Raw genomic sequence first — 144,179 nt, 5'->3', positions numbered from 1 at the left:
TAGGGTCACACAAATAGTACGTAAACGGATCAAGTATTTAATGGCATTAGATACTCCATCTATGGATATTCGGAATCGACGGATCTTGGTTTCAGTGGGAGCTGAGATCGTCACAGGCAAGAAATGAATACTCCGGAAACGAAGATATTGCCGGAAACGGAAATATGGATCGTATCGGAAATATAAATATTATCCAAGTCGTAGATGTTGCCGGAAACGGAAACATGGTACGTATCGGAAAATATTATCCGAAATGGAAATATTACCAGAATCGGAAATATTGCCGGAAACGGAAATATTGTCAGAATCGGAAATACTATCGGAATCGGAAAATAATTCCGGAAACGGAAATATTAAATATTTGTTCGAAACGGAAATTGATTCCGGAATCAGAAATATTAAATATTGTTCGTATCGGAAATGAATTCCGGAACCGGGAATTTAATCGGAAGCGTATCGTACGAATTAGCATCGGACGAGGCCTGCCGGACGAAGGCCCAGCACGAAGTCGGGCCATCGCCCAGCAAGCCAAACGCGCGCCCAGCCAAGGCAGCGCCCAGGCCCACCGCAAGGCAGGCCCAGCGCGCGCCTAAGGCCATGGGCCTCGCTGCGTGGGCTGCTGCTCGCACGCACGCATGGGCGGCCCTCGTGGCTGCCGTGTGTGTGTGTGAGTTTGTGTTCATGCACGATTCCTAAAACTATTAGAATTAGTATATGATTAAATTCCTATTCCTAAAAGGATAAATTAATTAATTAGAGTTCTTGTAGGATTCTAAGTTTAATTAATTCGTATCCTACTAGGATTCCAATTCCCTTTCCATAACTCTATAAATAAGTGCCTAGGGTCACATATTTTCAGAGATTAATTCAAGTATTCAAAGTGAGTTTTGAGAGAAAAATTCAGCCACATTCCTTGCTCAATAGTGCCGAAAATTCTAGTACCTTATGGGCGATTCTAGTTGGTCAATCTTAAGGCGGATCCGGACGTGCTGTGGACTATCTACGGAGGGACGACACTTGGAGTCCTAAAGACTTGTTCTTGTTCGGTTCGGGCGCAGCTAGGGAAGGCACGCAACAAAGAGTATGCATCTAAATTATGCTATATGATTATGTGTAAATAATATGTATTCCTGGCTTAATGGTTGTTTCCGCATGATTTATGTATTGTCATATGTATCATAACCTAACAGTGGTATCACGAGCCCCTTATTATTTTCATAATCTAAATTGCATGAACATGGTTAAATATTACAAATTTGCATGAATTAAAAGGGGTAATTAATTTTCGTAATTGTTAATTAATTGCAAATTGCGTTTATTTAATTATACGTACGCAGTTTTTTCGGCAGTTTCTTCGTTACTCATCCAAATCGAGTGATTTTTGTGTCAATTCCGCATGTAAAAGGCATTCTAAAATTTTGACAAAAACAGTATTTTTCTGCCGAACCCAGAATTCTCAAATTCGAAGCCTAACTATGACTTTTCGAAGGTTTTAGTTTTTCGAATGCAAAATTTCGTAAATTTAAGATGTTAAATTAAATATTTGCGATTCTTGTTGATAAATCTTGAATTTTTGATTGACCTACTGTATATGTTTAACAAGTTTGAATGCCTAGCCTTGTTAATTATGCAATCTAATTTGTAATTATGATTAATTTGTTGAAAATTAGAATAATTTAGAATTAATTTGATTTTCATAATTAATTATAATTTAATTAGAAACCTATGATTAAAAACCACCATAAAAATTGTAAATTTATGATAAATTTTAAATTTTTATGACCTAGACTTAAATCCAAGACAATCGGAAATCAATTGAATAATAAATTTTCGATTTTTTCGCCCTAAAATTATGAAATTAATATTATTTATTAATTTGTCATTAATTTTAAATATAAATTTTAAATTTTTATGCGATTCGTTCATATAACTTGCACGCACAAAGCAATGGACGCTTCGTGTTACCCTTAAGGGGTGTTGTATAGTGCGGGCATGCGACGACGAGCAAGGGAGCTCGTCGCCCGTGCGGCACGAATGCAATGAGCAAGGAATGGTGCACGAGCACAAGGCAGCAGCCCTACCTTGTGTCGTGGGCCACGAGCTATGAACAAATGGGCATGGGCGAAAGGCAAGCTAAGGCAGTCGCGTGTGGGCAGCAAGCGAGCTGCGCCACAACTCGCACTGCCTCGCGCAAGGGCGCGCAGCCTCGCGCGCAGCGAGCGCAAGCTCGCGTGCCACGAGCGCTGCGCCCAGCGATTGATCGCGCGCAATTGCTCGCGCGCACAGCGAGCGATGGCTCGCGCGCACAGCGAGCGATGGCTCGCGCGCACAGCGAGCGATGGCTCGCGCGCACAGCGAGCGATGGCTCGCGCGCAGCAAGCGCTGGCGAGCGCGCACAGCGAGCGATGGCTCGCGTGCGTCGAGCGCTGGCGCGCGCGCAGCGAGCACCATAGCGTGCGATGGCTTGCGATGGAAGATGCAGCAGCTATGCGACGAGCACATGGGCTGCGCGCACATGGCCAGCGATGGCTGTGTGCGTGCGGCCCATGGGCGTGCAATGCGTAGGGTGTTTGCGTTGCGATTAGATCGTTTTGAATGTTTAATTTGAAAATTTTCAGTTTACGTAATTTTAATTAATTTTAAAATTAATAATTTAAATTATTTTCTAGGATTTTAATTTTGAATATTGTAATTATAATAAATTTTATTTATTCTAATTATTTTACTAAAATTAAAATCATGAATTAATTTAAATACGACTGAAATTAAATTAAACTTTTTGGATTCAATTATAAATTTATATGAGCTTTAAATTTTAATTAAATTTGTATGTTTCCGGTTAGACTAGAAATACATTTTTATGTTTAAAATTAGTAAAGCATATGAATTTATTGGTTTAAGTGGGAGCCCTTTTAGTCATAAAACTCTTGATTAGGTCTACAAATCCTTAAGGTTAAAACAACTTGATTAGAATTAATAAGGACTGAATAATTGGTAGATTATTAGTGCCCTTGATTAATTGCTGCAAATGTTTACGTGATGCATAATGTATTTTACTAACCAGCTATGTGGGCCATTCATGATAATGAATGGGTGAATGGTATATATTGTATATGTACTGTTTTGCAGGTTATGAAGTGACTAGTATGGCCCAAATAGGATAGAAAATATGGTCTGCGTACCATTAATTTGAATGTAATTGGTCTAAAGTACCAAAGTTATTTTTCAATTCAAATATGGTCTGCGTACCATCAAATAGTTGTAATTAGTTATAGCTTATCCTATTTGAAGAAAATGGTGCCTCCCACGGAGATTTTCAAGACATACTTTGAAGTCAAAGCTTCAAGATGAAGTCGGGCCATACTAGATCACATTTATCTTATGCATGTTTTAAGTTATTTATTGCTTTTAAATATGTCTTAAAATGCATGAGATCAAAAGCTTGATTATGTTGCATGATTAAGGATTTTAGTTCACTTAAAATCTAACCAACATAGTAAGAGCCTTAAGTTCCAAACTTAAAAATTGAGTTAAAAGGTGCCATGCCAAAATATACACTTGCTTGGATATCCTTTACATCAATCTAGTAATAGTTTTCGCTCAGCGAGGTGTTACTTATTGGTCCTAAAGGGGCAAGGTACACAAATAATTGTGAGTACATGTTAGTTTTGGTGAAACTCAACGATATAAGTAAGGAGTCCTTTTATGTCGTGGCAAAATCGATAGGTTTACCTAATAAGTTCTTAGACGTACCTATCAACCAAGAATAGTTTCTAGACTATTAGCAAAAGGCTTTTGCTTACCTAAGATGTTCTAGGATTAAGTCGACAACTGTGCTTAGTTCTTCAATGATTTTAGGATCTTGGAATCATTTTATTCACACCTGCCGGAACACATAACTTGAATAAAATGCTTAATAAACATTGAATTATGCATGTATGCTAGAATTTAAGTTTATTAAGAGAAACTGTGAATGGTTATTTATTTGTTTATTCTTTTCAATTGTAGTTTTAATATGGCAAAGAACAATCAAAACATCATCATGGGTTCTGAGCTTATGGTCAAGCTGAACCTGGCAAATTTTCTTGAATGGGAAGCTAAGCTAGTTGAAATAGTCAAACTCAATGGACTTGAGTATGTACTGTCACATCCCATGCCAAGCTACTATGCCAGAGACATGACCCCTGAGAGATTTTACGCCTGGGATGCGGATCTCAAAAAGGTTATGAGTCTCATGCTGAACAATATCCCTGATGATTGGGCTAAAAGGTTTGTAGCCTATGAACCTTTTACGCTCATCAAGAATCTGAGGGATATCTGTCGTGGAAGCACGGAGGACAGGGACCTGAACTTCCATGAGTTGATTGAATCAATGTCTGGTCTAAAGGTTAGTTCTCCCAACAGGTGTTATAGGATGGAAGTCCAAGAAACACATGTTCAGCTCCTTCGCACTAAACAGAGGGTAGGCGTCCCACTGAGGTTCCATGTGGATCTTATGTGTTCATACTTTGATCGCCTAAGTCTACTAGGAACACCAATAAGCGAAAGGATGGCAGTCTCTATCTTGCTCAATTCACTACACAGTGGGTTTGGTCGCTTCAAGCAACTATACCTAAGTGAACCAAGAGAAGAAACCGTTGCAGAATTTGTTCACCTTGTCAGAAAGGCTGAAATAATACTGGACTGTGAAGCCAAAGATTTACTCAAGGCTAGAAGGAGACCGTTCAAGAAAGGTGGAAAGTCCAAGGGCAATGCTAAATCAAAGCTGGACAAGTCCACATCAAGCTGTCTTTATTGTGATGGAATAGGCCATTACAAAAGAGAATGTCCAAAGCTAAAGGAAGATCAGAAGAACGGGACAGTCGTTCCATCTTCAGGTATTTTCGTTATAGACTGTATACTTGCTAATTCAACTTCTTGGGTATTAGATACATGTTGTGGCTCACACTTATGTTCCAATCCACAGGGACTAAGAAGAAGTAGAAAGTTAAGCAAGGGTGAAGTCGACCTACGAGTGGGAAATGGAGCACGGATTGCTGCATTAGCTGTAGGAACTTACTATTTGTCGTTGCCCTCCGGGCTAGTTTTGGAACTGGAAGAATGTTTCCATGTTCCAAGTCTTACTAAAAACATCATTTCAGTTTCTTGCTTAGATGCTAAGGGATTTTCCTTTTTAATAAAAGACAATAGTTGTTCGTTTTATTTTAAAGAGATGTTTTATGGATCTGCTAGATTAGTCAATGGACTTTATTTATTAGATCACGACAAACAAGTATATAACATAAATACCAAAAAGGCCAAAAAGGATGATTCAGATCTCACCTATCTGTGGCATTGTCGATTAGGCCATATAAACTTGAAACGCTTAGAAAGACTTCAAAAGGAAGGAATTCTAGAACCATTTGACTTAGAGGATTATGGTAAATGCGAATCATGTTTACTTGGCAAAATGACAAAGCAACCTTTCTCTAAAGTTGGAGAAAGAGCAAATGAACTATTGGGTTTAATCCATACAGATGTATGTGGACCAATGAGTACAAATGCTAGAGGTGGTTTCAGCTACTTTATCACTTTCACTGATGACTTCAGTAGGTATGGTTATGTCTACCTAATGAAGCATAAGTCTGAATCCTTTGACAAATTCAAGGAATTTCAGAGTGAAGTAGAGAATCAATTAGGCAAGAAGATTAAGGCACTGCGGTCTGATAGAGGCGGTGAATATCTGAGCTATGAATTTGATGACCATCTGAAAGAATGTGGAATTCTATCAGAATTGACTCCTCCTGGAACACCACAATGGAACGGTGTGTCGGAACGGAGGAACAGAACCTTGCTAGACATGGTCGATCAATGATGGGTCAGGCCGAACTTCCATTAGAATTTTGGGGACATGCACTAAATACAGCTGCACTCACTATAAATAGAGCTCCGTCTAAAGCTGTCGAAAAGACTCCATACGAATTATGGTTTGGAAAGCCTCCAAATGTGTCTTTTCTTAAGATTTGGGGATGTGAAGTATACGTCAAACGATTAATTTCAGACAAACTTCATCCAAAATCTGACAAATGTATCCTTGTGGGCTATCCAAAGGAAACAAAGGGGTATTACTTCTACAATACATCTGAGAACAAGGTGTTTGTTGCTCGAGATGGTGTCTTTTTGGAGAAAGATCACATTTCCAAAATGACAAGTGGGAGAAAAGTAGACCTCGAAGAAATTCGAGTCGAACAACAAACTCTAGAGAATGCTCAAGATGACATTCAGGATGAAACTCAGAGTTCTTTAGAAGAATCTGGTGAGAATCATGGTCAATCTAGAAATATTACCCCGCGTAGATCGCAAAGATATAGATCTCAACCGGAAAGGTACTTAGGTATTTTGACGAACGAGAGCTATGACGTTCTATTACTTGAAAGTGATGAACCTGCGACTTACAAACAAGCTATGACGAGCCCTAGCTCCAAGCAATGGCAAGAAGCCATGCAATCTGAATTAGACTCCATGTCTGAAAACCAAGTATGGGATTTGGTCGATTTTCCAGATGGCTACCAAGCCATTGGAAGCAAATGGGTTTTCAAACTGAAAAAGGACAAGGATGGGAAACTTGAAGTTTTCAAAGCTAGATTGGTTGCAAAAGGTTACAGGCAAGTCCACGGTGTGGATTACGATGAAACCTTTTCACCAGTTGCAATGCTAAAGTCTATTCGGATAATGTTAGCAATCGCTGCATATTACGATTACGAAATATGGCAGATGGATGTCAAAACTGCTTTCTTAAACGGCGTTTTAACAGAAACTGTGTTTATGACACAGCCTGAAGGTTTTGAGGATCCAAAGAATGCTAAAAAGGTATGCAAGCTAAAGAAGTCAATCTACGGATTGAAGCAGGTATCCAGGAGCTGGAATATACATTTTGATGAAGCAGTCAAGGACTTTGGTTTCATCAAGAACGCAGACGAATCTTGTGTATACAAGAAGGTCAGTGGGAGCAAAATTGCTTTCCTAGTATTATATGTCGACGACATATTACTTATCGGAAATGACATTCCTATGTTGAATTCTGTCAAGATTTGGCTTGGGAAATGTTTTTCGATGAAGGATCTAGGAGAAGCACAGTACATATTGGGCATCAAGATTTACAGAGATAGATCTAAAAGGATGATTGGACTTAGTCAAAGCACTTATATCAATAAGGTGCTTGATAGGTTCAAGATGGCAGACTCCAAGCGAGGCTACCTACCCATGTCTCATGGAATAACTCTAAGCAAGACTCAGTGCCCAAAAACACTTGATGAGCGTAGACGAATGAATGGGATTCCATATGCATCATTGATTGGTTCAATAATGTATGCTATGATATGTACACGCCCGGATGTTGCGTACGCACTCAGTGCTACGAGCAGATACCAGTCAGACCCAGGAGAGGCGCATTGGACTGCTGCCAAGAACATTCTGAAGTACCTGAAAAGGCACAAAGATGACTTCCTGGTCTATGGTGGAGATGATGAATTAATTGTTAAAGGCTATACGGACGCAAGTTTCCAAACCGACAAAGATGATTTCAGATCACAGTCTGGGTTTGTCTTCTGCCTCAACAGAGGAGCAGTAAGCTGGAAAAGTGCTAAGCAAAGCACCATTGCGGATTCTACAACTGAAGCGGAGTACATTGCTGCACATGAAGCAGCAAAGGAAGCTATATGGCTAAGGAAGTTCATAGGTGAACTTGGTGTAGTCCCCTCCATTAAAGGACCAATAGCCCTGTATTGTGACAATAACGGAGCTATTGCACAGGCAAAGGAGCCTAGACACCACCAGAGAGTCAAGCATGTACTTCGTAGATTTCACCTTCTACGAGAGTTCGTTGAAAGAAAAGAAGTCGAGATAAGCAAAATTGGAACTGATGACAACATATCAGATCCATTAACTAAACCTCTGCCGCAGGCGAAGCACAACTCGCACACTGCAGCTATGGGAATCAAGCATATTGGAGAATGGCTTTGATGTCTCTGTTTAATGTTTTGAAGTTTTAGAGTTTAAATCTTTGTAAAACATTATTGGTTAATCATTCACAATAAATGAAAAGAATTCATTTTTCCATTTAATTTGTGGTTTATTAAATGATGAGTCCCTTCAATTTGACGATATATTCAAGATAGACTGTCAGGACCAGTCCTGTGACTAAGAAATGTCTATCAAGTGAACTTGAATGTCAAAGGTTGAAAATGGTCCCTAGTCGGAGTTTTCTATAAAATTGGACGCATAGAAAACGTTAGACGACTAGAATGCAAGATGACTAGTAGTTCTGTTTCTTGAACTATGTGGACATGGCAATGTCATAATCATTTGCATAGATACTTACTTTGGGAAGACTAGTATTGGACAAGACCTATGAAACTTTACTGTAAGAGATGAAAATCTGTCATAAGTAAATTTCATTAAATTATTAGACACTAAATCCTCAATACCTGAGTGATTTGAGATTACTTGTTTGAGAACTGGTTGCTTTGACGTTGACCAACCGTCGCACCGTAAAAGGAGGCTATAAAGGCAACGCTCAGGTAATCACCTATCAAACAAAGTCTAATCTCAAGATCGCAAGATTGGGATTGTCCTCCCATAAATCGGGATGAGATGCTTAAAAGTTGTACAAGGCCACTCGGAGAGCTAGAAACTGTGAAATGCATGGCCGTGCTCGGATGAATCATAGGCTATGATTATCTGTTTATTTGATCAGTTGAACTCTGAAACCGAGGAACACCTCTGGACATAATAAGGATGACAACTCTTACCTTATGTTCAAGAGCAAGCATCGAGCGACAAAGGAATTAGGAAATGCACACTTGTCCCTAAGGACAAGTGGGAGACTGAAGGAAATAATGCCCTTGGTCCAAGTATGCATTCTATGTTAAGTCTAATAAATGCGGTTCAGTATTAATTAACAAGTTAATAATTCAGTGAGATCAAGTGAGCTGAATGCCTAGCTAGAGGCCGCTTCAGTTCAAGTGGAATTAATAATATTAATCCACAGCTTATTCTTGACTGAACCCGTAGGGTCACACAAATAGTACGTAAACGGATCAAGTATTTAATGGCATTAGATACTCCATCTATGGATATTCGGAATCGACGGATCTTGGTTTCAGTGGGAGCTGAGATCGTCACAGGCAAGAAATGAATACTCCGGAAACGATGATATTGCCGGAAACGGAAATATGGATCGTATCGGAAATATAAATATTATCCAAGTCGTAGATGTTGCCGGAAACGGAAACATGGTACGTATCGGAAAATATTATCGGAAATGGAAATATTACCAGAATCGGAAATATTGCCGGAAACGGAAATATTGTCAGAATCGGAAATATTATCGGAATCGGAAAATAATTCCGGAAACGGAAATATTAAATATTTGTTCGAAACGGAAATTGATTCCGGAATCAGAAATATTAAATATTGTTCGTATCGGAAATGAATTCCGGAACCGGGAATTTAATCGGAAGCGTATCGTACGAATTAGCATCGGACGAGGCCTGCCGGACGAAGGCCCAGCACGAAGTCGGGCCATCGCCCAGCAAGCCAAACGCGCGCCCAGCCAAGGCAGCGCCCAGGCCCACCGCAAGGCAGGCCCAACGCGCGCCTAAGGCCATGGGCCTCGCTGCGTGGGCTGCTGCTCGCACGCACGCATGGGCGGCCCTCGTGGCTGCCGTGTGTGTGTGTGAGTTTGTGTTCATGCACGATTCTTAAAACTATTAGAATTAGTATATGATTAAATTCCTATTCCTAAAAGGATAAATTAATTAATTAGAGTTCTTGTAGGATTCTAAGTTTAATTAATTCGTATCCTACTAGGATTCCAATTCCCTTTCCATAACTCTATAAATAAGTGCCTAGGGTCACATATTTTCAGAGATTAATTCAAGTATTCAAAGTGAGTTTTGAGAGAAAAATTCAGCCACATTCCTTGCTCAATAGTGCCGAAAATTCTAGTACCTTAAGGGCGATTCTAGTTGGTCAATCTTAAGGCGGATCCGGACGTGCTGTGGACTATCTACGGAGAGACGACACTTGGAGTCCTAAAGACTTGTTCTTGTTCGGTTCGGGCGCAGCTAGGGAAGGCACGCAACAAAGAGTATGCATCTAAATTATGCTATATGATTATGTGTAAATAATATGTATTCCTGGCTTAATGGTTGTTTCCGCATGATTTATGTATTGTCATATGTATCATAACCTAACACCGTCATTGATGAATAATTTCAAATCTAAGTCATTAGCATTTGAATGTTATTTCATAATAGAGAGATATGTGTGTGATACACATAAGACCAATTAAGTTTTACGTACTCCCACTAAACTTCTTATATATCTATAAGAGTCATGTACATTTTATGAAACTAAAATACTTATTAGCTTCACTAAAATACATTTCTAATTCCCAATTGCTTGCTTAAATCTGTACTTAGATTTCATAAGCTAGCTTTCCTTTTCAAGAATTTATTTGGATCCACAAATCCTATGACATACCATGTACATAGTTTATTCCAAAATTTGATTGAGGAATTTTTTTGTCATCTAATTGCCATATGTACCAATATGCAATCAATGCTTGAATCATAGACTTAAGCATTACGATTTTGCATGAGGTTTCAACACAATCCACACCGTGAGTTTGCTTGTAACCTTTAGCAACTAATCTAGCTTTGTGTGTGAACACAATTTCATGTTTGATGGTTTTTATCCTTAAAACAAACTTGCAACCAATAGGTGTGAAACTATTCTTGCAAATTAACAAAATTTCAATTTTGTCATCAAAACATTGAGTATGTTTTATGGCCTCTAACCATTTAAAACATTGAGCCTATATATGGCCTCTAACCATTTTACGGAATCTGGGTTTCGTCATAGCTTTCTTACAAGTCACAAACTCATTAATCTATGTGATAATAGTTTGACTGCAAGTTGTAGGTTTCTTCACTATCTAATAGAAGAATCGCATAGCTTCAGTGACTTGATCTCCATGTTTCTTTACTATCTAATAGAAGAATCTCATAGTTTCAGTGACTTGAACTCTATGCCTACTTGGGTATAGAACATCAAACAATAGAATATCAATAGCCACTTGAAAGTCCTTTGAATATTCTGTTCTCCTTGAAGCACTTGTAAAGTCTTCTAAGAGATGTCTATTCTTTAAATCCACTTCTAAAGTCCTTAAAGAATAAGTTCGGATTTTCTGAAGCACTTCGAAAAGCCTCCGGAATGTCCGTTTATGTTTGTTGTTCGCCTCGAAGGCTTTCGAGGTCTATTTTCTCCCACTTGTCATTTTGGAAACGAATCTCCAAAAGGACATTATTTCGAGCAAACAAACATATTGTGAAAAAATATTGTGGTAGAAACAATACCCTTGTGTCTCATTTGAATAAATCACCATGAAACATATATCTATACTTGGGCCTTAGTTTGTCGAATGACGAACACTAAGCTCCCACTGAGTTTAGGAACTCTCTAGATATATTATGAAAAGATATTCTGAAATTACTTTTCAATAGCTTTGACGAATTTGGTTTAGTTTGGTGGTAGTTGAGCATTTTGTTTTAGAAATTATAGGAAAGTTTTTTTATGATCCATCATTGATCGAATCAAGTACTAATGACTTCGATCATTCCAATTTTAGATATGCCATATCTTATGGAGCTAGATCGTGAAATTACAACACACAATCATTGATGATCATTCTTGGTATAAGTAATCAACAACATGATCTAACCTAGATCTTTATGATTTCTTTCCAAGTGGATTTTATACTTCTGAATCTTTGATCTAGCCAAACTGATTCAAACTTATATCACATTTGAGTAAATAAATCTATATTCCCTCAAATCCATGTGAAATAATAAAGTCATAAAATCTTTCTTTAGCTTTGAACTCTATCGTCTAGGTGTTCTAACAATAGTTCATATCTTTTGTTACTTTCAACAAGTAAGACTGGCTTGTCTTGAATTGATCTAGAAATCAATTAACTTTCAAAAGTCCATCAAAATAGAGCTTATGAATGTTAACTTGTTGATATGGTCTAAGCAACAATGCCAAAGATTAGTGGAACTCAAATCAAGGGGTTGATTTGAACCTAGTAAAGTTTTATTGTTAAAGAGTTGTTTGTTTTAATCAAGCATATTGACTCAACCCGTAAATGACCATTTCATTCAAATAAACAAACAAACATTGTTTTTGTTCTTCTGAATGTAAGTCTTTCTGTGTTTGAAAACATAAATTTAGGTATGCTGATTATGGAACGAAATAGCCATTAAGTTCCAGCCTCTGAAAGGACTTAAAACAAACCAAATGACCCTACAACTAATGTAGCATTGCCATGCTTCATTTCCCACTTGTAGGCCATTAGTGTAGCCTAGCTTCCATTGTTTGAGTTATTACTGAAGCAAGAATCTCAAGCGGTATATGATACCAAGGAAGTTTGATTGCTAGGTCACTTCTCTATAAATATAAATTTATAGGTAGAAACGGAATCGCAAATTCCTTTATTTTGTTCCTTGTTTTCCTATTTCTTGTACCCTTTCTTATAGTCTTAAGAATTGAATTCTTTAGTGTTGACTTTTATACTTTGTTAGACATGTCCAATGTCACTACAAAGTTCTTACCATTTTATTTATGTTGAATATTCTTTTTCAACTAGATGATCTTACCAGAAGCTTCTAAGGTTCTCTAAGCATCGATCTATTCGAATGTCTAGGGACTAGACTCATTCGAGAATTAAATGGAAAAGGATTTTAGGTTGTTAATCATTGGTAAAGCTGAGCGTTTAAACTCAATGCTTTATGATCTCAAAACTACATTGTATTTTGAATTCACAAGCACCAATCGGTTCGCCATTCGACTTTGATACTCGAAAACAACCATAAAAGTCGCTAAAAGAAACGTACATTTTAAATTGCTCATTTTCTCTCATTTCCGTGAATCGTTCTTGGATTCACTACCAATCGAGGAAATTTACTGTTACCTTTCTAAAAGGATTTATTGCAGTGCAAGATATTTAATTATAAACAATAATTAAAACATTCATTGAAGCATGCAAAGTCTAAACATTTATCATGAATAATAACTTGAAAATTAAAGCAATCATGCAATTTAAACAAGTTATTAGCATTTTATTCGAATTTATTGTTCCGGCAGGTGTGAATAAAATGATTCCAAGACCCTAAAACCATTGAAGAATTAAGCACATTATGTATTTTTACTCAATTCTAAAATATTTTAGGTAAGCAAAAGCCTTTTTCTAATAGTCTAGAAACTACTCTTGGTTGATAGGTACGTCTAAGAACTTATTAGGTAAACCTATCGATTTTGCCACGACATAAAAGGACTCCTTACTTATATCGTTGAGTTTCACCAAAACTAACATGTACTCACAATTATTTGTGTACCTTACCCCTTTAGTATCAATAAGTAACACCTCGCTATGGCGGAAAACTATTACTAAGATCGATGAAAAAAGGATATCCAAGTAAGTGTTATTTTGGTATGGCACCTTTTAACTCAATTTTTAAGTTTGGAACTTAAGGCTCTTACTATGTTGGTTAGATTTTAAGTGAACTAAAATCCTTAATCATGCAACATTATCAAGCTTCGATCTCATGCATATTTAAGACATATTTAAAAGCAATAAATAACTTAAAACATGCATAAGATAAATGTGATCTAGTATGGCCCGACTTCATCTTGAAGCTTCAACTTCAAAGTCTGTCTTGAAAATCTCCGTGGGAGGCGCCATTTTCTTCAAATAGGATAAGCTATAATTAAACTAATTACAACTATTTGATGGTACGCAGACCATATTTGAATTGAAAAACAAACTTGGTACTTTTAGACCAATTACATTCAAATTAATGGTACGCAAACCATATTTTCTATCCTATTTGGGCCATACTAGTCACTTTATAACCTGCAAAACAGTACATATATAATATATACCATTCACCCATTCATTATCATGAATGGCCCACATAATTGGTTAGTTAAAACACATTGTATGCATCACTTAAATATTTGCAGCAATTAATCAAGGGCACCAATAATCTACCAATTATTCAGTCCTTATTAATTCTAATCAAGTTGTTTAACATTAAAGGATTTTGTAGACCTAATCAAGAGTTTATGACTAAAATTGCTCCCACTTAAACCAATAAATTTATATGCTTTACTAATTTTAAACATAAAAATGTATTTCTAGTCTAACCGGAAACATACAAATTTAATTAAAATTTAAAGCTCATATAAATTTATAATTGAATCCACTCATTTAATTTATTTTCAGTTGAATTAAATTAAATGAATTTAAATTAATTCAAGGTTTAATTTTAGTAAAATAATTAGTATAAATAGAATTTATAATAATTATAATATTCAAAATTAAAACCCGAGAAAACAATTTAAATTATTAATTTTTAAATTAATTAAAACGTTTCCGAACTGAAAATTCAATATTAAATTTAAGAACGACTCAATCGTCACACGACGAGGCACTTGGGCTTGCGCCCAAGCCCCATCAAGAGCACGAGGTTTAGCGCCCCTCGACTGTTCGTATAGAAACACGCAAGCAGGCCACGCGCAACGCAGCAGTGCAGGCCACGCTGCGCGCGCCCGCTCCCTCGTCGCGCCTGCTTGCCTCGCGTCTGCTTGCTTGCTGGGCGTGGCAGCGCGCGTTGTGGCGCAGCACGCTCGCTGCCCACACGCGTCTGCCCGAAGGCTTGCACCTTGGCCCTTCGCCCTTGCCCACTCGCCCATATGCGCACAGCACTCGACACAGGGCAGCGTGCTCTCTTGTGCTCGTGTGCCATGGCTCTTGCTCGTTGCATCGTACCGCATGGGCGACAAGCTCCCTTGCTCGTCGTCGCATGCCCGCACTATACAACACCCCTTAAGGGTAACACGTAGCGTCTATTGCTTTGTGCGTGCAAGTTTTATGAGCGAATTGCATAAAAATTAAAAAAATTTAATTTAAAATTAATGACAAATTAATAAATCATATTAATTTCATAATTTTTAGGGCGAAAAATCAAAAATTTATTAATTAATTAATCTCCGATTAACATGGATTCAAATCTAGGTCATAAAAATTTAAAATTTAACATAAATTAACAATTTTATGGTGGATTTTAATCATTGGTACCTAATTAAATCATTAATTAATCATGAAAATCAAATCAATTCTAAATTATTCGAATTTCAACAAATTAATCATAATTACAAATTAGGTTGTATAATTAACAAGTCTAGGCATTCATAATTGTTAAACATATACTGTAGGTCAATCAAAAACTCAAGATTTATCAACAAGAATCGCAAATATTCAATTTAACATCTTAAATTTACAAACTTTTGCGTTCGAAAAACTAAAACCTCCGAAAAGTCATAGTTAGGCTTCGAATTTGGGAATTCTGGGTTCGACCAAAAATACTGTTTTGTCAAAATTTTAGAATGCCTTTTCTATGCAGAATTGACACAAAAATCACTCAATTTGGATGAGTAACGAAGAAACTGCCGAAAAACTGCGTACATATAATTAAATAAACGCAATTTGCAATTAATTACGAAAATTAATCACCCTTTTAATTCTTTGCAAATTTGTAAAATTTTACCATGTTCATGCAATTTAGATTATGAAAATAATAAGAGGCTCTTGATACCACTGTGAGGTTATGATACATATGAATAAACATAAATCATGTGGAAAAACCATAAAGCCAGGAAACATATTATTAACACATAATCATATAGCATAATTCAGATGCATACACTTTGTAGCGTGCCCTCCCTAGCTGCGCCCGAACCGAACAAGAACAAGTCTTTAGGACTCCAAGTGTCGTCCCTCTGTAGATAGTCCACAGCACGTCCGGATCCACCTTAAGCTTGACCAACTAGAATCGCCCTTAAGGTTCCTTAGATTTTCGGCTATGTGGGTGCAAGTGTTTGGCTGATTTTTGCTTAAAAATCTTACCTTGAATACTTCAATAATCGTCCGTTAAATATGTGACCCTAGGCCTATATTTATAGAGTTTATGGAAAGGAATTATAATCCTACTAGGATATGGATTTATTAATTAGAATCCTATTTGAACTCTAAGTAATAAATTTAATCTATTAGGATTAGGATTTAATCATTGCACGAATTCCGATAGGATTAGGATTCGTTACGAACACGAGTTTCGCACGACCACGAGGGACGCACGCACCCGCGCAGGCCTTGCGGCCCACACGAGTGGGCGCTGCCTCGCAGCCCACGAGCACACGCTCCAGCGCGCGCGCCTACGGCCTTGCTGGGCCTGGCGAGTCTGTGGCCTTCGTGTTGGGTGCTTGGCTTGCTGGGCGCGGGCCTGGCTTCGTGCTGGGCCTTCGTCTGGCAAGCCTCGTCCGATGCTAATTCGTACGATGCGCTTCCGATTAAATTCCCGGTTCCGGAATTCATTTCCGATACGACCAATATTTAATATTTCCGATTCCGGAATTAATTTCCGTTTCGAACAAATATTTAATATTTCCGTTTCCGGAATTTTTTTCCGATTCCGATAATATTTCCGATTCTGACAATATTTCCGTTTCCGGTAATATTTCCGATTCCGGCAATATTTCCATTTCCATTAATATTTTCCGATACGTACCATGTTTCCGTTTCCGGCAACATCTACGACTTGGATAATATTTATATTTCCGATACGATCCATATTTCCGTTTCCGGCAATATCATCGTTTCCGGAGTATTCATTTCTTGCTTGTGACGATTTTAGCTCCCACTGAAACCAAGATCCGTCTATTCCGAATATCCATAGATGGAGTATTTAATGCCATTAAACACTTGATCCGTTTACGTACTATTTGTGTGACCCTACGGGTTCAGTCAAGAGTAAGATGTGGATTAATATAATTAATTCCACTTGAACTGAAGAGGCCTCTAGCTAGGCATTCAGCTCACTTGATCTCACTGAATTATTAACTTGTCAATTAATACTGAACCGCATTTATTAGACTTAATATTATATGCATACTTGGACCAAGGGCATTATTTCCTTCACATCTAAGGTCAAAGACACCAGGGAAAGCAAGGAAGGAATATTGTCATGTGTTTCCTTTTTGAAAGAAGCTAAGGCGTTGTAATGAAACAAAAAACAAAAAAAAAACCAAAAAAACAAAAGAAAGTCAAAAAAAAAGACAAAAGCAAAAAACACAAAAATTGTTATCCCCATTTTGAGAACTACGTGCAGCTTGATCCCCTAAAATCCCTCATTTCAAACACCCTTCATATTTCTTTTTTTCTTCCTTTGACACTTCCCACCTATATCGTTGGGGGTACGTAGGCAACTCAAATTATGAGTTCAGCTGCTTAAATAAACCAAAACAATACTTTTATTTAGTACAGAACTACGACGGGTCTGATTCTCTGCTTATCACATGCACAAATACCTATAAGACTTTCTTCAAAATGACTACACACGTGGAGATACGTAGGCAACCTTCGGGTGCGACCCTAAATAGCTAACAATTTTTTTTTCTTTCAACAAGAAGAGAGCCCCTATCAAAGCTCTTAAGATATGGGAGAACTCTACTTGACTCATAGGGGCATGTTAGCACAAACAACATGAGTGCATAATCCTATCACAAAACACACGTTCAATACGGAAGAAATGTGTAAAAGGGATACATGCCCTACTCTTTTATTTTATTTTATTTTCCTTATTATTGATGTTAGGAGTAAAAAGTGTTAGGTTATGATACATATGACAATTCATAAATCATGCGGAAAAACCATAAAGCCAGGAAAGAATATTATTTACACATAATCATTTAGCATAGAATAGATGCATACATGTTGTAGCGTGCCTTCCCTAGCTGCGCCCGAACCGAACAAGAACAAGTCTTTAGGACTCAAAGTGTCGTCCCTCCGTAGATAGTCCACAGTACGTCCGGATCCGCCTCAAGATTGACCAACTAGAATCGCCCTTAAGGTGCTTAGGAATTTCGGTTATTATTGCAAGAGTGTGGCTGAATTTTCTTTCAAAAACTTACCCTTTGAATACTTCAATCGTACGTATAAATTATGACCCTAGGCCCTTATTTATAGAGGTTTGGAAAGGGAATTGGAATCCTAGTAGGATACGATTTAATTAAACTTAGAATCCTACAAGGACTCTAATTAATTAAATAATCCTAATAGGAATAGGAATTTAATCATACATCAAATCCTAATAGTTTTAGGAATTATGCATGGACACAAACACACACACGAGCATGACCCGCAAGCATGCAGGCCATGCCCGCGCACAGCCCACGAAGCCCACGCGAGCTACCGCAACCCACGAGGCTGCCATGGCCTAAGCTGCGCGCTGGGCCTGCCTTGCGGTAGGCCTGCCGCAGCCTTGGGCTGTGTTGTGGCGCGCCATTGCTTGCTGGGCGATGGCCTGGCTTCGTGCTGGGCCTTCTTCCGGCAGGCCTCATCCGATGCTTATTCGTACAATACGCTTCCGATAAAATTCCCGGTTTCGGAATTCATTTCCGATACGAACAATATTTAATATTTCCGATTTCGGAATTAATTTCCGTTTCGAACAAATATTTAATATTTCCGTTTTCGGAATTATTTTCCGATTCCGATAATATTTCCGATTCTGACAATATTTCCGTTTCCGGCAATATTTCCGATTCCGGCAATATTTCCATTTCCGATAATATTTTCCGATACGTACCATGTTTCCGTTTCCGGTAATATCTACGACTTGGATAATATTTATATTTCCGATACGATCCATATTTCCGTTTTCGGCAATATCATCGTTTCTGGAGTATTCATTTCTTGCTTGTGGCGATCTCAGCTCCCACTGAAACCAAGATCCGTCGATTCCGAATATACATAGATAGAGTATTTAATGCCATTAAATACTTGATCCGTTTACGTACTATTTGTGTGACCCTACGGGTTCAGTCAAGAGTAAGCTGTGGATTAATATCATTAATTCCACTTGAACTGAAGCGGCATCTAGCTAGGCATTCAGCTCACTTGATCTCACTGAATTATTAACTTGTTAATTAATACTGAACCTCATTTATTAGACTTAACATAGAATGCATACTTGGACCAAGGGCATTATTTCCTTCAGTCTCCCACTTGTCCTTAGGGACAAGTGTGCATTTCCTAATTCCTTCGTCGCTCGATGTTTGCTCTTGAACATAAGGTAAGAGTTGTCATCCTTATTATGTCCAGAGGTGTTTCTCGGTTTCAGAGTTCAACTGATCAAATAAACAGATAATCATAGCCTATGATTCATCTAAGCACGGCCATGCATTTCACAGTTTCTAGCTCTCCGAGTGGCCTTGTACAACTTTTAAGCATCTCATCCCGATTTATGGGAGGACAATCCCAATCTTGCGATCTTGAGGTTAGACTTCGTTTGATAGGTGATTACCTGAGCGTTGCCTTTATAGCCTCCTTTTACGGTGCGACGGTTGGTCAACGTCAAAGCAACCAGTTCTCAAACAAGTAATCTCAAATCACTCAGGTATTGAGGATTTAGTGTCTAATAATTTTAATGAAATTTACTTATGACAGATTTTCGTCTCTTACAGTAAAGTTTCATAGGTCTGTCCGATACTAGTCTTCCCAAAGTAAGTATCTATGCAAATGATTATGACATTGCCATGTCCACATAGTTCAAGAAACAGATCTACTAGTCATCTTGCATTCTAGTCGTGTAATGTTTTCTATGCGTCCAATTTTACAGAAAACTCCGACCAGGGACCATTTTCAACTTTTGACATTCAAGTTCACTTGATAGACATTTCTTAGTCATAGGACTGGTCCTGACAGTCTATCTTGAATATATCGTCAAATTGAAGGGACTCATCATTTAATAAACCCACAATTAAATGGAAAAATGAATTCTATTCATTTATTGTGAATGATTAACCAATAATGTTTTATAAAGATTTAAACTCTAAAACTTTAAAACATTAAATAAGGACATCAAAGCCATTCTCCAATATGCTTGATTTCCATGGCTGCAGTGTGCGAGTTGTGCTTCGCCTGCGGCAGAGGTTTAGTCAATGGATCTGATATGTTGTCACCAGTTCCAATCTTGCTTATCTCGACTTCTTTTCTTTCAACGAACTCTCGTAGAAGGTGAAATCTACGAAGTACATGCTTGACTCTTTGGTGGTGTCTAGGCTCCTTTGCCTGTGCAATAGCTCCGTTATTATCACAATACAGGGCTATTGGTCCTTTAATGGAGGGGACTACACCTAGTTCACCTATGAACTTCCTTAGCCATATAGCTTCCTTTGCTGCTTCATGTGCAGCAATGTACTCCGCTTCAGTTGTAGAATCCGCAATGGTGCTTTGCTTAGCACTTTTCCAGCTTACTGCACCTCCGTTGAGGCAGAAGACAAACCCAGACTGTGATCTGAAATCATCTTTGTCGGTTTGGAAACTTGCGTCCGTATAGCCTTTAACAAGTAATTCATCATCTCCACCATAGACCAGGAAGTCATCTTTATGCCTTTTCAGGTACTTCAGAATATTCTTGGCAGCAGTCCAATGTGCCTCTCCTGGGTCTGACTGGTATCTACTTGTAGCACTGAGTGCGTACGCAACATCCGGGCGTGTACATATCATAGCATACATTATTGAACCAATCAATGATGCATATGGAATCCCATTCATTCGTCTACGCTCATCAAGTGTTTTTGGGCACTGAGTCTTGCTTAGAGTCATTCCATGAGACATGGGTTGGTAGCCTCTCTTGGAGTCTTCCATCTTGAACCTATCAAGCAACTTATTGATATAAGTGCTTTGACTAAGTCCAATCATCTTTTTAGATCTATCTCTGTAAATCTTGATGCCCAATATGTACTGTGCTTCTCCTAGATCCTTCATCGAAAAACATTTCCCAAGCCAAATCTTGACAGAGTTCAACATAGCTAGGAATGTCATTTCCGATAAGTAATATGTCGTCGACATATAATACTAGGAAAGAAATTTTGCTCCCACTGACCTTCTTGTATACACAAGATTCGTCTACGTTCTTGATGAAACCAAAGTCACTGACTGCTTCATCAAAACGTATATTCCAGCTCCTAGATGCCTGCTTCAATCCGTAGATTGATTTCTTTATCTTGCATACCTTTTTAGCATTCTTTGGATCCTCAAAACCTTTAGGTTGTGTCTTAAACACAGTTTCTGTTAAAACGCCGTTTAAGAAAGCGGTTTTGACATCCATTTGCCATATTTCGTAATCGTAATATGCAGCGATTGCTAACATTATCCGAATAGACTTTAGCATTGCAACTGGTGAAAAGGTTTCATCGTCATCCACACCGTGGACTTGCCTGTAACCTTTTGCAACCAATCTAGCTTTGAAAACTTCAAGTTTCCCATCCTTGTCCTTTTTCAGTTTGAAAACCCATTTGCTTCCAATGGCTTGGTAGCCATCTGGCAAATCGACCAAATCCCATACTTGGTTTTCTGACATGGAGTCTAATTCAGATTGCATGGCTTCTTGCCATTGCTTGGAGCTAAGGCTCGTCATAGCTTGTTTGTAAGTCGCAGGTTCATCACTTTCAAGTAATAGAACATCATAGCTCTCGTTCGTCAAAATACCTAAGTACCTTTCCGGTTGAGATCTATATCTTTGCGATCTACGCGGGGTAACATTTCTAGATTGACCATGATTCTCACCAGATTCTTCTAAAGATCTCTGAGTTTCATCCTGAATGTCATCTTGAGCATTCTCTAGAGTTTGTTGTTCGACTCGAATTTCTTCGAGGTCTACTTTTCTCCCACTTGTCATTTTGGAAATGTGATTCTTCTCCAAAGAGACACCACCTCGAGCAACAAACACCTTGTTCTCAGATGTATTGTAGAAGTAATACCCCTTTGTTTCCTTTGGATAGCCCACAAGGATACATTTGTCAGATTTTGGATGAAGTTTATCTGAAATTAATCGTTTGACGTATACTTCACATCCCCAAATCTTAAGAAAAGACACATTTGGAGGCTTTCCAAACCATAACTCATATGGAGTCTTTTCAACAGCTTTAGACGGAGCTCTATTTATAGTGAGTGCAGCTGTATTTAGTGCATGTCCCCAAAATTCTATTGGAAGTTCGGCCTGACCCATCATTGACCTGACCATGTCTAGCAAGGTTCTGTTCCTCCGTTCCGACACACCATTCCATTGTGGTGTTCCAGGAGGAGTCAACTCTGACAGAATTCCACATTCTTTCAGATGGTCATCAAATTCATAGCTCAGATATTCACCGCCTCTATCAGACCGCAATGCCTTAATCTTCTTGCCTAATTGATTCTCTACTTCACTCTGAAATTCCTTGAATTTGTCAAAGGATTCAGACTTATGCTTCATTAGGTAGACATAACCATATCTACTGAAGTCATCAGTGAAAGTGATAAAGTAGCTGAAACCACCTCTAGCATTTGTACTCATTGGTCCACATACATCTGTATGGATTAAACCCAATAGTTCAGTTGCTCTTTCTCCAACTTTAGAGAAAGGTTGCTTTGTCATTTTGCCAAGTAAACATGATTCGCATTTACCATAATCCTCTAAGTCAAATGGTTCTAGAATTCCTTCCTTTTGAAGTCTTTCTAAGCGTTTCAAGTTTATATGGCCTAATCGACAATGCCACAGATAGGTGAGATCTGAATCATCCTTTTTGGCCTTTTTGGTATTTATGTTATAAACTTGTTTGTCGTGATCTAATAAATAAAGTCCATTGACTAATCTAGCAGATCCATAAAACATCTCTTTAAAATAAAACGAACAACTATTGTCTTTTATTAAAAAGGAAAATCCCTTAGCATCTAAGCAAGAAACTGAAATGATGTTTTTAGTAAGACTTGGAACATGGAAACATTCTTCCAGTTCCAAAACTAGCCCGGAGGGCAACGACAAATAATAAGTTCCTACAGCTAATGCAGCAATCCGTGCTCCATTTCCCACTCGTAGGTCGACTTCACCCTTGCTTAACTTTCTACTTCTTCTTAGTCCCTGTGGATTGGAACATAAGTGTGAGCCACAACCTGTATCTAATACCCAAGAAGTTGAATTAGCAAGTATACAGTCTATAACGAAAATACCTGAAGATGGAACGACTGTTCCGTTCTTCTGATCTTCCTTTAGCTTCAAGCAATCTCTCTTCCAATGCCCCTTCTTCTTGCAGTCGAAGCATTCGGATTCAGAAGTGGGTTGACTGACCTTCCTCTTTTCAGACTTGGCGCCAGTTTGCTTAGTTGGGCTGGCCTTGTTGCCACCTTTCTTAGCATTCCTCTTCTTTCCAGATTTCTTGAACTTTCCCCCACGCACCATAAGCACATCTTGCTTATCACTTTTGAGCGTCTTTTCAGCGGTTTTCAGCATACCGTGAAGCTCAGTGAGCGTTTTGTCCAGACTATTCATACTGTAGTTCAGTTTAAACTGATCATACCCGTTATGAAGAGAATGGAGGATGGTGTCTACAGCCATTTCCTGAGAGAATTCCTGATCCAGCCGACTCATATTCTCAATAAGTCCAATCATTTTGAGAACATGTGGACTTACGGGCTCGCCTTTCTTAAGCTTGGTCTCAAGAATTTGCCTATGAGTCTCGAATCTTTCGACTCGAGCCAAATCTTGGAACATGTTCTTTAACTCACTGATGATCGTGAAAGCATCTGAGTTGATGAACGTTTTCTGCAGATCTGCACTCATGGTGGCGAGCATTAGACATTTCACATCCTTGTTGGCATCAATCCAACGATTGAGGGCTTCCTGAGTGACCCCGTCGCCAGCGGCTTCGGGCATCGCCTCTTCCAGGACATACTCCTTTTCTTCCTGCATAAGAACTATTTGCAAGTTCCTTTGCCAGTCAAGGAAGTTTTTCCCGCTCAACTTCTCCTTTTCGAGAATTGATCGAATGTTGAATGAATTGTTGTTTGCCATAGTTAAAACTACAATTGAAAAGAATAAACAAATAAATAACCATTCACAGTTTCTCTTAATAAACTTAAATTCTAGCATACATGCATAATTCAATGTTCATTAAGCATTTTATTCAAGTTATGTGTTCCGGCAGGTGTGAATAAAATGATTCCAAAATCCTAAAATCATTGAAGAATTAAGCACAGTTTGTCGACTTAATTCTAAAACATCTTAGGTAAGCAAAAACCTTTTGCTAATAGTCTAGAAACTATTCTTGGTTGATAGGTACGTCTAAGAACTTATTACGTAAACCTATCGATTTTGCCACGACATAAAAGGACTCCTTACTTATATCGTTGAGTTTCACCAAAACTAACATGTACTCACAATTATTTGTGTACCTTGCCCCTTTAGGACCAATAAGTAACATCTCGCTGAGCGAAAACTATTACTAGATTGATGTGAAGGATATCCAAGCAAGTGTATATTTTGGCATGGCACCTTTTAACTCAATTTTTAAGTTTGGAACTTAAGGCTCTTACTATGTTGGTTAGATTTTAAGTGAACTAAAATTCCTTAATCATGCAACATAATCAAGCCGCAATCTCATGCATAATTAAGACATATTTAATGCAATAAATAACTTAAAGCATGCATAAGATAAATGTGATCTAGTATGGCCCGACTTCATCTTGAAGCTTCAACTTCAAAGTCCGTCTTGAAAATCTCCGTGGGAGGCACCATTTTCATCAAATAGGATAAGCTATAATTAAACTAATTATAACTATTTGATGGTACGCAGACCATATTTGAATTGAAAAACAATTTTGGTACTTCAGACCAATTACATTCAAATTAATGGTACGCAGACCATATTTTCTATCCTATTTGGGCCATACTAGTCACTTCATAACCTGCAAAACAGTACATATACAATATATACCATTCACCCATTCATTATCATGAATGGCCCACATAGCTGGTTAGTAAAACACATTATGCATCACATAAACATTTGTAGCAATTAATCAAGGGCACCAATAATCTACAAATTATTCAGTCCTTATTAATTCTAATCAATTTGTTTTAACCTTAAGGATTTGTAGACCTAATCAAGAGTTTATGACTAAAAGGGCTCCCACTTAAACCAATAAATTCATATGCTTTACTAATTTGAAACATAAAAATGTATTTCTAGTCTAACCGAAAACATACAAATTTAATTAAAATTTAAAGCTCATATAAATTTATAATTGAATCCGCTTATTTAATTTATTTTTCAGTCGTATTTAAATTAATTCATGATTTTAATTTTAGTAAAATAATTAGAATAAATGAAATTTATTATAATTATAATATTCAAAATTAAAATCCAAGAAAACAATTTAAATTGTTAATTTTAAAATTAATTAAAATTACGTAAACTGAAAATTTCAAATTAAAATTTTAAAACTCGTCAATCGTGACATGACGAGCACTTGGGCTTGCGCCCAAGCCCCGTCGAGTGCACGACCCATCGAGGTCCATGGCACAACGTCGCAGCAGCCACGCGCAAGGCAGCAAGGCAAGCCACGCTTGCGCGCAGCCTGCCTGCCCTGGCATCGCAGCAGCTACGATGCTCCTCGCATCGCTCGCTCGCTCGCTCGATCGAGGCCACGCGTTGTGGTGCGCAGAGCAGCGATCGCTGGGCGACCAGCTCTCGCTCGCTCGCACGCCCACAGCGTGCCATTGCTTCGCCCATCGCGCACAGCGCTCGACATAAGGCAGGGCTGCTGCCTTGTGCTCGCGCGCCATCGCCTTGCTCGCTACATTCGTACCGCGTGGGCGACGAGCTCCCTTGCTCGTCGTCGCACGCCCGCACTATACAACACCCCTTAAGGGTAACACGTAGCGTCCATTGCTTTGTGTGTGCAAGTTTTATGAGAGATTGAATAGAAATTAAAATTTTAATTTTCAAAATTAATGACAAATTAATAAATCATATTAATTTCATAATTTTAGGGCGAAAAATCGAAAATTTATTAATTAATTGATTTCCGATTAACATGGATTCAAGTCTAGGTCATAAAAATTTAAAATTTAACACAAATTTACAATTTTTATGGTGGTTTTTAATCATAGGTATCTAATTAAATTATTAACTAATTATGAAAATCAAATTAATTCTAAATTATTCCAATTTTCAACAAATTAATCATAATTACAAATTAGATTGCATAATTAACAAGGCTAGGCATTCAAACTTGTTAAACATATACAGTAGGTCAATCAAAAATTCAAGATTTATCAACAAGAATCGCAAATATTTAATTTAACATCTTAAATTTACGAAATTTTGCGTTCGAAAAACTAAAACTTCCGAAAAGTCATAGTTAGGCTTCGAATTTGAGAATTCTGGTTTCGGCCGAAAAATACGGTTTTTGTCAAAATTTTAGAATGCCTTTTACATGCGGAATTGACACAAAAATCACTCGATTTGGATGAGTAACGAAGAAACTGCCGAAAAACTGCGTACGTATAATTAAATAAACGCAATTTGAGATTAATTAACAATTACGAAAATTAATCACCCCTTTTAATTCTTGCAAATTTGTAATATTTAACCATGTTTATGCAATTTAGATTATGAAAATAATAAGAGGCTCGTGATACCACTGTTAGGTTATGATACATATGACAATTCATAAATCATGCGGAAAAACCATAAAGCCAGGAAAGCATATTATTTACACATAATCATTTAGCATAGAATAGATGCATACATGTTGTAGCGTGCCTTCTCTAGCTGCGCCCGAACCGAACAAGAACAAGTCTTTAGGACTCCAAGTGTCGTCCCTCCGTAGATAGTCCACAGTACGTCCGGATCCGCCTCAAGATTGACCAACTAGAATCGCCCTTAAGGTGCTTAGGAATTTCGGTTATTATTGCAAGAGTGTGGTTGAATTTTCTTTCAAAAACTTACCCTTTGAATACTTCAATCGTACGTATAAATTATGACCCTAGGCCCTTATTTATAGAGGTTTGGAAAGGGAATTGGAATCCTAGTAGGATACGATTTAATTAAACTTAGAATCCTACAAGGGCTCTAATTAATTAAATAATCCTAATAGGAATAGGAATTTAATCATACATCAAATCCTAATAGTTTTAGGAATTATGCATGGACACAAACACACACACGAGCATGACCCGCAAGCATGCAGGCCATGCCCGCGCACAGCCCACACGCCCACGAAGCCCACGCGAGCTACCGCAGCCCACGAGGCTGCCATGGCCTAAGCTGCGCGCTGGGCCTGCCTTGCGGTAGGCCTGCCGCAGCCTTGGGCTGTGTTGTGGCGCGCCATTGCTTGCTGGGCGATGGCCTGGCTTCGTGCTGGGCCTTCGTCCGGCAGGCCTCGTCCGATGCTTATTCGTACAATACGCTTCCGATAAAATTCCCGGTTTCGGAATTCATTTCCAATACGAACAATATTTAATATTTCCGATTTCGGAATTAATTTCCGTTTCGAACAAATATTTAATATTTCCGTTTCCGGAATTATTTTCCGATTCCGATAATATTTCCGATTCTGACAATATTTCCGTTTCCGGCAATATTTCCGATTCCGGCAATATTTCCATTTCCGATAATATTTTCCGATACGTACCATGTTTCCGTTTCCGGTAATATCTACGACTTGGATAATATTTATATTTCCGATACGATCCATATTTCGGTTTCCGGCAATATCATCGTTTCCGGAGTATTCATTTCTTGCTTGTGACGATCTCAGCTCCCACTGAAACCAAGATCCGTCAATTCTGAATATCCATAGATAGAGTATTTAATGCCATTAATTACTTGATCCGTTTACGTACTATTTGTGTGACCCTACGGGTTCAGTCAAGAGTAAGCTGTGGATTAATATCATTAATTCCACTTGAACTGAAGCGGCCTCTAGCTAGGCATTCAGCTCACTTGATCTCACTGAATTATTAACTTGTTAATTAATACTGAACCGCATTTATTAGACTTAACATAGAATGCATACTTGGACCAAGGGCATTATTTCCTTCAAAAAGTAATCATTCGGATACCATAAGTGGAATGGAGATGAACGCCAAAAAACAGCAAAATGACGTGTTATTATCCAATAAATAAAAGAAACAACTGTGATCCTGTAACAATCATCTCTCTAATCTAACAGAGTCAAATTCCAACAATCTTTCTGGTTCCGTAAAAGGAGAAACTATTTGTATTTTTTTTTTCTTTTCAAAAGTATGACGTTATTTTAAAAGTCAAGTTTTCAAACCAATAAGACGTGTACCTTCGCTTCCTGCATTCACATTCTTTTATTATTATTTCTATTTTTCTTTTTTCCTCTCTTCTTTCTCTCATGATTTTGACCTTGGGTATCCTGTGTTTAGGTGAAAACCTTGAAATGCATATCACCTTGAGTTGAAGCCTCAATCCCCCACTAAATGACATACCACCCTCTACACCCAAATATTTCAAGCCAAGACCCAAAAACAAATACCTTTCAACCCCTCACCAAAGGCCTTCAATTAATGATGAAGATGGGATATATCACAGGCGAAGGTTTAGGTCGTGACGGCGAAGGCATAAAACATTCAATCCCCATTATTGAGAAGCGAAATCGCTATGGTTTGGGGTATGATCCAAGCAAGGACCTCCACGTCATTAAGAAACCATCCCTCACATTGAATGGACAATTTGTATTAGAACACGATACCGAGCCCTACTACGAATTTCCTGAACCATGGTATGACCCAGTTAAGAAGCAGAGACTTCCAGGACTAGAAATCTTCTTTGCTGAAGCTAGAGATGAGGAATTAATCAAAAAATGGTTATACAAGGAACCTAAGCCTAAAGAGAACATTGATTGGATCGAATATTTGAAGCAAGGAGTTTTGAGACAATTATTTACGAACTTTGGAAATGAAGGAAATCTTGATCCAATGGCGCTTACTCTACCAGTTAATGCAAGGATTGAGCACGAAGGCAATGTCCACCTCAAGAACAAAGAAGCTTACATTCCACACGTTTTAGGTGATCCAATCCCTAAACGTCTTTCAAATCCACACCTTACCCACTCCTCCACCTCGGAAGGTTACGTAACCGATAGTTCATCGTCTAGCCAATCATCCCTTCACACCCAGTCTGATTATTCTGAAAATGAAGACCTTGAGCGTGTTAATAAACCTAAATATATTTGCATGCAAGAAGTTAATTTTGATCATAACGCATTATCTGATAGTGAATCTTTCGATGAGCCTAAGTCATGCATGATGCCCATAGAAGAGTCAATAGTTGTAAATATTGGCACTGATAGTAGTGTAAAAGAAGTTAAAATAGGATCCTCACTTTCCCCTGAGGAACAAACTGCATTCATTGCATTTCTTAGGGAGTACATAGATGTATTTGCATGGTCATATGCAGATATGCCAGGTGTTGACCGTAACATTGCCGAACATCGCATTCCTCTTTATCCAAACAGCAAGCCGAAGCAACATAAGCTCCAAAGAATGAAACCGGAAGTTAGTCTAAAAGTCAAAGAAGAAATCCAGTAACAACTCGACGCCAATTTCATTAAACCAATCAAACACCCTGAATGGTTGGCTAACGTAGTGGTAGTTCCCAAAAAAGACGGAAGGGTCAGAGCATGCATCGACTTCAGGGATCTAAACGCTGCATCACCAAAAGATTACTTCCCTTTGCCTCACATTGATATATTGGTGGATAGTACCGCAGGGCACGCCATGTTCTCATTTATGGATGGATTCTCGGGCTATAATCATATACTCATGGCAGAAGACAATATGCCAAAGACGTCGTTCATTACCCCATGGGGAACATTCTGTTACCAAGCAATGCCATTCGGTTTAAAAAATGCAGGGGCCACTTATCAACGAGCTGCAACAACAATTCTACATGACCTTATTCATGATACAATTGAAGTATACGTGGATGATATGATTGTCAAAAGCCACGATCGAGGGGAGCACATAAGTGCATTAAAGTCATTTTTTGACAGGATCAGAAAATATAATTTGAGATTGAATCCTCAAAAATGCGTATTTGGAGTTACTTCTGGAAAACTGTTGGGCTTTATTGTCAGCAAAGATGGGATCAAGGTCGATTCCGATAAAGTCAAAGCCATTCAAGAGCTACCTCCTCCAAGAACGGAAAAAGAAATTAGGGGATTCCTGGGTAGAATTCAATACATTAGCAGGTTCATATCGCAATTGAGCACTCGATGCGAACCAATTTTCAAGCTGTTGAGGAAAACTGTTCCGAAAAAATGGAATGAAGAATGTCAAGCTTCATTTGACTCAATGAAGGAATATCTCTCTAATCCTCCAGTATTAATGCCACCCAAGCCGGGAGAGCCTTTGATTTTGTATCTCACAGTCACAGAAACTGCCATGGGAGCGTTATTGGCTAAATACCAAGAAGGCACCAAAAGAGAAATTGCCATCTACTACCTCAGCAAAAAGTTTTTGGATTATGAAACCATATACAATCCTTTAGAAAAAGCTTGCATCGCCCTCATATACGCCACTAAGAAGCTACGACATTATCTACAGGCTCATACAACTTTCCTTATCTCAAGACTAGATCCTATCAAGTACATCTTTGAGAAACCAATTCTCACTGAGAGATTCGCGAGATGGCATGCAATGATTTCAGAATTTGATATCCAATGTGTAAACCAGAAATCTGTTAAAGGAAGGGCGATATCTGAAGCATTGGCTGATGGACCAATATCAGGAGATGAATTTGATGACGATTTTCCAGATGAACATTTACTCAACATTGGGATATCTAGGTGGAAAATGTACTTTAACGGAGCATCTAATAGAAGGGGAAATGGCGCGGGTGTTTTTCTCGTTGATCCTTATGGAACTCATATCCCTTTTGCTGTGAAACTGAGTTTTCCAACGACTAATAACACGGCAGAGTACGAAGCTTGCATTTATGGAGTTAAGGCAGCCTTAGCGGCAGGGGAAAAATACCTCACAGTATATGGAGATTCTAACCTCATTATCTCTCAAACAATTGGAGTATGGAGAGTCCGAGATGAGAGATTACAAATGTATACTGAGTATCTCCAACAGTTCATTCCGTACTTCGAAGATATTGACTTCAAGCACCTTCCCCGAGAGCAAAACAGTTTTACGGATGCGCTAGCAAACTTAGCGGTAAATTTAACATGGGAAAACAACGTAAAAATTCGAGCTGTGACTATTGAGGAAAATAATTCACCGGTAGTTGACTTTGAACGTACGATTGCTGCATTGACTTTGCAAGATGATAAAGATGCCTGGTATGCTGATATTAAAAAATTTCTAATCACCGGTCAATATCCTGAAGAGAGTCATAAAAAAGACCAATTGGCTATCCAGCGATTGGCAGCTCACTTTGTAATACTAAAAGATAGATTGTACCGCAAGGGTTTTGATGGAACTCTACAATTGTGTATTGACGGAGAAAAAATACAAAAGATCATGGGAGAAATCCATGGTGGTGAATGCGGTCCGCACATGAATGGCAGGATGCTAGCTCGAAAAATCTTGCGAGCAGGTTATTATTGGACCACTTTAGAAAGCGACTGTGTCCATTTTGTGAGGACTTGCAAGAAATGTCAATTTTTTGCAAATCTCAATCACATGCCACCTACCTCCTTACATAATCTCACTTCTCCATGGCCGTTTTCTAGTTGGGGTATAGATATCATCGGACAAATTCACTCAAAAGCCTCGAACGAACACCAATACATTTTAGTTGCTATTGACTATTTCTCGAAATGGATTGAAGCATCGTCATATGCAAAGCTAGGGGAAAGCAAGTCTCCAAATTTGTGATCAACAACATCATATGTCGCTACGGAGTGCCTTTTGAAATCATTTCTGACAACGGCTCTCACTTTGAAGGGCACTTAAAAGAAACTCTTGAGAAGTATAAGGTTAGACATCATCAGTCTTCCCCTTATCGTCCTCAGACCAATGGAGCAGTTGAAGCCGCCAACAAAACCATTCGAACGATAATTGCAAAAATGACAGAAAAAACCCGGGAATGGCCTGACAAATTGCCATATGCCCTTTGGGGGTATAGAATTTCTATTCGGACTCCAACAGGGACTACTCCGTATTCTCTAGTATATGGAATGGAACCTGTCCTTCCTGTGGAAATCGAAATTCAATCACTCCGGGTTATGAATGAAAGCGAGATATCCGAAGATCAATGGTTCAAGGTTCGGTACGACGAGCTGGCCCTAGCAGACGAACGAAGGTTGGAGGCCCTAAACAACATCCAACTTTATCAACGACGTATCGCGCGAGCTTTCAATAAAAGAGTGCGAGATAGGGGCATTCGAGAAGGAGATTTGGTCTTGAAAGAGAATCGGGCTCCAATACATGATCCTCGTGGGAAATTCAAGCCTAACTGGTCAGGCCCATTTCTGGTCAAACACATCACCTCAGCAGGGGCAGTGAAACTGGTCGATCTTAACGGCGACGAATTCCTCCATTTTACCAACCTTGATCAGCTTAAGAAATATTACGTCTAGTATTTTGATGATCGTATGATCCATGATGTATCCTAGTATGAGTAAGATAGCTTTCAGATATATTAGTTAGAAAAGTAAGCCTCGTAATATCCTGAACTACGCTTTGACCTGATTCCCTTATCATGGGATACGTAGGCAATCCACATGGATTCGGTCAAAAATAAAGGTGAAATCCATTACATATTCACTTATCCTACTTTTTTAGGCTGAAAAGGCACTATCCCAGCCATTCGAGAGAAGGCCAATGCATTAGTCAAGGGGCAATTAGCTCACCTGATGTATGCCACTTAACTCTCAAGATCCGTTAGGCCAAAAAAGAAGGGCATAAAAGGAGAGTAATAGAAAAGAAGTGAGAGAAAAGGCCTAAGCAATAAATGGATCGTAAGAAAAGAATAGAGAGAAGCCCAAAAAAAAAATATATAAGGGAAAAAGAAAGTGATGCATTGTGTATGTACATACATATATACATACATATATATATATATACGTATATATGTATATTTCTAAATTTTACCATCACAAGATATTCAAAATTTACCATGTGTAAATCTTTATAAGTCCCTTGCATTACTAGAGTAATTTAGTGTCATCATTTGCGTGAATACTTTGTTTTGCATCCATGGTCATAAGTGCATGTTTGGGCTTATCATGTGAGGATTCAATATCGGAAACTAACAAGTCACTATGGTCTTGATTAAATCGTGAAATGCAGATTTATTTTAGAAAAGAAAAACATTCTTAATGGCTTCATTTTATTTCATCAAATTCCCGCATTACATTGATTTTTTCTCCAACTCCCCAAATTACCTTAGCCTAATACTTAAACACACTACAAAGCTTGCTAGGGCAGTCCCTAAACAAGTATTACATCCATAGGAAATACAATTTCAAAACAAGAAAAATAAATAAATAAACAACCATTAGGAAGCCATTTTTTCTTATCATCACTCCTCCTTCTTTATCTTCTTGATGACCCTACTTGAAGACTCAACCTCCGTTTTAGGCCTCTTATACATTCCCACATCTCCACGACGCCACTTTTCATAGCAAGCATCAACGTTTGGGTACCTTAAAACGGGAAGGAATAGAATTTTCTTTGTTCGCTCCCAAGCAATAAGAAATTGTCGTAGCGATTTATCATCAATCCAATGAGTTGTGCAGTCGTCAGTTGGAAGGTCCCTAATGAAGGTTTGCCGCTGCCCGATTTGCCTAAGACACCTCCATGGATAATAGAAGGTGATCTTCTTGACACTCGGAAGAACTACACCCCTCTTATTGGCGGTCCTATACACAATTTCCTTGATAACTAAATGTGGAGTCACCCATTCCTTTTCCCCTAAGAGCGCTAAACTCCACCTATTATTATTCCTCACTTCACGATATAGATTGGAGTATCCTCTGGAAAGGATGATTTTAGGATGATAAGTAAGTGCTCTCAAAGGATTCACCAACTTAAACTTCTCCATTAGCCACAAATGAAGCACTAGCGGACTCCCTTTCATGAAAGAGAACGGTTTTTCCTTTTGTTGATCAAGGCTTAGGACTAATTCTCCCAATATTATTGGTCCTAGCCTACACCGATTAGACACTTGGGGTACATAACCAGCCACATTTTCGTCACATAGCCCAAGATCCTCCTTGAACAACAAAAGACCCATAAGAGCAATCATGCATGCCTTAACTCTAGCCGAGCCATAAGAAATAGCAAGTTCGAGATTAGTACCCTTGGCTCTAAAAGGTTCAAGAACACAATTAATAAGAATAGAATATCCATGATGGAAAGTCATACCATCATAGTGGGAAAGACCTAAGACCTGACGCAGATAACCAGTTAAGGAGCTACATTTTGTCGTGATAACTAACGGCTTGTCCGCCTTTTTGAAACATAGTAGACCCTCGATTTCCTCCACCATGGGAACCATCTCTTCACCATTAAAGTTAAAAACGTGTTTTTTCTCATCCCAAAACCTGGTGGATGCATAAATAAGATCATAGCAAAGAGGGAGTTTTAGAAGAGGAAGAAGGGAATCAAAGAATATCTTGGTATCGCCAGATTGCCCGTCAGCAACCTCCTTTCCCATGGAATGCAAGAGATCCTTATAATATACTTCATTAATATCACTTAGGTTATTGGGAAATTTAGCATTCATGGCCATGATTACAAGAAGATGTATTGAAAAGGGGGCAAGAAGAGAAGGAACACTAAAAATGCACTCAAAGTGCTTGAATTACAAGGAGGTAAAGGATATGATTTTCATGCTTAGCCAAGCCACGACTTATATACTAATGTTCATGTCTTCAAAGCCTTTTAAAAATACAAACAAACCAGAAATATTGACCCTCCCCATAAGCCATGACAATCTTACAAGAAAGCCATGCAACCAGTCAAGCCAAGCCACGTCAAATTCGTCTTTTTCTTAAAATTTTCTTTTATGATACCCAAAAATCCTTTCCCATTCTGATCCCATATTGTAAAATTATGTTAATGATGAGGATATATCTTCAATCCCATCTTTAATACACCATTAGAGCTTTTAAGTCCTAAACCGGGTCATACCAGGTCAAATCTGCATACTTTCGTCATCCTTTTTTCCAAACTGTTTTTGCATTGAGTTTACCTTTATTAATCATTTAATATACATTTATTAAATAAAATGAAACATTTTACAAACTTTATTTGCTAGAACAAACACAAAATTCACCAGCTGAAAACGCTATCTTAAGCCCGTTTTCGCCTGAAAGTCAAAATTTTCAAATTTTCGACCACTTTAAAAAAAAAACACAAAATCATGTTTTCCTTTTATATGGATTTCATTTTGACTCTCAACATAATCACTAACACATCCAGTCTCATGCAAGCGTCGGACCAAATATCTGACGTTTTGCCCAAATCAGCATGTCGGAAGGTGTTTCGCTCAAAACTTGGCCTTGTACAAGCCATTTAGTCATGGATTTCCTTTAATCTATTATGAATTTATCAAGTTAAAAACCCCTTGATTTTAAATCAAAACATCAAAGTCGAGCTTTGACCAACTAAACAATTCTCGAGATTAAGCGAACTCAGCCAACTTTTCAGTTGCAACATTTCAAGCCAACTTTTCAGTTGCCATGTTTCGGGATGAATAACTCTATTCTTCTCGGACCTATCATTTGGTTTTTCAACCACACATAAGGCAATGATTAAGTAATTAATAATTCCTTTACAAGCCGGTTTTTCAACCGCCATATTAAGTCTCACTAATTGAGATTTTCTAAGCCAGTTCTTTCAACTGCATTGATCAAGTCTCATTAATGTAAACATTAATTGAGATCTCTCAAGCCGGTTCCTTTTTCAACCGCAACAAACCAATGATTGGATCTCATTGTTTTGATTAAAGCCAGTTTTCTTTCAACTGCAATTAGAGCCAACGATTGGCTCGCACTTATTCAAAGTCCATTCAAGCCGGTTCTTCAACCAGTATCAAACACTTGTTACTTTTAAATCTTTCCTCGTAAATCAAAATATTGCATCTTTTTGTCAAACATTGATCATCGTTTGTTCCAAACTCGATCAATGAGGGGCATTCTGTAGACACCAAATTTTGATCCCTAGTTTTTGTATGATCCTCTGTCAAGGAAAATATTTTTATTTATTTGTTTTTTAATTTTTGCTCGAGTTTCTTTGTTCATTACCTCGGCGGTAATGGTAAGACGATTTAAGGTGTAACAACGGTAGTAATTAAAAATCCGAAAATATTAACAATTAATAAAACAAAGACGTTTTATTTAAATGCCCAAAATCCTTACAATGTGTACTTCTAATCTACCAAAATAGCAAAAAATCGAAGTACAAATCGAATCGTGCGCATTTTGTGCCGGAAACCTCCAAGCTTCACTTGTTCATAATTATGAAAACCACGAGCGCCACTAGTAGCACAAATAACGCCATGATCAAGTTCAAATACAAAGTTAGCATCCGAAAGTGCTCATCGAAAGGAGAAGGAGGTGGTTGATCTTGGTTGTTGGGAGCCATGGGTGCCGTGAAAATGGAGGAGTTTGATGTTTTTGGATAAGGTGTAGATAAGAAATAAGTGGTGAGTGGTGAATTGGATAGGGGTAATCTCCTTTTATAAAGGAGTATTCCGTATTCCGTATTGTATAATATACTTCGATTCTACCGTATAATACCTCAACACGCTAACAATAACTTAATTCGAGTTTATTATGTGTAGCAACACGCAAAGATTTTCGTGTTTATCCCTTGTCCAATATCACTTACTTAAGGTGTTTTGTGTTATGTCTAGAGTCGTACAAATTTATATGTCACTATGAGTTTGTACCCGAAAAAGACAAAAACTCCAATTCATAGGACCCGGAATAATCACGTACTATGACCGGGTTAACATTACTTACTACTAACGTAACACTACCAACATACGAGACCGACTAATTACGGCAAAACGACGCAAAAAATGACTTAACAAAAAATACTATTACTAACTAATACAAAATTAGTTACTAATTAACTAATTCTTAACTACCTAATTTACTAACTACCTAAAATAAACTAACTAATAAAATAACAATAATAAAACAAAAGTAAAAAAAAAGGGGGGAAAACAAAAGCAAAAGACAAAAAATAAAGAAACCTAATTTAATTAACCCCCCTCCCAAACCCACGTAAGACCCCAACCTTAAAAAAAAAAAATCTAATCTAACCAAACTAAGAGCACTCCCAGCAGTGGGGAAAAAATGTGCTCACGAGTAAAAATCGGTGAGGAAAAAAAAGAACACGGACAACATCAATGGGTGAAATGAAAAATGCTCGCGAGGAAGCGTAAATGTGCTCGCGCGGCATTCCGTTTGAATTATTTGCTCACGAAAATGTGGGCCGCGAATTGCTGTTTTGCAGGCGAATAATGCAGGAAATTGCAGGCGGATACTGATGATATGCAGGCGAAAATGGCAAAAATGCCGTTGGAATTGCACAATACAGCCAAAACATTTAAAGCAAAGATTCCACTAACCCACCATACCCAATGGACGGTCGCCACGTGTAACATCATCAACCAATCACAAAATTGTACAATTTACAACGGCTATATTTCTTTTAACGGGTAATTTTGCCTTAAATAATTAAAAAGAAAAAAAATTATACCAACGGTCATAAAATTTCAAGACCTATAAATAGAGACCAATTTTGTTATATTTTGACACACTTTCAAAAATCATCAAAATCATTTTTCATATAAGTATTACTATAATTTGTGATATTTTTTGAAAATTACTGAACATTTCCAGTAACATATATTTTCAAAAATCTTATTTCCGGTTATTATTATTATTATTATTATTATTATTATTATTATTATTATTATTATTATTATTATTATTATCATCATTATTATTATTATTATTATTATTATTAGCATTATTATTGTTGTTACTAGTAGGTATATTTACTGTTAAAATTATTATCGTTACTTATTAGTGTGCTTGCGTATTTTTTAAAAATAAAATGGACCCTAATTACTATTCTCAAAATTTAGAAAACAATTTTGATGATTTTGATCTCAACTCTGACAACAATCAGCATCCCGGCTATGATTCTTATTCGCAGGGTAATTCTTCCTCTCAAAATTTCCAACAATCTTTTTATGCTAACACTATTGTTGACCGTGAAGCTATAGAGGAACGTGTTATGGAGACACAAGAACCGATCATGACACATCCATTGCCCGTCAACCCAAATCAACCAATTAAGGTTGCATCTCAGTCTCGAAGTTGGTCGATTCAGGAGGATGAAGCTCTGGTTGATTCCTACATTAAAGTTTGCTCCGATCAGATTATAGGCACCAGCATAAGAAAAGCTGATATTTGGAGGCAAGCTGCTGCGCGCTAAAGCCAAATTCAAGTAGGTAGACCGTACGAACTTCCTGTAAGAAATGCAAAATGTTTAGAGAGTCGTTGGGGAAGTATGTCTCCAGACATCATGTTGTGGGCTGCTAGTTTTGAATAGGCTGGTAGGTTATTTGCAAGTGGGAATAATGATGCGGACCAAGTTGCTACGGCTCACCAGTTATTCCGCACAGAAAACAAAAAGAACTTCACATTGATGCATGCTTGGAAGATGCTTACTAAATAAAACCCAAAGTGGAGGGTGATGATGAGGTGGGGTGTGTCAAAGACAGAGAGAGAAACATACGATGCCAGTCTACCAATTTCTACTGAAGAGAGTGATGGAAGTGGCAAGAGAACTAGAGTTGATGATGATGGTGACACCGTCTTGTCAAGTGGTGGGAGCTTCGTATCTGGAGGTATATCTCGACCAGATGGTGTAAAGAAAGCTAAGGCCAGAAGAAAAGGAAAAGGGGCAGAATCATCAGAGGCAGTTTCGTCTTTTGGAAGTCGTTTGCAAGCTAACACTGAAGTGAGGAATAATGAGCACGAACTTAATTTAAAGAGATTCGAGCTAGAAGCAGAAAAGACTATAATGAGGAGGCGACAACTTGACATAGAGGAACAGAGAATTCAGTTGGATAAGCAAAAAATGAAACATGATTTCTTGCAAACATTGGTGTCTAAGGCTTGTTTAACTCCTGATGAGGAAAAAGTTAAGGCAAGATTGATGTTGGAGTTTTATGGTGGTGATAATTAGCAAGGTGTTTAATGTTTAGTTTATTTCATGTGTTTAAATTTTATGTCACAATCTAGTTTTAATAAGTTTTCAATTAGCTTGTATTAATTCGTGTTGTGCCTTTAAACTTGTATTAGTTCGTGTTATGTCTTTAACTTTGTATTGTTTTGTGTTATGTAATATATTATATTATGTTTTATTGCCAAGTAGTATTTTACACATTGTCATTATTATATTATAAGAAAGTACAATATAATCTTATCAAGAAATCCATAAAATCTTATCAACCAATAGAAAATCTAAGAAAATCTAAGAACATCCAATAACATCTTATCGAAAATCTAAGAAAATCCAAAAAAATCTTATCGAAAATCTAAGAAAATCCAAAAATCCATATATTCTTATCCACATTACTCTTTAAATACACACACATTATCAAACTCATTTCTCACACTCACTTCTCATTATCACACTCTACTATATCTCAAAAAAATGTTATTTGAATACAGTTCAAGCTCAGAATCTGCTGATGAGAATCCATACGGAGAAGTTGATCGAATGGTTGACGAATTTGTCACTCATCACTTACCAAACACATTCTTTCCACGAGGCCCTAGACTTCGAAATGTGAATGACACCATTCCGATTCCAGCAGATAGAAACCGTGAAGAAGGGCATAACCGCTTGTTTAATGATTACTTTGCGGAAAATCCAGTATATTCAGACAAACAGTTTCGTCGAAGGTTTCGAATGAGAAGACCTTTGTTTTTCCGTATCATGAACAAAGTGGTTGAAAATGATGTTTTCTTGCAACAGAGAAGAAATGCTGCCGAAAAATTAGGGTTATCAGGATTGCAAAAATGCACTGCAGCTATCAGAATGTTAGCGTATGGTTTGGCTCCGGATGCAATTGATGAATACCTGCGAATGGGTGAAACAACTTCAATAAAATCATTATTACATTTCACTCAAGGGGTAATCAAGCATTTTGAAGAGGATTACCTAAGAAGTCCTACAGATGAAGACTTAAGGAGAATCCTTTATCAAAATGAAATGCGCGGATTTCCAGGCATGATCGGTAGTATTGATTGTATGCACTGGGAATGGAAGAACTGTCCTACCGCATGGAGAGGCCAATACCAAGGACGTAGCGAGAAAGCGTCCCTAATTCTTAAAGCTGTTGCAGATCAAGATCTATGGATTTGGCATTCATTTTTTGGTATTCCTGGTTCATCTAATGACCTTAATGTTCTGCACCGTTCTCCTGTTTTTGATGATGTTTTGACAGGTAAGCACTTCATATCACTTTTCAGGTGAATGTACATGAATACAACATGGGGTACTACCTCACAGATGGTATTTATCCAAATTGGGCTACGTTCATTCAAGGATTTTCTCGTCCCCAACTTGAAACGGAAAGGTTGTTTGCTAACAGACAAGCGCATGTTCGTAAGGATGTTGAACGTGCGTTCGGAGTTTTGCAAGCAAGATTCGCCATTGTACGACAACCATCTCTGGCTTACGATGAATATATATTAGGCGATATAATGAAGGCTTGTATCATCTTACACAACATGATAGTTGAGGATGAACGAGATATGTATGTCCGAGCTGATGTGTTACGAAGGTACTATGAAGAAGACCTTTCGAGCTTAACCGCAACAGTGAATAATGGTGAACCCTTTGAGTTCCAGACTGGACAACCCTACTCCATTAACGCATTATTGGGGAGAATAACAGCTTTGCGTAGCAGTCAAATTCATCACTCTTTGAAAGAGGATTTAATTGAGCATAACTGGCAAAAATATGGAGGCAATAATCATTAAACTCATGCCTCGAAGAAGAGTTGTTATTTTAGTGGTTGCGTTTGATTTATCGTAATTTTTTTTAATCATATTTTGGCTTTATGATGTTTTAGTTTATGACATAGTGTGTTTAGTTGTTGTAATGTTTTAGTTATCCGAAACTTGTCTTGCTTTAGTCCATCTATTATGTATTTATTCAATTATGTCCCTTTATTTTATTTAAATTTATGAAATATTTTAAATAAAATTTATAGTATTAAAAATAGATATAAAAATAACGTAAATAAAATGATTAATGTAAATTAAATAATTTATCTTAACTAATTGTTAAAATTCATTTAAGTTATTAATATAATTGAATAAATACAAAAAGGATGGAGTATGTGGGAAATAAAAAGTGTGGTGGGGTTTAGTGAATAATAAAAGTAAAAGTGGTGAGGAGTTTTTTTTTGCTCATTGGTGGGATGAGTTTGTTGTAACAAAGGTTGTATGTGAGGAAAGTGATGTGGAGGAGTAAGAAAGTGGTAGAGAGATAGTGGTGAGGAGTTTTTTTTCCCCATTGATGGGAGTGGTCTAACTGCAATCAAACCAAAACCCACGCCCCAATTCCCTAAACAACAAAAAAAATCGAAAATAGCAATTAACAAAAAAAGAAATTAAACTCGAACCCCCCAATCCCCATTTCTACCGTGATCACAACCCAAAATCAGAAGAATCACAGTTTTCCACAACTTTCAAAGTTTTTCCACCCCCAAGTTAAAAAAAAGAAAAAAAAAGAAAATTAGAATCACTTGTCAAATCATTTTCTGTTTTAACATGGAGGTAATTTGCAAGTAAGAAGCAACCTCCATGCATGGGTCTATCTAAGAATCTCCGTCTGGTTCTAATACATCAATATTGGTACCCGTTCAACTGTACAAACTGATTCAGTAAACGTCATGCCTTTCAACTACGGATGAATACAACCCAGTCATTGGTACATAATAAGCCATTCGGGTTATCATGATAAATAATGTTACTAATCCTATTACCCAACTGGTATATTTTACAACAACTAGTCTCTCTACTAATAATATGGGATGTATTAGGTACTTTAATAAAAGAGAGGTATCCCTATCAGAATATACACCATGAGAGTAATACTTCTAAAATAGTGCTTCCCGAGAAGTACTATATCCCAAAAACACTATTACTATTAAGAGGGGGCATAATACGTCATTGTTCTAACAATGTGACGACGACCTTGTTAATATGCAGTATTAAAAAGAGCCCTCGGGTAAATGACGTACGAATAATTTTTCATATGACGCCCTCTTCGTAATGATGGACCTACATTTCTAACGCCCGACGTTTTCTTAAAAACGAACGATAACCTCTTTCCAAAATGATCATCTTATTTCTGATCTATCATGATTCATGACCCAAAAATACATTCTTTAGCCGACGACGCTAATAGTCTTTATTTTTCTCTAAGACGCGTACCTTGTTTAGCCCGTTTGAGATCAAGGACAGTATAACTTATCAGTTTGGCAAATAAAACAAAATCAGTTATGGGTCAATCAAGTCATGATTACTCAAATTTGCTTATTTATGCACAAAATCCTCCTACTAATCTATTTTTATTCCGTATAACCTTCAACTATTGTTTATTTGCAACTTAGTCCCTTCCACCCCTATACATACCATCATCTTTTCTCACTTGGAAGAGGCCCAACCCCCATGATTCTAAGCTTTCTAAAAAAAAAAAATCTCTCATTCACTCACTTTCTTTTTAAGTTTCTCTAAAAAATCAGTAAAAAAAAAAATACATAGTTTCATTCAAGTAAAAAAATAGTTTTAGTTAAAGTAAAATCAAAAAAATCAAAAAAAAAAAAAAACACAAGTTTTTAGTTTAATTAATTCAGAAAATCAAAGAAGAAGTTATTCAATTTTCTTGGACAATTCACTTTGCAGTCACTTTTTTTATTTCGATTGATCATTTGGACTAATCTCTCAAACATTGCTAGTCAGAGCCAAAGGTAATATTCTTGTTCCTTTTATTTTTGTGAATTCCAATTATTTTTCATACATTACTAACTCTTTTCTTATGTGTGCTCTATAACCTGTTAGGGCACTATACGTGCCGGTTACCTAATTTGGAAACCAACTAGAATTTGACCAACCACGGGTGAGACTCGAGAGTGAGTGTATGTGAAGTGTGTTTTTTTTTATATGTTGATCACCAAAAAAAATGTTTTTATCAAAACAAAGTTAAAGTGAGAAGGTGCAAAAGAAAATTCAAGAGAAAGATGGTGGAACTTTAGTACTAGCCAATTTCTTCATTGTTTTTTTTTTTTTTGTCAATTTTGTTGATAATTATATAAAATATCTTCACTTTTCAAAATTCATAAAAGAAATTTTTTATAGAAACTTGAAGTATGTAGAAGACCACGACTTTTGGAATTTTTAAAAAATAAGTTTTAGAAAAATCACAATAAATCCTAAACTTCAGACTAGCAAAACTGTTTTTTTTCAGGTTCCGATTTCTTCTTTGCTGAAATTCGACCAGGTTAACTTGTTATTTTCTAAGATCTCAAAGAATACCATAGAAAGACAAAATCCTAAGATCAACTCCAATGGTTGGAAAATGGACCTGCTCAAGAAAAAAAAAGAATATATGAGCAGGTAGCTCACCATTGTTGCAATAATGACCTCAGCAGCTACTAAAACATTGTAGCTATTTTGGGCAGGTAGCTCAAAAAATAAAAGAGGAAAAATATGAATTAAATATTATAGGGAGCTACAAGGGATTGTAGCCCACCAATGTGAAAGTTTGTAGCTTAAAATAATTGTGGCTAGAAATATGATATGGCAAACTTAGCTACATCACCTTGTAGCCCACCATTGGAGTTGCTCTAAGCTTTCTAAATTGACCTCTCTCACCTCCACACGATTTTTATTCAATTTTATAGAATATTTTCAAAAACAGAAATCTAGGAAGACAGTTTCTTGAAAATGACAGTTTCAAATAAATAAGTTTTACTTTATTAAAAATATTAAATAAACTTTAAAGTCTGATATTTTTATACACATGACTCCAAAATGTTTCTAAAGTCTATTTTAAAAATAAAAACGTGATTTTGTTTTCAAATAATTAATTTATAATTTAATTTCACTTCAAGGTCTCAAAAAGGAGCAGTTTTAGAGAAAAATTATTTATAAATTATCTACTTTTTAGATTGAACCCATTTTTTTAACACGTTAAAAAAAACACTTAGATATTTCCAAAAATGTATTAAACGTTCAAATCCAAGTTCGGGAGGTCATGGTATCAAATTTAAAGTTCAACGAGATGTAATTTTCTCAACAGTTTTTTTTAAAAGAAAATTGGTTTTCTCTTATAAAATTCGATTTACCCAAAATGAATTCCTATTTTTTCTTAGAGAACAGATTATGTAAGTATAAATACTCCAAAATATTCACCATTTCATTATACTTACCTAAAATTTAATTTAGGCTAAGTTAAGTAAGGTGGAAAATTCTAAAATAAACCCAAATATAAGTTTTGTTTACTTAGGTCTCTACTTTCCAAACATCCAAGGCGAAGAAATATGAAGACTAGTCAAGGAAACACAGTTCAAGGCGAAGGAATCAAGACTTGAAGCTGCTCATTAGATAGGAATTCTGATTATTGTAATATTTATTGTATTTATGGCACTTGTAAACTAAAGTTCCACCATCAAAGTAATAAAACAACAAAAGAATATATTATCTTATGCACACTTCTTAATAATAAATTGTTCGAGTGTTTTTTATTAAATTGGAATCACTTTGCATGCTTGATCCATATATCATTTCACATTTGCATGAGATAAACCTAGTGACTTATGGTTTATGACCTTGAATTGAATAAACGGGTCAAATTGAAAATTTAGTCATATAGGACTGTGAAGTGATTCACCCACCTGTAAAACCTATTATCATCAAATCTTGTTACCTATAATGAATCACTCTCAGTCTAGTATGACATGATTTCTATTATGAAACTATTATTCAATTTTAGGCCATATCAGGTGTCCCAACTTATCTGGTCAATTTCATAAACCCCAAACACATTACCTCAAAATCCACTCAGATAGCACATTACTATCCATCCTCAAAAGAGTGAAGTTCAACCCAAAATAAGCAAGTCAAAAAGTCCAAAACAACTTTCTTTTCAGTAACAAGTCAATCCAAAAGTCGTCAATCGGGACGCATTTTATCGTTGAGTTGTCTTTCACAGAAGACTTTTATGGTGTCACTAATCGGGGTGATTTCCACAACCTTAATGGACCGATTTGATTCCCAAAAGCAAGTCAGTTAAAGACCTATTACCAACCTTGTTTTGAGTTATTCAACACTCTATTTCCCTTCACCCATTGGAATTGACCATATAGGAAGGGACACTTGTCAGAACTACGTAGGGTTTTGATCCGGGAGTGGATTCAAATCCCACAATGAACGGTACGTAGGGCAACTTTAATGCTCAAACCCAATCATATATTATATCATATTGCATCCGAGTGTGTTTGACTACTTGCAAATTATGTGACATTATGCATTAAATTAATAACATTGTGAATGATCATAACTAATTATTGTAGAAAAATAGGGACAACATATTAGTAGGAGCCTGTTTTAGAACAGAGGGAGAGACGAGTTACAGACGTTCGATCTTCCTAACTTATACCCCGGACCTTAATCTTTGATTTCAAAAGACCAGATCTCATACGAAAAAAGCCTTTTATTTTATGGAGCCATCATTGTTTTCGGAAATTTATTTTTTTATTAAATAATTATTTTCCCTTGAAAATGATGATTTCAAAAATCCGGTCCCTATCGGATAAAATAGGGTGGCGACTCCAAACTTTTAAACATTACAAGCCTAACAGTTGGCTTATGTGGGATTCTGACCGTAATCTAGGACTGTCGAGAATCGGGTCCCACAAGCAAGAAACCATTATCACTCAATCACAAAACAAACATGTCGATGTCTTTATAATAAGCTTGTAATGGGGCTAGGTGAAAAGGAAAGGTATGGTATAATTTTGGAAAAAGTGAGAGTAAGGTCCAACTTGGGGAGCAAAGGTGAACTATACGTGTCAGCGTGATGCCAAAGATCTAACTCCATCGAACCATGAAACCCGAACAATCAACCAAGTTACGGCCAAGAGGAAGAACATAATATAATTCCAATGATCTTTCTTCATTCCCCTTTCCTTGCCTTCAAACTATATACAAAAACGAAAAACATATTTTTTTTCTTCTTTTTTTTTTCCCTTTTTTTTCTTTTTTTTCTAATATGAAATTATATAAATTGATGAAAACGAAAGTACAAAAATGAATAATAATGCTAACTGTTACAAGATTGGGTGCCAACAATAATATACACCATTTCCGAACCAAAAATCCAAACATAGCCTCGAACCACGAACTATTGGCTTAGTGTGCCAATCAATCAACATTAATGAAACCATTACAAACACCGAAGCTCCCCCAAGCTAGACTCGAGACAAGTAACCAACGGGGCTAATAGGGCTCAATTTTGTGGAGTTAAAAGAATAAACGGACAAGGCTACAACCATGGGTATGAAAGGCATGAACTGATGTTTCTAAATTCGTCTGAAGGCTTCCAAAGAGAATGGCCACTATCATACGCGACATGCGTGAGTTTGACAAGGTACTTATTTTGAATGGTTTGACAAGTTTCGTTCAATCAAGACAAAGATCATTTTCGTGCATAATCCTAATCATGACACTACGTTTAGGTTGGTGGACATGCATTTTTAGAACATCGAATTTGCCAATTTGTATGTGATCACTTCCCTTTAAGTCCAATTTAAGGGAGCCTAGTCCGGTTGTTCAAAAATTATATTTGTTAAGCGTGATTATAACTGATATTTTGTTGATTTAGCATGTTGGGTGATGAAAGCAACAATAAATAGAGCAAAGCATCACAATAGAAAATAAAGGGTGCAATAAGTAAAATTATACACCACCACCTAGAATGGACTAGGTGTAAACCATATTGAATGAATGGTAAAGGTGCAAAATTGAAAGGTGCAATATTTAATGCAAGCAATATAAGCATAAAGAATAGAAATTACAATAATAGAACTTGTATGAATGATGTGAAAATCCAAACGAGAAACACTTGTTTAACTATGACTTGTTTCCCCATGGATTCAACTTTTGAAATAACCTACTTTTAAAATGAGGTTGCTCATTAAAAAGTATCATATATTTTGTATTTGAATATTGAAATAAAACTTGAATATTGGATATAGAAATTTAATATTGAAATTATGAGGCTTGGTTCTTAAAGATTAGACTTTTTCATGTTAAAAGACCTCACCTTTAATATGCTTCATGACTTAAAATTGGTTCTATTTTAAAGAGAAATTGTTCCCATTTAAGCATCGTTGAACTTTGAATATAAAAATTTCATTTTGAACATGAAACTTAATGGTTCACGAGTTCTAGTTTGAAGAAGGAATTGCACTTCTTCAAACAACATTGAACTTATATAAAGTTTAGTTTTTTGAAGATTTGCATGATGATTGTTGTAAGGAACAGTTTCAAGAATGAAAGCCTCAACTTACTAATAATGTTTTATTGAAAAGGCTTAAAGATTGTAACTTAAAACTTGAAAATGGAGTATGGAAGACCATTTAAGGGAGATTCAAGTATGAAACCCCATAAAGGTTACTCCTTTTGTACAAATCCTACTTTACATGAGTTATGATCCCACTAAACATCATTGGATTATTGGAAAAGTTTGAAGATTAAAGCATAGAAATTAGAAATACTGAGATTTAGGGACTCGGATTACCTAGTTTTTCTAGGGTAGTGCTTCCAAGATGCATTCCCAACTGCTTAAATGCTTAGAATTTGTAGATTTTAGGAAGCTTGAATTTTTGGAGAGAATTGCATTGTGGGAAGTGATTTTTCCCCCATTTATGTAAAAATGGGGGTTGTTATAGGAAAGCGGCTAGAAAATGCCAAACTAACCTGCGCCTGGCGCAGTGCCAGCTGACGAAGGGAGGACGACGACGATTGTACTTTAGGCGCGTTGGCACCTAAAGGACAATCGTCCTTTTGGACTTTAGTAAAAGATGTTTTGCTTGGAGAATAAGGTTTGGAATTTTACGACTTAATGTGTCGCTTTCGAGATTTTTGTACAGTTTGACCTCGATTTTACGGGTCGGAGCCCGGGATGCTCGGTTTTGTTGGCCGGCGCTCGAATTTGGATTACTTAATAGCATTTTGATTGGAAATAGACTTCGGAGACCAATGGTGGTATCCGTTTTGAGAGATTGTGTTTGGATTTCGAAATTACATTTTTGAATTTTGTACCAAGTTTTGGGATGGGAACGGACTTGGGAATTTGATTTTGGATAACTGGACTTGGAATAAATTCATTTTATTTTAGCAATGGGGATTTCCACTCGGAGTTACACCAACCTTTGAAACTAGACTAATGGTTTCATCATCGACCCTAAGGGGAGACACAAATTATGTGTGTACAATATGGAAAACCATTTAAGGGATTCAAGTATGAAATCCCTTAATGGTTACTCCTTTTGTACAAATCCTAGCTTAAGTGAGTTATGAACTCACAAAAGCATGATGGAAATATGGAAAATCTTGAAGATTAAAGCATAGAAATGAGAAATAATGAGATTCAGGGCCTCGGATTACCTAGTTTTGCTAGCATGATGCTTCCAATGTTTTGCCCCAATTCCTTTAATGTTTAGAACTTGTTGATTTTAGAATGTTTCGATGTTTTGAAGAGAATTGCAGAGTGGAGAATTAATTGTGCATTACGACGTATTTTCTGTGCTTATTTTCTCCTTTCACTTGTGTAAAAATGGGGGGTTTATATATGAAAAGTGGTTGGAAAACGCCAGGGTTATAGGCGCATGCTTGCGTTTGGCGCAAGGGTCCTGCGGCGCCTGACACAGCATTAGCTTACAAGGTAAGGACGACGAAGATCGTCCTTTAGGCGCGTTGGCACCGAAAGGACAATCGACCTTTTAGATTGTAGTAAAAGATTAGGTACCTTACTTGGGGAATAAGGCTTGAATTTTACGACTTGAATGCGTCGCTTTTGAGGTTTTTGTACAGTTTGAGCTCGGTTTTACGAGTCGGCGCCCATGATGCTCAGTTTTGTGGGTCGACGCCCGATTTTGGATTACTATGGCGTTTCGATTGGAAATATGCTTCGGAGACCAATGACGGCATCCACTTCGAGAGATTGTGTTTAGATTTTGAATTTGTATTTTGGGATTCGAATTTTGTACAAAGTTCCGGGACGGGAACGGATTTGGGAATTGGATTTTAGATAATTGGACTTGGAATAAGTTCATTGTATCTTAGAAATTAGGGCTTCCACTCGGAGTTGCACCATCATTGAAGCTTGGAAATAGTTTCGCCATCGGTGCTAAGGGGAGACACAAATTAAGTGTCTATACCAACCCATTTAATTAAACGGGTTGGGCTAGGTTGACCCATTTAACTAAACTTGTTGAATATCTTGACCTAACCCTTTATTATTGGGTTGGGTTCGGGATTGTCAGCTTTTGCATGCTCTAGTTTCCGATAATGCCTGAGATAATATTTGGAATTACCACCACCCTAACTCTTATTATGAAATAAAATATAACTTTATGGTATTATTAAAGAAGTTGATAGAGGAAAATAATTTATTTTTAAAAACCACGAGATTATGAGATATGAATTCGTAATTAGGGTTAGAAGGTTCTTTTGATTTAAGGTAGCGCGTTGATCAAGTCATTCAAAAACTGTAAGTTAAACCGTTTCAAGGTAATGGCCATACATATATAGATCTGGTCATTCACAAAATATCCTTTTGTGTTTTGATAATGCCATGATGTAGTAAGGGATTTTCCATAGCATAATGTCAGGTTGTGGGTTGGCAAAATGGCTTTACCAAATACCAATTGAGCTATTAAGTTATATAATGTAGAGATGAATTCATAATTCGGGTCATGTATTAGAGTTTGAAGGCTCGTTTGATTTGTTATTTTTTTTTACCAATTGATCTAAGCTACTGAATAGTTAGTTAAGCATATATTTAAGAGACGAACACTCATGAGCTATAGCTAAGAGACCGAAATTAGTGACACCGCGAGTTGAACAACCACATCTAGGCTCGTTATATTAGAAAAGAGAAACTTAAAAAAAGATTTAAGGTAATGACCACACGCAATTTTGATGATTACCAAACTGTTCTTTCTGTTTCTGGTAATGCCGTAAGATAATATGTGGATCAACCACGATCCTTTATTTTTTGCTAATGCACTGAGATAATATTTTGAATTATCACGAAACAGTTAATATATATATATATATATATATATACATATACATATACATATACATATACATATGTATAGATTTAGGTTCACGTGAGAACCATCTTAAGGTGAGAACTCCTCTTACGGTGAGGACACCGTTCATTATTGTCATCTTGACCGTTGATTATTTTTATCTCCCTACAAACACCGACAAAGCCCAACTGAATTTGAAAAATTAGAAGATATAAGCGTCGATCTTTTTTCGCAATCTCCACCTAGTATCCGCAATTAATATACATCCAAACTCTCACCTTCTTCCTCCTCACCCCCAACATCCTCCACCACCAACGCTCATCTGCTGCGTTTATTCAACCTCGATTCTCTCTCCTCTGTCCACCATCCCAAAAGTCCTCGGCGAACTCAGTTTTCCATGGCGTGATGCTCGCTCCCACTCTCCTCCGTAGCTCAGCCTTGTCAAAAATCCCACCATCTTAATGATCTTGTGCATATTTCTGTAGTTAAATCTAGTATTTAGTTTCGCCTCTAAAACAGTGAAAAAAGGTGTAGTCCCAACTAAAACGTTGACCCAAACCTTTGCTAACCCACCGAGTACAATTTTATAAAATTGTCAGCTAACATTATAAAAGGATGAGTCCCAACAAAATTAAACTATTTTGGGCACTACACCTCCATTTGTATGGACGACACTACCAAAATGAATCAGCAAGAAAACAATCACTTGGAAATTTGAAAATAAATAAGAGAAAGAGGGAGGAGATTGAAATACCCATTCATGTTTTAATTTCAAACCTTCATGTGATTTTTAGTTCTTGGTGTCGATTAATGACTGATGATTGAATCAATAGTGGGAGTTTAATCAATTTAGAGAATAGAGGAAGGAGACAAATACCATAAAAAATCTGCTGTGAGAGATGAGATAGGGAGGAGGGAGAAAGAAAGAAGATGATGGATTTTTTATAATCTTTTCACCTGTTCGATTGTTTACCTCGTGTTGGAGTAATTGATTTGTACATACGCGTGTGGGTCGTTGGATTAATTCTGAATATGCATATGTGCATATATTTTGAACTGAATATGCATATTTTTTGAGCTATATGTGCATATTATTTGACTTTAAAATAATGGTGCATATTTTTTTTAAGTGTTTCAGGAAATCATAAATTATAAAAAGGTGCAAATTAAGCTTAAAAAAATATGTACATATAGTTTTGAAAATCCGCACATATAGTTTGAAAAATACGCACAAAGGTTCTCACGATAAAAGAAGTTCTCACGTTAAAAGGGTTCTCACCAGAACCTCACCTCATATATATATATATATATATATATATATATATATATATATATATATATATATATATATATATATGGTCCCCCTCCAATGAGAAGATCGCTAAAATGAGAAGAATGAGAAGCGATCTAAATCGTCCAAACAAACTAAAACAGACGGCCCAGATCATGCGCGTGAAAATGAAAGAAACAGAACACAACCACATAACCCAAAAACAGAACCCAAGCTTTTAGAAAAAAATAAAACCCGATCCTCTCTCCCTTCTGCCTGTACTATTCTTCCATGGCGGAAAAACGTCTCAATCGTAATTAAATCAATTGTTCCTCTTGATTCTGGTTCTTGCCAAACGTAATTTCTGAATAGATGTCAACGATTCCCCAATATGAAGGTATTTTGTTCTTGTTTCTTGTAATCAATTACTTTTAAATTTATAAAATAGACTTTTGAAATTATTGAACTAGTTACAAATTGATAGTGAAATTGAATAGATTAGTAATTTTGAATGAAAATTGCGTAATATTGAATGAAAATTTCATAAATTTTGATTTGCTCGTGTTTAATTTTGTGGGGGTTAAACCGTTGTTGTTGAACCAATTACAAATTGATAGTGAAATTGAATTGATTAGTTATTTTGAATGAAAAATGAGTAAATTTTCGACTGATATTTACGAATTAGGTTTTCGAATTAGTATTTGGTATTAGGCTCATTTATTAGATTTTAATTTATATCGTTGGATTGGTAGGTTTTCGAATTAGTAGTTGGTATTAGGTTCATTTATTTTATTAGGTTTTGTTGAATTAAGTTCATTGGATTAAATCTTTCGAATTAGGGGTGTATTGGCCGGAGAGCAGAGGTGTGTTTTGGAGAAGAGAATGCTGCTGAATGTAGAAATAACATGTAGAAATAATTTGAAGATTTATGTCAGCTTACCTATTTCATATATCTTGAGATCAAAGAAATCTTTAGTTGTTCAGACTAAAGTTCTTCAGCTTGGTGGTTAGAAAATGTATGCCCTGCTTGTTTGTGTGCTGGCTTGGCCACAATGTACAAGGGAGATTCATCATGCCCTTTTCTGGTCAATATATGTACCTAGAAAGAGATTTAGTCAGAATTGCAGCTTCCAAACTCTTGGGAATTAACTGAGCAGAGAAGCACTGAACTATCTGCACTTGTTTATTAAGCAGCAGTGCGTATCTGATTAAGGATTAACCAAAATCAGCTAGCTATCGTGTGCATATCTGATCCCCCTAGCTTAAAGTTGAAGCTTGTTCAGAGGCATTGGGTAATATTCTCAGCTCTTTAAACCGGCAATATCTGTTATCCAATACGGCTTCTTATAATTCGTAATTTCTTTCTAATCATCAATATACAAGAAAATTCAAATATGAAACTCATCTGAATTAGAATCAAGAAGCTGCATACAATTGAGGTGATTTCGAAAGTAGAAAATTAGCTAGAAATGGTCTTACGCCGTGGATTGATTGTTGTGTCCACCAGTGTGCTGAATCTAAAACAAGTATGTCGACCCCTGTCCAATATTTTGCATTGTCTTGGATCATATCAAGATGTAATACTCGTTTATGCTGAGGACTTGTTTTTAGTTCTACTAGTAGGGGTGCCCAAGAAAACTCAATCGAGGTATCAAAATCATGAATACATAAATTAGATATGAATGAATTGAAGAACCAAATAGAATTGTGAGTATAATGAGTTCTACTCTTTTTTTTTTTTTTTTTTCCAGGTATTAATAATGCCTATTAGCTCAACTGGTAAAGTTTTGTGCAATTGCACAATGGTGTAGGTTCGAATCCTACATAGGCAACTCTTTGTATTTTGTTTATGATATCAAAATGAGCAATTTTTAAAAAATATTTGCTCATTAGTGTAAAATATCAAAATGAGCTAAATTTATTTGCTCATTTAGAAACGATGAGCAAAAGTTTTCAATATCTGCAAATCCGAACTTTAAAATTTTAAAAATGAGCAAAAGTATTTGCTCTTTTGTGTAAACTATAAAAAATGAGCAAATTTATTTGCTCATTTAGAAACGATGAGCAAAGTTTTCAATATTAACAAATCGGAACTTTAAAGTTTTAAAAATGAGCAAAAATATTTGCTCATTTGTATAAACTATAAAAAATGAGCAAATTTATTTGCTCATTTAGACACGATGAGCATAAAATTTCAATATTAACAAATCCGAACTTTAAAATTTCAAAAATGAGCAAAAATATTTGCTCATTTGTATAAACTATAAAACATGAGCAAATTTATTTGCTCATTTAGACACGATGAGCAAAAGTTTTCAATATTAACAAATCCGAACTTTAAAATTTTAAAAATGAGCAAAAATATTTGCTCATTTGTGTAAACTATAAAAAATGAGCAAAAAGTGAAGATTAAACTACGCCGGATTCACGAAGAATGGGGGCTTTACTGTCCGAAGCGCGTACCATAGAGAAAATCAGAGAAGGAATGGGGGTGTGGGGGTGTTGGACCTGGCCTCAAGCCAACAACTCTGGAGGAAGGTGTGGAGAGCTAATGTTCCACCCAAAGTCAAGAGCCTTGTCTGGAGAGCTGCTAGGGATGGCTTACCCACGATGGAAAAGCTTGCATATAGAGGAGTGCCAGTTGATCGTATATGTCCTAGGTGTGGTGAGAGCCCGGAAACATTAACACACATGCTGCTCTTGTGTAAAGAAGCGAAGATCTTATGGATGCTTTCCCCACTACGGATTGATCTAGGGGATTGGGGGCATGGCTTCTTGGAATGGTGTGACTGGGCTATGGAGAATTGTAAGCTGGACTGGGCGTGGGAACTGGTGATGATGTTTCTCTGGCAGACCTGGAACATACGGAATAAATGGGTTTTCGAAAGAAAGGCCTGCGACCCGCGCTAATGGTGTGACAAAACATTTCACTACCTGGGTGAATTTGAGGCAACTATGAAGAGGGATGAGGAAAGCAGCTCTGAACATGCAACACAAACCACGAAGTGGAAGCCACCACAGGAAGGGAGGTGGAAGATCAACACAGATGCAGCCATGACAGATGGAAAGATAGGACTTGGAATGATTGTTAGAGACAGTACGGGGGACGTGGAATGATTTTTATCTGTCATTAGATCTCTTCTTCTATTCGATTCAGAGACAGCTACAGAACCTGCACATAATCCAGAAGTATTGAATATAGGTGCCTTTCTCCTTGTTTGAAATAATTTCTGCTTGAAGAAACTCGAGTTCAGTTTACAGAAACAGGTTATTGATCTTACTTGTGAAACTTGTGCTTCTTGGTTTCTTTTGGTTGTACCTTGTGACTTTAACTGTTTCGAGGGCATCATAGTGTTTTCTCTTTGAACTCAGCACTTGGTTCAGAACAGCTCCAGAATTTTGAACTCAGCACTTGTTTTCTCTTTAAAATTTTAAAAACGAGCAAAAATATTTGCTCATTTGTGTAAACTATAAAAATGAGCAAAAACATTTGCTCATTTGTGTAAACTATGAAAATGAGCAAATTTATTTTCTCATTTAGAAATGATGAGCAAATTTATTTGCTCATTTAGAAACGATGAGCAAAAGTTTTAAATATTAACAAATCCGAACTTTAAAATTTTAAAAATGAGCAAAAATATTTGCTCATTTGTATAAACTATAAAAAATGAGCAAATTTATTTGCTCATTTAGAAACGATGAGCAAAGTTTTCAATATTAACAAATCCGAACTTTAAAATTTTAAAAATGAGCAAAAGTATTTGCTCATTTGTGGAAACTATAAAAAATGAGCAAATTTATTTGCTCATTTAGAAACAATGAGCAAAAGTTTTCAATATTAACAAATTCGAACTTTAAAAATTTAAAAATGAGCAAAAATATTTGCTCATTTGTATAAACTATAAAAAATGAGCAAATTTTTTAATGTTAAGTAATTGGAGACTTTAAAATATTTGCTCATTTAGAAACAATGAGCAAAAGTTTTGAATATTAACAAACCCGCACTTTAAAATTATAAAAATGAGCAAAATTATTAACAAAAGTTTTGAATATTAACAAAAGTTTTGAAAATTATTTGCTCATTTGTGTAAATTATATAAATGAGCAAAAATATTTGCTCATTTGTGTAAAATATAAAAAATGAGCAAATTTTTTGAATTTTAAGTTATTTGAGATTTTAAAATATTTGCTCATTTAGACACAATGAGCAAAATTTTGAATACTAATAAACCCGAACTTTAAAATTTTATAAATGAGCAAAAATATTTGCTCATTTGTGTAAACTATAAAAAATGAGCAAAAATATTTGCTCATTTGTGTAAATTATAAAAAATGAGCAAAATTTTGATTGTTAAGTAATCAGAGACTTTAAAATATTTGCTCATTTAGAAACAATGAGCAAAAATTTTGAATATTAACAAATCCGCACTTTAAAATTATAAAAATGAGCAAAAATATTTGCTTATTTGTGTAAATTATATAAAATGAGCAAAAATATTTGCTCATTTGTGTAAAATATAAAAAATGAGCTAATTTTTTGAATGTTAAGTAATCTGAGATTTTAAAATATTTGCTCATTTAGGCACAATGAGCAAAATTTTGAATACTAACCAGAACTTTAAATTTTGCTCATTTGTTTCATTGTTTGTAACTACAAAGGTTTTAACTTTTATATGTATTAAATCAACCGATCCTTGATCTTTCGCTGAAAAATAAAAGAGGAAAGGGGGTTAGGGTGTTGGGGTTGCAGACAAGTTCTCTGGCAGGATCCCGGTCAACCCATGTCAACTTTGGCCTTGTTGCTGATGCAGTCAGGCAGGTTCGGTTTAGTTTTTTGTACAATGCTCGGATGTTGGGTTCAAGTCTGCTTTGAAGGGGTCTGTTTTAATCTACCTTGGTTAATTTTGCCTGAGTTGACTTAGGCTTACTTGGGTACTGTTGCTTTTCTTTGTGTTGCCAGTGTTGAACTTCCGATGGACATTAAGGATAGAAAGAAAGCTGATGTGGTGATGCTTGATGATCAGCCGTCTTTGAAGTTGTTTCTTTATTTCTTGAAACATAATAGCTCAAAAAGAACATGAACTGATAAGAAGTAAATAAAAGTAACCCAAAAGTAAATAAAACAATACAAAAAGTAAAGATTATTAACCTACGTGGGATTCGAACCCACATCTTTTGTGCATTTGCACAATGCTCTACATATTGAGCTAGTAGGCTAGTGTTTTTAAATAGAATCAACAAAAGTAAAACAAAACCAAAAAAAAGTAAATCAAAATAATATGAAAACTTACAGCAACAACAGCATAAGAACCAACAAGGCCAAAAGTTAACGCTGGTCCAAGTTGACAAAAAAACAGCAGCAAGGTATACCTGAGATCATGGCTGCCAATCTTCCATGCCCTTCTGCGATGACATGAAAGGGTGTGGTTATCACTCATCAGTCCATGCATCTACGGGAAAATTTTGGATCCCAGTCACTGGATTCTCCTGTTGCAACTAATGTATCATCAATCTGCACTCCAAGCAAACAACAGCAGCCAATATATAATTCTCATGAGAAATAATTACATTCCAGGAGACTTCACATCAACTTAGAAGACATCAATCTGCACTGTTGATTCTATATCACCTATACTTTTAGGATCTTGTGGAATATGCATTCCTTCCTTGGCAACGACAAGCTCATAATTTGGTGTGATCGTATCTCTGATAGGTATTGAGAGTGTACGACCATCCAATGTTGTAACCTTCACTGTAGTCCCTCCAATCACCCTGTTCTGTTGCTTCCATAGGGGGAGCTACCACCAAAGAGAACAGAATAACTTGAAATTATATCATTGAATTTTTAATTCTTGAACTTGTCAATTTAAAGTTAGATGCCCATGGTAGTTGAGGTAAGCGCATAAGGTTCCAATTATGCCATTCAGCAACTAACAAATGGTAGTTGAGGTAAGCACATAAGGTTCCAATTATGCCATTCACCTCTTCTTCTTTTTTGGTGTATTATACATTTGCCGGATACACCACTACCAGTCTCATTAAATGCATATATTTTTTTTGTTAACAAGTTAACAATTAAGATTATTTTTGTTCGACCACCAGTAGCTGCGCTTATCTACGTTTAAAGTTTAAACTTCCTACATAAAATATTCAACTTAAAAGATCAGAAAATTAATCTATCCATATTAATATTATGAGCATACCTTCCTCAAGCCAAGAATCACTATGCTTTCTTGTCCGTTAAAATCTGGAATATCCGTAGACCCCTACTGAAGGCTTCGTTAAATAAGATTCTTGTCTACATTGACTGGAAACCAGGCATCCAAGAGAGAAATGCAAGAGGAGTCATAACAATCACACCAAACATGATGTCATACAGACGCCCATGGCCATAACAACCTTCCAAAGAACAGTTTTGTGTATAAATCCTCGAAGCACGAGAGCAATAGAAATAATTCCCCAGCCAGTAGGAATAAATGCCAAGAAACTTGTAAACAAGTCAACAATTTCCAGATTAGTGAACTTCAGCAACACCACTATCACGAGAACTATCAAGACAATAACAAGGAACTGGATGAGACGGTAGTAGATATGATCTTTTGCAGAATATTTGTTTCGGGCATATGTAGTGACAACAAATATCGTAATAGCAGCAAAAACGTAGATCCATGACAGCAAATCACTAGTAGAAAAAACCCTTATTGCAGCGGGCTTTTAGACCCCTGTTGCAGCGTACATCGTATGCTGCAACTGGGGGGCCTGCAACAAGTCTGAACTTGTTGCAGCATACAATGTTCGCTGCTAAAAGGGGTTTTTTGCAGCGTACATATGTATGTACGCTGCAATAAGTGCCAAAAAATTGGCAAAAATTTGGACTTGTTGCAGCGTACATATATATGTACGCTGCAAAAGACTCAACTTTTTGCAGCGTACATTTATTTGTACGCTGCAACAAGTCTGGAATTTTGCGAAATTTTTTTCCCTTGTTGCAGCGTACAATATATATGTACGCTGCAACAAAGCACTTTTGGCGGGAAAATTCTAATTTTGTTTAGGGATACCTAGAGTGCCTTGCACCAAATATAGAAACCTGTCAAAACAATAATAGAATAACGCAACCTGTATAACAAATATAAAAACAACAACTGGAGTTTTGTATACTATATATCCCAAAACCAAAGTGCACATATTACATTTAAATATATGTTCCAATTTCAACATAAACATACATTTTAATATAAAATTTATTCTATAACAACTAAACCAACTCGATCAAGCGCGCTAAAGCCAATAATAAATACTTGCTGGTAAAAAACTTAGCCCATTGCTCACGAACCACATCAAATTCCTCGCATAAGCCGCAATCCTCGGAGTGTAGACCTTTACAAAAACAGAAATTTAAATTAAACATTAGATTAAATACAAATTAAATATCACATTTTAACATTCAAGAAACTAATGACAATGTCCTAATAGTCTAAAATGAGTCCTTAGGTTTTTTAGTTCAAAGTTGGGAGCGAAAATGTCATTTTAGCCTAAATATGACCTATAACGACCCAATGAGCCTATAGGTGCATAAATAGATTGGAACGAGTCTTAGATCGTTAAAATTATGCATATTAAACATGTAATAAGTTTTAAATGAGTCCTTAGGTTCTTTATTTTAAAGTTGGGAGCGAAAATGCCTTATTTTAGCCTAGATATGACCTATAACGATCAAACAAGCATTAAATGGGTATAAGTAGATTAGAATAAGTCCTAGAAACTCAAAACTAAGCTTATTAATCATATAATAATTTAAAAATGAGTCCTTAGGTTCTTAAGTTCAAAGTTGGGAGCGAAAATGTCATTTTAGCCTAAATATGACCTAAAACGACACAATGAGCCTTAAATGGGCATAAATGGATTGGAATAAGTCCTAGAAAGTTAAAACTAGAATATAAAACATTTAGTAGGTTTAAAATGAGTCCTTAGGTTCTTTAGTTCATAGTTGGGAGCGAAAATGTCATTTTAGCCTAAATATGACCTACAACGACCTAATGAGCCTTAAAGGTGCATAAATAGATTGGAACGAGTCTTATAAAGTTAAAATTATGCATATTAAACATGTATTAAGTTTAAAATCATACTGACACCGTACCAAATTGACAGGAAGAGCATGAGGCGATTTTAAAGAAGCGTGAAAATCCTGATTCTCACCTTACATGGAGTGAATACAAATCAATGACATTCACTTTTCAGGTTCGTTAAGAATGCCTCCACACAAAACAAATTCATTGATGATCCTTCTTAAAATAGTGTTGATTAACTAACCAGTTTGAATTACAGTTTATCAATGAAACAGTTAGGCTGGCAAATATAGTTCCAGGAATATTTAGAAAAGCATTGAAAGATGTCAACTACAAGGGTATGCATCTACCATCATTACAAAACTTATGGACTTAAAGTGTTTTATGTCAATGTTATGTTTATACTCAAATGCATACCTTAACATAGAACTTTGATTGATGTAGGTTACACCATTCCAGCTGGTTGGGGTGTCATGGTCTGTCCTCCAGCTGTACATTTAAACCCTGCTAAATATGAAAATCCCCTTGACTTTAATCCATCGAGATGGGAGGTATGTATCAAACTTTCTTATTTCTGTCATTCACGAGAGGAAAAAAGATGGGAGGAAAAAACTTTGGTTAGATTACTTTATTAAAATACAAAAAAATAAACATGAAATTTATTTGTGTATAGGGAGGAGAAACAAATGGTGCATCCAAACATTTCATGGCTTTCGGTGGAGGCATGAGATTTTGTGTTGGGACAGATTTTACCAAGGTGCAAATGGCTGTATTTCTACACTGCTTGGTTACAAAGTACAGGTAGAAGCTCACTTTCAAAAATTAACATGCATATTAAATAAAAAGGGAAGATTTAACTTATTTTCTTCAACCTCAGGTGGAATCCAGTAAAAGGAGGGAACATAGTTCGGACCCCTGGCTTACAGTTTCCAGATGAATTTCATGTTCAATTGTCTGAGAAAAGGTCAACAGAAACATAAACTATCAATTGATTCTGCTCCAGAAATATAGTTGTTACAAGTGACTTGAGCCGCAATAAGGAAACACATCAATACAAACATAACAGGAGAGGAGAACAAATATTTACAGTTTCTCCACCAAACAAGAGCAAACCGTGAATAGCTTTCTTGTAATCGTCATAGCTTTTGTATACATTGTCTATTTTTTACCCCTCATCTTCTCGTCAATATGTGAAAGCACATATGATTTGGGGAAAACCGGGTTAGATGTCTTTCAGCATGTAAAATCATTATTGAATTCATGTCACCTCTCATGTTGCAAATGTATAAAACATCAATACCAAAATACAAATATCCCTAGCATTATACTATAGTCTCTGCCAATTATTATGATCGAGCTACTAGATTTACTCAATGAAAGAACTGTAAACCCTACAGAACTACAGATAGTATACAACTGAACATAAAGCACCATAGTAGTATGATTATATTTAAACCCCTTCCTTTATGTTCAGTTATACATTGAAGCAAACCACAAATTAGAAGCAAAGCTATACATTGACAAGCCTTCATTAAAAAAAATAAGGCATTTTCTGTATAGAAATTGAAGAAAAAAATGTACTTTGCGTTGAACTTGACCCATATAATTCTTGTTATTCATAGAACTATAAGGAACACGTATATCTATCATTCTATCAGTACATCAATTTTTCAGGTTGGATAGTACTTCAATTGTGAGTTGACTAAAATCAGATTCAAGAGTCACCAAATCACGATATAGAGACTAGTTGATTATTCAAATACTAAATTGTGGTTGTCACTTGTCATCCCCTAGACTACATTCAACCCATGTTCTTCTAAGATCACTTGAGCTATGAGAACTAAGTTGACAATGCAACAAACTAAATACAAAAATCTCACAACTTTGCATTCAAATTCTTCCAAAAACAACAATCAACAAGCATACTAAACCTGAATACAAAATTAATAAGAATAAATTAAAAATAGCTGAAACAATAAACTAAAACCCTTGAATTAATCAACCCAAATCATCATTCTCAATGTAAATCAAAAACCCAATTGGCAAACTATCAATTTTTCACTAAAAACAAATTTCAGAATTCCCAAATTGATGAAATTTGACCTAAAAATCCAACATTTTACTCCAAAAAGAAAGAAACGAGATAAACAAACTCACATTGTGGATGCCGGAGGCGTTAAGGGCGGCAAAGAAGGCGGTAGCGGCGGCTCAAACGAAGAGAGAGGCGACCCCGAGTTCCCTGGCGGGCATAAAATTGGAATCTCCGACGAAGCCTTTCTTGCAAGATCTAATCCCCCACCCTAATTGGACGGCGCTAGCTAGTAGTCACCCAACAACCAGAACGGGCGGCGCAAGCAAGGGGGAAAAGAACATTGAATCGATTAGTTAGGGTTTTGGGATTTTAAATCAAGAACTTATTAAAACAATTGAGGGAAAAATTGAAATCAATTTACCAATTAGTTACAAATGATGTTGTGTTGGTAGGCCACCATTATTGGCGGCGACAAGCAGAGGAAAGCCGAGCACGGAGGCAGGACAACACCATCAACCACAACAACGCAATAACCATCGCAACCACCCAGCAGCGTCGGCATGAAGGAGGTGGTGGCCGGCGATGCAGAGGAACGAAGAGAAAGAGTGTTCGAAATTTTGAGGGACGCGGCTTAGGGTTTTTCTTTAGGGGACGACGCAGGGAAAGGCAAGGGAAGAAGAAAGGACCGCGAGAAAAAAATTTGAGATGCGGCTTAAATTGTTTTGAAATTTTTTTATCCGGTTATTGCAGGGGGCTTTTAAATTGTACGCTGCAACAAAAAAGGTTATTGCAGGGGGCTTTTAAAATGTACGCTGCAACAAACTTTTTTGCAGGGAACAATTAAATTGTACGCTGCAACAACCCTTTAAATGGTTTGACCCGCGTTGACCGACTGGTTGTTGAAGCGTATTAATACATGTACGCTGCAACAAGGGGGGTGCAACAGGGGTTTTTTCTACTAGTGAATAAACAAGAATACTCCTACTTCCAGCAGCAATACACTAGATCCAAGATAGTAAACTGAGGCTGGCTTAATTAAGTGGTTGTCAGTCAGGGACTTGTGATCTCAATATGCACTACCTAAACTAACTGTGGCTAAACCGGTCATCAAGGCAGCAAAATGCATATGAATACTCTTACATGTGGATGTTTGCAAGGCCAGAACCATCATATCCACACCAACAGACATGACATCTAGCAGCTCTAGCAATCCTAAGACTCTCTCCTACACATAGAGTTGGATATCTTGACTGACTACACGCCCCAAACTAAGTCCTGCTACTCTTTCTACACTTGGTGACATTAATGGCTAAACAACATTGTAATTATCAACACAAATCAAAGGAAAGAACTATCAACAACCTACTCAATTGCAGCAAAATTTGACAGGAACTACAAATATTGAAGCACAAAATACTTTTAAGATAATCAGCCAATCATAGTAGTTGATTGAGAAATGAGCAAAATTCAATCGAAATAATAAACACTTAAATTTGCTCATTTGCACAAAACAAAAATCAATTCGACCAAAATCAATCACAAAACCTACTCAATTGCACCGAAATTCGACGGAAAATTCATTACAATTCGACCTAAGTTCACTCAATCATAAAACCTATTTAAGTGCACCAAAATTCGACAGAAAAATCAATACAATTCGACCTAAGTTAACTTATTATCTACAATTTGAAGAAACAATTAGAGATAGAAAGAACAACTAAACGAATAACAATAAATCATGAAATGAACATTAAATCTCAACAAAATTGCAATAAAACTGAAAATATAACCCTACAATTTACATAAATCAACAAAGAATCACTCACCAATTACAACAGAGGAGATAACGCATAGATGATGGTATCGCGGAGAAGATGACAGCGCGGTGGTTGCATCAGGTGAGAACATGGTGGCGGTGAGGAGAGAAAATCGCGAAGGAGAGCGACAATGGAGGAGAGAGAACACGGAGTTCTTGCCGCTGAGACTCTAAGAGGGAATCATTAGGAGAGAGAAAATGGAGCAGTATAATAGAAATATTTTCTTTTTATTTTTTCGATATTTACGGGTTTTCCATTACTATAATGCGGAAGGTAGAGCCTTAGAGCTGTTAGATCTGATCTCAACGAACGCACGAGATCGCTTCTCATTCTTCTCATTTTAAGCCCCCTTCTCATTTATATATATATATATATATATATATATATATATATATATATATATATATATATATATATATATATAAATAAATAAATATATATTTTTTTGACGGGGAAGAACAATTTCATTAATAATCGCCCTACGACATCTTCTATAATAAAATAGATCTGCATACCACAGATTCAAAGAAAATACATAACTGTTACAATCAAAACAATTACTATTCTGTATCCTAAAGCACATCTCGTACTCCACCGCTTTTAGCTTAACGCGAGTAGTGATTTTCGATGTTTTCGCATCTTTCCAAGTAGAGCCATTCGCAATATGCGCACGAATTGTTCTGATTGACGAGTTGATGATAAACCCTAAACCTGTATGAATCCAAATCTCCTTCCCAATTATTGAAACCCTAAAAAAAATTCTCATCCATGGATGAGAATCAAGAACCTAGAAAATTCTAGGAAAAACCCAAATAAATTGGTAACAACCCAAGAATAAATTGGGAACAAATCAACGGAAAGAACTAAACAAGAGAATACATAAAGAGAAAACAATGAAAAAACAAGAATAAGGGTCGGAAATAGTCTAATTTCTTAGGAAAATAGACTATTTCCGCCTAAACGACAAAGAAAACTGATACCCTAAAAGATGAGAGAAGAGAGAAAAAGGGGAGAGAGAGAGAGAGGAGCGACGCCTACTTCGTACAGTTACTACATATAAGCAGTAGTTAAGGTGAATAGCAAATAAAATAGGAGATTTGAGTTCAATAAAAATGAAATGGCACCTACGGAACAGGAGATAACATGGTCCCTTTCTATCCCAACTTTTTTTTTTGAGGGAAAACGTGCGGTACCGCTAGTTATCTTTATTAATTAAACAGAAATCGGAAGCAATTACATCATCTAAAATACTTGGACAACCCCCTACCCAAACTCGTGTACTAAACACAAGAGGGGTAAGATGAGCCATAGTATGGGCCGCTAAATTAGCCTCCCTAGAGACATGACTAAACTTAATACTATCAAACCTGCTAGCCAGAACTCCTATTTAATAACGCCCAATTGCGAACCATCTTTTTGGGTGCCAATGATCAAACTCACAACCTTCAAGCTATCGCATTCCACTTCCACGTTCACGGCATAGCTTTGAGGGCCAACTGCAAACCAAGAACCACTGGCTTTGCTTCGGTGACCTCCGCCCCCCGCTCGTGCTTTTCTTGGTGACAGGCTGACCGAACCACTTCTCCCTTATGATCTCTAATCACTACACCAAGACCAGCCCCAACCCCTTTAAAAATCGCCCCATCCACGTTTACTTTCAGAACACCTGTTGCCGGAGGAGCCCAAACAACACCATCTTCTATCCCAACTTTTAGAATTTAGAATCTACCCGTTTTTATATCCCAAACTTTTTTTTTATTTTATGTAAAATTTGTCAAATACAACCTAATAATGTTGTTTTTTTTTATCAATTACAACCTCAAATTTTTTGACTTGTAACAACCTTAACCTTCGTATATCACTTTAAATTACAACCCCGAGTCGTTTTCAAGCAAAAACCTTCGGAATCAAAATATTATGTCATTAATATAACCATCCAAAAACGAAATTCCAAAAAAGCTCTAAACAGAATTAAACAATTAAAAAAAAAAAATTAATCAAAAATTAATTGTTATATATTTTTTTTATGAAATGATGTAATTGAGTTTTAATAAAATCAATGACATCATAATCCGATTGATTTCGCCAGAAAATGACAAGGGATTGTAATTTAAAGTGGACATGTAAGTTAAATGTTGTAATTTACAAATTTGACTTTGTAATTAACAAAGAGACAACTTTATTGAGTTGCATTTACCAAATTTTCCATATTTTATTTTAGAAATTAACTAACAAAATCATTTAAGTTCTAAAAAAAATAATAAATAAATGATTTATGAAACAATTTAAGAAATAATTTAATTGAAGAATAGTAGGGAGAGAAATGAGTTAGAAAATGAAAAAGTTGACTTGGCAACTTGGTTGGCAAAATAAGTGGTTGTTGTTCATTTGTCAAAAAAAACACCTCAATAGTTTTGTTTAGGAAAACTATTGAAGTATGTAGAAAATTATATGTAGAAAATATGTAGAAAATTATAACTTTACAACAGAATCAGGAGTTTACCACAAAAGTTTCCTATCAAACTGAGGGGCAACAATCTCTTGACAGCGCACTATTCCGGCTGCTCCTCCATAGCACAACCATCGTTCACTTCCCTTATTCATATTCCATCTCACTTTATGCATTGAGACAACCTTTGGAGGAGGACCTCCAGTTTCTAGTGCTGCTTCCTCTCTGACTTCTGGTTTTCCATTCACATTTTCACCATCTTCCTTACTGGATACCAATACTTGATCATCACTTGCTTTCCTTGCTTTTCCATTTCCAGTATCCTCTTGGTCTTGCCATTTTTCTGTCCTTTTTGCCTGATTTAAACCAGATGCAACTCTTTCTGCAGGTTTAGGTATATTTGCCCGTTCAGTTGCTGACTTTTTCATTTTCCGTGGAGAACTTGGTAGCTGAGTGTTAATCATGACTGCTGATTCTTCTCTTGCCAATAAACCACACAGAAAATGTGGGCTTCGATTTCTTGCTGGATCTTTGTCCACTGCTTTATGTGTAAGCTGGAAACACCAACATTAACAAGCTTACTTACATTGTTGCTACCAAACAAGATTTTTCAAACGGAATGATTTTTTTTAAAAAACAAATATAAATAAAAAAGCAACTTCTCAAAATGGAACTAACGTGCTAAAGAAACTTCCACATGATCACATGTTATAGTGTAATCAACTTCCCCAAACCTAATCAAACGAGCCTTTTAAGAACATAATCCATTTGTTTAGCGAAGATTCTGGTTTAGTTAGGAGGATCCCGACAATAAAACTTGACTAAACTCTAATGCCTAGGAAACCGCTAAGCTCCACAGATGCCCTGCATAAGTTACCAGGGCTCACTGGCTCAGAAGAGAGGATCCAATAGAAAACCTCTGAATTCTAATAATTATTCATTCCAGAATCTAGACTGAACTATTCACTTAATCTAGATTACTCTTCTCAGGTTCAACGATTTTGATGACTTTTGGATGATTTCACAAGATGAGTAAACTTTGTCATGATTGAACATGTTGTGATAGAATGGCCCTAATGCAGAATCTTGAATCCGGACATAACCACACAGCAGACCAGCAGTTTTGATAAGCTATCCCTTTTTTTGGAAATTCCGCAGAAAATGAACACTGCTGAGTAACTGGGAGAATGGAATGGTACTCAACACAACAACTTCAAATGTTCAGCGGGAATTTCTACCCTAGTTTACAAAACAAAATGAACACACGGACTCTTCATTTCACCTTGAGTACCCGTGTCGGATTCTCACTATGTTCTTCTAGCAGACAGCTTTTTGTTGAATAAAAGTATGTCGCCGGGTAAAGAATACCCATCTAGGTTTCTCAATAGGTTTCGACACCAAATGTTATTGTATATGAATTACAATAGCTAAATTATTACTGTATACACTGGATGACTAGGATCTACTTTTTGAACGAATTTAAAAGTAATAACGATATCAGGTAAAGTACTTGAAAAAAATAGGAAGGAAAAGCCACAACCATATGGGATTCTGAACTCAATATTCTCACTATCATAATAGGCCAAACTCCGCGGCAGCCCTCAACAGAAGAGTGCGACTCTGCCCTCTCTGAGATATACGGTTTATGCTGGAAAGGTAAGAAGTTGGACTAATTTGGAATCTCTGAAGACAGAACACCACTAGTTCGAATTACAAAGAAACCCGGGCCAGACGCAGCAGAGCGATGACCCGGGGAGCGGATTCCCCACCAGCAGGGGCCTATTAGTATTTAGTACCTTCGCCAAAAACTTGACTTCCACTCAAAATTCAAGTCCCTAACTACAGTTCCTATAACGATACTTCTCATTACCATTAGAGCTTTGCTCAAAGGCTTTCTCTCAAAATACATATGGTAAACAAGAACTAAGCAAGTGAAGGAGTGACTGGAGCAGGAAGTAAATAAACAACATGGAACAAATATTTTACCTTATGCGATTGAACACATATTTTACCTTATGCTTACTATCTTCCGAGAAAGATACTCCCTTTGTCCCACATTACTTGCCCCATTTCTTATTGGCACACTTTTAACAAGGGAGTAAGGTACAGAGAAAAAAGTGGTGTGCGGTCTAACTTTAGAGAAAAAGTTAACCATAAAGGAAAGGAGCAAGTAATCTTGGACAATCAGGCAAGTAAATAGGGATGGAGGATGCAGCATAAAGTAAAACAATGGGTACAAAAGAAAGTGTGAACTCAATTATTGGGTCAAACAATGGGTGAAAATTTCTACTGCTGTTACTCCTAAGAATCAGACAGTAAATGCTGTTCAATCTGGAGTTACAGCATGCTGGAGAATTGCAACTAGTGTAAAGGAAGAGGCAAGCAGCCTGTATATGTGAACGGGTAGTTCACAGAACCCTTTTAATACATTGGAGGAAAAGGATGTCCATGAACACTTATGACCAGAAAATTGAGCACATTGTGAAAACAAGAGCAACGAAAATTGGAGGAGATGATCCTGATGACTCTTCTACATGAATTTATGCACCTGGAATGTCAGGGACATCAATGATCCTGGTGGTGGAGTTAAACAAAAAATTACGAGTATATAATTGCATAAACTTAAAAGTTATAGTGATTTGTGTCAGACATATATCTCAAAATTTAATACTACTACAAAGAAGTTAGGTAGTTATTGAAAGTAGGATGAAAATTATTACTTATGTGATAAGAGGTAAATTGTGGAAAGGGTGGAAGTTAAATGATATTAATCTTAATCTTCTTACTTAACATGAACAATTTGTTCACTGCGAGGTGAAGGATATGAAAGGGGATATTGCCTTTTACTTTTCACTCCACTAAAACTTGGAAAGACTTTTGGTCTACTCTTACTGCTATACAGCCTTCTGGGGGGATTTCTCCTTGGTTATTAAAAGGAGACTTCAATACTATGCTTGTTCTGTTTAACAGGGTCAAATTGTGATGCAGTGCCTTTAGCTGAAATCAAATTGACTTTAATGCTACTGAGGACAATATGAGTTTAACTGAAATAAAATGCATGAGGCACTTTTATACTTGGCATAAAGGGTCTACTGTTGCTAGAACGTCAGGACTGTGATCTTGAGAATTAAGCCTGAGTGGTTTCCTTTCCTCATGTGGTTACCGATTATTTGAATCTAAGAGAAGATTTGTGCAAGGAAGTAACTCATTGTGAGATAGAAGCTGCTTTTCCTGGCGTTATTAATAAATTATAAAATTTTGATATCCAGAAAATTTTCATTGAAAAGAATTGAATCCAATGAGATCCCACAAGTTAATACACTACAAGAAATTGTACTATTAACGACGGAAAATCCCGTCGCGAAAGGCCAATAATTGTTGATTAACGACGGGATTTCCTGTCGCGAACCCGTCATAAAAGGGGGCCGTCGTTAATAGAAATCCCGTCGTAAACCCGTTGTAAACCCGTCATAAAAGACATTTGCGACGGTTATTCCCGTCATTGTTTGGTTGTTAGCCCCGTCGCAAAAGGCTTTTGCGACGGGATTTTTGACCCGTCGTAATTAGGTTGTCGTAAAAGATACAAATTCTTGTAGTGATATTTGTTCTATTATTAATACTATCAATTACAGACAAATTTTATAAACTTTAACCATATGAATAATATACATGAGGAACATTATTGAACGGAGGAAGTATAGAGGAAGATTCAATTTATTAATAATGCCCTATTAAAACGTTTGACTCTCAGTAAATGGTCATATATATGTAGGTCCTTAAATAAAATGGTTCAATGTCGGCGTATTAAAAACTAAATATTTGAAAATATTTTCAAAATACATTAGAAAAAATGCTTATAAATTCTAGAGTAAGTTAATCGTGACCACCATTGAGGCTCTACCCATCCTTCTCGTTTCTATTTTAAATTTTGATAGAAATTTGATATTTAATTACAGAAATAAAAATGAATAAATTATATGATGAAAGTGGTTTTGTTTATTTCATCATCCGTTGGGAATAAAATATAAAAGTATTCTTGTCATATCACTCGTCTTACCCGTACGAGTTGTACTCATCTTTTTATCTTTTTATCCACTCGAATTATCACTTTAATATATTACCCATAAACATTAAAAACTTTTTTTTTTATCAATTATCAATTATCACTTTAATATATCACCCATAAGAACTAGATTTTAGCTTGTGCATTGCACGGATTCTATTAAATTGTTAAGTGAAAATAAAACTCTTATCACAAATTCTTATTTACATGGGGTGTGCGATAAATATTGTACACCGAAGTTAAAGTTAACGTAAAATGCTTAAAAGTTACCCTTATATATGTAAAGTTATCTATTTTTTAATGATAAAATTTTTCAATTTAATAAAAAATATTTCTTCAAAATTACTAATAATGTATAAAATTAATCATTTAACACTTTAAAATGTTTATCTATCAACTTTTTCTTTTAATAATATAAAAGTTGGAGAAAACTGGATAAAAGTTAGAGAAAACTGGGTAAAAGTTAGGTTGGTGTACAATAAATTTATTGTACACCTTGTGCATACAAGACCTTTTGAACTCTTATACATACCAACTGCTATATTTATATAATAGATTAGATTAGTTTTTGATTTTGGATTGAATTTCATTATATATATATATATATATATATATATATATATATATATATATATATTAGATTTGATATTTTATTACATTAATTAAAAATGAGAAAACTATACATTATCTGAAAACCATAATCTAAAATTATTTTTGGCATACCACCCGTTTATGTACTAACAAATCCTAACACCAATCTTCATTCTACTCCCTTTTTAACCCACGCGAATAAACACTTTACTATGCATACCATAACAATAAAATGTCTATGCCGCCCGATTCGTACATGAATATCCAAACCGAAAGTGTTCTTACCCGTAAATAAGTTGTACTCGAATGAACTCGCTCTTGTCATTCTTAAATAACAACCGATTTACATTCCAAGCACCAACTTTGATCTTAATTAGATCGTTCATAATATACATTCATACGTAAAACAAATAACATATACCAGTTGTTTCATATTAAGAAATAACCTTTATAAAATAGTACTCCATACGCTTTTTATAATTTTTCTCCGAAAATAGTGACATGAACGATGAAAGTTAAATCTCGAAAAGTGACACTTAATAAGGACTACGCACGTGATCTACTTTTGAGCATTTTGACATAATTTTTTTAATGTTACACGTGTTATAAAATCAAGAAAATACTTAATATGTACAATAAAATATTCAAGGATTTGGGGCACGTTAGTAGATGTGCGAGACATGTCGCGTGTAACCCCAACCCATACCCTCCTTAGTCCTTACCATGGTACGTTAAAAAAATTATCTTGATTCCACCACCAACTTATTATACATCATCAACAACAACAACAACAACAACAACAACAACAACAACAAAGCCTTAGTCCCAAAATGATTTGGGGTCGGCTAACATGAATCGTCGTAGGAGATCGTCATTGTCACCAATCAAACCAGAAAGGAGCAGGAAGTAAAAAGAAAAAAGCAAGGAAGAGAAGGTGGAATTAATGAAAGTAAGATAAGAGAAAAATAAATAAATATATATATATATATATATATATATATATATATATATATATATATATAAGAAATATTGTAAGAGATAATCCTTGTGTATTTACGCCATAATTTTTCTCTAAATTCTTGCTGTTTTTTTTAAAAAAAAATGGTTCCACACTCACTATCTATTCAAAACTCTGGTTTTTCATTACTCCTATAAATTGTAACAACTAGCTATACAGCAGGAAATTTGAATATTCAATGTATGAGTAATGTATTATGTCCTTTCAAAGTCGAAAATATGATCATGTATATTCTGATTGATTTTTCGGACAAAAATATAACAGTTAATATTTAAGTTGTTACATTCTTGGTTGTATATTTTAGTAACAAGTCAAAGATATATATATATATATATATATATATATATATATATATATATATATATATATATATATATATATATATATATATATATATATTTCCTCCGTTTCGGAAATATCGCACCATTTTGTTTTTTACACTATTCACACTACGACTTTGGCGATTTTTTGTGATTCATACGTAAGAAAATTGTAGTCATGTGGGGTCATATTAAATTTGTATAGATATATATTTTCTAAATAACAAATTTTTATAATTTTTATTTGACAACGATTTAAAATATTAAGAGTCAAAGTAATGTGTTAGATGAGTAAAAGTCAACCATGGTGCGATATTTATGGAACGGAGGAAGTATATTTTTTTAATTATTTATATTAAAGAAAATCATGTTAAAAATAAAAGAGCATCCTTAATTCTCTCCAAATTAAGAATTTATATTTAGATATTACTAAATTATTATTGATTTAGTTTTAATATCATTCAATTTTAAGTTAGTAATTTAAGGTGTTTACATAATTACAACATTTATATAAGCATTGTAAAAATAAGAATTAAACATATCAAAAAATTAAATAAAAGAATAATATATTCCTTTATTACTCCCTCCGTCCCAGATTAGTTTTTACACTTTCCTTTTTCGTCCATCCCAGATTAGTTGTTACACTTCTAAATTCGGAATGACCCCACATATTATATTGTCTCTCTCTTCCTACTAAATTTCTTTTGTCCCCACACCCTCTCTCATACAATTAAAAAAATACCTCACTAACTCATATCACATCTACTTTCTCAATAAAATAACAATTGATAATCAAACAACCACTTATCACCTAAAACTTTGTGCAAAGCAAAGTGTAACAACTAATATGGGACGGAGGGAGTATATATTATTTATGCACAATTAGCACTATATCCTAACAGTGGTATCAGAGCTATAACGATCAAGAAGGCTAGAGCACGATTTCCGCAACGTTAATAATATAAAATAGAAATATTATTTTCACAAAAAAAAGCAAAAAAAAATATGGCATTTTCTAGCACAAACCAACAACAGGTTGTTCCATTATTCAATGGTGACAATTACGAATATTGGAGCATTCGAATGAAGGCTATTTTACGTGCTTCTGGAGTATGGGAAGTTGTTGAAACCGACATACCGACAAACACAACAAACAGACGGAGAACCAGTTGTAGGAGCAATTGATTGCCCGAAAAAAGATGCAGAAGCATTAGCCAAAATTCATCTAGCTACCACAGACTCAGTATTCCCTCGAATAATGAATGCTACATCAGCAAAACAAGCATGGGACACCTTGAAAAACGAATTTCAAGGAACCGAGAAAATGAAGGCAGTCAAACTATAGTCGCTTCAACTTGAGTTTGATCATTTAAAGATGGGAAAATATGAAAGCATAAAAGATTACTCTTCAAGAGTAATAGAGCTCGTTAATCAATTAACAGCCATGGGTGAAAACATAACTGATCAACGATTCTCACAACATTAATCTCTCGTGGACTTTCTTGGTTCTCTACGAAGTCATGAACAAAAAATGACTATTAAGGATAATGAAACATCACAAGACGGTCCAGAAGGAGCTTTTCAATCAAGACATAGACCCTCGTCTTCAAAATCTCACAACTCAAGAGGAAATTTCAAGCAAAATAATTCATACAACAACAAGGAGAGAGATCGAAAAGGTATCTTTCCTCCTTGCAAAATTTGCAAAAATACAAATCGTGAAGAAAAGAATTGTTAGCACAAGGGAAAACCTCAATGCAATTATTGCAAGAAATTTGGTCATACAGAAGACAAATGCACGTTTAGAGACAATTGATGAAGAAGGATATCTCTTTTATGCTAATCAAAATGATAGTAATAAAAGAGATGATTGGCTAATAGATAGTGGATGCACAAACCATATGACCAAGCGATCTGACATTTTTACCAACATTGACACATCCGTTAAAATCCCTATCAAAATGGGTAACGGTGCAATGGTGAAATCCGAAGGCAAAGGTACAATCGCAGTTCAGACAAAGCTAGGAACAAAATTGATAAAAGATGTTCTTTATGTCCCTATTTTAAATCAAAATTTGCTTTGTTCCTTAGATGAATGGATATTCCGTCCATTTTAAGGATGAATCATGTGCAATATTGGACCCCCAAAGAAATCAAGTTGCTAATGCTAAAATGCAACAAAAATGTTTTCCTTTGAATTGGCAATATGTAGGGAACGAAAAGGTACTACAAGCACAAGGAGATAAAGTTACATGGCTATGGCATAAGCGTTTTGGTCATAGTAATTTCCAAAATCTAAAACTTCTTTCACATAAAAATATGGTGAAAGGTATACCAACTATCTCACATATAAATGTTGTGTGCAATGGTTGTCAATTAGGAAAAATGACAAGGCAACCATTTCCAAAGGGACTTGCACGAAGAGCAACAAAGAAATTAGAGCTCGTACATACAGATGTATGTGGTCCAATGAGAACTCTTTCTCTAGATGATAGCAAATATTTCATCTTGTTCATTGATGATTTTTCTCGGATGACATGGGTATACTTCATGAAAGATCGTTCTGAAGTTTTTAAAATATTTAATAAAACTATGTTGAGAAAGAAAGTTCTTTACAAATAATGAATCTTAAAAGCGACAACGGAAAGGAATATACCTCATTAGAGTTCAACAAATTTTGTGATGAGGAAGGTATACATCATCAACTTACGGTTCCCTATACACCGCAACAAAATGGTGTAACCGAAAGAAAGAATAGAACTGTAATGGAGATGGCAAGATCAATGCTCAAAGATAAGGAAATGCCTAACAAGTTTTGGGCAGAAGCACCGTGTATCTTCAAAATCAACTTTTAACAAAAGCAATAGAAGGTCGAACACCAATTGAAGCATGGACTGGATATCAACCATCAGTAAGTCATTTAAGGGTGTTTGGATACGTATGTTGCTACATGGAATTGGGAGCAAAATGACATTGAAAGAAGGTATGTTACAACACCAACATTCCAACAACATCCCCCTACACCAGAGATACCAACTCCGAATGACCAGACAAGTCAACATACATGAGTATGAACCCGACTCTCACATACATGAGTATGATAGTTCTGCAGAATCATCTCCTAGAAGGACTCGAAGAATTTCAGACATATATGACACTACTGAAAGAATTCCAGATCTTGATCTAGAACAATGTGAGTTTTGTTGTCACGTTACACATGAACGAGTTAATTATGAGCAAGCCTCTCAACTTGAACAATGGAGAGCTGCTATGAAAGAAGAAATTCACATGATTGAGAAAAACCAAACATGGGAATTGCAAGATAAGCCACCTAACAAAGATGTCATTGGTGTAAAATGGATATACAAAACAAAACTCAATCCAGATGGTTCAATTCAAAAGCACAAAGTCAGACCGGTACCTAAACGATATTCACAACAATTTGGCATTGATTATAATGAAACATTTGCTCCAGTATCAAGACAAGATACAGTTAGAGTAATTCTTGCTTTAGCTGCACAACGAAAATGGAAAATTTATCAACTAGATATTAAATCTGCCTTTCTAAATGGATTTCTTCAAGAAGAGATATATGTTGAACAACCTCTTGGTTTTGTCGTGGAAGGAAAAGAAGATAAAGTATTGAGATTGAAGAAAGCTCTATATGGGCTCAAGCAAGCTCCGCGAGCTTGCTATAGTAGAATTGATGGTTACTTTACTCAACAAGGTTTCAAGAGGAGTCCTAATGAAGCAACCTTATACATCAAGAAAGATGGGTCACGCATTATCACCTTATCTCTTTATGTGGATGACCTAATCATTACTGGGATGATTTATCTATGATAGAAGCGTTTAAGCAAGAAATGATGAATCAATTTGAAATGACTGATCTTGGCTTAATGAACTATTTTCTGGGTATGGAGATTAAGCAAACAGAAGAAGGGATCTTCATAAGTCAAAAGAAATATGCACAAAACATCTTAAGAAAGTTTAAGATGGAAAATAGCAAACCAGCATCCACTCCTTTAGCTCAAAATGAGAAGTTGAGCAAAGAAGATGATTCAGAAGATACTGATCTTAAACAATACAGAAGCATAATTGGAAGCTTATTATATCTAACTGCTACAAGACCAGATATGATGTACGTTGTAAGCATGTTGGCAAGGTTTATGCAGAAACCAAGTCAAATACATTTGCAAACAATTAAGAGAGTTCTTCGCTATCTAAAAGGAACCTCGGCTTATGGAATATGGTATACGCCAAATAAAAATTCGGAGCTAATTGGATATTCGGACAATGATTGGGCTAGGTCTATCGATGATATGAAAAATACATCGGGATACGTGTTTTCACTTGGAAATGGGCGTATTTTCTTGGCTTAGCCAAAAGCAAGATACTGTGGCTAAATCTACGGCAGAAGCTGAATATATACAATATGGCTTATAAGAATTTTAGCAGAAATGGTGAAGTTCAAAAACAATCCACAGATATTTTGCGATAGTAAATCTGCTATTGCTATAGCTAAGAATCCAGTTCTACACCAAAAAACAAAACATATCAAAATAAAATATCACTTTGTCCGAGAAGTTGAAAGTGAAGGAAAGATCAGCCTTGTTCATTGTACTTCTGAAGAACAAATTGCTGACATATTTACAAAAGCACTTCCGAAAGCAAGCTTTGACCGATTAAGAGAAAAAATTGGCGTTCAAAGGAAGCTCTTCAAGGAGGAGTGTTAAAAATAAAAGAGCATCCTTAATTCTCTCTAAATTAAGAATTTATATTTAGATATTACTAAACTATTATTGATTTAATTTTAATATCATTCAATTTTAAGTTAGTTATTTAAGGTGTTTACATAATTACAACAGTTATATAAGCATTGTAAAAATAAGAATTAAACATATCAAAAAATTATATAAAAGAATAATATATTCCTTTATTATATATTATTTATGCACAATTAGCAATATATCATAACAAGGCAAATCATAGAGTTAAGAGAGAAAAATAACTAAGGGGTTTAATAGGGATAAATGTTTATTTGGGAGTAAACAAGTGGGTTGTTTGAATTTTTATGAGGGTATAATTGGTATATATGTTGGACAAATAAGGAAACATCCTAAGGGACTAATTTAAAAGCAACTCAATACGAAAAGAGTACTAGCATTCAAGAACCCAGAGAGTATTTCTTTCCTTCTATATTTTAGACTATATAAATCACAACAAATATTTTGATTTTATTTTATTTTATTTACTATGCAAAGAATCAAAATAATATGATAATAATGATTTGAAGAATACAAGTTCAGCATAAAAAGTTACAAAATTTAGTTACATTAATTGTCTCTCTTTAATTTAGTTATATGCAAAATTTCTTTACATAAAAACTGTTTCTTTTACTAATAATACGTGTAATATTTTTTAGATTTAGCCAATAATACTCTTTAATAATGGGCATCCAAGAGGAGTGTTATGAAATATAAGAGTTCATTACTTTTTTTTATTTTTTTTAAATTTTTCGTTATTGATTTATTCTATGTTCTAATGCTTTTGGTAGAAGAGTCAATTGAGATACAGATGATATGGACAGTTAGCGAGACCCAGCGTTTAAGGAAGGCACTTTTATGAGGGAGTATTCACAAGGTGGAGCGACAACGGGTTCATCAGGCACATGCTCAAGCAAAAGGCGTTGTTGATAGTTTATTGTCTTTTTCTAATTTTCCGTAGTTGTTCTTTTAGTTAGCTTATGTCAAAAAAAAAATGTTTATCAGATGTTAAAAAATAGATAAAATAATTGAGGAAATATTCAAATTATATCAGAACTTTATAGTGTCATTTTATTTTGTTTATTTTTTTTGATAATAAATTCCTATTGAAATAATTTTTTTATTAACTTAACCTAGTACTAAGATAAAATTTTGTTAGGGAGTCTAAAATATTAAGCTTGAGATATTGGGTGTGAGATATAGCATTAAATATTAGGCATAGTATTTATTCAATATTATTGTAAGAGCACATGGAATATTTTAATATGGAAATGATTGTTACAATATTTTTTTGGCTACACTTTAATTAGTAATTCCTCTGTTTCACAAAGGATGCATCATTTATATTTGCACGTATGCCAATACACTTCTTTGAACATTAATATATCTAAATGCGTATAAGTAATAATTATAAAAAGTTGATATTTGGAATCCTTGCATTAATACGAATTTAACAAGATCTCACTTGACTATGTTTTTTCTTACACAACGGTGGAAAAGTGATTGTCAAAATTGATTGATGAATAGTGCGCAAATGAGAAACGATGCATCTATTGTGGAACGGAGGAAGTATGTACTTTGTATATTTAGTAGTAAAGTCAAATATATTATTTTGTTTTAATTATTTATATTAAAAGAGAGGTGAATCATAGAGTGACATTTGTCATCATCACATTGATGTCCTCTCTTTTAGTATAGTGTATAGATGCCAAGTAGGTTTCGCAGGAAGTCTAATATCTTATAGTTCTTGACATTGAATTGATAAAGGGGGGTGGTAGAGCTAATATATCTCCAAGGTGCATGATTAAGGTAGACTTAAAGAAGGCTTATCAGCTTATGACTACATTGAGTGGCGTTTCTTGACAGTTGTGCTGTTAGAACTGGGTTTTCCTGAGACAGTTATTGAGTAGAATTTTGGATATCTTTCTACTGTAAATTACAACATTTTAATTAAAGAAAGGCCCAGTAGGCCAGCACACTTATTCTGCTTCAATTTGGCAAGAAATATTAAAGCTGTTGAGATCTAATAGAACTCCTTTTGAGTTCCCTGTTTAACTACAAGTTGCTGTTAGATTTAGAAAGAAAACTGGTGACAAGTTCAAGTTATATGTGATGCTGTTTACGGAGTTCTTACTAGATTCGATGACAATGAAAGGACAATATTTTTAACCAGGGATACAGAAATGAGGCGGCTTTGATTAGAGAAATTATTTTCTAAGTCACCTGTAAAGCACCTGAAAAACAGAAAGACCTGTTAGTCCTATAACAGACTAGTTGTTAGTTTCATTGTTGTACTGCTGTTAAAGTGTTGATTTAGATATTTCTCTGTGTCCTAGATGGTATAAGCATCATTATTCTGATGCCTAGGAAAATACGCACGAGATGATGTGCCGGTGGTTCTCCAATCCTATTTGTAACTCCCTTTGGTTTTAATAAATTTCTTTTATTTGGGTAAAAAAAGTTGGGATGGAAAGTCTAAAGCATGTATTTCATTCTAGCAACATAAAACAACTGTTTATCATTTATGGAAGGGGCGAAATGATGCAGTGTGGCATCAAAGGGTCATGTCTGATCATAGGCTTCTCTCTGCAATTAAGGAAGATGTCAAATTTAGAATTGTTAATGTTTTACCACAGAAGATAAAGCAAGTAGATATTGATTGGTTTAATACTCTTGTACAGTTCTCTGGCTGTTGCTGGTTGTTTGTTTTGAACTCTTCGTTTTTGAGGGAGTGTGAGGGAGTCCTGCCTAGCAGGTTTGTCTCATACGTTGAGGCTCTAAGGTTGTATGCAGTACTTCTGCTATTGATTTTAACTTACTTACCAAAAAAAAAAAACATAAAACAACCGAAGTAACCTTCAGGAGAACAAACAACAGCAAGAACAATGCTAACGGTAATTGAAGGTGCATCTTACCTGGAAATAGAGTACAGTTCCATCTGCGCAGCAATATGCAACCATCCCTACATAAGAAAATAAGGTCAATCAGGGATTGGAGGACAGCTACATACATGAAATCTGTTTATCAGGACATACAATTTGGAGCGGAATTGCCGGATTGAGATACAAAAAACTCCAGTCACAACAGAGTAATAAACAAGAGTACGATAGGCGCCAAGGCCTTACATTTCGTTAATTGTTTTCAATTTCACTTTATTATTATATAATTTTTGCTAAACATCTCACCGTTATGTTCATTTTTTACAAGACTTGGATCCAAAAAAAAATCTATATCCCTTCCATCCCAAAAACGCCCAATGCTTAAAATGCTACTGTCGAGAAGCTTAGAAGGAAACTTTATTATTTTATATACAGCCAAAGCTTAGAATGTGTTAGGAAGATGGTGATCTCCAATTTCCTAATAAATTTTCATGATCATTGAAACAAGTCACCATTGAAACCACAACAATAGAACCACAGATCAGTTCCTTGTTTGGTACTTAACTATTTTAGATCCTTTAAAGTTCGTTTATGAAATAGGTATAGCCTTAACAAAAGTTAAACAAACTGAAATAAATGCCCACATAATCACTAGAAGCTGTGAAGGGGTACAGAGAGCAGGAGAAAACAATTTCATTTGCAACACTTGCAATTCTTAGCCACATATCCATAAATTCCTTTCCACATAAGCCATAACAATGTCATCCAACGATACCCACACAAACAGCTAGCTTTAACACCACCACCACCCCCCCCCCCCCCCCCGCGCGAAAAAGAAAGAAGCTATCTCCTCTCTTCTTTTTTTTGATAGCTGAGACGAATGATCTATCCCGGGTCCTCTAGCAAACCTTAGAAAGACAAGTCCCTTTCGCTCGTCCCTCATATTGGGTCTCCCAGCAAAAGGGGAAGAAGAAACAAGCTCAAATAAAGGGAAATACAAAAATTGGGAACATTAGGGAAATATAAAACACGCACTTCATATAACGAACACAGACAAAAATATAGGCCAATTGTTCCTCGCTGAATATTTAACCTTGAAGTGGTTTGAAAATATTTTTTATACGAATTTGTAATAGGTTCTTAATTTTTCTTAATACCAATATACTCCCTCTATGTCCATTTCCGATGGAGCCAAAGATTCATTTGTTCTTTTGGTTGTGGGATGTAATGAACTAAATCAAAATGGCTCTTAAAACCTATTCGCTTCCTTTCCATGAAGTAGAAGATGGTCTTCCTGTTGTCATCCCGTTGTCGCTTTTGGGTCAATTGGAAACAATCTCTCTGCAACTGCAGGGGTAAGGTTGCATACACCCGACCCCCCCTTACCCCGCTTCTTGCGGGAGTCTCTTTGAGGCAATGGGGTAATGATAATGACCAATATACTCCCTTTATTCCTTTGAGTTCTTACCTCTTTTCGTTAGAGTTCGTTCCTCTTCCATTTATGGCAAAGGAAAATCTCTCTTTTACCTTTCCTAGTCCCTACAACAGCACATGGGTCCACTTAATTTATTTAACTATACCCATGTCTCTAAATAAACCTTTTCTTTCTTACCCATAAAGTTAAAAAAAGGACTCACTTTCCACTAACTCCCTCATTTTCTTGGTTGTTGTTGCTACACTAACAAGGAAGAATTCAAGGGAACGGAAGGAGTAATAAGCAAGACATAACAAGATTACTTAACCATAAAGTTAGGAGCATACAAATCTTTACAATAGAAAAGTTAAAGCATGTATCCATCATCTTCAAGCAAAAAATTAGAAAAGACGGTGCACAAGGAGGAGGTCACAAGAGTTGTATAGTCATGAAAAATAAATCATGCCATAACATATAACAACAGAACCTGTTAGTCGTGACACATGAATGTTCCATACGGCAAATGATGAACAATTATAACTGTGCGATCCTTGTAGCTGCGTTCCACTGAAAGGTTGTCCAGTAATTGGAACATCATATGCAGCTCTCGTTAAACTAAGCATCCGTAGTGTTCCATCATCATAGGATACAAGGACACATCTTGACATATAAAAACACATCACGTAATGAGAAGAGAAAAAGAAATATAACATTGGCATCAATGCCTAACCAAGATTAGAAAAAACAATAATACGAAAATAACAGAGCTATGTAATATCTCCCAAGCTCCACACACTGATAAGTTTTGATCCACAATAATCAAGACCGGATTATGGTTCCAGAAGGAGAAAGAGTAAAAACTAACTTTCAAGTATCTCAGGGGCGTTATAACGCGGTTAGCAAGTTCGCGGCAATCACGGCGTGAATTGACAAATTGTATCATTGTAATAAATGAGTTTTGGGTAAATATTCTGTAACTTTTTAGCTTCAACATACTTTTTAAAACACGATCTCGTTATTTTGTATGGACGAAGAGGTGCTAAAAATAAATTTCATAGCGGACAAAGATATACTTCATACAAAAGCAACTTATAATCCCTCAAACATTAGTTTTTACACTTTCCTCTATCATCAGTCATAAGCCCCAAATATATTTGCAAGCTCCTCTTTATGGCAATGGATTAGGACGACAACATTCCCTAAATATCCTACAAGATCCACCATACTTTAAAAGTAATTGAGGTTGGTGGTTACTACTTGATAGTTTTTCATTGAGTATTGTTATAGTCATGTAAATTGACTTTCACAATACTCAATCTGTTTCATTTGATGTTCCCATTTGTAATATCGGAAGGGACCAAGAAAACTAAGGTAAGATATAACAAAATTGGGTCATTGGAATAAAAAGGGGTAAGTTGGATCCATTAGAGCTGTGATGCTCGGACTCGCCCCACCACCCCTCCGTACAGGTGTCGACACGACATGAAGCGGGTGCAGACACGGGATCGAGACCGGACTCGCCAAGGGGAAAATGGACTCGTCTTTTAGGGTTTTGAAAACCCATATCTGAAAATACATGCCTCAAATCAGGGATATGGAGACCGAGAACTTAGGGCATCTGTCGCTTGATAAATGCGAGCTCACAAGGATATTCGTCGGCTGGTTTTGATGCTCTTGCATATTGCAGACAGACTCCATGGAAGTCGAAAACTTTCGGGTTTTAAAAAAAAAAAAAGCAGTTGTGGGACAAGCGTGGGACAATTGCCAGCTAACATCTCTTCTTTAAAAGTGATTAAAATAATGTAGGATAATGGGCATGCCAGTTGTTTTTATTATTATTATTAACTTTTGATATTCGTTTCGACTTCAAACCCCACTTTCTTATTTTGGGAAAAGAGATCACGTGATTATGGATTACCAGTTTAAACTTCAATTTATTCATATTATACAGCCATTATAAATATTAAATAAAGCTAACATCTCTTCTTTAAAAGTGATTAAAATAATGTAGGATAATGGGCATGCCAGTTGTTTTTATTATTATTATTAACTTTTGATATTCGTTTCGACTTCAAACCCCACTTTCTTATTTTGGGAAAAGAGATCACGTGATTATGGATTACCAGTTTAAACTTCAATTTATTCATATTATACAGCCATTATAAATATTAAATAAAATAAAATTATACTTTTTAATGATTGTCATCTCCCCGAGTCCGTATCTAAATTTTGAACCCTTCTAAAACGTATCCTCGTCTCCTTGATTTTTAAAAAGTTCGGGTCCGACCCTTGACCCGTATCCGAGTCGGACACCCGTACCAGAGTCCTAGCATTGCCATTCATGAGGGAAATTTTCTACTCATGAGAAACCAGAAACCAGAAAGTTCCTCATCATCGCTTCATCCACTTTCTACTCTCTTTCTTAAAGTAAAATATTATGTTGATGATGGAGGATGGGATAATGTTATGAAAAACAGTGAGTACTCCACACAGATGTTATATAAAACAATGAGAGGCCAACATCAAAGTGTCCCTCGGAGAAGAGTTCTATGTGGAAATAAAACTTCTCCTAGAGCTTTATTTGTTACTTGATTGGCTATTGGAGAAGGCTCTCACCTTGGATAAACTGCTAGAATGGAAGGTAGTTGATGTTAATGGTTACCCTAGCTGTTTTTGCTATAAAGAGTGGGTGAAGAACAGGAGATAAACATAAGGTCTTTTTGATGTTGTTCGGGGAATGTATATACCATATATGGATGCAAAAAAACACTAAGGTATTTCGAGGAAGCTACAAGTCTCCTGCTGGAGTTTTGGCAAAGAAATATCTATCTATCTATCTATCTCTATATATGTATAGAAGATAAAATTTAAATGTGTTCAAAATATAGAAAAATGGATGGCATTTTATAGAAAACAAAAAAAATGGCCAGCGATTAATTTAAAAAATAAATAAATTTAAATGTTGTAAATACTGAGCATTATAAATTATATAAAAGGCTATTTGTGGGAGTGGATTGCATATGATCCAATGCACAATTCTCCTCACTTGGTGAGGAAATTAATCTCATGAATGGGAGTCTATGATATCAATTTTCCCCACTTATTCAGGCATGAGGAAAAGCTCTTGGGGGTTTATAATGATTAATAAAATAATCTAGTTATCTATATCAAAGAGGAACTTTAGGACAACATATAGAGCGTCATATAGGAAAACAAATATATTTCTCAATTTATGAATATGATAAATAAAATATATTAATGTATAAATTTTAATACTACTAAAATTCTTATTTGATATGGAGTGGGATGGGTATTTTATCATATTCACAAAGTGGATTGGTGAATTGGAAGTAATAAGTAGGAGACATCAGGTGAGACATTTGAGGGTAAAATGGGGAAAGTTGTAGACCTTAAAAGAAACATTTTGAAACATCCTATTTGGGAAACTAGAAACATAAAAAAGAAATAGGAGTATCATTCTTTTAATAATATTTGTGCAAATAAAAAATGTACGGAAGGAGTACTTTACCATTTGAAATGAAAAAAAACTACTTCCACCTCCCACATTATTTTAAACATTTATCATTGCACAACGTTTTAGGAGAAATGCAATTGGGTTATCTAATGTTGTTTTATAAAAAAAGTAGATGTGTTGAGAGTTGGTGAGGTATTTGCATTGTTATTTCAACGGAAAAGTAGGTCTGGAATGGATAGTGGATCTAAAAGGAACATTGGTGGGGTACCGTGGGACCTAGTAGAAAAAGGAAGCGTTCAAACTAATATGGAAGAAAGGGAGTACTTTGCAAATCATGTCAATGATACGTATCAAGTGACTTTTCTCAGCAACAACATGTTTGATGGATATTGGGTCTGTTTGACCAAGCTTCTAGAAAACAGTTACTGCTTCTTAGAAGTAGGTCTCTTAGAAACTGTTTCTGGAGAAACACTTGTGAGAAACAGAATTGTCTCGCCATATGATTTCAGAAGAACTTTTGAGAAACAGAAACACCTTTACATTGTTTGACCTATTATTTACTCTAGAGTTTTTAACCCATATTATTATTATTATAATTGTTTCATTACTTGGCTTGCCCACTGCGTCAGATTCATCACAACTGACCAGACGCCCTTATTAAATTCTCTCTCCTCTCACTGTATTCTACTTCACCCTCAACAATCACTTTCCTCCCACCCAAAAATTTTATGCACTGCAAAAACAAATGCTAATCCTCAAAAATCAATAGCTCTAAGCTAGATTATGAGGAATAAAATTTTGCATGCAATACAATTTCATCACAAATAATCAAAATTAACATCCTAATTCCCAACACGGTTGCCGAAGCCCCAAGCGGCTGTTTCTCTCTCCTCTCCTATTTCTTACTTTCTTGTATTTTTTCCTCCGGTTACACACCACCGACTGAAAATTCCACAATCAGGGAAAGCTTCTATGAATGACAACCAAAGGTCCATCATCGTCTAGATCTATTCCTCCCATTTTCCTATTTGCCTATATGTAAACTGTCGCAATTTTGGGATAGATTATATGAGGACAAATGGTCTTCTATATTTTTTTAGGGGCATATTGGTCTAGGATCAAAATTCATTTATTGGCTTAAAGGGATCCCCGAGAAACTAGAAGGAGAAGCTCCAATTGGGAGCTTCTACTTCTAAAGCTAAATTTTTGCCCAGCGAGCTTCTAGAGACGCTAAAACAACTTTACAAAATAGCCTTTGTTTGGCCAATTTTTAGCTCCAAGACCCTATAAACTGGCCCAGAAGCTTGGCCAAACGGGGTCTAAGAAGGAATCATTATCATTACCCCATTGCCTAAAAGAGGCTCCCGAAAGAAGCGGGGTAAGGGGGGGTCTAAGAAGGAATTGAAGAAAAAATCAAGATAAAAGAATTTGGAGAAATTCTTAGACAGAACTCTCGGCAATCTGCATAACCTCCATTACAGCTTTCCCTCCCTTATTTATTGGATCAGCATGAGCTACCCACTTGCTTATTGCTCACAACATCTAATAACTAACTTATTTAATTTCCGTATAACACCCTCCCCATTTTGACAATAGCTAACTCGGTGTTTTTCCCATATTACCACCAGAAATCCTTCTAGAGTGAGCACAATAAGGGAGTTGGGTGGATATGTGGATGAGTCAAGAAGTACGCCAACCCCAGCCTATGAGCGCCAGTGTGCAGATATAGTGTGCAGATATACTGAAATCACTTGGTGGTAGTGCACCCATTTCCAACGTTTTAAGAAATTAGGCACATTGTTGACCTTAAGGAAGTATATCCAATTCCAAAAGACGTTTTAATGGCAAGGAAGTACTATCACCATATCAACAATCAAAGTGGATCCTGCCGAAGGATGGTATGGGAGGTCCAAATTTACTTGGTCTTATCCTTTTATAGACCAGTTTTACTTGGTCTATAAAGACCAGTTTTAATAGACCAATAGAAAATTATTTAGTACAACAAAATAGTAAATGACGATCCTGGTTTGATTGGTGACAATGACGATCTCCTACGACGATTCATGTTAGCCGACACCAAAACATTTTGGGACTAAGGCTTTGTTGTTGTTGTTGTTGTTGTAACAAAGTAGTAAATGAGTTTCTGGAACACAAATAACATTCGCACAAAAGTAGCATGTGTATAATCTATTACATTGTACTGAAACAGACAATGGGAGTCCGGTTTTACGTGTCACTTCCTGGTGCAAAATTTTCCAACCAACTCTTTTCCTAAAAAATCTATTATTTACTTTTTAAAGATTATGGAAATAATATATGCCACATAATAATAATTTTCTAAAAATGATTTTTGGTAACATTTTAGTCAAATCTATATTAATAATGGGAAATATAATTACTCAACAGTTTGGTCGAATCAACATATTAGAATATCGAATATTTTGGTTAAATTAACATATCAAGCATATAAAATATGTAAGATATAGTAGGACGAAAATTGCATACTCCGGATAAGATGATTAAGGAGTATGTTTAAGATTTATTAACTACTCCCCTTAATACTCGCCCCGGTTTGACCGGCATAGAGTTTTAGGTAATTTAGTTGACTTATTAATTTATTAGATGATAATTGAAAGTGGGGTATTTTTTTAATATAGTTAGTGGGCAATGTGTCACATAAAGGGGTAGGGGTGTGTGGGATTGAATTGTTTAATGTTCTTTACGAAGTATGAATATATGTGGGGTCCAAAGTTAAGTGAGAGAAATGATATAATATTAGTAAAAGTATGCATTATATAAACGGGGCGAGTATTAAGGGACAATTTTATAAGGAAAGTGGGGAGAGTATTAAGGGACGGAAGGAGTATGTACTAACTTTAGGAAAAGAAATATTTCAAATAATCTATTATAAAAAGTTGGTCAAATAATTTTAGAATATCCGTGCATGCACAGGACCTAATAAAGTACAAAAATTTTAGCAACACAAATTAGTATAATGTGTTCCAAAGATCATACCTTGGATCAGGCACCCAATCAAGACCATATATGAAACGCTGTGAGGGATTTGCATCCCACAGAGGCCGGAACGGATCACTGCAGGTGACCAAAAGAAGTACTCACTAGTCAGGTTATTTATTTATGCGTAACAGGCCAACCTCCAGAATTTAACTGCAGACTCCAAATGGCAAAAGATAGACACAACATATCTTCCTTATTTCACTATTTGGAGGGGTGGGGGTGGGGACGGGAAGGTGCACTTTAGACCCATAATAAGGTGGTGAAACATACAAGATTACAAGGTATCACAAAAAGAAACTCCGTCCAGAGTCTTTCATACAGTCATCACTAGTGCAAGTACATGACATCATTGTTTCCTGAATATTTTCCAATCATACTTCAATCATTTTTCTTAAAACGGCACAATTATTGCAAAATGAAGGGGAAACAATTATCTACGACATTACCGCAAGTCCCAGAATTTCAGCCCTGCATGCCCAGCAGTGACAATTATATTTGAGCTCTCCGGATCACTGAAAAAGAAAGAGGAAATATTAGGTATCCCTAAATAAAAATGTAACTAACATGAAAAGCAATAAACAAAAAAGGTCACTGAACATTATGGTTCACTAAACCATTATGCTTATATATCCAAAGTAGCTGATCAAGAGTGCCATGGATAAAAATCTGTGTTATTGCTCATCAAAAATCGATCAAAGCGGCACAGTTTTTGTCCATTCAAGATAAAAGCCTGTTACATTACTCCTCCAGAAAATTTAGAAAGGAAACGAAACATACACTTAAGTCTCCCTTTTGGCTCAATAGAAGTACTCACTACCATCTCTACAATATCCGGTCCTCATTTAAAATCTAAGTGAGATTTGTGATTCCGCACCCGTTTTCGGAGAGACAGCCAGACATAATGCGGAGGGGATGGGAATAAAAGTAAACTTTTGGGTCTAGAAGATTATTGGTTACTCATCATTAATTGACATATCAGAGATCGGGCAAAATATAGCCTGGATCTTTGACAGTTAGTGATCTACATTTAATACCTAACTTCAGATTTTTATATACTCTAGCGAGTATCTATCATTGTATAACAAAAGTAAGTACTATTCCGTAATAACAAATAATTTTCTACATTCAGATTAAAGAAACCACATTGTACAGAGTAAAGCATACACAGATGAGTTTCACACAGGATAAACCTGAGAAACTAAGACATCAATGATAGAAGTCACAGAATACCACCCTATAAAGATAAAACTCTTCAATAAATGCAAATGCATACAAGGTTTTGTTTCAAAGTACAGTAGCCCGCAACTAGTCTATGGAGAAGAAAAAAAAAACTGAAATATCAATCATAGTTAACCTACCCTTCATATGGGGCCCAAGTAAGGGCTCTAATAGGACCTGTCTCAGCACTAAAGCACAGCAGAGGTCTGGCATCTGTTGACAAAAACAGCATTCATAATACAAACAGGAAAGCGGTACTGGTTACCGGTTAGCTCAACCCCTGAACTACTTGGCCCTAAAGCCAAAAACATATATTACAAATTAAAAAATCAATTGGTGATGACAGTAGTGTAGGTCAATCACTCATAGTAATTGTACCTTCAGATGGGACATCTACAGAAAACTTCCACAAAGCAACCTGCATAGGAGTACAAAGAGCATGCAAAAGCGTAGGAAAATTAGTCTTCAACCCTTTTAGACTCACAAACAACTGGACTAGCCAAAATTAATAAACAGCAACAAAAAGAATAATTTTTTTTACATCCACACTCCTAATATTGGTCGGTCTACTTTAAAAGGTTTCAATTTTTTATAACCAAGAATAGTCCCAACTTCTAGCGGTGCGTTCTCAAAACAGTCCTCAACTCCTCAATCATCATTAACCTCCTTGACAGGCCAATAAAGCCACGTCGCATTTTTTATTAGCTATATGATTTGCTATATTATAAAAAATAAATTTGATCCTCCTTCCCCCCTCTCTACCCAACCCCCTCCTACTCCAGCCCCCAGCCACCAGCCTTCTTTCTCTCTCCACTTAACCCCACAACACCTCCTTCCCATCCCCGGCGACCTTCTCCACCCCATCACTGGAGACCCGTTCACCTCCATCTCTCCTCCGCCCCCTCCTAGCACGTGGCCCAAAAAATGGGATAAGAGTAATAGTTCTGTGGGTGGATGAAGATTGTGATGGGAGGGGAGGCCGGCTGACTTATGGAGAAGAAAGGTTGAGAACGGGTAAGGAGGGGAGGTGAGGGGCTGTCGGAGAAGGTAGGAGGAGAGGGGGATGGGATTCCACAAAGGGGAAGGGTGAGCAGAGGGGTTGTTGGTGATAAATGAGGGGTTGTTGCTGATAGTGGGATGTGTAGATGGACGAGCGTAGGAGAAAAAGAGAGGGAGGTGGGTTAACTCTTTTTCTCTTAAAAATTCAATTGGCAAATGAAAACAAGATATGTAGCCTTACTAAATACTAATAGGAGTTTAATTATGGATGAGAACTAGTTTGAGAAGACACCCTAAAAGTTGGGACAACCAGGACCCCAGGAGTTAATCAAGCCTTTTACACTAGCCTTAGTTGGGAGTGACACACTGTTGATGTCAATTTTTCCTAATAATAATAAATTTTTAAAAAAAAACAACAATAAAATTGTATAGTAATAACTTGTAAAATAAATTTTCAGGTCTACTTTGGTCTGATCCTGATTTTTTCTGACCAGACCTTAGATTTGGTTTGATCTTGGTTTCCTTAGATTTGGTTTCATCTTGGTTTGAAATAACTCAAATCATTCCTACAATTAGGTGAACTAAACAAGGGGTAAGGAGACAGACAGTACATGGGAAACAAAGATAAAGGCTTTATGAAAAGGCGAATATGCCTACAACTGACATGTAACGCATTAAATGACTGAATTCCTACCACTCCATCATGACATCCAGCCAATATCAAATCGTGTGGAGGAGAAGCCGACCATTCCACAATCAGAGGCATACTGCAAAGTTCACAAAGGTTAACTACAAGTTGACAAAAGTCAATGTACATGAGAAAAAAGACACTTGTTACAGTTGTAAGTTGTATTTTCAAATAATCAGACGATTTTATATCCAACAATACGTATATTGCCAAAAATCCATGTATTTTCAGTTGTAAATACATGAGAAAAAAGACACTTATTACAGTTGTAAGTTGTATTTTCAAATAATGCAGACGATTTGATGTCCACCAATATGTATGGCAGGGATACCATCTATCTACAACAATAACTAGCCAGCTGGCCCAGCTTGTTTCAGGTATTCTAATTTACGGGAAGTGCAAAGATAGAATACCTAAAGTCCAAGCATAAATACCTCTTTGCCAGTCATAGGCTCATACCCATAATGAACCTTAGGACTAAGCATGAATGGCAAGGCGCTTCCGATCTAATGGACTATATCACAAACTTCTCCGCCCCCCTACCTCGAAAAAGATACATACAAAAATATCGAAACCTTAATCCCAAAAGATAAAATATAGTATTACAAAATCAGAACATTGAACACGCCAATAGTTAAATGGCTAGCATAACATTCCTTTTTAGGAAAACTTTGGGAAAAGAAGGTTCAATTAAGAGACACATGGTTCCACAAATGAACCTCTGACCCTAAGTGTCCTAAAGCACGCCTAAGATTTTATGTATTCATAAAAGTAGAGAGTATCTCATGCAACAGCTGTCGCCAAACGACCACTAGACAGTGAAATTATTTTTCATTTACACAGTATGTTGTGACCATAACATTTACATGCAAAGGGCTTGAAACATGGATCTAAAAAGACATCAGACATTATACAATTAGTTGGTCCTTAAAAGGCTGATGTAAATTTCAACATTAAAATTCTTACCATTCATATAAATCTGCTTAGGGGCAATAAATTTAAGTGAACAGATCTCAGATGCAGTTTACCTCTGTCTATCACCATACTTTAATACTGAGCATCGGAATACGGGCTTCAATTTTGCAAAACGAGGATCTCGAGGATCTGCATCCTTTGCATGTCGAGATGCATAGATACAATTAATTATTTGAGGAGAAGGAACTTCCCACCTGCAAATGATCGCCAGCTTTAGCAAATTATGGAAAGGAAGATTGCTTCAACTTGACATCAGGCATTCAAGAAGCGTTCATCAGTGTAAAACCAAGTTAGTTATTCAATCCTGTGTTTTCATATTAAACAGCAACCTAGAAGACTTTATTAGGTGTTTGGTCAGAAAGACACCTAAGACAAGTTTTTAAATTTTAGTGCGCTGACAAATGACGCAAAGAGGATATGATATGCACCTATACAAAACCAAACAAGTCTACCACATGCAGGGGTTTGGCCTCATTAATCAGTAAAATCAACCGAGCAAGGTAAAATAAATTTTAGTAGACAAAACATTCATATAGCTCAATAATTTTTGTTTCCGGTCAAAAATTATGTACTCCGGAATAATACAGTTTGACTGTTGTGTCAATGTTTAGTAAGCTATCAAACCAGCTGGTTAAGCATTTTCTACTCATCAACTCTTGGAAATAGATGAATTAAGTTTTCTACTTTGTTACTGAATCGTGTGGGACAGCAATTATAAGCCTCTTTTTGGGCTAATTTACTAACAAAATCCCTTAAGCCAGATTCAATTTTAGTTAGGAGTACAAGTCAGCAAGGATTCAAAATACAACTTTTTTTAACTGTTGTTTTTGTGTATTCAAAATTGGCGCTCATCGAAAAAATCCCGCCAACATGCAACAACTTTTCTGTTGCTTGTGTGAAGTAGCCATGCTCAGTCACGAATCTTGCACATGGCTTGAACCCTTGTCAACCATAGGCAAGAGTGCACCACACATTATGACCATCAAAAAGGGAACCGTGACACTGTGTGTCTAACTTTTGTGCAAACCAGACAGCAGGAGGAAGTGCTGATAATACGAGACAATAGACTTATTTATAAAAGCGGGTAAGAAGTTGACGAATCGCAAAGATATATTAAATTGTAGATGGAGAGGGAAACACAGGGATCTTACACTTCCACAGATCCATCCCCAAGAACAACAGCAAGATAGCCCAATCTATGCCTGTTAACAGATTCATCAGCATCAGCTGGGGGGCGCCATTTCACATCCCATGCAACCTTTCCATCATGACCCAGGCACAAGACAACTCTAGGGAGAATAACATCCTCTAGGATATGACCACCACCGGAACTCAGAACTGGGAGACCAGTAACAGCATCTCCTCCTGATACCATATTACCTTGTTGAAAGTAAGTTTCGTCTAGACTTGCTAGAGAAGGTCCCTCACCCAAATTTTCAATTGGCAAACCACTGTTGTCAAGGTCTAAGTTATTACATGCTTTTGACTTGTTACTCAACCTTCTCCTCAACACTGCAAGAGTGCAATCCATATCAGATGCAAGCACTCTTTTACTGGTACGCCTTTTACCAGTTTGTTCAAGAGGCCCTGAGGCATTCAATAAATTATCTTCTGTTACGGAAATGTTTTCCATACTTTCTGGAAACTCAATGTTAGGAGCTTCAAAAGACCGTCCATCAGAATTGAGAATTCTTGAAATTTCATCCACTGTAACATTTTCATTATGGACAGCTTTCCTTTTTCTTTGCGTTCCTTTCCTTGGAGAAGGGTCAATCCGTATATTTTCATCCACAGGAGGCCCATTCGATGAATGTTCTGAAAGCCGAACAGCAAGAGCTGGTATAAACTGGTATTCAGAATCTTCAATCGAATTCTTAATTGCACTCTTTCTAACATTTCCTCTGGGTTTCTTTTGTATGTTTTCCTCCTTAGAAACCACAATAATTTGATGTTTTTCTTTTGCTTTACTGATAAGAGTTGATGTATCCTGGGAGGCATGAGTGCTCAGCATGATTTCATTAGCAGGACGCACCTCTAATATATTTTCTGGAAGCTGAATATCAAGAGGTGGACTGATCTGACATTCAGGGTCTTTGACAGTAATTTTCTCTATTGGATTCTTTCTAGGTCTTCCTCTAGGCCTCACGGGTTTGCTGACTTTACTCTCTCCCTTATTTGCAACCTTATTGGTTTGATATTTCCGTTTTATGCTCCCTACAGGAGCTTGCATAACATCGTTTGATGTACAGTTTAATAGACACCATATCTGAATCATCCCTCGGCCAATACGTGGATCTCCAAGCTTGTGGTAAGTTGAATCAGGAGGATGGGCAGCAACAGCAATAAACTGAGAGACAAGACAACCGAAAAAGAATGCATAGTATAAGAATAACATGTTAAAACACAACTTATTATTCTAACCCCTGCCAGTGGTTGGACTTGTGACTCCAAAACAAGCATGACATGGTAAATAAAAATCTCATCAATGTTTTAGCTCCAATGCTCCACCAGTCCAATTTTCATTATTGGACTATCATTGGAAGAAAACACGCAAGTAGTTTATATGTAAACACTGTAGCAGAAATGACATGACTAAATTTAAGAAAACAGTAACAAAGAGAAGAAGAATATATTCAGTGACAGCTTAATGAAGATCTTCCATCCAAAAAAATCAGATATGCATGATTGTTTGGTCAAACTTTGAGCATAAAATGGAAGCAAAATGCAAGGAACTAGTTTAATGCTCCCAGCCTGCTGGCGTATGTTAGGAAGGACAAGAAAGAGAATACAGCAAGCAGTTAGTTACATCTGATTAAAGGAAGGGTAGTCAGAAGAAATATAGAACTAATTTGCTAGATAAGCTGAGTTGTTAGTGAAGAATAAACAAGGGAAGGAGTCTAGCATGAGGGGTATTCAGAATATTGTAGTGAGAGAATGTCTGGGAGAGTTCGATCTCTCGAATGTGAAGATTGTAATTGAAATCCATAATAATACAATCAGCCTAATCTTCCACTTTTTTTGTGCATTGGCGCGTTGCTTTGATCTTATTACTTCCCTTCTGTTTTTCATAGTTTATAGAGAAGTAACCTTCCTGGAACAACAATGGCGCTAACGGTTCCTCAGCGAGTCGACATAGTCGAAATCAAGATTGCAAGGCAGAAGCATTCCTTCACTCCGGAACTCGTTGAGTTCAAATCTGTGTTTCAGGAAGAAATGCTGGAATAGATGAGAGAGGGGTTCAGGCAACTTATCACGAAGTTTTGGCAGACCGTGATTCCAGCTAGCTGGCATTGGCCAATTAACCAGCCGTAGGTGAATGAGTGGTTAAGAATTCTCAGGTAGGGTTTAGCTTCGAACGGTTCATGCGTGAACAGTCTGAACACCCATACTATGAACCCACCTTTGATGGTGGTAGAAGACCGTCCCATGGTGATGGCTCCGAGAATTTCGGTAGCCTTGGCGTATCTGGTGGGTCCAACTTCATATGCCTCTCTTCGATGGGTCTTCAAACCCTGATGGTATCAGTGGGAGCACTGTTATCACCCTATCCACCGTTGGCAGGAATTGAAGGTACTATTCTGCCGTCAATTCAGTTCTCTCACTTCTGCTTCTCTCCATGCCCAGTGGCGAGTGTTCCAGAAGAAATTGCAATGGGTCAGTTTATTTTTTGGCAATTAATAAGATTTTATTAATGAACCAAAATGGAACTTGAAAAGCCAAGGTTACAGTGAGAGCAGACCTACAGAACTACAGCATCACCTCCTGATAGTTTACCTGACAGAGCTAAACTAAGAAATCACTAACATTCTTCTAGGCTCTGTTTGGTAACTCATTTCAGGTGACTTAAATGATTAGTTGACTGAATTTTTTTGAACCTTATCATTTTAGAGGTGTTTGGCAAACAACATAAGTTACATTTCAGGTCCTAATGTATACTGAAATTCAGACGTTACTTGGAGTAACGTCTGAAAATTAGTTCTCACCTATGTTACTCCGACACTCCCTCGGACGGCTGGTGTCGGTGTCGACACGACCCGACCCGCGACACGACGCTCGACACGTGTCCGGGGAGGTGTCGACACCGATGTCGGAAAAGTGTCCCGAATACAGTGTCGGAATCGGAAGGAGAAAAAAGAAAGTAGAAAAAAAAATTCAAAACTTATCATTCAAGATTAAGATATACATCGTATAGGTGTTAAAATTTGTCTTACCCATAACCAAAGACAGTAGATCTTGAAGAATTCGAAACCCTAGCTCTAGTAATTGACGGTCGGAGAAGGCGAGAAAAGAAAAATATTGTTGGGGCTTTTATTGTAGAAGAAAAAACGATTTGAATTCCCTCTTCAATTTTGTTTTTCGTTAAAAATTAACTCTTTGAGAAACAACCATAGCCATGGCTTCAATCCCGTCGTTTTGGTGTGTGAGTTGTTTCTGCAATTTTGCCTGGGTGGGGAAGGTGGACGGTTTCTAACTTTTTCTTTTTTACTTTTTTGTTACTAAAGTAAAGGTGTGGTGTGGGAAGTAGATAAACCCACGTGCCTACTGCCTACCTTTCCCACTCAATGTTTTATTTTACTTTTTTTTTTTTTGTTTTTCATTTATTGTAGAGTGATGACAAACCCATGTGCCTGGGAGTATGTTTCCCATTCATTTTTTTTAGTTTTTTTTTTTCCTGTATTTCATTTATTGTTAGTTTACTTTAATAAATTTTGCATTTAGATATTTAAGTAGCTTTTATCTATGTTACTCAGACACGGGTGTCGGTGTCGTGTCCGACAAGGTGTCGGAGTATCTGACACTCCGATCCAAATATTTGCAGACACTCCGACACGGTCAAAGGAGTGTCTTGACCTTTTTTTTAGACACGGTTCGCTTGCAAGTGTCGGAAAAAAAATCGACACTTTTAATAAAAACTACAAAAATAGTGTTAAATAATATAATTATATAAAAAAAAATGAAAATAAAAATATTAATTAAGTTTAAGTTAAAATTCTAAAGCAGGATAAAATCTATCCTAAAGAGTTTAAAAGTACAAAGAATTGAAAAAGTAAGAAACAAATGAAAAAAAAAGAAAATGCTAACTTTTTGTAAAGTTATCAGTGAGCACGTGGGTTTGTTCCCCACTTCCCATCTTTTCCTTTCTTTTATTTATTACGAAGTATACGGGTAGGCCTAGGGTATTTTGAAAAAGGGTAAAAAAAAAGAATAAGTTTGGAAAGTCCAGTCCACCACTCAGTCACTCACCATCACCAACAACGCATAACTCAGCATAAGGCAGAAAAATGACCGGAAGGAAACGAAGACAACCATGGAAGACTCTCAAACAGTCAATTATCGGTGAAAATCAGAATCAAAGAGTGCAATCTAGGCGTTTTTTCTTCAACAACAAAAGCCCCAACATAATTGTTCTTCTCTCGCTTCTCCCCACCTTCAATTTCTAGATCTAGGGTTTCGAATTTTTCTTTCTACTCCCGATTTCGACACTTCAAATTGGACTCTTTTCCGACACTGGTGTCGACACCTCCCCAGGCACGTGTCGAGTGTCGTGTCGCGGATCGGGTCGTGTCGACACCGACACCCACCGTCAAATGGAGTGTCGGAGTAACATAGGCTTTTATTAATAATTTAATGCCTAATTTTTTTAATTTAACAATTTCTTTTGTATTTAAAAATAAAAGTGTCGTGTTTTTATCCGACACTTTGTATTAGAGCGGTGTCTAAAAAACAAGTCAAGACACCCCTTTGACCGTGTCGGGGTTGGATCGAAGTGTCGGATACTCCGACACCCGTGTCGGACACGACACCGACACCCGTGTCTGAGTAACATAGGTTCTCACATTTCAGCTCCATTTTTCTTCTTTATCAAATATTGTTGTTAGTTGTATGATTTCTGGATACTCAGCCTCTGCGCGCTCCATTATAAAGCTCTAGCATCATTCTTCATCCATCAAAACGCATACCAAATTCTTCAATTCTCCTCTGTTCTTCATACCTGACATTCAACATTGCTAATTCCTTCAAATATCTAATAAATTTTCCAGCAAACTCGAGGTGTTTTCCGGTGAATTAGAGTAACAATTAGGATTTAAAGAAATAAGAAATTGGGATCTTAGTTTAAAAAGGCGCAAGGCGCACTAAGGCGCACAAGGGTCATGGAGCCTAGGCGCAAGGCGCAAGGCTTAGGCGCGCGCCTTTTGGATACAAGGCGCACATAATTTCCTAATAAACCTTAAAATTCGGTATAGAAAAAAATTAACACAATTTATACTCAAAACAACATATTTCTATTGGAGTGCCATATTTTCTTGCCAGTTCACAAGTATTGCGTGATCCCGTCGATGGAGTGCCAAAATTAGAACGGTAATTACAAGCTGGAAATATGAAAATTAACTCATATTATGCTACTTCCACTAACCAAAAAGCTAAGGTTGTAGAGATATGACTGTTGATAGGTCACATGGGGTGTGTTTATATCATTAAAAAAGAAAAAAAATGTAAATAAAAGATCCACGTCATCTTATTGCGCCTGAAGACTGAAGGCGCACAAGGCGCTGCACCTTGCACCTTACCTAAGGCGCACAAAGGCGCACAAAGGCGCACGAAGGCGCACGAAGGCGCGCGCTTGGTTGACATCAGTGAGCCTAGAGATCTCAAGGCGCCGAAGGCTAAGCCTAGGTGAGCCTTGCGCCTAGGCGCGCCTTGGGCGCGCTTTTTTAAACTAAGATTGGGATGAGCTTTACTTTGACAAAAAGTACTCCGTATATGAATATTCCTTCAAACACTCACGAAGCTGAACATGAAAATTGAGTCGTGATTCGTGATTCAGAGGTTAAATTTATGGCTACTGGAAAATCTTATACTTTATTAAAATGAATAATTTGGAAATCTTAAAGAAGAAAATTTGAATAAAGGAGGAGAGAAAAGAGGTGGAAGAAAGCAAGAAAACGGAAGAAAGCAGGAGCAATTTACCAACACTCCTATAGGGGAAGAGGGAGAGTAAAAAAAGAAGTACTTTGTTTCTTGGTTTTATAAAATGTCAGGTTGGTTGATGTGCACAAGAAATCAAGCAAGAAAAAACAAAATTAATTACTAGCCAAAGAGTATTATTCCATGTATTAAGATTTTTTGGATGCAAACTCCACATAATAAGATGCTACTTAAGAAATACAAGTACATAATGTCTACCATTCAAGTACATAATGCCTAATACTCCGTATGATGTAAAAATGTTGATATGGAGTATCGAATATTAACTAAAAAAGCATTACTTAAACAATCAGTTTTACCAAACAGTTCATATAATCAGCTAACTTTTTACTTTCAGCACCTTATTAGTTTCAGGTGGTACCTTTTCAATTTCAGTTACCTTATCAGTTTCAGCTCCATTTCAGCTAGTGTAGCCAAACAGAGCCTAAGACTCACAGAAAATCTACAGAAGACTTAAAACCTGAACGAAGAGATAGACCCGACTAGTGTCAGATCATATCGATACCCTCAAGCACAAAAGATGAGATAGAGCGATTGGTTGAGGAGATGGTGCAGGCAGGAATAATAAGGGTGTCCAACAGTCCATTTTCTAGTCTTGTCTCTTACTGAAGAAAAAGATGGGAGTTAGCACTTCTATTTAGATTACAAGGCACTCAACAAAGTCACAGTTCCGGACAAATATTCAATACATGTAATTGAATTATTGGATGAACTAAGGGAGCTACAGTTTTCTCAAAATTGGACGAAAACCAGGCCACCATTAGATATGATGAGAGAGGGTGACGAAGCAAAGACAACCTTTCTTACTCATTAGTCATCAGGGTCACTACGAATTTAGGCTAATGCCCTCTTTGGGCTTACAAGTGCTCCAGCTGTATTTCAAGCGCTTATGAACACAGTTTTAAAGCCTATTCTCCACAAGTTTTAGCATTTTTTATGATATCCTAATTTACAGCAAGAATCAGGAGCAACACACCCATCAATTGGCAGTTGTCTCGCCTATCTTAATACAAGACCAACTGTACGTAAATGTCAAGAACTGTGAGTTTGGCAAAGCCGAGGATGAGAAGGTATATATTATCAGCACAAGAGGTATCCACGGAACCTAGCACAGTGTAAGTAGTGCTTGATTGGACCAGCCAAACCTCAAGGAATTGCGGGGCTTTCCGGGACTGACAGGATATTACAAAAAATTCGAAGCGGGGTATGGCACTATGACTTTACATCTAACAGAGAAACTGAAGAGAAACAGCCTTGGTTGGACTAAGGGAGCTACTGATGCCTTCCAAACTCCTAAATATACCATGGTTTCAAATCCCACCTTGATCATGCTAGATTCCGCTAAGCCTTTCCTTGCGGAGGTAGACACTTGTGGTTTCGGATTAGGAGCATTGTTATTGCGAAAGGGGCATCCCATAGCCACTCCTTGGATCTTAGACTAGGCTTAAATCTGTATATGAAAAAAGTGGATGGCAATTGTTCTTGCGGTGAACAGGTGAAGGCATTACCTTACTTGGCAGAAGGTTCATTAATCAAACTGACCAGCAGCTTTCGAAATACCTTGTGGAGTAAAAGGAGGTAGGGTCAGAGTATCAAAGATGGTCTGCAAAGTCATGGATTCAATTTCGAAATCCAATTTGGACCCGGGGCTAATTAAACAAAACTCATTCGTAATAATGGCCACAAGGATTCTTCATTTGCAATACACTATTGGCCGTGAACTAGAAATGTTTATTAACAATACATACTACCACACAAAAAGGCAGCAACAAGAGGGTAGAAATAGAAAGAAGCATACAGAAATTGTGAAACATAGTAAAATCCTATAATAAAATATATATATATATAAAAAAAAAAAAAACCATGACGTGATTGCTTCCTACACATCAGTACAAATCAACAACAGAAGGGAAAGCTTGACAAGGCAAATTTACAAGATATGAAATCGTGTATAGGAGGCTCAATGCTATTACCTCACATTTTGCACGAGAGTTTGTTCCTTGATCTATCCTGGGACACCAATCCAATGACCAAACTAGTCCACCAACATATAAGACAAAATCTTTCCTGCAACAAGCTCAAATTTAGGGACAACTCTAGCATATTTACAGAGTATGGCATGAAAAGGCTGCCGATGGCGCTAGGCACACAACGAGATCACTTTTATTGCTCTAGGCTAGGCGATTTCACTGAGGTGCAGTTAAGGTACCCAAAAGCTTATGCCCTAAGTGAACTGACCTGTGGTAGCTTAAAGACTTTTGGGAAACTTGGTAAGTCTGTTATTGAAAAAGTTTGTAAGTGCTCTAGTTTTATTGGAAAAGTAATTAATTTTCGAATATTTTATATGATATAGTATAATGACCCATCACTATGGATAAAAAGCAATTTTATAACTTAGTTGCATAAATATGATTCTGGGTAAAATATTTCAACAAAGGACTGTTAAAATTTTTGAGAAGTGCACCTCACTTTGCATTGCCTCATGTCTACGCTCTAGGACCCCTATCGCCTTAGTGCAAATCATCCATGCCTTTTGCAACTATGCTATTCACAATTGTTAACTGTAAGTAAAAGAAGTATTATATAAATTTGAGATATTATTGGTAATTCAATTTACAATCAAATAAATAGCAGTAGATTTCAAACTTCTCTGTGTTATGTCCGTGCTAATTTTAATGTATTCCCTATTAAATATTTTGTGTATAGTAACTTTCAGTCCCTGGCCCTGAGCTATTTAACATAGTTCGCAACTTTTTTCATGCATGAATGAAGAATCATAATTCTATAAGAAGTTGAATCTATATTCTGTCTTTCACGCTCAAGGTTCAATAATAACCACTGTGGAAATTGCCTTGAGTGACCCCACAAACATCCAGAAGCATGTGTCCACACTCCGGTCTGGGGTCAATGAGGAAATTTATTTTGAGACGGACAGATTATTATGGGACAAGACTATCAAATTCCACATACCTGGAATCAGTAGACAATACGGAACTGGGACCTTTACCTGCCTGAAACGCAAAAGATAAGAATCATCACCATGGAAGTCATTTATAACCAGACAAAGTCAAATTTGTGGAAGTTCCTATACTAGATTAACAACGTAGCAATTACCAAAGTATTCTGTGAGCAAGGATTACCTCCATATCACACTTTGGCACCATAGCAGATGAGAATTGAGATAAAAGTATCTCATTATGAGCTTCAATCCCATTGGGACGTCCTGTTTTGGACATAAAGCGAACAGTTCTTGGATTGTAATTGAAGTATCTCCACTCACTGCAAGCACACATAAAATGTTCATGAAACAGGTACACAGTAGAGAGGAGGAAACAAATGACAACTGCCAAAACTATTAAGAAAATTACTCTGTCACATGTCTCCTACTCCATATCCCAATGTTTGACTTGAAGCATGCAAATCACACAGATTTTTTTTTAAAAAGGACAACTCATTGATTTCACAACTTGAAATTACTAAGCATGAACGTATTGGCCCTGTTTGGCAATTGGAATTTAGTTGTTTACTGTTTGCATTAGCAGTTAGTTGATTACCTTTTTGTTGGATTTGACTAGTTGTTTATATAAACGTGTTTGGTAACACCTAGAGGTTTGATAAAAGTTGTTCACTATTTGATTATGTGAAAAAACATTTATGGACATTAGTTTTTTGTAGCATTTATTTTATTTCTTAATGATTAATTAAGATGTAAAATGTGCTTTGCTAATTTATCAAATATTGTACAACTTCGGAAATATAAATAATACTTCCTCAGTTTCTTATTAGTTGACACAATTTGATTTTAACACTATTTATACAAGCTCCTTTGACTTTCTTTTGTGATTTATACTTAAGAAAAAAACATAATCATGTGGGGTCTTATTAGATTCGTCTCAATTAATATTTTTTAAATATCAACATTTAGTAATTTTTTCCTATTCATATTTGAAGATATTGATGTTTGAAACCGTGCATTGGCAAATGTGGCTAAAGAATTGTGTAATCTAAAAAAGAACGGAGGAAGTATCACATAAACTTCTAGTATTAATATATATTTTCTTGATGCAAATGAGCCACAAAGAAATACAAATTACAAACAGGGGAAGGGAGATTCGAACATGTGAGGCCCTCAACCACTGGGTCAAGACATTATTGATACTAGTATTTAATATATGATATTACTCCGTATTAATTACCAATAATATGAATAATAATTATCTAATCACATATACACAAGTTTTATTGATAAAAAACGGAGGTAACAAAAAACATCTACAAAAAACGGATGTAAACATTAAGAACCCACTATAAAATCCTCCCTAATAGAAAAAAAATCTCTTTAGGTAATTATAAAGGAAAAATTATTATTAATAATAGTAAAAAGAAAAAAGAAAAAGAAAAAGGGAAAATATATCTCTTTCAAACTCCCAAAATCCACACTGCAACGACCACCTTGGAAAATCCATCCGGCATTCATCTTTAAAAAAAAATCAACATCCTTCTCCTTAAATACAAACATCTAACACCCTTAAACGATTTCCCATAATTAGTTATCACTTATTAGTGAACATCAACAATTCAAAACAAACAACCACCTCTGATAGAACTCAACATGAAACATAATCCTGAGGTGGAGAAGCAATTTGGTAGTGGCTGCAATTGTTTTTAATTGTAATATCTCCAAGTATATCACATTATGAATCATAATTTTTTTATAGAAGTCTATTTTGCTAATTTTTTACGGCAATAAATAAATATTTATCCACCAAACGAATATTTATCCCTATCTATCCAATTAAAAGTTTGTAATTACTGTTCATTGCCAAATAGGTTGATACATTTTCTGGATCTTCTTTTGGGTTAGATTTATCTTCATTTAATTGTAAATCATGGATATAAATATAATTTGGTAAATCACTGAGCAGTTGTAGAGATGTAGGTCAACGAATCAACAGGGGTGGACAAATTCATCTATTACATTTTGTACTTTCAAACCTCTCACCTAAACGTTGGTCTAAGCAACTTATTGCAAATTGGAGGTTTGAGGTCAAAATGCTAACTTAAACCTCTTCCTACCAAACACCACTCTTAGAGTATTTGACTAGTCAAACCTCTAATAGTGGTCCGAACCTCTAATTTTGTCACAAAACTCTCTTTAATAAATAGGGCCATTGACTTCAAATGTATAAGATTTACGCTGAGGTTGAAACGAATAAGGGTCATGTTTGATGAAGAGAGGTTTGGGGGACTTTTTAGAGGTTTAACTAGTCAAAAACCTCTAAAAAGGGTGTTTGGTAAAAAAGAGTATTGAAAAGAGGATTGGGCTTAAACCTCTCATTTTGAAAAAGTTCCTCCCAACAACCTTTTGCTTAGAAGATTGTTAATGCAAAATAGAAAAAGACATTTTTGTCCACAGTTACTACTCTTAGTCTCTTACCTAACAAAATTAAATAAATGTTATAAAAGACATGTCCATAAATGTCATCTTAGACACTAAAATACTTCGTAGTTAACAACTTTTAGCAAACCTCTCTGTGTTAACAAACATGTTTATATAAACAACAACTTAAATCCGCATTCAAATCTGCTTAGCACAAAGGTAAACAGATAACGGCTAATGCAAATATTAAACAGCTAAACTCTAAACTCTAATTGCCAAAAAGGGCCAAGGATAGTACAACCGACTACAGAAAGTAATTACTCTATACTACCAAGCAACTGGCATTTGTTTGAGAAGTATTCATTTGCCAGTCGAAATTTGGTCAGCTGTAATTTGCTACACTTACTTGGAGAATAATGGAGGAAAAAATACCAACATACATCCTCTCTGCTTCTTAGACTTCCTATGGTCAATAAAACAGTAGTTTTTTCCTCGAGAATCCACTCAACATCCATATGCAGTGCACTGTTTTTTTTCTCTTTTGTAGACTAATTCTGTTAGCAAACATCTAAAAGAGTTCTCTATGCAGGCGAAAACGCAGATTGAGTGAAAGCGACTGGATATTGGGTTGAGATAATGAGCTGTATCAAATGATGATTAGATAAAAAGTTTTCAGCTCTTTTACTAAATTTTGGAATTCAAAGATGAAAACTTATGTACCACCACCATCTGCAACTTATATACCACTAAACACTTGCAACTAATGAGGTATACTACCACAATCACCCTATATCCAACCACAAATATATACCAAAGCAGAGGATCAAATTACCACCACATCCATCAACTCCAGAACTGTGTACACATCCATGCCTCGCAGGAATGAAGATGAGTTCCTCGTAACTAAAACAATTGCTCGATCCCCATAAGAAATGTACCAACCCAGTCCATAAACCATCCAAGAGCTATTACAACCACCCACACCCCCACTAAGAGCCACCTATCCATTACCACAAGCAACGTATGGTATGTTACTACCATAATCACCCTATATAAAAGTTAGCAGGCCACCACAGCATATGACAACATCCATCCGAGATACCACCACAACAATCCTAAATCTCTGTTGGGATTATATACTTTTGTTCCTCTAGCTAGATAGACTTTTTTGACTTCATTAAATACTACACTCTCAGTCAAAACCATTTATCATTGAGTAAGGAAATACTTCTGCAAACAAGTATTCACGCTTTCAGTAATCCTTTCAGACTAGTAGCAAGCCAACATTATTGTTATATACTAAATCAAAAGCCACTAAAGCATGTTTCCTGCCCTATAATTCCCTCGACCTATTCTCCATATTTGACGTTATGCAAGAACTTACTCTTAATCATTGCCAAAAATTTTCATACAATTTAAAACCGAACTTAGCTCAAGTACCTCCTACTATAGAATTACGAGAAAAAACAGGATCAGGAGAATATAGGGAAGAAAGACTATCCCCCTCTAGCTCCCTCCCAAAACACTTTCTTGTTCTCATCAACCATTTTTCTTGTACAAAAGTAAAGTCTCGGATTATATACACATAATATGGTACAAAAGTTTCATTTTCCAACTGTTACAATCCTGCACATGCTCTACAATCTACAACGTCGTAAAACTCTATTAATTCACACACATTCTCAAGTGCATACGAAGTACCCAACGCTCAAATTCCAACAAATTTTTATACACCAACAATACTATTCTCCTATAAATTCTCAAAATTAACACTAAATGGAGAACACATGCATCAAAAAACACAGAAAAATCTCAACAAAAAGTTACCTAAGGAAAGTGATTGTAGATGCTAGGCGTTCAACCTGGCCATCAACCAAACCACCATTTAACTCTTCACCACAAAGCTTGTAGATCATATCCATTGCCTTAAAATGATTCTCAACAGTATAATCAAACATCGAAACTTTGATGCCCGAACCGTCGCTAGCAGAAGCATTACTAGTAGTCTTAGTAGCAGAAGTAGTAAACTCAATCAAAGGTATTGCTGTTCTTCCTACAGAACCTTGGGATTCCGCTATTTTACTTGTTTTTCCCTCTCCTTTTTTGTTCTTCATCTTCTCGTCGTTATTGGTTGACTCTTTGTTCATGGTTTTGACCTCCATTGTTGTGGTTTCTCCAGAGGTTTTAGGGTTTTGCGAACTTTGGCGGCGATTCAAGTAGTTCAAACGCCACCGCGTTGCGGTGGTGCAATTCAGAATATTTTACTTCTTTTCTGAAGTTGAGGTCAGAGGTTCGAGTCAGGAACGGAGAAAATGTGCTGGTCACAAATCACAATCAAAAGTTCGAATTTGAGTTCGAGTAGAGTCTTGAGGAGAGCACATTTATAAACCAAATGGGAAAAAACTATCACAAATTCTTATTAGAAACAACAGTGTAAAATAACGATAATTTTACCCTAATTTTTTTGTAACTGCTTTTTTTTACTTTTAAAACATTTTGATTACCTTTAATATTATGAAAAAAGTATTACAATAACAAGGAAAATTTGGCAATATTAATCCAACCTTTGACTGATTTTCTTTTATTAAGCCCACCTATGACATATTTTTTAATAATCCCACATTTACTGCCCAACGACTTTTATTGTGCCCAACACGTCATAAACCTATTGTAGGCGGTAATATGTCCCTACGTGGCAATACTCTCTCTCGATATATTCAGTCATCATCATCAATTCATCACCATCTCGATGACTTTTTCACCGATTACCGGTCACTTAAGCCTAATAAAAGTCGTTGGGTAGTAAAGGTGGGATTATTAAAAAATATGTCGTAGGTGGGATTAATAAAAGAAAACCGGGCAAAGGTTGGATTAATATTACCAAATTTTCCCAACAACAAAGCCTTAGTCCCAAAATGATTTGGGGTCGACTAACATGAATCATCGTAGGAAAAACTTTAATATTATGAAAAAAATATTAATAAAAAATATTTTAAAAGATTAAATGATTTATTCTATACATTATTAGTGATTTTGAATGAAAAAAATTATCACTAGAAAAATAAAAGTATCATATGTGGCAAGCCACAACATCAACTCGATTGTGTTACGCGTTCACACCATTAGTCTAATCTTTTCTACAAACTTTAGGAAAGACCATTATCCATCAAAGGTGTCTCGGGGATAAATGGGTTTTAAATAACCCAGGGGTTGTATTCGCGGGTCTCGTATATATACTTTTTTCTGGATTTTTTTGATTCATTTTGAATTTCACTATTCACTCTGGGAGAGAGAAAATTGAGAGAAACCTGATCATCTTCTTCGTGCTTCCATCCGAGGGGAGAGAAATCATTTCCTAGCTCACTCTTCTTCAAATTTCGGCATTTTTCTGTAAGTTCTTTCTCATTTCTCTTTGTTTTTGTTGTTTCGTTCATTTTTTCTTACTAAATTGTGTTTTTCGCTCTTTTCTGTTTGGCCTAGGGTTTCTGAGTTTCGTCGCTTAATCTTCTTCAATTTCGCCTAATTTCTGTAAGTTTTCTCTCATTCTTCTTTGTTTTTTTGTTGATTCTTCCATTTATTCGTAGTGTTGTTGTTTTTTGTTGCTTTTTTTTGTTCGTCCTAGGGTTTTTGAAGGTCGATTTGTGATATTACTTCACTAATTTCAATTCTTCCTAATTTTCTCTACATTTTACTTGTATTTGTTCGATTTTATGTTTTTCGTCTAGTTTTAGGGTTTATTCTACTTTTTGTGTGATTTTTGGTTTCTCTTTTGGTGTTCGTTGTTTTCATTTTGTTCGACTTCTGTTTATTCTTCGCTTCCACTTGTTTTTTTTCTTCTTTTTGTTTTCTATCATGTTTTCAGTTCATGTTTAGGGTTTTAACTTCTTTTCAGTTGATTTTATGGTCTTCATCTGCTCAATTTTGTCTATGTTTTTAATCCTTTATATGATTTTATCATACTGCAGTTGTTTTAGTTTGGAATTCTATTGATTTAGTTAAGATATCAGTAGTTTTATTTTTTCCTTTTTTAATAATTTTCAATTATCTAAACATTAAGTTTCTTCACCAATTAGTTACATATTCAAAACAATTAGTTACGTATTTTAACCAATTAGTGAAGTTTTTTTATCATTTAGTTACACATAAAATTTATTTCACTTTGTTGCAGTGTTTTTCTTATTAAATATATTGATTATGTTATACATAACATTCCTTTATTGTTTAACTTCACTTGTATCTTTGTTTCATAATTGATTTTTAACTCCTGACATGTGTTTTTTCAGTGTCAAAAATGGCGAGAACCAAAATTGCATCACAAACACCTAAGGACAATCCTTCTGTTAAGGATCCACGTGCATCAATAGTAGCTGGTAAGCTGCCTCAGGAGACTTGTTCTGAGGTTCCTAAACCAACAAAAAAACATGGTAGAAAACAGGCTAAAGAAAATCATGTTGATTCAAACTTTGTCGTTGCTCCGTCCAAGAAAAGGGACAAGGAAAACACCTACAGTAAAGAAATATTTGGAGAATGATGGTCATAGTATTGAGTTAGATAGGTATAATCTTTGTCCTCTTTTTTTATTGGTTGGTTAATGTGTGTTTTTAACATGTGATGTATATAACTGCAACCAATTAGTTAATAAGTACTATGCATTAGTTTAGCATTGGCACATATTATTAAGCATTAAAACATATTAGGTTAGGTAATTCAGTTCTTATGTAATTTGTTTTGAATTAGTTCATATTTAACTATTTTATTGAAATTCTTAACTAATATATGTCACTGTTTAACTTTTTTAATTTATTTTTGAATTAATTGTTTTCCTTGCTTAATTGATTAGTTCCTGTACTTGATCAATTAGTTAACCACTAAAAGTATTTAGTTAATCTTAGTCCACATTTAGTTAAACATTCAGTTCAATTAGTTATCTAGTGAAACTAATTACTGTTAGGTTATGAATAATACAAACAATATAATTCATGCGAAAAAACCATAAAGCCAGGAATCCAAATTAATTGCCACATAGTCAATTAGCATAATTTAGGTTACATACAATGTGATGCGTGCCTTCCCTAGCTGCTCCCGAATCGAACAAGAACAAGTCTTTAGAGCTCCAAGTGTCGCCCCTCCGTAGAAAGTCCACAACACGTTCGGATCCGCCTTAGGTTCAACCAACTAGGATATTCACTAAGGTTTTATGCAATCGGGTTAGGCTATAAACTATGTTCTCCCTTGAACATAATCTAAGTAAAGAATAGGAATATTTGTCATAAAGGACCTTTTATAATCCAAAAATTGTGACAAAGGACCTTTTAAAAAAAAGTTGTGAGATAGGACCCAAATCATGTTTTTTTGTTGTGAATAGGGACCAAACCCATTTTACGACGGTCAAACCCAGTTTTCCGGCGTTGACTGTTACGTGCACGGCACGTGACCCCATTTAACGATTTTTTTTCAGGTTTTCCCTTCAAGAATCCCCCCTTTCCCCTTAAACTCAGTGACTAAAGAAAAAAATTCTCTCTCCTCGATGCGGTTTCTTCTTCGCCATTTTCCTCCTCCATTTTTTCTTGAATTCGTTCTTTGTAGTTTAAAAAAATAAAATTTGCGAAATCCCCTTTGATTGTCGTGGCATTTCGTACAAGATAATAGTGAAAGCACCAATTTTTTTGCTCGAATTTCTCCAATTTGTAAAAACTTTAAATTAGGGTTCATAAGTTAATTAATTTTTGAGCAGCTTCTTTATTTGCCAATGGGATTGAGAATGTGCAAATAGCTTCTGCTTGTGTTTTGGAGAACCCTTCTTCAGAATCCAAAACTTGGACCAAAAAGCTTGAGCTTCTCTCAAATGGAGGAAGAAAATGGCGAAACTTTTTTTTTTTTAAAGGTTACTGAGTTAGTTAAGGGGAATAAGGAGGGAATTTCTTGGAGGGAAGAGATTTTTTTAAAAAAATCGTTAACTAGGGTCACGTGTCGTTCACGTGACAGTCTACGCCGAAAAACTGGGTTTGACCGCCGGAAAAGCGGTCTTGGTCCCTATTCACAACAAAAAAAATGATTTGGGTACTGTCTCACAACTTTTTTTTAAAAGGTCCTTTGTCACAATTTTTGGATTATAAAAGGTCCTTTATGACAAAAATTCCTAAAGAATATGATATGAGTTGTTAAATTATAAGGGCTAGCCTCATATTTATAGAGTAGGAAATAAGGAATTAGAATCCCACTAGGAAAACAGTCACCAATCTTATTAGGATTGTAATTATTAATCAATTAGAGTTATAGGAATAATTAAACTCCTAATAATCCAATTCTAGTAGGACTAGGTGAAGGAAATAATGCCCTTGGTCCAAGTATGCATTTAATGTTAAGTCTAATAAATGCGGTTCAGTATTAATTAAACAAGTTAATAAATTCAGTGAGATCAAGTGAGCTGAATGCCTAGCTAAAGGCCGCTTCAGTTCAAGTGGAATTAATGATATTAATCTACAACTCACTCTTGACTGAACCCGTAGGGTCACACAAATAGTACGTAAACGGATCAAGTATTTAATGACATTAAATACTCCATCTATGGATATTCGGAATCAACGGATCTTGGTTTCAGTGGGAGCTAAGATCGTCAAAGGCAAGTAAATGAATACTCCGGAAACGATGATATTGCCGAAAACGGAAATATGGATCGTATCGGAAATATAAATATTATCCAAGACATAGATGTTGCCGGAAACGGAAACATGGTACGTATCGGAAAATATTATCGGAAATGGAAATATTGCCGGAATCGGAAATATTGCCGGAAATGGAAATATTGTCAGAATCGGAAAATAATTCCGGAAACGAAAATATTAAATATTTTGTTCGAAACGGAAATTAATTCCGGAATCGGAAATGTTAAATATTATTCGTATCGGAAATGAAATCCGGAATCGGGAATTTAATCGGAAGCGTATCGTACGAATTAACATCGCACGAGACTTGCTAGACGAAGGCCCAGCACGAAGCCAGGCCCTCGCCCAGCAAGCCATACGCATCAAACCACACGCCAAAGCCTCGCCAGGCCCAGCGCAAGGCCAAGCCCATCAAGGCGTGGCGCGCGCGCGGATCAGATGGGCTGCGAGCATGGGCCAGGCGCCGTGCAGTTCGCGTAGGAGCCTTTGAAGATTATGTCTACTAGTGTAACCATAAGGTGTATAAGATTATTTAAGAACTTGCCTATGAAGACAAAAGATTGCGTTCTCCCTTCTGATTTGACAAAAGTTTAATTTTAGGGACCTAGATGTAATTCTAGGGATGGATTGGCTAAATTTGTACAAGGCTAAGATAGGCTGTGAAATTCAGAAAATAAGTTTAAGGAACCCTATTAGAAGGTTGACCTCATATAGACGTTTTGAGAAGTCCAATAACCCTTAGTTATTTCGGTAATGCAAGTGAAGAAATTGATGAATAGGGAGTGTGAACTATTTCTCTGTAGTGTGCTAATTGGGAGTAAAGAAGTTGGAGTGAAAATCAAGGATGTTGCCATTGTGAGTGGATTCATTGATGTGTTTCTGAGTGAAATTGCAAGTATGTTACCTGTTGGAGCCTTTGAGTTCACTATACACTTAATTCTTGGAACGACACCTATATCTAAAGCACCATATAGAATGACACCTCCTGAAATGAGCAAATTAAGACGCAATTGCAAGAGTTTTTCGTGAAGGGTTATATTAAACCTAGTACATCACCGTGGGGAGCTCCTATGTTGTTTGTTAAGTATGGAATTATGCATCGATTTAGGGAACTAAACACAACCAAGAACAAGTACCCCTAGCCTAGGAGAGATGACATATTGGATCAATTGAATTGGGCGAGTGTGTTCTCGAAGACTGATTTGTGTTTGAAGTACCACCAATTGAGAATAGCGGATAAGGGTCTCAAACCTTATTTAGGACTCGTTATGGTCATTGTGAGTTTACAGTAATGTCTTTTGGGTTAACCAATGCACCTGCATTAATTATGGATTTGATGAATGAGATTTTCTACGAATTCCGAATTAAGTTCATTATTATATGTTATTGATGATATCCCGACTTATTCAAAGAATGAGAAAGAGCATGACAAACACTTGAGGATTACTTGGAGACGCTTAGAAAGAATCTAGTTTTATTAAATGAAGTTACAAATTTTGAAGTCATATGTGTATAAGTGACACCGACGGAAAAGTGAAGGACTAAATTGATTGAAAACTACGTTACGTAAGGGAATAAATTTAAGAGATGATTTGAGTGGTCCAGGATCGTTTGAAATCATTTGTTGTCTTGAAAAGATGGTAATGTATAAATTGGTGAAAGTGCTAAGAGTTAAGCCCAAGATGTAACACCCCGACAATTCTCTCTTTTCTAAAATAACCTTTTAATATTAACCGTAGAGAATTATCAAGGTATTATCGCCCGTGTGAAAACGTTTCGGCTTATTCAGAATTTTGCAGCGGAAAACATAATAAATAACTTTAATAATTTAAATAAGTCAACTACCCAAAACCAACAAATCAAAGTCGACATAATTAGTTTAAATCAAATTCAAGTCCATTAAAACAAGTTCAACAAAACCAAATTCAAATGAAATAAAATAACGACTACACAAATCTCTCCAGAGCCCGAACCCCAGAGATGCATCATCTTCAAACCTGCAATGGACAATGCTTATGGATCCCTAGAGACTGCTACCAAAGATTTGGTCATCACAGGATCAATAAGGCATAGCCATGATCAACATGCACAAGCAAAAGCACATAATCAGCAAAGCTGAGTACTACATACTAAATCAATAATAATCCTAACATGATTATATTAAACGAACAATCCTAACATGATACTAATAAAACATAAGCAAGGATAACCAAAACATATTGACTTGAAGACTATATTTGACTGCACTAGACCTTTGTATCATTAACATTATTTTAATTGAAATAGTCAATGGACTGAGTTGTCTACTAGAAACTTCTTCTTCTTCACTAAGGAAGACGAGGTACGGGCGCGACTCCGTAAACCCCAATGACCTGTGATATCGAGGGACTTTTGAATAAAATAGAACCGGTGATCAATCCGGCCCAGAGAAAGCCATAGGTGACCCATGACCCCAACTCCTGATTGTCCGTCACTTTAGACGTGCACAGTCTAAAGCTATTGCTACTCAGTTTCACTTTACATGATTTACTTTTTAACACTTAACTATGACTTGTCAATTACACAGATAATAAAATCAACAAGTATTCAACTTCTTTTATCTTTGCATTAAAAGGTGGTCACAAGCTTCAATCAAGAATCATTTGCAACTCTTTCAATTCTTCCTTTACCAAATGGTTAACTGGCTTTCTTGATATAAAGTATCATCTACCAAACAAGGTCCTCGGCCCTTGTAAAGTAGTGGAAAGCTAAAAGGGAACAACGATCAATATAGATCTCTGCCAATAAATAAACTACTATAAAGTTCCCAAACTGACATGCTTGCATCAATCTTAAATGCTAACATGATTTGATTCTTAAAACAAAGTTCTATGCTCAACGCATTAATTCAACGACATTGAACATGAATTTCCAACATAAACAAGTTCATAAATATATATTCAACATAATCTCAATACAGCACACATCCAAAACACACAGGTATGTACGTACCTTGTGTAAACAAACTGCGAGACCACTTTAATAATTCAAAAGTTGCCTACGGAGAATTCTCCACCTAACAACAACCAATATAGACTCATATCAATTCACATTGAATTTTCAGCAACATTAGGGTGCTTCAAACCCTTCCTAAACATAATTAGAACATTCCCCAATATCAAAACTTGGATCCTTGATTTCCTAGCATCATAATTATTGAATTAATGATTGAAATTCGTTGAAAACTCTTCAAAACATCGTACTTTAATTTTCAGCAATATAAGCTCGTTTAAAAACTTCGCCAAGACCAACTTAACATACTTAGACGTTTGAAACAATAATTTTAATAATCCACAATCATCCTACCATGATTTAAAACCATTAAAACCTTAAAATTCATACTTTAAATATTCAAAAATTAATATTTCAATGTAATTAGATAATCTGAAAATTAAACATATTATTTGAACATAATATAAAATTCTGAAATTCTAATTAAATTATAAAAATCATAAATTTATTAAATCAAAGCATAAATTAAATTAACAAAATATAATTAAAATAATTAGTTTACTTAGGGTTAAGAAATCACCAAGTAAAGAGGAGAGAGGAGGTCTGCCGGCGGACTAGGGCACGGCTGGAGGCGTGGCTGGGCGGCAGGGTTGCACACGGAGGTGCGCTGGTGGCAGCGTGGTGGTGGCGGCTTTGTGAAAACATAAACAACCGTTGTTAAAAAAAACGAACAAGAGGAAGAATAAAGCAAGAGAGGGAGGAGGAATAAGAGAGTACCGGGCGACGTCTCAGCGGCATGGAAAGGGAGTGGCTCAGCAGCGGCGATCAGGTGGTGGTGGCGGTTGTCGCAGCAAACGGAACCGAGTGAGGAGGAGGAAAGCAAAGTAATCGTGAGAACGAGAACGAAACAGCAAGAAACGAACGAAATAGAAAAGAAGAAGAAGGAAAAGGAGGAGGAGTTACCGGCGGTTGGGCAGCGGTAGCACAGGGACGGCGGTTCGGCAGGTGTGTGGTGGCTGGCGGCTGCAAAGTCTGAGGGTAGCAGTTCACGTGAAGGAGAAACGGGTTACGTGAAACAAAAGAAAAAAAGGGGGGGGGGGGGGGGGTTTGAGATTTGGTTTCACGTGAAGGGGGGTTTTGGGTTTATTTTGGTTTACTTATTTTGGGCTTTAACGAGTTGGGCTAGAATTAGAATTGAGCTTTAATGTTTGAATCCAAAACTGATTAGGATTGTTTTCTAAATTCAATTGAACATGTTTTGTAATTCGAATTCTTTTCAACGTAAAATTCTAAAATTATTTTAATTTCATAAATCGTTAAAATATTTAAAAAGTATAAAAATAAATATCCGTTAATTACATTTTTATTTCTAAAATTCGTAAATTCTATTTCAACATAATTAATTATACATCAAAATATATCTGTTAATTATGTTTTGGAGCAGTTTGAAAGTAGTTATATTGCTGGAAATTTAAAGTATGATGCTTCGAAGAGTTTTCAACGAATTTCAATAATTAATATAATAATTATGATGCTAGGAAACCAAATATTCAAGTTTCGATATTGGGAAATGTTCTAATTATGTTTAGGAGGGGTTTGAAGCTCCCTAATGTTACTGAAAATTCAATATGAATTGATATGAGTCTATATTGGTGTAGACACCTACTTTTGTCCCCATTCCCGAAAGGGAAGGTTCGATGATGAGAACGTAAATCTCCGCTTGGCAACGCATCTCCTATAAAATAACGAATCTCGATCACCTTTTCATTTTAGCCAAACCTGCTATTTATAGAAACCTGCTAAAAATGGTAACTACCGTAAAAAGTAGTTGTTAAAAGTGGCAAGACATAAAAGATAGAAATCTATCAGAATTAGGTGTTGCACTCCAACATAAAGTCCTAAAAGAGATAGAATTGGCAAAGGAATTCTATTCCTGTTATAATTCGAAAATAAGAGTTACGTATTAATTAAATTCCTAACGAACCCAGAGTTCGTAACGGGCCCAGACGCATTCCGTCATAAGTTGATACGCACTAAGAAACTCGGATAAGTCTCAAAAGCTCCGTGATTAAGAATCCAAATCTGACAAAAGGCTCGGTTCAGACCCTATTTTCAACGCCTGGGTCTGGGCGCTGAAATCTTCGGCGCCCAGCCCTGGGCGCTGAAAATACCTGGGACGTGTTGTCTCCGAATTCTCTTCGGGTTCGGATTCTAAAGTTCTATCCTTCCACCAACTCTTTCCCTATAAATACAGCCTCATAATCGACGAAAAAAGGACACACAATTCATACTCTGAGTATTGACTCTAACCCTAAGCCTAAGCCTCACGTCGCTGCGAAATTGATCCCGCATTCTGTCGCAATCGACAAAAAAGTCGAACAGAACGTATCCTGTCCCTTGTAGCTGAAGAATTAAGCCTAAATACTAGAACACTGCTCAGAAACCCGAGATTCGTTAGATAAAAGGAGAAATAGCAAAGCCAAGTGGTTAGTTTTCTGAGAACCGTGACGCACCTCTCAAGGGTGCGTCGTAATGTGTCCCTTCGCATGATTTAATCGCTTTCATCACCCTTTATAAAATTGTTAAACTATTAATCTGATTGATCTAGCACGCCTAATAAAGATAATATCTTGGACAATTGAACTATCATGCTAGGTACCTTAAATCAATCTAAACAAGATAATCACGATCGATTTAGTATTATGTGTTGCATATTGCTAAAATCAATTCAGAATAGTTTAATAGTTAACGCATGTCCCTTCAATTATTTATGCTGAGCTAGTAAGGATAACCTGCCTCTGGAGTTATCGATGAGCACTCCTCTCGGTAGTTACAGTCCCCCTGTAGACACCTACTTTTGTCCCCATTCCCGAAAGGGAAGGTTCGATGATGAGAACATAAATCTCCACTTGACAACGCATCTCCTATAAAATAACGAATCTCAATACCCCTTTTTCATTTCACCTGAAACCTACTATTTATAGAAACCTGCTATTTATGGAAACCTGCTAAAATAGTAACTGCCGTAATGGGTAGTTGTTAAAAGTGGCAAGTCATAAAAGATAGAAACCTGTCAGAATTAGGTGTTGCACTCCAACATAAATCCTAAATGAGATAGAAATTGCGAGAGAATCCTATTCCTAATATGATTCGAAAGTAAGAGTTACGTATTAATTAAAATCCTAACGAGCCTAGAGTTCGTAACGAGACCAGATGCATTCCATCATAAAATTAATACGCACTAAAAGACTCGATTAAGTCTCATACACTCCGGATTCTAAGAGTCCGAATCTGACAAAGAAACGGCCCAAATAGCAATTTCAACGCCCAGCCCTGGGCGCTGAAATTGCCTGGATCCTATTTTCAACGCCCAGAGCTGGGCGCCGAAATCTTTGACGCCCAGGCCTGGGCGCTGAAAATACCTGGGACGTGTTTTTTCCTAATTCCTCGAGTATTAGAGTTCTACAATTCTATCTTTCCACGAACTATTTTCTATAAATAGGGCCCTAAGTTCGACGTGAAAACAACACACAACACACAATTATATTCTGAGTATTGACTCTAAACCCCTAAGCCTAAGCCTCACGCTGCAAAACTGATCACGCGTTCTGTCGCAATCGATCCATAAATCGAACAGAACGTATCCCGTCCCATAATTTGAGATTCGTTAAATAAAAGGAGAAATAGCAAAGTCAAAGTGGTTAGTTTTCTGAGAACCGTGACGCACCTCTCAAGGGTGCGTCGTAATGTGTCCCTTTTCCATGGTTTAATTGCTTTACTCACCCTTTTATGAACTGTTAAACTAACTAAATCTGATTGTTCGATCACGCCTAATAAATATGATATTTTTGGGAAATTGGATTATCATGCTAGGTCCCTTAAAACAATCTAAATCAGATAATCGCGCTCGATCTAGTACTATGTGTTGCATATTTTTAAAATCAACTCAGATTAGTTTAATAGTTAACGCATGTCCCTTCAATTATTTATGCTGAGCTAGTAAGGATATCCTGCCTCTGGAGTTATCGAAGAGCGAGTACTCCTCTCAGTAGTTACAGTCCCCCGAACCCTCAATCTCTGCCCTGCGGGTGTACGTTGAGCGATCCCCACCACCAGGGATCACAAGGGAACCTACGGCCGTCGTGGTCAAACATAATTGCACTCCCTTTATGTCACGATAACCGGGTTTTGTCAGTTTTTCTCATTGTCGTTAAAAACTGAATGGCGACTCCTATATTACTAGTCAATTGGGTGTAAACTCACAGGAAATCCAATTACACTTGATTTGACAAAAAGAAGCGTCACACCCACGAGGGACGAGGTCACACATTAGCCTCGTGCTTTTTCGACCCCCTCACAGTGGCGACTCCACTGGGGATAGTGAAGGAAATACTCGTGCTTGTAGGTAATAAAAATAGCCGAAGGGTGAAACGATCCTACCCCGCGTTTATTTCCCAATCAAGTTGGGACGACCTGAAAATCAGCATATTAATGTGAACGGACAGAACCGCATAACGAATCTTGGCTCCCTTGGTGTTTCATCTTGGGAGTTGGGACTAAGGATACCCATCGCCAATCGGGGGGTGCATACGCTTCGAATGTTTTCCACTCGGCACTTTCGCTAGTAGTACACCCGTCCCAAACCCAATCGCTCGCTCATTAGGTCCCTCTCGCCTGCATGCCCCCTTGGCTTGCACTTGCGGGTTGGCCTCTTGAGCGAAATTCGTCTGTTGAAGACACTACCTCGACCGGGGCATGTGTTGGATCTACGATAGAAGCGGTACCAAGCCAGGCGCAATAACTACCCATAGAAGCCTATCATAAATTACATGACATATTATTATTGCCTCATGTTGGAATGTTAGTTATGTGTAGCGAAATATATGATTGTGTGTGACAAACTATCCTAGAAAAACCAACGACCTTAAAAATTGCCCAAACATTCATAAACCAATTTGCCAAAGAGTTATACCGAAATACGTGTTCCGCAAACCCGAACGATCGCCACAAAAATAAGCGACGCTCGGGATGGCCTGTAACGAATCCCACAAACGCTGCACAACGCGTAAAGGACGTTATTAGGCAAGCACGCAAAATCGAAGTCGCATAAACAAAAGTAGACGCAAACAGAAAACGAGAACCAGCCAGGGACGCATTTTCAACGCCCCTGGCTGGGCGCCAAAATTTCTCACGCCCACTGCTGGGCGCTGAAGTTGCTGCCTGGCCTTATGGTCAGGCACAACAGCCTCGGTAGCAAAAAAAAAAACTTTTCGAAAGAAAAAATTGCTACGAGAGGCGTATGAAAAAGCACTCGATTCCAAAAGCGACTTATATAAAAAAAATATAACTCTTTGTGTCGTTGTTAGGCCTCCTACAACGACAATGTTCGGCACCAAAATCGAGCATGCTAGTTTAAAAAAAAAAAAACTTTGGATGTCACATGGGCAAGGTATTCCAAAAAAAAAAAAATGATCAAATGAAGTTTTCAAGGAAAAATAATGTTCGAATAAAAAAATAAATCCGAGTCTAGACTAGGCTATGCCAAAGTACAATCTAAATCCTAAGTCTTAGTTGTCTTATCCATAGAATCGGTCCTAATGCTTGGTGTCGTTCTGCAAGTTAAAAGGTTAAACCATATTGAGTCTCCCTTCCTAACATTTAAATCAATAAGCACCCATATGTAATTGTCATCCCTTGCTAAGAATCCACGGCCTCAATACTCTCTCCCACCAATAAAAAGAATATATTATAGTATTTGCAAAATGGAAACAGTCACATTCTGAAAATCGTTCCCCCATAGTCGCACAACCCCCAAAGTGAACCTAAGGTGTCAATACCATTAGCAAAAATTAATGGCCTCAAGGCTTATGATCACATTGGGTCACGACTATCATAGTCCTCTCGAGCCACTCGCTCCTTGAAATACTCCTAAGTACGGACTAAAATATTTTCCATGAATGCAACATGAGGAACCATGAAAATACCCAAATCGGCATACCATAAGGCTACCATTGGGGTAAAGCAATACACACTAAGAGAGAAGCCGCACTAATGATTCTAGTCTTGCAAAAATAAAAATTCGATCTCCCCAATTAACTACCTCGCCAACATAAAGCAAAATGGCGCATGACAAATGAACACCCAAGGGTTAAAATCTAAAGTGTCAACCAACAAAAGTTATGGTCCAATTAGCCTAAGTCTGAGAGTCGCTTGGTCAAGTATTATAGGCTTACGCCACGTCATTATTTTGAGTCTAGGCCACCTCCTTGTATTCATACACGGGTTATAATCAGAAAGATTAATGAAAGTTCGAGTCTAAATCACAACTTCTAATTAAATCCCAGAAACTGGAATCTAAAAAGAAGCAAAAAAATTATTTTCGATGTAATTCTTTCGTTAAATTTCAATAAGGTAAAAACAACATTTTGAATCTACGCTATTTGCACATTTTAAGAAACGACTAAATATGCTTGCAAAGTAAGATAATTTAAAGGTCCACCCTAGGCCCAACTAAAATTAAAGGTCCACCCTAGGCCTACTAAAGTTAAAGGTCCACTATAGGCCTACCAAACGAGGCTCACTCAGTCTCACCTCGTGACTCAAAGACCACAACCATCTACCTTTCAGCCCAAATAAAAAAAAAATTTGAAGGATTTATGTTGGGGAGAAAATCCCAAGCAAAAAGAAAAAAGAGAAAGAGAAAAGGGAGAGAGAAAAGAGCAAGCCATGAAATACTTAGCCCGTACCTCCCAAAGTGCGAAATTTAACCAAGTAAACGAAGGAAAAGAATTGATCCAAATCATAAAATTCTACGATGTCTACCCTTTCCAATCCTTATGTTCTTAGACGCCTTCGCTCTGGGGCCCCTGTTCAGCTCATTTAACCCATCCATGTTCTCATTGCCATAACCCAAGAAACCATTACCTCGACTCTTGTTCTTGAACTTGTTGTCAACCGCAAACCACGCACGGCCATTGACACGTGCGTCATACCCATTATTTCCAAAGCCCAAACCTGTTCTTACGCCACATTAGCATAATGACCATATAACTTGTGTGGATACATCCTATACCCTTGAGCTGTCCCCATGCTATTCATTGGCCTTGGTTGATGTAATCCTCGTGCCTGACTAATACCTATACAACTCATTCAACCCATCTTTCAAACCGCCTTGAGTCACGAATAAAAAAGAAGATAAATGAAAAGTACAAAAAAAAACACAATAAATAATAAAAAAGAAACTTTGCAAAAGCGCCTCTAAAGTTAGTTTTAAAAAAAAAATCAGAAGCATTCAGCGCACCAAAAAAGATCCGCCCAGAAATAATTTTCAGCGCCCACAGCTGGGCGCCAAAATCTTTAGCGCCCTAGCCTGGGCGCTGAATCTCTCTGCTTGCTAAAATTTGTGCAGAAGTGCTCGTCATTTTATCCGCACATACACGGAACAATAACGAGCACTTGGGGGGGGGGGGGTACAACACGTATTCAGACATACGTACCACCAAAAAATACATGTACTCAAAAAAATATATAAAACAAACTTTTGGCTTTCGGCAAAGCAGTAGATTAAAATAATAATAAACTTCACTTATTCTACCGTTTCAAATAATATGTTTCCACCTCAGAACATACTTATCGAATTCGGCATTCTAAGAAACCATTTTCTAGGCTAAGAACTACCCAAGACCTGATTCCAAATTAAATATATTTAAGGCGGATACGTAGGCAATCGATGATTCGGTCCAACCAATTCGCAAAAATATTAAAGCCTATAGAAAAACAAGAATGAAAATAGAAGTCCCTTATTGAAATTTAATTACTTGCAATCCAAGTCGAAAGAAAAATTGAAAGCACGAAGAAGAATCCAAGTCATCCAAATGCCAAAATGAGCACACATCGAAAAATAATAAGGGCACATACCCTTGCCAGGAGGAGCACTCACACTCCTAGGCACTTAGCCAAGACTCAAAAGATCGCTTTGCCTCAATCGAATGGGAGCTAGCGCAAGCGTCCATGACCTCTAAAGTACTCGACTTGACCCTCCCTAAAAGCGAACTAACTCACTTAAAGACTTTCTTTCACCACTAGACATAGTCGTTCGCTTAAAGACCTTCTTTCACCACTAGATACAGTCATAATCGCCAACAAGTAATAAAGGCAGTAAGCTTGCAATAAAGAGGATTGTTCTACGGCGTCGCCCCATCGTTCCTTCGAACTCAGGGCACCCGTTCATGGTAATTCAAATGCTTGCAAATCCCCTTTGAAAAAATCAGACATTGTCAATAGGACTTGGCACTTAACCAAGGCTCACCCTACTCAGACATACGACACGGGCATCTTATCGAAATCTAAAAGCATCATTAATGGGGAGACATAACAACAACTGGGGGCTAAAAATTGAAATGAAAGAGCTAGGGAAAAAACTAAGTATACCTTGACCTTTTGTGCAGACATACACCAAGTAAATCTAAGTCAATTTGAAAACGGTTTATATTCCCGCAATTCTGGGAAAGATGGCCCTAAAAGCCTAAAGCAAATGCCAAACGGGCACAAGTGTATCTTGACGCCTGCACCCTGGCTTCCACCAAATCCTTAGACAGCATTCCAAAAATCGTAACAGTATTTTTACGAACCCTTCTATAAGTCAACCTACTTAGGACACCTCGGATTGTACACAATAGGACTCGGATTTTAAATAATTTTCAAATAATTTTCAAAGACTTTTTCGAACATAATAAAGTGTCGTTGGTTTAATCTAAGTATGCGTTTATCCCGATGTTGCAAGTGAGTCAAAAAGATTTCTAAATATGATTATGGGTAAAGAAAGGCACCTAGCTTTTGGACAAAGCACACTTCAACATGTGACTACCTTGACCATAGGCAATGTCGCACAATACGACATTTACAAGAGAAGCAGCAAAATCACTACTCGAACGTACCTCGCACTAAACGAGTCTGGTTCAAACTATTCATGATCCGTGTCACCATGAATGCATAAAAACGTATGCAAAGCATTATAGAACCAAGCCAATCCCGTAGCTACAATTGGGGGCTTGAGAAAAACACTCTAAAAATGCTCGAAATGACGATTTTATCGCAAATTCTCGACGCTAATGCTATACATACATCATAGGGGCACAATCCTAAGCTTTAATCGTGTAAAACGAACCTTAGAATGGCTACAACCCCTCCCAAATTCTAAAGCACTACTTAGAATATATAAAGTCACCCCACTAACAAGGGTAACTGAAAGTCGCGAGTCACCAAAACTCCGATCAAGCTACTGCACATAACGCTCGCCCTACAAGCGCCCGTTACACAGTCTACCTCGTTCCAAAGCAAAAGCGAAAGAAAAAAAATCAAGGATAAGAACTGTCAAAATATACCCAAAAATCAATTTCAACGCCCAGTGCTGGGCGCCAATATCTTTAACGCCCAAGCCTGGGCGCTGAATCTTTCTGCTAGCCAAGTTTTGCCCAGATATAAAAATAAGAAAGAAACACCTATGAATCCTCGCATCGAACGAAGTAATAAGCCGTGCAAACCCACGCAGAAGGTGCTACACTTGTTCAAGCACCTGAACGAGGCGTGATGAAGTACCCCAATGCAAAAATAATAATGATATCCCAACAACTGGAGGAATGTTCTAAGACACGCTGTTAGGCCACACAAGCCTACGTCGCACCATAAGTTCAACCATCCCACGGTACAAGTCTAAGAAAAAAGAGTAAGGCATATTGCACTAAAGAGCATGTGTAAAAGAGGCAAAGACTTCTTATCGCCCAAATTCAAAATGCAAGCCACACGACTTCTACATTAAGGATTAAAAGGTAGCAAAATATTACCTACCACGAAAGGGATAGCTCGCACCTACACGAGCGGAACCCCAAGGCATCTTTCTCGAAAGAACCTATAAAAATCGTACGCCAAAAGGAAGCATCCCAACATGCCTACTTGGGGGCTCCAAGCTACGAAACAACCATAGCAAAATAAAAAATCTCGAAGCAAATGTTTGAACAATCGAAAGGGCACGATGTTTGAGCCCACTTCATGAATGGGATTGAACCCTATCAAGCTTCTAAGCAAACTATTCAAAATCAGTCATTGCTCAAAAAAAAAAATGATTCAAGCAAACTGATTAATGGACCGCACACAACGGCCATTATATTATATGAACACTCGTTCGCACATACATGTCATCATTCACGAACGCATTCAAAAGAAAAAAAATATATACAAGAGCGATCAAGGTCTTACGCCTCAAGGTATGTTCCTCGGGCCATATAGACTCGCCCAACTGTTGCAATAACTGTACGCCTTAAAGAGCAACGGTTCCTTAAAATAATCGCCCCAAAGCGACAAGCATCGTAGTCCACCAATCGGCTACGGCTTCTCAAGAAAATCATCACGTTCTAAAAATAAAGAAAAAACAAAAGAGAAGAGAATACATAGAACTTCCAAGTGAAATAAACGAATGAACAAGAGGCCAACTGTGTCATCAAAAGACCAGCCCAAACAACACTTTCAACGCCCCACCTGGGCGTGAATTATTTCAACGCACAGGCCTGGGCGCCGAAAATGAACCCAGGCTCAAAAAAGGCCCTAACTTCTATTGGGCCCTGCCGCATCCATTCGACTTGAAAATTGCTGATTTCTGAAAGTCGCACCTCACGGATTTGTCAAGAGTAGCACACCACTACAAGGGTCGCTCGCACTTACGAGCACAATCCTAAACACGATCAAGGACATTACAGAATGCGTATCCCCAAGGAACCTCTTTGACAAGAAATGACCGTCAAGCACGAGTGCTTGGGGGCTCGAAAGAAAATATATATATTATGCAAAGGTAAAACAATATTGCCAGACTACGCTGTACGAAGTCCCGTGTCTGGATGTCTCAAAAGATAAAACCGGTTTACGACCTCAAGGCAAAGGTCGCCGTTGGTACTTATACATGGTCCCCTAATCAAGGAACCAGGTAGTGGCAAAATTGAGCCGTAAAGACTAGCTCAAAACCATGGAAGATGATGACCACGAGACAATGGTCTATCTAAGCACGTTGTCAACCCACATTCAGGTTGCAACTAAATCCGAGCATCCCTCGAAAGAAAATAAATTCTTCAAAAAAACAAAAATAGGCTCGCCCACCTTCAGCGGGCGGGGTCTGTGTCACTAGCCACGCAGGTCCTCAGTTTTCAAAAAATAAAGTCTTCAAATTCAAAATAGGCTCGCCATCTTTAGCCGGCGGGGTCTACGTCACAAACCGCGTAGGTCCTTATCTTCAAATTTCAAAAACAGATTCGTCCACTTCTATCGGACGGGGTGTCCACCCTTAGCGGACAGGCTCGCCATCTTTAGCCGGCGGGGTCTGCGTCACTAACCGCGCAGGTCCTTAGTCGCTGCAGCGATAGCCTTTATCGGATTTCCCTTTTTCCAAAAATTAAAGGATCGGTTTTCCCTTTATCCAAAAATTAAAGGATCGGTTTTCCCTTTTTCCAAAAATTAAAGGATCGGTTTTCCCTTTTTTCCAAAAATTAAAGGATTGGTTTTCCGTTTTTCCAAAAAAGAACGATGTGATTGGTTTTTCCTTTTTTCCAAAAATTAAAGGATTGGTTTTCCGTTTTTCCAAAAAAGAACGATGAGATTGGTTTTCCCTTTTTTTCAAAAATTAAAGGATTGGTTTTCCGTTTTTCCAAAAAAGAACGATGTGCTGGATTTTCCTTCGTTTTACGTCCCATAAAAACAAGGGGGTTTTCTCGTTTAACTAGCCTTGAAAATGAGAATCTTTAAAAACATTTTTACCTCGTGGTTGGGCTTGGCCAGGCCCAATTACACTTTATAGCTTTGATTTCGAAAACATCTGTAGCTACTCCCAATGACAAAGTGAGGGAGTTTCTACACTTCTTTAGATCCTTCCAATGACAAAGTGAGGAAGTTTCTATACTATCCGTTGACAAATCCCAATGACACGTGAGGGGTATGTCGACACTTCAAGTGATGACCCTTAAGTCAAATGTTATCACTCGGGGGCTCGTGAGACCCTCGCCAAAACAAGTCACCATGGCTTGTGTGACGCACTCCGTCTAGTACTTTGACCATCGTCTTATTCCAAGACTCAGTCAAAGTGGGGGCTAACTGTAGACACCTACTTTTGTCCCCATTCCCGAAAGGGAAGATTCGATGATGAGAACATAAATCTCCACTTGACAACGCATCTCCCATAAAATAACGAATCTTGTGAGGGGGTCGAAAAAGCACGAGGCTAATGCGTGACCTCGTCCCTCGTGGGTGTGACGATTCTTTTTATTCAATCATTAATTGGATTTCCTGTGAGTTTACACCCAATTGACTAGTAATATAGGAGTCGCCATTCAGTTTTTAACGACAATGAGAAAAACTGACAAAACCCGGTTATCGTGACATAAAGGGAGTGCAATTATGTTTGACCACGACGGCCGTAGGTTCCCTTGTGATCTCTGGTGTGGGGATCTCTCAACATACACCCGCAAGGTAGAGATTGAGGGTTCGGGGGACTGTAACTACCGAGAGGAGTACTCGCTCGTCGATAACTCCAGAGGCAGGATATCCTTACTAGCTCAGCATAAATAATTGAAGGGACATGCGTTAACTATTAAACTAATCTGAGTTGATTTTAGCAATATGCAACATATAATACTAGATCGACCGCGATTATCTGATTTAGATTGCATTAAGGGACCTAGCATGATAATCCAATTTCCCAAAAATATTATATTTATTAAGCGTGATAGAACAATCAGATTTAGTTAGTTTAACAGTTCATAAAAAGGGCGAGGAAAGCAGTTAAATCATAGAAAAGGGGCACATTACGACGCACCCTTGAGAGGTGCGTCACGGTTCTCAGAAAACTAACCACTTTGACTTTGCTATTTCTCCTTTTTATTTAACGAATCTCAAATTATGGGACAGGATACGTTCTGTTCGATTTATGGATCGATTGCGACAGAACGCGTGAACAATTTCGCAGCGTGAGGCTTAGGCTAGGGGTTGGAGTCAATACTCAGAATATGAATTGTGTGTTGTGTTTTCACGTCGAACTTGGGTTATATTTATAGAAAAGAGTTTGTGGAAAGATAGAATTGCAGAGCTCTAATCCACAAAGAATTAGGAAAAAACACGTACCCAGGTAATTCCAGTGCCCAGGCCTGGGCGCCGAAGATTTCGGCTCCCAGAGCCAGGCGTTGAAAATAGGGTCTGGGCTGTTTTCTTACTCAGATTCGGATTCCTGAAATCCGTAGTGTTTGAGACTTAATCGAGTCTTTTAGTGCGTATCAATTTCATGACGGAATGCGTCTGGGCCCGTTACGAACTCTAGGCTCGTTAGGATTTTAATTAATACGTAACTCTTATTTCCGAATCATATTAGGAATAGGATTCTTGCAGTTTTCTACCTCATTTAGGATTTATGTTGGAATGCAACACCTAATTCTGACAGGTTTCTATCTTTTATGACTTGCCACTTTTAGAAGCTACCCTTTACGACAGTTACTATTTTTAGCAGGTTTCCACAAATAGCAGGTTTCGGGTGAAACGAGAAGGGTGATTGAGATTCGTTATTTTATAGGAGATGCGTTGTCAAGTGGAGATTTATGTTTTCATCATCGAACCTTCCCTTTCAGGAATGGGGACAAAAGTAGGTGTCTACAGGTAGCCCCCACTTTGACTGAGTCTTGGAGTAAGACGATGGTCAAAGTATTAGACGGAGTGCGTCACATAAGCCATGGTGACCTGTATTTTTGCGAGGGTCTCACGAGCCCCCGAGTGATAACATTTGACTTAAGGGTCATCACTTTGAAGTGTCAACATATCCCTCACGTGTCATTGGGATTTGTCAACTGATAGTATAGAAACTTCCTCACTTTGTCATTGGAAGGATCTAAAGGTGCGTAGAAACTCCCTCACTTTGTCATTGGGAGTAGCTACAGATGTTTTCGAAATCAAAGCTATAAAGTGTAATTGGGCTTGGCCAAGCCCAATCACGAGGTAAAAATGTTTTTAAAGACTCTCATTTTCAGGGTTAGCTAAACGAGAAAACCCCCTTGTCTTTATGGGACGTAAAACGAAGGAAAATCCAGCACATCGTTTTTTTTGGAAAAAACGGAAAACCAATACTTTAATTTTTGGAAAAAAGGAAAAACTACTCACATCGCTCTTTTTTGGAAAAACGGAAAACCAATAACTACTCACATCGCTCTTTTTTGGAAAAAACGGAAAACCAAAAGCTACTCACATCGTTTTTGGGAAAAACGGAAAACCAAAGGCTACTCACATCGTTTTTTGGGAAAAACGGAAAACCAAAGGCTACTCACATCGTTTTTGGGAAAAACGGAAAACCGAAGGCTACTCACATCGTTTTTGGGAAAAACGGAAAACCAAAGGCTACTCACATCATTTTTGGGAAAAACGGAAAACCAAAGGCTACTCACATCATTTTTGGGAAAAACGGAAAACCGAAAAAAGTTATCGCTGCAGCGACTAAGGACCTGCGCGGTTAGTGACGCAGACCCCTCCGGCTAAAGATGGCGAGCCTGTCCGCTAAGGGTGGACACCCCGTCCGATAGAAGTGGACGAATCTGTTTTTGAAATTTGAAAATAAGGACCTACGCGGTTTGTGACGTAGACCCCGCCGGCTAAAGATGGCGAACCTGTCCGCTAAGGGTGGACACCCCGTCCGATAGAAGTGGACGAATCTATTTTGAAATTTGTTTGTGCTTTTTGAAAATAAGGACCTACGTGGTTTGCGCCGTAGACCCCGCTGACTGAAGATGGCGAGCCTGTTTCATTTTGTTTTTTTGAAGATTCTATTTTACGAAAACTGAGGATCTGCGCGGCTAGTGACGCAGACCCCGCCCGCTGAAGGTGGGCGAGCCCTGTCCGCTAAGGGTGGACATCCCTGAATTCGTTTTTCTATATGGAACTCGCGCGGTTCGTGGCGCGATCTTGCCCGATTGAGGTGGGCAAGTCCCTATTTCATTTGTTCTTGTGATTTCTTTGAGAATTTCTTTTCTTATTCATTCTCGCAGGAGCGAATTCTTTCGAGGGATGCTCGGGTTTAGTTGTAACCTGAATGTGGGTTGAGAACGTGCTTAGACGGACCATTGTCTTGTGGTCATCTGTTAAGTTATGATACATATGACATTTACATAGATCATGCGGAAACAACCATTAACCCAGGAAACATATTATTTACACATAATCATATAGCATAATTAGATGCATACTCTTTGTTGCGTGCCTTCCCTAGCTGCGCCCGAACCGAACAAGAACAAGTCTTTTAGGACTCCAAGTGTCGTCCCTCCGTAGAAAGTCCACAGCACGTCCGGATCCGCCTTAAGATTGACCAACTAGAATCGCCCTTAAGGTACTCAGAAAATTCGGCACTTTTGAGCAAGATGTGTGTTTGATTTTCTCTCAAAAAACTCACTTTTGAATACTTGAAAACTTGTGTATAAATTATGAGCCCTAGGCCTTTATTTATAGAGTTATGGAAAAGGAATCGTAATCCTAGTAGGATGCGAATTAATTGGAATTAGAATTCTACATGAATTCTACTTAATCAATTTATCCAATAGGAATAGACATTTAATCATACACTGACTCTTGCAGATTCAGGAATCTCGCATGAGCTGAAACTCACACACACACGGCAGCCACAAGGACTGCCCATGCGTGCGAGCTGTAGCCCACGCAGCAAGGCCCACGCATCCGTGGCCTTGGCGCGCGCTGGGCTTGTGCGTGCTTGCTGGGCGACGGCCTGGCTTCGTGCTGGGCCTTCGTCCGGCAGGCCTCGTCCGATGCTAATTCGTACGATACGCTTCCGATTAAATTTCCATTTCCGGAATCTATTTCCGATACGAACAATATTTAATATTTCCGATTCCGGAATTAATTTCCGTTTCGAACAAATATTTAATATTTCCGTTTCCGGAATTATTTTCCGATTCCGGTAATATTTCCGATTCTGACAATATTTCCGTTTCCGGCAATATTTCCAATTCTGGTAATATTTCCATTTCCAATAATATTTTCCGATACGTACCATGTTTCCGTTTCCGGCAACATCTACGACTTGGATAATATTCATATTTCCGATACGATCCATATTTCCGTTTCCGGCAATATCATCGTTTCCGGAGTATTCATTTCTTGCCTGTGACGATCTTAGCTCCCACTGAAACCAAGATCCGTCGGTTCCGAATATTCATAGATGGAGTATTTAATGCCATTAAATACTTGATCCGTTTACGTACTATTTGTGTGACCCTACGGGTTCAGTCAAGAGTAAGCTGTGGATTAATATCATTAATTCCACTTGAACTGAAGCGGCCTCTAGCTAGGCATTCAGCTCACTTGATCTCACTGAATTATTAACTTGTTAATTAATACTGAACCGCATTTATTAGACTTAACATAGAATGCATACTTGGACCAAGGGCATTATTTCCTTCAGTCTCCCACTTGTCCTTAGGGACAAGTGTGCATTTCCTAATTCCTTTGTCGCTCGATGCTTGCTCTTGAACATAAGGTAAGAGTTGTCATCCTTATTATGTCCAGAGGTGTTCCTCGGTTTCAGAGTTCAACTGATCAAATAAACAGATAATCATAGCCTATGATTCATCCGAGCACGGCCATGCATTTCACAGTTTCTAGCTCTCCGAGTGGCCTTGTACAACTTTTAAGCATCTCATCCCGATTTATGGGAGGACAATCCCAATCTTGCGATCTTGAGATTAGACTTCGTTTGATAGGTGATTACCTGAGCGTTGCCTTTATAGCCTCCTTTTACGGTGCGACGGTTGGTCAACGTCAAAGCAACCAGTTCTCAAACAAGTAATCTCAAATCACTCAGGTATTGAGGATTTAGTGTCTAATAATTTAATGAAATTTACTTATGACAGACTTTCATCTCTTACAGTAAAGTTTCATAGGTCTTGTCCGATACTAGTCTTCCCAAAGTAAGTATCTATGCAAATGATTATGACATTGCCATGTCCACATAGTTCAAGAAACAGAACTACTAGTCATCTTGCATTCTAATCGTCTAACGTTTTCTATGCGTCCAATTTTATAGAAAACTCCGACTAGGGACCATTTTCAACCTTTGACATTCAAGTTCACTTGATAGACATTTCTTAGTCACAGGACTGGTCCTGACAGTCTATCTTGAATATATCGTCAAATTTGAAGGGACTCATCATTTAATACTAAACCAAGATTAAATGGAATATGAAAATACATTTCATATATGATAAACGTTCAACCCCAATGTTTTATAACCATGGGCCTCAAACCCATTTTCTAAAACAATTCATGGAATTCAAAGCTATGCTTGATTTCCAGTGCGACAATGTGAGTGTTGCTTCTCACTTGTTGCATAGGTTTAGTTATCATGCTTTGCCAATCTTAACATCCTTTTCATCAAATGTTCTTTGAGATATGATGATAAGATCTTTTCGAGTTTGTTTATTATGTGATCTAGTCTTTCTTACTACATTAGTGGTTCTACGCATTTTGCAATGAAGAACCATTAAGTTAGCAGACGTTTTTCTTGCTTCAAGAGTGGTTCTACGCATTTTTCAATGAAGAACCATCAAGCCAGCAGATAGGTGATCTACCCAAGTTCAGTGAAGAACTTTAAACAACCCTGTTTTATTGCTTCTTAGGCAATAATTACTTTTACTTCAACTGTATAGGTTGCTAGTGATGCTTTGTTTGGATTTACCTATCCAAGCAGTTCATAGATATGTGGAAGACTCTCCAACTATATCTTAGAACATAGAAATTATTATTTTAATTTCCCACGCAACAACTCATGGTCTCCAATCCATGTTGCCATTTCAAAACACGATGCTCTATAGCTCGTCCTTATCAATGGTTAACTCCAAAGGGTCTTGTTTGATCCTTTGCCAGTGTTTATGCGTGTAGCATCAATATTTAGCATATCTTTATTTCCTTGAATCAAGAAGTAATCCTATGTACCTTTTCAAGTACCATAAGTATTCTTGATCTCAATCTAGTTGATCTTCACTTAGATCAATAGAGATTGGTATATGTTCGTCATGCCTAAAGTCATACGATACGTTTTTGGCGATCCTCATATTATATCATACATGATAAATTCTTTTGCAGAATAATTCCCAATTTGAATTCTATTCATGTAACTTTAGCTCATTCAATTTCAGTAGATACTGAATCCAGCTAAATTCTTTGACATATAATATAGGTGAAGAATCTCATTAGATTCTTTGATGTTAACTTAGTAAATGCTTATACATAGTTCAAACATTCTTTTACTTAGATTTATTCACATGGGTCGAATATCTCCAATGGAGACTTTCGTGTTTGATTCAGTAAATGCCATTACTTAATCCAAAACATTGATATAAGATCTTTGTAAATAGATCTTAATACCCAGTATGCACTAAGTTTCGCCTTGGTCCAATATTGATGAATAATTTCAAACCTAAGTCATTAGCATTTGAATGTTATTTCACAATAGAGAGATATGTGTGTGATACACATAGGACCAAATAAGTTTTTATGTACTCCCACTAAACTTCTTATACATCTATAAGAATCATGTATATTTTATGAAACTAAAATGCTTATTAGCTTCACTTAAAATACAGTTCCAATTCCCAATTGCTTGCTTAAATCTGTACTTAGATTTTATAAGCTAGCTTTCCTTTTCAAGCATTTATTTGGATCCACAAATCCTATGACATGCCATGTACATAGTTTATTCCAACATTTGATTGAGGAATACTTTTGTCATCCAATTGCCATATTTACCAATATGCAATCATTGCTTGAATTATAGACTTGAAGCATTACGATTTTGCATGAGGTTTCAACACAATCCACATCGTGAATTTGCTTGTAACTTTTAGCAACTAATCTAGCTTTGTGTGTGAACACAATTCATGTTTGATGGTTTTTATCCTTAAAACAAACTTGCAACCAATAGATGTGAAACTATTCTTGCAAATCAACAAAATTTTTCTAACCATTTAAACATATAGTCTATATATGGCCTCTAACCATTTTAGGGAATCTAGGTTTCGTCATAGCTTTCTTACAAGTCACAAACTCATTAATCTACATGATAATAGTTTGACTGCAAGTTGTAGGTTTCTTCACTATTTAATAGAAGAATCTCATAGTTTCATTGACCTGATCTCTATGTTTCTTCACTATCTAATAGAAGAATCTCATAGTTTCAGTGACTTGAATTCTATGCCTACTTGGGTATAGAACATCAAACAATAGAATATCAATAGCCACTTGAAAGTCCTTTGAATATTCTGTTCTCCTTGAAGCACTTGTAAAGTCTTCTAAGAGATGTCTATTCTTTAAAAGCCACTTCTAAAGTCCTTAAAGAATAAGTTCGGATTTTCTGAAGCACTTCGAAAAGCCTCCGGGATGTCCGTTTATGTTTGTTGTTCGCCTCGAAAACTTTCGAGGTCTATTTTCTCCCACTTGTCATTTTGGAAACGAATCTCCAAAAGGACATTATTTCGAGCAAACAAACATTATGTTCTCAAAGATTCGTGGTAGAAACAATACCCTTGTGTCTCATTTGAATAAATCACAATGAAACATATATCTATACTTGGACCTTAGTTTGTTGAATAACAAATACTAAGCTCCCACTGAGTTTAAGAACTCTTTAGATATATTATGAAAAGATATTCTGAAATTACTTTTCAATAGCTTTGACGAATTTGGTTTAGTTTGGTGGTAGTTGAGCATTTTGTTTTAGAAATTATAGGAAAAGTCTTTATGATCCATCATTGATTGAATCAAGTAGTAATCGACTTCGATCATTCCAACTTAGATATGCCATATCTTATGGAGCTAGATTGTGAAATTACAACACACAATCATTGATGATCATATTTGGTCTCAAGTAATCATCAACATGATCTAGCCTAGATCTTTATGATTTCTTGCCAAGTGGATTTTATACTTCTGAATCTTTGAACTAGCCAAACAGATTCAACTTATATCACATTTGAGTAAATAAACCTATATTCACTCAAATCCATGTGAAATAATAAAGTCATAAAACCTTTCTTTAGCTTTGAACTCTATCGTCTAGGCGTTCTAACAATAGTTCATATTCTTTGTTACTTTCAACAAGTAAGACTAGCTTGTCTTAAGTTGATCTAGAAATCAACCAACTTTCAAAAGTCCATTAAAATAGAGCTTTTGAATGTTAACTTGTTGATATGGTCTAAGCAACAATGCCAAAGATTTAATGGAACTCAAATCAAGGGTTTGATTTGAACCTAGTAAAGTTCTTTAAAGAGTTGTTTGTTTTAATCAGGCATATTGACTCAACCAGTAATTGACCATTTCATTCAAATAAACAAACAAACAAGCATTGTTTTTGTTCTTCTGAATGTGAGTCTTTCTGTGTTTGAAGCAGAAATTTAGGTATGCTGATTATGGAACAAAATAGCCATTAAGTTCCAGCCTTTGAAAGGACTTAAAACAAACTAGATGACCCTACAACTAATGTAGCATTGCCATGCTTCATTTCCCACTTGTAGGTCATTAGTGTATCCTAGCTTCCATTGTTTGAGTTATTACCGAAGTAAGAACCTCAAGCGGTATATGATACCAAGGAAGTTTGATTGCTAGGTCACTTCTCTTTAAACATTAACTTTTAGGTAGAAACGGAATCGTAAATTCCTTTCATTTGTTCCTTGTTTTCCTATTTCTTGTACCCTTTCTTATAGTCTTAAGAATTGAATTCTTTAGTGTTGACTTTTATACTTTGTTAGACATGTCCAATGTCACCAACAAGGTTCTTTACCATTTTAATTTATGTTGAATATTTTGTTTCAACTAGATGATCTTACCAGAAGCTTCTAAAGTTCTCTAAGCATCGATCTATTCGAATGTCTAGGGACTAGACTCATTCGAGAATTAAATGGACAAAGATATTAGGTTGTTAACCATTGGTAAAGCTGAGCGTATTAAACTCAATGCTTTATGATCTCAAAACTACATTGTATTTTGAATTCACAAGCACCAATTGGTTTGCCATTCGATTTTGATATTCGAAAACAACCATAAAAGTCGCTATAAGAAACGTACATTTTAAATTGCTCACTTTCTCTCATTTCCGTGAATCGTTCTTGGATTCACTACCAATCGAGGAAATTTACTGTTACCTTTCTAAAAGGATTTATTGCAGTGCAAGATATTCAATTATAAACAATAATTAAAACATACATTGAAGCATGCAAAGTCTAAACATTTATCATGAATAATAACTTGAAATTAAAGCAACCATGCAATTCAAACAAGTTATTAGCATTTTATTCGATTTTATTGTTCCGGCAGGTGTGAATAAAATGATTCCAAGATCCTAAAACCATTGAAGAATTAAGCACAGTTTGTCGACTCAATTCTAAAACATTTTAGGTAAGCAAAAGCCTTTTGCTAATAGTCTAAAAACTACTCTTGGTTGATAGGTACGTCTAAGAACTTATTAGGTAAACCTATCGAATTTGCCACGACATAAAAGGACTCCTTACTTATATCGTTGAGTTTCACCAAAACTAACATGTACTCACAATTATTTGTGTACCTTGCCCCTTTAGGACCAATAAGTAACACCTCGCTGAGCGAAAACTATTACTAGATTGATGTAAAGGATATCCAAGCAAGTGTATATTTTGGCATGGCACCTTTTAACTCAATTTTTAAGTTTGGAACTTAAGGCTCTTACTATGTTGGTTAGATTTTAAGTGAACTAAAATCCTTAATCATGCAACATAATCAAGCTTTTGATCTCATGCATTTTAAGACATATTTAAAGCAATAAATAACTTAAAACATGCATAAGATATTTGTGATCTAGTATGGCCCGACTTCATCTTGAAGCTTTGACTTCAAAGTCCGTCTTGAAAATCTCCGTGGGAGGCACCATTTTCTTCAAATAGGATAAGCTATAACTAATTACAACTATTTGATGGTACGCAGACCATATTTGAATTGAAAAATAACTTTGGTGCTTTAGACCAATTACATTCAAATTAATGGTACGCAGACCATATTTTCTATCCTATTTGGGCCATACTAGTCACTTCATAACCTGCAAAACAGTACATATACAATATATACCATTCACCCATTCATTATCATGAATGGCCCACATAGCTGGTTAGTTAAACACATTATGCATCACGTAAACATTTGCAGCAATTAATCAAGGGCACCAATAATCTACCAATTATTCAGTCCTTATTAATTCTAATCGAGTTGTTTTAACCTTAAGGATTTGTAGACCTAATCAAGAGTTTATGACTAAAAAGTGCTCCCACTCAAACCAATAAATTCATATGCTTTACTAATTTTAAACATAAAATTGTATTTCTAGTCTAACCGGAAACATACAAATTTAATTAAAATTTAAAGCTCATATAAATTTATAATTGAATCCAAAAATTTAATTTTAATTTCAGTCGTATTTAAATTAATTCATGATTTTAATTTTAGTAAAATAATTAGAATAAATTCCATTTATTATAATTATAATATTCAAAATTAAAATCCAAGAAATTAATTCAAATTATTAATTTTAAAATTAATTAAAATTAGGTGAACTGAAATTTTCAAATTAAACATTCAAAACGATCTAATCGAAACGCAAACACCCTACGCGTTGCACGCCCATGGGCTGTACGCACACAGCCATTGCTGGCCATGTGCGCGCAGCCCATGCGCTCGTTGCATAGCTGCTGCTGTCCCATACGCAAGCCTCCGCACAGCGCCCACCGCACGCGAGCTATCTCTCGCAGCGCGCGCGCGTTACCGCGCTCGCTGGTGCGCGAGATCGCTCGCTGGTGCGCGCGAGCCATCGCTCGCTGGGGCGCTGCATCGCTCGCTGGTGCGCGCGAGCCATCGCTCGCTGGCGCGCGAGATCGCGCGCTGGTGCGCGCGAGCAATCGCTCGCTGGCGCGCGAGATCGCTCGCTGGTGCGCGCGAGTGATGCTGTGCGCAGCGCTCGTGGCACGCGAGCTTGCGCTCGCTGCGCACGAGGCTGCGCGCTGTTATGCGAGGCAGCGCGCGCTGTGGCGCAGCTCGCTTGCTGCCCACACGCGACTGCCTTGGCTCGCCCCTCGCCCATGCCCATCCGTTCATTGCTCGTGGCACACGACACAAGGCAGGGCTGCTGCCTTGTGCTCGTGCACTACGCCCTTGCTCATTGCATTCGTGCCGCACGGGCGACGAGCTCCCTTGCTCGTCGTCGCATGCCCGCATTATACAACACCCCTTAAGGGTAACACGAAGCGTCCATTGCTTCGTGCGTGCAAGTTATTTGAACGAATCGCATAAAAATTTAAAATTTATATTTAAAATTAATGACAAATTAATAAATATTATTAATTTCATAATTTTAGGGCGAAAAATCGAAAATTTATTATCCAATTGATTTCCGATTGATATGGATTCAAGTCTAGGTCATAAAAATTTAAAATTTATCGTAAATTTACAATTTTTATGGTGGTTTTTAATCATAGGTTTCTAATTAAATTACAATTAATTATGAAAATCAAATTAATTCTAAATTATTCTAATTTTCAACAAATTAATCATAATTACAAATTAGATTGCATAATTAACAAGACTAGGCATTCAAACTTGTTAAACATATGCAGTAGGTCAATCAAAAATTCAAGATTTATCAACAGGAATCGCAAATATTTAATTTAACATCTTAAATTTACGAAATTTTGCATCCGAAAAACTAAAACCTTCGAAAAGTCATAGTTAGGCTTCGAATTTGAGAATTCTGGGTTCGGCAGAAAAATACTATTTTTGTCAAAATTTTAGAATGCCTTTTACATGCGGAATTGACACAAAAATCACTCAATTCGGATGAGTAATGAAGAAACTGCCGAAAAACTGCGTACATATAATTAAATAAACGCAATTTGCAATTAATTAACAATTACGAAAATTAATCACCCCTTTTAATTCTTGCAAATTTGTAATATTTAACCATGTTCATGCAATTTAGATTATGAAAATAATAAGGGGCTCGTGATACCACTGTTAGGTTATGATACATATGACATTTACATAGATCATGCGGAAACAACCATTAACCCAGGAAACATATTATTTACACATAATCATATAGCATAATTAGATGCATACTCTTTGTTGCGTGCCTTCCCTAGCTGCGCCCGAACCGAACAAGAACAAGTCTTTTAGGACTCCAAGTGTCGTCCCTCCGTAGAAAGTCCACAGCACGTCCGGATCCGCCTTAAGATTGACCAACTAGAATCGCCCTTAAGGTACTCAGAAAATTCGGCACTTTTGAGCAAGATGTGTGTTTGATTTTCTCTCAAAAAACTCACTTTTGAATACTTGAAAACTTGTGTATAAATTATGAGCCCTAGGCCTTTATTTATAGAGTTATGGAAAAGGAATCGTAATCCTAGTAGGATGCGAATTAATTGGAATTAGAATTCTACATGAATTCTACTTAATCAATTTATCCAATAGGAATAGACATTTAATCATACACTGACTCTTGCAGATTCAGGAATCTCGCATGAGCTGAAACTCACACACACACGGCAGCCACAAGGACTGCCCATGCGTGCGAGCTGTAGCCCACGCAGCAAGGCCCACGCATCCGTGGCCTTGGCGCGCGCTGGGCTTGTGCGTGCTTGCTGGGCGACGGCCTGGCTTCGTGCTGGGCCTTCGTCCGGCAGGCCTCGTCCGATGCTAATTCGTACGATACGCTTCCGATTAAATTTCCATTTCCGGAATCTATTTCCGATACGAACAATATTTAATATTTCCGATTCCGGAATTAATTTCCGTTTCGAACAAATATTTAATATTTCCGTTTCCGGAATTATTTTCCGATTCCGGTAATATTTCCGATTCTGACAATATTTCCGTTTCCGGCAATATTTCCAATTCTGGTAATATTTCCATTTCCAATAATATTTTCCGATACGTACCATGTTTCCGTTTCCGGCAACATCTACGACTTGGATAATATTCATATTTCCGATACGATCCATATTTCCGTTTCCGGCAATATCATCGTTTCCGGAGTATTCATTTCTTGCCTGTGACGATCTTAGCTCCCACTGAAACCAAGATCCGTCGGTTCCGAATATTCATAGATGGAGTATTTAATGCCATTAAATACTTGATCCGTTTACGTACTATTTGTGTGACCCTACGGGTTCAGTCAAGAGTAAGCTGTGGATTAATATCATTAATTCCACTTGAACTGAAGCGGCCTCTAGCTAGGCATTCAGCTCACTTGATCTCACTGAATTATTAACTTGTTAATTAATACTGAACCGCATTTATTAGACTTAACATAGAATGCATACTTGGACCAAGGGCATTATTTCCTTCATCATCATCTTTCATGGTTTTGAGCTAGTCTTTACGGCTCAATCTTGCCACTACCTGGGTCCTTGATTAGGGGACTATGTATAAGCATCAACGGCGACCTTTGTCTTGAGGTCGTAAACCGGTTTTATTTTTTGAGACATCCAAACACGGGACTTCGTACAGCGTAGTCTGGGAATATTGTTTTTACTTTGCATAATATATATTTTCTTTCGAGCCCCCAAGCACTTGTGCTTGACGGTCAGTTCTTGTCAAAGAGGTTCCTTGTGGATAAGCATTTTGTAATGTCCTTGATCGTGTTTGGGATTGTACTCGTAAGTGCGAGCGATCTTTGTAATGGTGTGGTACTCTTAACAAAGCCGTGAGGTACGACTTTCAGTAAGGAAATCGGCAATTTTCGAGTCGAATGGATGCGGCAGGGCCCAACAGAAGTTAGGGCCTTTTTTGAGCCTGGGTTCATTTTCGGCGCCCATGCCTAGTCGTTGAAATAATTCACGCCCAGGTGGGGCGTTAAAAATGTTGTTTGGGCTGGTCTTTTGATGACACAGTTGGCCTCTTGGAAGTTCTATGTATTCTCTTCTCTTTTGTTTTTTCTTTATTTTTAGAACGTGATGATTTTCTTGAGAAGCCGTAGCCGATTGGTGGACTACGGTGCTTGTCGTTTTGGGGCGATTATTTTAAGGAACTGTTGCTCTTAAGGCGTACAGTTATTGCAATCGTTGGGCGAGTCTATTTGGCCCGAGGAACATACCTTGAGGCGTAAGACTTTGATCGCTCTTGTATATATATTTTTTTTCTTTTGAATGCGTTCGTGAATGATGATATGTATGTGCGAACGAGTGTTCATAGAATGGCCGTTGTGTGCGGTCCATTAATCAGTTTGCTTGAATTTTTTTTTGAGCAATGACTGATTTTGAATAGTTTGCTTAGAAGCTTGCTAGGGTTCAGGCCTATTCGTGAAGTGGGCTCGAACATCGTGCCCTTCCGATTGTTCAAACATTTGCTTCGAGATTTTTTTCATTTTGCTATGGTCGTTTCGTAGCTTGGAGCCCCTAAGTATGCATGTTGGGATGCTTCCTTTTGGCGTACGATTTTTGTAGGTTCCTTCAAGAAAGGTGCCTTGGGGTTCCGCTCGTGTAGGTGCGAGCTATCCCTTCCGTGGTAGGTAATATTTTGCTACCTTTAATCCTTAATGTAGAAGTCGTGTGGCTTGTATTTTGAATTTGGGCGATAAGTAGTTTTTTGCCTCTTTTACACATGCTCTTGGTCGTGCCTACATTAGTGCAATATGCCTTACTCTCCTTTTTTAGACTTGTACCGTGGGATGGTTGAACTTATGGTGCGACGTAGGCTTGTGTGGCCTAACCGCATGTATTAGAACATTTCTCCAGGTGTTGGGATATAACATTATTATTTTTTGCATTGGAGTACTTCATCACGCCTCGTTCAGGTGTTCGAACAAGCGTAGCACCTTCTGCGTGGGTTTGCACGGCTTTCTTATTTTTATATCTGGGCAAAACTTGGCTAGCAGAAAGATTCAGCGCCCAGGCTGGGGCGTTAAAGATATCGGCGCCCAGCTCTGGGCGTTGAAAATGATTTCTGGGTATATTTTGACAGTTCTTATCCTTGATTTTTCTTTCGCTTTTGCTTTGGAACGAGGTAGACTGTGTAACGGGCGTTTGTAGGGCGAGCGTTATGTGCAGTAGTTTGATCGGAGTTTTGGTGACTCGCGATTTTCAGTCACCCTTGTTAGTGGGGTGACTTTATATATTCTAAGTAGTGCTTTAGAATTTGGGAGGGGTTGCAGCCATTCTAAGGTTCGTTTTACACGATTAAAGCTTAGGATTGTGCCCCTATGATGTATGTATAGCATTAGCATCGAGAATTTGCGATAAAATCGTCATTTCGAGCATTTTTAGAGTGTTTTTCTCAAGCCCCCAATTATAGCTACGGGATGGGCTTGGTGCTATGATGCTTTGCATACGCCTTTATGCATTCATGGTGACATGGATCATGAATAGTTTGAACCAGACTCGTTTAGTGCGAGGTACGTTCGAGTAGTGACCTGCTACTTCTCTTGTAAATGTCGTATTATGCGACATCGCCATGGTCATGGTAGTCACATGTTGAAGTGTGCCTTTGACCAAAAGCTAGGTGCCTTTCTTTACCCATAATCATATTTAGAAATCTCTTGACTCACTTGCAACATTGAGATAAACGCATACTTAGCTTAAACCAACGACACTTTATTATGTTCGAAGAAGTCTTTGAAAATCATTTGAAAATTATTTAAAATCCGAGTCCTACTGTGTACAACCCGAGGTGTCCTAGGTAAGTTGACTTATAGAAAGGTTCGTACAAGATTATATGAGTGAATCAAAATACTGTTACGATTTTTGGAATGCTGTCTAAGGATTTGCTGGAAGCCAGGGTGCAGGCGTCAAGGTATTACTTGTGCCCGTGTGGCACATGTTTTAGGCTTTTAGGGCCATTTTTTCCAGAATTGCGGGAATATTACTTGGTGTATGTCTGCACAAAAGGTCAAGGTATACTTAGTTCTTTACCTAGTTCTTTCATTTCAATTTTTAGCCCCCAGTTGCTGTTATGTCTTCCCATTAATAATGCTTTCAGATTTCGATTTTAGATGCCCTGTCACATGTCTGAGTAGGGTGAGCCTCGGTTAAATGCCAAGTCCTATTGACAATGTCTTATTTTTTCCAAAGGGGATTAGCAAGCATTTGAATTACCATGAACGGGTGCCCTGAGTTCGAAGGAACGATGGGGTGATGTCGTAGAACAATCTCTTTATTGCAAGCTTACTGCCTTTACTACTTGTCAGCGACTATGACTGTGTCTAGGGGTGAAAGAAGGTCTTTAAGCGAACGACTATGTCTAGTGGTGAAAGAAGGTCTTTAAGTGAGTTAGTTCGCTTTAGGGAGGGTCAAGTCGAGTATTTTAGAGGTCATGGACGCTTGCGCTAGCCCCCATTCAATTGAGGCAAAGCGATCTTTTGAGTCTTGGCTAAGTGCCTAGGAGTGTGAGTGCTCCTTCTGGCAAGGGTACGTGCCCTTTATTATTTTTCGATGTGTGCTCATTTTGGCATCTTGACGACTTGGATTCTTTCTTCGTGCTTTCAATTTTTCTTTTGACTTGGATTGCAAGTAATTAAATTTCAATAAGGGACTTCTATTTTTTATTCTTGTTTTTCTATAGGCTTTAATATTTTGCGAATTGGTTGGACCGAATCATGGATTGCCTACGTATCCGCCTTAAATAGATTTAATTTGGAATTAGGTCTTGCGTAGTTCTTAGCCTAGAAAATGGTTTCTTAGAATGCTGATTTTAAACAAGTACGTTCTGAGGTGGAACCGTAATGTTTGAAACGGTAGAATAAATGAAGTTTGTTATTATTTTAATCTGCTGCTTTGCCGTAAGCCAAAAATTTGTTTTATATATTTTTTTGATTGAGTACATGTATTTCTTTGGTGGTACGTATATCTGAATACGTGCTGTACCCCTCCAAGTGTTCGTTATTTTTCCGTGCATGTGCGGATAAAATGACGAGCACTTCTGGACAAATTTTAGCAAGCAGAGAGAATCAGCGCCCAGGCTGGGGCCCTAAAGATTTCGGCGCCCAGCTATGGGCGCTGAAAATGACTTATGGGAGGATCTTTTTTGGTGCGCTAAATGCTTCTTCTTTTTTTTAATTTTTTTTATTTTGTTTTAGACTAACTTTAGAGGCGCTTTTGCAAAGTTTGCTTTTTTATTATTTATTATTTTTTTGTACTTTTCATTTGTTTTCTTTTTTATTCGTGACTCAAGACGGTTTGAAAGATGTGTTGAATGAGATAGGATAATTTGTATAGGTAAGCACGAGGATTATATCTGCTAGGACTCACAATTTGCAGCCTCAAGCTAGTGTCATGAGCTTACATCAACCGAGGCCAATGAGTAGCATGGGGACGGCTCAAGGGTATATCAACAGGATGTATCCACACAAGTTATATGGTCATTATGCTAATGGTGGTGTAAGAGCAGGTTTTGGAAATAATGGTATGACGCACGTGTCAATGGCCGTGCGTGCTTTGCAGTCAACAAGTTCAAGAACAAGGGTCGAGGTAATGGTTTCTTGGGTTATGACAATGAGAACATGGATGGGTTAAATGAGCTGAACAGGGGCCCCAGAGCGAAGGCGTCTAAGAACATAAGGATTGGAAAGGGTAGACATCGTAGAATTTTATGATTTGGATTGGTCGACTCAAATCTTTTCCTCCGTTTACTTGGGTAAATTTCGCGCTTTGGGAGGTACGGGCTAAGTATTTCATGGCTCGCCCTTTTCGCTCTCCCTTTTCTCTTTCTCTTTTTTCTTTTTGCTTGGGATTTCTCCCCAACATAAATCCTTCAAATCTTTTATTTGGGCTAAGAGGTAGATGGTTGTGGTCTTAGAGTCACGAGGCGAGAATGAGTGAGCCTCGTTTGGTAGGCCTATAGTGGACCTTTAATTTGTCTTACTTTGTAAGCGTATTTAGTCGTTTAAAGTGTGCAAATAGCGTAGATTCAAAATGTTATTTTTACTTTATTGAAATTTAACGAAAGAATTACATCGAAGATAATTTTTTGCTTCTTTTCAGATTCAGGTTTCCGGGATTTAACTGGAAGTTGTGATTTAGACTCGAACTTTCACTAATCTTTCTGATTATAACCCGTGTATGAATACAAGGAGGTGGCCTAGACTCAAAATGATGACGTGGCGTAAGCCTATAATACTTGACCAAGTGACTCTCAGACTTAGGTTAATTGGACCATAACTTTCGTTGGTTGACACTTTAGATTTTAACCCTTGGGTGTTCATTTGTCATGCGCCATTTTGCTTAATGTTGGCAAGGTAGTTAATTGGGGAGATCGAATTTCCATTTTTACAAGGCTAGAATCATTAGTGCGGCTTCTCTCTTAGTGTGTATTGCTTTACCCCAATAGTAGCCTTATGGTATGCCGATTTGGGTATTTTCATGGTTGGTCATGTTGCATTCATGGAAAATCTTTTAGTCCGTACTTAGGAGTATTTCAAGGAGCGAGTGGCTCGAGAGGACTATGATAGTCGTGACCCAATGTGATCTTGAGCCTTGAGGCCATTAATTTTTTTGCTAATGGTATTGACACCTTAGGTTCACTTTGGGGGTTGTGCGACCATGAGGAATGATTTTCAGAATGTGACTGTTTCCATTTTGCAAATACTATAGTATAATCTTTTTATTGGTGAGAGAGAGTATTGAGGCCGTAGACTCTTAGCAGGGGATGAAAATTACATATGGGTGCTTATTGAT

The 144,179-nt window shown here is 36.8% G+C and overlaps 4 protein-coding genes and 1 long non-coding RNA gene across 13 annotated transcripts; 4 read left to right on the top strand and 1 right to left on the bottom strand.

Moving 5' to 3' along the window:
- Positions 1 to 39,650: 39,650 nt before the first annotated feature.
- LOC110799341 (uncharacterized) lies at positions 39,651 to 41,210 on the top strand. Its single transcript, XM_056828816.1, has one exon. It carries the CDS (start codon positions 39,651 to 39,653, stop codon positions 40,473 to 40,475), a length of 825 nt encoding a protein of 274 aa, XP_056684794.1. The 3' UTR covers positions 40,476 to 41,210.
- Positions 40,493 to 41,210, top strand: LOC110799343 (uncharacterized). The gene has a single exon (XM_022004597.2). It carries the CDS (start codon positions 40,493 to 40,495, stop codon positions 40,982 to 40,984), a length of 492 nt encoding a protein of 163 aa, XP_021860289.1. The 3' UTR covers positions 40,985 to 41,210.
- Positions 41,211 to 51,841: 10,631 nt separating this feature from the next.
- On the top strand, positions 51,842 to 61,039 carry LOC110799346 (cytochrome P450 87A3-like). Of its 2 annotated transcripts, none has more exons than XM_056830472.1 (6): positions 51,842 to 52,001; positions 59,756 to 59,845; positions 59,933 to 60,011; positions 60,118 to 60,224; positions 60,347 to 60,474; positions 60,551 to 61,039. In XM_056830472.1, the coding sequence occupies exons 1-6, from the start codon at positions 51,996 to 51,998 to the stop codon at positions 60,651 to 60,653; spliced, it is 513 nt and encodes a 170-aa protein (XP_056686450.1). In that variant the 5' UTR covers positions 51,842 to 51,995; the 3' UTR covers positions 60,654 to 61,039. The 2 variants fall into 2 exon arrangements, with proteins under 2 accessions (XP_056686450.1, XP_056686451.1); XM_056830473.1 differs by lacking the exon at positions 51,842 to 52,001 and adding an exon at positions 52,790 to 52,896.
- On the bottom strand, positions 58,830 to 106,161 carry LOC110799342 (uncharacterized). 8 transcript variants are annotated; one of them, XM_056830466.1, is made up of 17 exons: positions 105,590 to 106,157; positions 101,523 to 101,661; positions 101,353 to 101,393; positions 100,356 to 100,449; positions 92,547 to 93,742; positions 91,449 to 91,589; positions 90,427 to 90,499; positions 89,112 to 89,151; positions 88,874 to 88,946; positions 87,962 to 88,027; positions 87,513 to 87,590; positions 81,510 to 81,682; positions 79,645 to 79,691; positions 66,026 to 66,525; positions 61,831 to 61,991; positions 60,091 to 60,247; positions 58,830 to 58,984 (listed from the first exon to the last, which is right to left on the bottom strand). In XM_056830466.1, the coding sequence occupies exons 1-15, from the start codon at positions 105,922 to 105,924 to the stop codon at positions 61,988 to 61,990; spliced, it is 3,000 nt and encodes a 999-aa protein (XP_056686444.1). In that variant the 5' UTR covers positions 105,925 to 106,157; the 3' UTR covers positions 58,830 to 58,984; positions 60,091 to 60,247; positions 61,831 to 61,987. The 8 variants fall into 8 exon arrangements, with proteins under 8 accessions (XP_056686444.1, XP_056686445.1, XP_021860285.1 ...); XM_056830467.1 differs by lacking the exon at positions 61,831 to 61,991 and having other exon boundaries at positions 58,832 to 58,984; XM_022004593.2 differs by lacking the exons at positions 58,830 to 58,984; positions 60,091 to 60,247; positions 61,831 to 61,991 and having other exon boundaries at positions 65,849 to 66,525; positions 105,590 to 106,156.
- Positions 106,162 to 106,696: 535 nt separating this feature from the next.
- On the top strand, positions 106,697 to 108,394 carry LOC130460581 (uncharacterized). Its single transcript, XR_008920421.1, has 3 exons — positions 106,697 to 107,152; positions 107,243 to 107,290; positions 108,046 to 108,394. It is a non-coding gene; the product is annotated as an uncharacterized lncRNA (long non-coding RNA).
- Positions 108,395 to 144,179: the final 35,785 nt, after the last annotated feature.

This window comes from Spinacia oleracea, chromosome 5 (assembly GCF_020520425.1).
Source record: "Spinacia oleracea cultivar Varoflay chromosome 5, BTI_SOV_V1, whole genome shotgun sequence".
Taxonomy (NCBI): Eukaryota; Viridiplantae; Streptophyta; class Magnoliopsida; order Caryophyllales; family Amaranthaceae; genus Spinacia; species Spinacia oleracea.
The sequence above is the reverse complement of the archived record's forward strand: the minus strand, read 5'-3'. Positions and strand labels throughout refer to the sequence as shown.

Coding starts and splice junctions, on each gene's coding strand:
- LOC110799341 (XM_056828816.1), top strand. CDS start 39,651: ATGTTATTTGAATACAGTTCAAGCTCAGAATCTGCTGATGAGAATCCA.
- LOC110799343 (XM_022004597.2), top strand. CDS start 40,493: ATGGGGTACTACCTCACAGATGGTATTTATCCAAATTGGGCTACGTTC.
- LOC110799346 (XM_056830472.1), top strand. Junction 59,846..59,932: donor CAATGACATTCACTTTTCAG/GTTCGTTAAGAA, acceptor TTTGAATTACAG/TTTATCAATGAAACAGTTAG. Junction 60,012..60,117: donor GAAAGATGTCAACTACAAGG/GTATGCATCTAC, acceptor TGATTGATGTAG/GTTACACCATTCCAGCTGGT.
- LOC110799342 (XM_056830466.1), bottom strand. CDS start 105,924: ATGGAGGTCAAAACCATGAACAAAGAGTCAACCAATAACGACGAGAAG. Junction 93,743..100,355: donor ACTCTCGTGCAAAATGTGAG/GTAATAGCATTG, acceptor CTTGTCTCTCAG/TTTATTGCTGTTGCTGCCCA. Junction 88,028..88,873: donor ACTTGGGCCCCATATGAAGG/GTAGGTTAACTA, acceptor TTTCTTTTTCAG/TGATCCGGAGAGCTCAAATA.